General features: G+C 36.3%; 7 protein-coding genes across 17 annotated transcripts in view; 3 read left to right on the top strand and 4 right to left on the bottom strand.

Annotated features, from left to right (window-relative positions):
- The window catches only part of LOC125229883 (39S ribosomal protein L46, mitochondrial), a 7,381-nt gene extending 5,613 nt beyond the window's left edge, over positions 1-1,768 (bottom strand). Inside the window, exons 1-2 of the mRNA XM_048134823.1 lie at positions 1,580-1,768; positions 342-510 (exon numbers count right to left, since the gene is read on the bottom strand). Coding sequence (XP_047990780.1) covers positions 342-510; positions 1,580-1,640 — 230 coding nt within the window. The 5' untranslated portion in view covers positions 1,641-1,768. The remainder of the gene's footprint in view (positions 1-341; positions 511-1,579) is intronic.
- A 23,612-nt stretch (positions 1,769-25,380) lies between these two features.
- LOC125226792 (60S ribosomal protein L9) lies at positions 25,381-28,641 on the top strand. Its single transcript, XM_048130892.1, has 3 exons — positions 25,381-25,504; positions 25,715-25,964; positions 28,285-28,641. The coding sequence occupies exons 2-3, from the start codon at positions 25,724-25,726 to the stop codon at positions 28,614-28,616; spliced, it is 573 nt and encodes a 190-aa protein (XP_047986849.1). The 5' UTR covers positions 25,381-25,504; positions 25,715-25,723; the 3' UTR covers positions 28,617-28,641.
- Positions 28,642-31,708: 3,067 nt separating this feature from the next.
- On the bottom strand, positions 31,709-95,799 carry LOC125241778 (disks large 1 tumor suppressor protein). 11 transcript variants are annotated; one of them, XM_048150439.1, is made up of 22 exons: positions 95,597-95,799; positions 93,499-93,630; positions 69,869-69,984; positions 66,917-67,018; positions 65,702-65,755; positions 62,419-62,448; positions 61,610-61,843; positions 61,431-61,511; positions 61,049-61,294; positions 59,389-59,542; positions 58,616-58,887; positions 51,462-51,595; positions 50,872-50,991; positions 50,454-50,577; positions 49,362-49,470; positions 48,766-48,807; positions 47,278-47,346; positions 44,871-45,020; positions 39,103-39,275; positions 34,934-35,043; positions 34,591-34,682; positions 31,709-33,423 (listed from the first exon to the last, which is right to left on the bottom strand). In XM_048150439.1, exons 1-22 carry the CDS (start codon positions 95,613-95,615, stop codon positions 33,317-33,319), a joined length of 2,670 nt encoding a protein of 889 aa, XP_048006396.1. In that variant the 5' UTR covers positions 95,616-95,799; the 3' UTR covers positions 31,709-33,316. The 11 variants fall into 11 exon arrangements, with proteins under 11 accessions (XP_048006396.1, XP_048006468.1, XP_048006538.1 ...); XM_048150511.1 differs by having other exon boundaries at positions 61,610-61,837; XM_048150581.1 differs by lacking the exon at positions 47,278-47,346 and having other exon boundaries at positions 95,597-95,792.
- Positions 72,248-81,677, top strand: LOC125242219 (odorant receptor Or1-like). The gene is made up of 9 exons (XM_048150954.1): positions 72,248-72,748; positions 72,914-73,043; positions 73,351-73,525; positions 75,345-75,517; positions 75,795-75,912; positions 76,466-76,565; positions 78,825-78,926; positions 80,506-80,661; positions 81,537-81,677. The coding sequence occupies exons 1-9, from the start codon at positions 72,572-72,574 to the stop codon at positions 81,591-81,593; spliced, it is 1,188 nt and encodes a 395-aa protein (XP_048006911.1). The 5' UTR covers positions 72,248-72,571; the 3' UTR covers positions 81,594-81,677.
- A 9,892-nt stretch (positions 95,800-105,691) lies between the features above and the next one.
- Positions 105,692-111,096, top strand: LOC125233606 (calcium/calmodulin-dependent protein kinase type 1). The gene is made up of 2 exons (XM_048139670.1): positions 105,692-106,687; positions 107,421-111,096. The coding sequence occupies exons 1-2, from the start codon at positions 105,816-105,818 to the stop codon at positions 107,629-107,631; spliced, it is 1,083 nt and encodes a 360-aa protein (XP_047995627.1). The 5' UTR covers positions 105,692-105,815; the 3' UTR covers positions 107,632-111,096.
- Positions 111,097-111,543: 447 nt separating this feature from the next.
- On the bottom strand, positions 111,544-112,422 carry LOC125224946. The gene has a single exon (XM_048128467.1). The coding sequence runs from the start codon at positions 112,420-112,422 to the stop codon at positions 111,544-111,546; it is 879 nt and encodes a 292-aa protein (XP_047984424.1).
- Positions 112,423-115,856: 3,434 nt separating this feature from the next.
- On the bottom strand, positions 115,857-137,125 carry LOC125233597 (protein sly1 homolog). Its single transcript, XM_048139660.1, has 11 exons — positions 136,962-137,125; positions 136,729-136,888; positions 135,999-136,300; positions 135,701-135,790; positions 134,511-134,760; positions 133,560-133,712; positions 125,417-125,592; positions 123,214-123,484; positions 122,508-122,637; positions 116,558-116,761; positions 115,857-116,121 (listed from the first exon to the last, which is right to left on the bottom strand). Exons 1-11 carry the CDS (start codon positions 136,987-136,989, stop codon positions 116,011-116,013), a joined length of 1,875 nt encoding a protein of 624 aa, XP_047995617.1. The 5' UTR covers positions 136,990-137,125; the 3' UTR covers positions 115,857-116,010.
- Between the last annotated feature and the right edge of the window lie 7,054 nt (positions 137,126-144,179).

Raw genomic sequence — 144,179 nt, 5'->3', positions numbered from 1 at the left:
GACCTTCCATCATCAGCTCAGCCACATAAAATTATTACCATCAGACGTAAATACTGGTGTACCTTTGAAAAATAGACTAAAAACATTACATGTGCCTATAACATTTGAAGAGTTCCCTCGATTTCTCCAGGATTCCATCATCAGACCCTGACTTGGTGCCAATGGGACCATCTCGGGGTTATACCGGTTCGATCAAAAAAAAAATTTTGAAAATCGGTCCACGATTCTCGGAGATATCGAGTAACATACATACAAAAAAATAATAAAAAAAAAAAACATTCAGTCGAATTGAGAACCTCCTCCTTTTTTGAAGTCGGTTAACAAATGGAACTGTAACTTACTTATCATTTTCGTGCCTCAACTCATGGTCTGATTTAAGGCTCTTCTCTATTTCTATAGTATTGAGCAAGGACTTGTACTTCTTCTGGATGTCATTGAGAGGTGGAGTGACCACTGGCAGCCTTTCAACACATACACTCGTAACCAAGTCCCATGACGAGTTAGACAAGCCTGTTAAGAATAGTTGAGTTAAAATTACTCCGAAGCTATATTCCCATTATGAATTGAACGGAATAAACGTAAACAAACTGCTGTCACTGTCAAAGTAACACATGCAGCTCAAGTCATTGGTTCTCAAAGTAAGGGCCGACAGAAAAACAAATAACTTTTAACCAGTTATTAACGATCACTCTATTACACTTAAAATTGTGAATCGATTGAACACAATGACTGTTATATTATGTTATGATCCCATGTAAGTCAAAATAAAAATCGATCCAAAATTGACAAAGTTCTGTCATGTCAGATACTTACAAAATTTGTGTAATGGAAATTGTAAAGTCAACTCATTATTTGTGTAATGGAATATGTAAAGTCAACTCATTATTTGTGTAATGGAATATGTAAAGATTTTTTAATAAATTTGTAAAATATCGGCAATTTTAATACCTTGAATGGTGCAATTTTTTATTGCAGCAGCCACACCTTTGTTTACAATAATTCCACTAATTCAAAATAGGAATATAAGTAGGCTCCAACTTTGATAGCCCAATCAGTGCAAGTGTTAAATTTTATATTAATATGAAACTGTGACATTTATATAACACATTCAGACTTACAATAATAGTGCTATCAAAACCATTGTGATCTGACTCTATTCTTGTTTGGGCCAGACTACTGGTTAGTTTTTCTATACAAACATGAAAACAGGATTATAGCTTGAATAATGTATTCATTATATTACAGCTTAGTTACTTTTATTTCAATTTAATCTTAAATTGTTTGAATATTTCAGATATAAGTACTTATTAAATTCTATTGCATTTTCTATATTTGGCCAACATCAATATTATATTGACTTACATAAATTAATATTGTCTTCGGTTATCGCGATAATTACTCATGAAATAAAACTATGGAAACCCATTGACCACGAATGCTGTAAAGTGTTTGAAACGTCGGGATGAATTTTAAATATATATAATCGGTTTCCATAGTTTTATTACATAAATTACCTAGTTAAATTAAATATCTAAATGAAAAATAGATAAATAAAAGAAGAATAAAATATAAAACTAACCTCTACCAAATAATCTTTGACACACTTTTAAGTCGGGATGTAATAATGTTCTCATAAACATCCTGTGCTTTTCAATAACACAAAGGTGTACGGAAATCTTATGAATATAATATATTATGTACAATTTATATTTAAATTGTTTTTATTCTAAATAAAAAATCAAACCTTAACACCTATGTCAAACTTATGTCACAGTGACAGCTGACAGGATAAATCGCGTGTAAATCGCAGTGATACAATATACAATCGTATTTTTCTACTTTAACTACTCAAATTTTGTTAATTTTGATGCAACCTTTTTCACCTCCTTATGGATTTTGTTCTTAGCTCATATATATTATACTACTCTTTGTCTTAGCTGCAGCATCGCTTCACTAGCATGATAATCGCACATTACATTAACCAGACCGTCCCAACATTTTCCCTTGAGTGAAAATAAGAATACACGGTGTAATATGACGAAACCGAATAATTTTAACAGCGTATTCCTGATCATATTTCAAGACCCTATGTTGGCTATAGTTTCAGAGTTATTGCCATTTAAAAAATAAACAACTCAATATTATATTTTTCTTAGTAGAAAATGGTGTTTTGATGACTATGATGACATTATCGAGCATAATCTTATTATCATACAACCAAAGCATATAACTATCCTTATTAATAAATGTCAAGAACCACCCTGCAAAAAGTAAATTTCAAGACAAAAAGTGTAAATTTCATTACTTTACAGGTGTAGAACTTACTTTACACATCCGAAAAACTTAAAACGAAATACCAATTTTTTTTGTGTGTGTAAATTAACCCGTGTAAATTAGTGGTTAAAAGTATTCGGTTTGACGGTTTCCTATGCTACGTCGTGTATATCGTCATGTATATTTGTATAGCCTGACAGGCTTTTATTTGACCCTCGCCACGTTGCGGATTTTCAGCAGAACTAATTTATTTTACTGGCAAGGATTACTATTTGACACCCGTCATCGAAAGTCATCGAATGGTATTTATATAAATAAGGAGGCTGTTCCATCATTGCTACCGGTACAAAACAAGGTCTCACGCAAAAAGAAAATAAACATTGACGACTTCGATACAGGCAAAAGATTCATGTATTTTAGGCTGTGCGAGACAAAAAGTAGCCTATGTCGCTCTCCATCCCTTCAACTATCTCCACTTAAAAAAATCACGTCAATTCGTCGCTTAGTTTTGCCGTGAAGGACGGACAAACAAACAGACACACACACTTTCCCATTTATAATATTAGTATGGATGTAAATCAAGAATATTATATACCATGGATTTTGCGTGCCGACCAATGAGTTGAAGCCAGGTTCATTCACCTCACAAACTACTAAGAAGATACTACGTATCAGACAAACATCTTCCATACTTGAACTTTAGTCGTTAAGTATCTGTGGTCGTGCTATGTCGATACTGACGTTTGTTTTTTTTTTTAATGAAAATGGCGGGAATAATCGTGAAATTTGAATTGTTTGCTCACCAGAAAGCGGGAAATTCAAAGTTCAATTCTGCTCAAATTTCAATATCAGGCTACTTTCAAAGGGGAAAGCTATTTAAGTTCACCCAGAATACTTCCAGATAAACTTAAACAACTTTTGAAATGAAAACACCACATATAAACACAATCATTTATTTCTAAACCTTTTTTTATATTTCCTGAAAGCCTGTGCTTGCATTTGAGGCAAGTTTTTCATGGTCAGTCGTGACACATCAGTGCCTTTTAAAATTTTATTTATAGTATTGCACCAGTTGAAGATCGACAATGTCAGAGATACAGATAAAAACGTCTGCCCTGCCAAAACACGGTGCATTTCGCATTTGACAAAATCGAATGAATATTTGGAAAGTACAACTTGAGTAATTTGTTTTTTGATGTTTGCTTTATGGGCATTGTGTTCCAAATATTCATTCGATTCGTCTACAATATTCCCAAAAAACCTCACAGCATGTTCCGAGGGATAGGTCAATTTATTCTTTTTGATGACATTGTATTCTCTTTTGGATATCCATTTATGGATATCCGTTTCTTTAGTTGTTAAGTCTTTCTCACAATCGTTACATTTCAATATTTTTAATACTTTTCTTGTGACCCATCCCGCGGTATATGCCCGTGAGTGTACATCCAGACGCTCCCGTGTGGCTTGCACGATTAGTTGTTCTGCGCCGTCTTCACGATCGGTGAAGGTTGATAATGATGAAGGCGCAGAATCAACCAATATGGTACTATCCTCGATCATTGCATTGTCTTCTTCAGTGTGAGCAAACAACGACTGAATTTTAATAACTTCCTCATGTTAAGAATCTCATAACTTCACAAATTATTTATATAATATTTTTAAGACAATGTTAAATATTTCATAATTTTACCCAAAGATTGATATATTTTTTGTATGTTGGCAACCCCGGCGGCGCGAGCGCGGGGCTGTCAGTTAGTTTTTTTGGCGAAAAGAAGTGAACTTTGTTTTCTGTGACGATTCGTAAAATGATAATAAATAGCACGAAGGACCCCTTTTGGAATCTTAATTACTATGTTGGTAAAAATTCAGAAGTGACATAAGTTCTCAAACCCACAGAATTGTGTTTTGTAAGTAAAGGATCAAGGACAACTTGGTATGTAAGAATTGTTTTACTTTTCAATCTGAGCCGGCTTGCTACTCATACGATTTCGTACTTAATTATCGATCGTAGTTATCGGGGGTTACTGATATACTGAACAATTAACATAAATAACATGTTTTGTGCCCTGAAAGCAAACAGAAAATGTCATAATATTTGAGGTTATTTGCAAGAAAATAGTTATGTTCTACTACTAGCTCGGACAAACTCGAGCCTCGATTCAACATAAGGTGGATTAAGTAACTTGTGTTATTGTTTACGGGTTAAGATATTCTCGTAGCATAGTAACTAAATTACGTAGAAAAGTCACCCACGAATATCGATAATATGTGTAGCGAACTGAGCGTGCTCTACCTATTCATTATGTTGAGAAACATGGTGAATACAACAATAATCATGTCACTATTAGCAATGATTTATATTTAACTTTATTTTCATTAGCACACTTGGTAATAACCGGCTTTGTCAAAGAGTTCTTTCCTTTCATATTGTTGTTCGGTAGTAGCCTACTTTTCAGTTACGGCCTTGTAGTCAGTGTTACGTACCAAAGCTTATTTGTTATTAAACCATAATTGTAATATTCTTACACACTGATGTACTTTAAAATGGTTAATAATATCATTGATGAATGTTGGATGATTGTAATTACAGCCATACAATTTGTCAATGAATAAAACACAACAGGAATGTAAAATGCTCTAAATAATTCAAATGAAATTATATTGAGTAAATAAATCACAATATGAAGTCCTCTGAGTTGTAATAGATAATAAAAACTGTATCTGCATAGTAGCCTGCACAATGTGCCAAGCGTACATTATCTACTTAACTGTCATTACAAAAACTTTAGAGCTGCATATAGAGCTCATATTTATAGGGTTTTAGCATATATTTCGGTTAAATTGTTATGATTTCATAATAAAAATACAATAATGATAAATAAGTTCTTATGAAATCCGGTTATTCAACGGGCCAATTTGGGCTAATGAAATTTTGCTTGCAATTGCTACCTCAAGAAGTCAAGATGCTAGTGTACAATTTTTCAAATCCTAAATAGTATTTGAGATGAAGGAATATAGCAAGACAATCCATTACAAACAGTAGCATAGCGGGAAAGTGGCTTACTCGTTGGTTATTGATTTGGTTTTGTTAATGGTGGCTTCACACAGTTTCAATTAAGTGATTCTGCCAAAAGCTTATGACATTATCATGTAATATATACGGATCAGTTTGACAGTCCAGCGAGGTAATGTAGCCAGCGCCTGCGACACCTTACCGCAGGGACTTTTAGTTTTAGTTTTTATTTATTTACTTATTTCTATATATAGGAATTTTTACATTTAACGTTTATATAGAACTAAAATAAAAGTGACTAGTTATACTTACGAATTATTCATCAGAATATTTTAGTGGATTAAACTGATCAAGTACTTATTATACTAACTACATTCAATAACTAGTGCTTATTGGGTTTTATCATCCTCAACTCAAAACAATAACAAAAAAATAATATATTTTACATTCTGACATTAAGATTCTAATAAAACAAAGACAGAACAATTTCACTTATACATAATGTTTTCGTCCATCTTTATTAAATTGGATGTCCACATTCCTACGGTCCACGGGTCGACCCATATTGTTGGTATTACACATTATTAAATTCTCAAAACTGCATTAAAAAATATATATATATAAATGGCGGTACCTAAGGGTTAAATTGATTTAACATCAAGTAGTTTAAAATAAATCTATACCCGTCAAATAAAATTTTAGTACAACCAAACAATCTGATACAAATTGTTAATCACACATATACGGGGTGGGTCATAATGCGTTTATACATGGTGACCCATATAGTTCCCATGACTATAATAAATAAGGTTTTTTTTGATCACACAAACAGGGTGGGCCATAATTCATTTATAAATGGTGACCCATATAGTTCCCATGACTATTATAAATAAGGTTTTTCTTTAATCATGTATATACAGGGTGGGCAATGATGCGTTTGCACGTGGTGACCCACTTAGTGCCATGTTTATACCTGATACGAATATTTTTTATCGCACGTATACAGGGTGGGCCATAATGCGTTCATACATGGTGACCTACACAGTGCAAATGGTTATACTGAATACAATTCTTTTTATAGCACGTATACAGGGTGGGCCATAATAATACGTGAAAACAAGTAGAGATCGTTCAAGTTCGTCTGAGCGCTATAGTCGAAGGAGAAGTAATTCTCGAAAGCATTTATCTAGTAGTAGTGAGAGTATTAGTGACTTTCATGATAAACGTCATAAATATCGACACCGTCATATAGTTCACAATGTGTTTTAATTTGAGGAAATTGATTGTTCGTTTTTTATATTGTTATATTGTTTTGAATATTGAACTGCTTAAGTTTATGTGAAACTGTGAAGTTGTTATGTTTGTGTCTACTTATAATTGTTGAAATTTATCTCAGATAACACCACTACAGTTGTACTGGATGAGGCCGAAGCCCTTTTGTGGCAAGCGGTAGCCAGTCATTTCATCATAACGCTGGACGAGGCCGGAGCCCTTGTGTGGCAAACGGTAGCCAGACATTTCATCATAATGCTGGACGAGGCCGGAGCCCTTGTGTGGCAAACGGTAGCCAGACATTTCATCATAATGCTGGACGAGGCCGGAGCCCTTGTGTGGCAAACGGTAGCCAGACATTTCATCATAATGCTGGACGGGGTCGGAGCCCTTGTGTGGCAAACGGTAGCCAGACATTTCATCATAATGCTGGACGGGGCCGGAGCCCTTGTGTGGCAAACGGTAGCCAGACATTTCATCTTAATGCTGGACGAGGCCGGAGCCCTTGTGTGGTAAACGGTAGCCAGACATTTCATCATAATACTGGACGAGGCCGAAGCACCTGGTGTGTGCAAGCGGTAGCCAGATTATTTAGCTTATACTGGACGAGGCCGAAGCACCTGGTGTGTGCAAGCGGTAGCCAGATTATTTAGCTTATACTGGACGAGGCCAAAGCACCTGGTGTGTGCAAGCGTTAGCCAGATCATTTAGATCATACTGGATGAGACCGAAGCATGCGCAAACGGTAGCCAGTCATCTCACCGTAACACAGGACTGAGGCCACAGCACCACCGGTTGTGTAAGTGGTAGTCTGACATTCTATCGTTAACGTTGAACGACACCTAAAGGTTTATACATGTGAGGTGATGGTAAACGGTAAGCAGACTAATCAGTATTATATTCAATAATGAAATTTCAGAGTTCATATCGTCTTGAAATTCTTGAAGAATTTAACATCTTTATGGATAACTTGATGATGTGAAATGTTCATTTTAGAACTTGATCTGAACCAAGTGACATGTTCTCGCTTAATTAGGTATTCATCTTGTTTGATTTTTGGTCATTTTGACATTATACACCACGAATATGTTATTATTTTATTTAGTAGGTAATTCTATTTTGCAACATTTGTTATTCTATCCTAAAATGGGCACACAAGAGTACCTTACTTCAGAGAAATTTAACTAACGAAGAGGTTCGATAAATTTCCTTAAATTCGTGTTTTAACTGGACGGAGACTGAAGTAGCTGGTTACAAGCGGTAGCCAGATTGTTATTTTTCTAGAAATAAGTTGGAACACTGCTTGCGCAAGAGCACTCGTGGTGTCCAGCCCTGAAAGTTGTTACTTACTAATGTTGATCATATCATGACGAGACGTTCGTTGCACAGAACATAATGTCTCTGATTTGTTATATGATTATTTTGTGTCTTTCTTCTTTCTTACAAGCCGGCGAGATATTTCCTTAAACAAGCGGATACGATGGGCTATTGTGTTTCTACCATTATTCATTTTGGATGGATCCTTGAGGTGGACAAGAATTCAGCGTTCAGTTGTATAAGTTGCTGGCTGAAGGGGGGTGAAGAAAAAAAAAAAACATTGGTCGTAAACGCTGAGACTGCATGTTGGCTTAGCGCAGGACGTTTTCGTACTATTTTATGTATGATAATCTACAATTTTAATTTTGCGTTCATAACAAGCTTAAATTCTATGATATTGAAATATCGACTAATAATACAATATTTAGGAATATCGACTGAGTCGCAGTTTTAAGTCTTTCCCTTATAATTCGAATGCTGCATACTGTATGGTCATTTTTCACTGTAAGTTAGCATATGAAACAAACTATTTTCAGAATTATTTGGAGGTACACCTCCTAAAGTAAATTTAATTTTATGTCAAATTTAGATACTCAATTTGCTGTTTTTTTTTGTCTTTTTATTAGGTTAATTTTAAATTGCGGTATTCGTATTTGGGATTTCCTTTAAAAACCTCGTATTACTAGTAAATTTAAAGAACAAAGATAAAACACTTTTACATAGTCATGAAGTAGTGACGAAATGATAATATTTTATATGAGATGCGAAATGCAAAAAAAAAAAAAACTACAACGGAAATAAAGTTTTGGGCATTATAACGAGGCGAGTTAGATCTATATACTATCGGAGATCTGACTTTTGGTACTTAAATATAACTTGCAATTTACAGGACATTTGTTATTCGCAAAATTTTTATTATTTACGTACATTACAAAACCATTACTTAGAATAGCTTCTGTCTCCTTGTAATTAAGTGATTGAAAAGTATAGGTGAGCTTTTTGGGCTCATTTTGGGGATTTGCCTTTCAGATGACAATGCTTTAGCATTGCATTGTAGGCGTGATTCACTATAAGTAAGCATAAAACTGCTCTAGTATCAGCTAGCTTAGCTCGTGTTTTTATACAAATTACCTATGATTAAGCGATAATGTGGTACCTTTTGTTTGAGAGTGGCACATTTGAACCACACTTGAAGAACCACATCTACGGGACATACTGGTATGGCCGCATTAACCTTACATAAATATATTAATACTAGTATTACCTGTGACCATTTTAATTAACTCCATAGTTATTATAATATACAGTGATTTTGCGTATCTGCACGTAATTATGGCACTAATGTAGTTTTAGTTTATTTATAGTGTATTCATAAAATATAAGTGACTTGAGTCATATATGACATCTTAAACAATTACTATTTTATGTTGATTATTGATACGATACGGCTGCCACGTGACAGGTTTAGCCAAGTGTGGAGCCGTACGATATTGATATCATGGTTTTTCAAAATATTTCCTATTAATAAATTATTCTTATGTTTACAATAACATTTCAAAAAAAAAATATCCTAATTTACCCATATATAAAGATCTTGATCTAGAATCTATTTTGTATAAAGGGCTCTAAACTGTTTGAGAACACTCTGAGGTTCCCAGAATCGTAGATATTATCTGGTGGACGGTGCAATAATTTAGTTGCTGTATGATTTATTATCTGGAACTAATCAAAATTTAGCAGTTGATTCAGATGAGCTGTATCCTGTTATAGAATTATAATGTATTTATTTACTTACAATTATGATTTTGTTTACACTAGTGCTTAGTGTTTACTTGCATAGAGGTTGATAAAACTTACTATTTATTAAAAAAAAAAAAGTGTATAAGCTACGTAGATTTTAATGAACAAACGGGTCTTAGGGTCAATTTATGTTGGATTTGTGCTACGAATGGCTGTATTAGGTACGGTTCTAACTCGTGACAACCTTGTTGAAACAAATGGAATCTGTTTTAGCTATAGGTAAAAGCGTCGAGACTTCATTCCCATTATAGTCATTAAAAATTAGGAACAACATCTTATAGACTGATTCCGTATGTTGTAATATTCTAATTTTCAATAATAATATCTGGTAATCTACACAATTTTACATCCTACTATGATCACTGAATCGGAATGAAGACTTAGGCTATGATACTTGAGCTATGGCAGATACTAACGACCCATGCCTGTAATTATTCACTATGGATGTGAATACACGCAGCTTGTTCTGTATAAATAATACTTTAGCACGTTGGAAGATGTCAAGAAAGATACCGATTTTGATATGCTTATTGCACATGTGAAAACCATTTATGGAGCGGTAATCTCTATCGGCATCGCGGTACATTTGACGTACAACGATCGTACTTTTTCATCATTTTTATTCAAAGCTGAAGACAGACGCCTATCCGTTAGACTACTTCTCTTATTGTATTTTTTTTTGTAGTCGAGGTGACGAATGTAAATTGGATGCATATTTCACGATATTGTAGTACGTTTATAAGACTAAAAGCACATATCTTTAACTGCAAAGCGCAAGATTAATTAGAAATTATATTAAATAAGCTATAATGAAACAAAAATAAGATCACATAATTAAATAAGTATGTGATAGATTTAAATGCACGGTTTCTAAATTTATTACAACTTATTTGAGTTATAAAACTTATTTTAGCTGTCAAAGTAACGGTCCGTGCAATACAACTCGTTTGTTTATTATGATTATTATATATGTTGTTGTGTGTTCTTTGTAAATTGAGTCTATTTAGTTTTAGTAATAATTATAGGAGAGATATTGTTTTTGGCACAAAATTATATAGGAATGTAACGTCTGGGAATGAACAGTTGCGACTGGAATCTATTTTAAAGTTATAGGTTTATATTATATGCACAATGAGGAATTCCAATGAGTGATTAATTTAATATTATGCAATAACCTACTTTAAGATTGGGATATGTAAATCTGATGTTATATATGCAATATAAATATCTGTGTTTGTAAAACAAGATGTAGACTATAAGAAATTCAAAATAATTTAGCTGTTACCATAACGGGCGTAAGAAACTATGAGATTCATTTAGCAAGAAATTCCATCTTGTGTTTTTCTCTTATTTGTGTATCGTCAGAATAATTTCATATTCAATTTAATGTTGTTCCATTGTTTCAATGTATGTTTTTAAATGTAGTTCCAGCGTTCCAACTCTATTTAGCAAGAGAGAAAACGGGAAATAGTCGTGTATTAATTATCTGCTAAATTAGATGGAATACTGAGTGCTCTTTCTCGTTTTAGAATAAATTTACCTAATATGTCCCAAATAAGTTTGTAAAATGTGGATTCAGTGCAGCTCAGCAAAAGAAGGTCGTTATACTGCTATCGCGCAGGTATAATACGCTATAGGCTACAAAATGTCCAACGAATGAGGACATTCTAACAAAGCAGGATGGCCGAGAGGGCCAGAGGTACTTACAGTTGAGTTGCACTGGATGTACAGATATATACATATATATATAAATATTTTTTCTCTTTCTATTCACTGTATTGAGTCATTTATGTAGTGGTTCGTCGCTACCTACTAACTTATCCTGATTGAATTACTAACCTGACATAATGGCTTGATTTGTGAATAGCTGATACTAGACCGATTGTAGAACATTTTAATCCAGCTGGGTTCGAGTGATCTCAACTAGTTTTTTTATATTAGTTTTGTTCAAGGGTACGTTCATCCCAAGTTTTCGGGTAGATTACAACTTACAAGTTAATTTAAGTTAATTTTAAAAATAATTGTTAAAGCTTGTTTGATTCCTTTTATCCATGTGTTGTGCCTGGGACAGGCACTGGGTCAGGATGGTCGACTGTTAAGAATCTCATAACTTCACAAATTATTTATATAATATTTTTAAGACAATGTTAAATATTTCATAATTTTACCCAAAGATTGATATATTTTTTGTATGTTGGCAACCCCGGCGGCGCGAGCGCGGGGCTGTCAGTTAGTTTTTTTGGCGAAAAGAAGTGAACTTTGTTTTCTGTGACGATTCGTAAAATGATAATAAATAGCACGAAGGACCCCTTTTGGAATCTTAATTACTATGTTGGTAAAACTCAGCACAGTCTTCCTCACAATTAAATGTATTTTGGTGAAATTTTATTAAATTAGTTACTAATAGTGACTTAAAAGTGCACTCAAAAGCGTGGCAGGTCGGGTCGTTATTTCTGGCGTTGTACGCTCGCACTCTTCCGAAAAAATTTTCTATTGCGTCGGAGTTAAAATACCGCGGGCGCATTATCTTGATATTTTTTTCTTTCATAACCTGCCACAGCCTTTGATAGCTTTTTAAAGTTGTCAACCAATTTTTCAACGTCGGAACTGTTGTCAATTTTCCGTTGATATCACGGAATTCAATTTTTTCTATTATTTCTATCGCCTTCACCCAGAAATCGTGATGTTTTGAGTTTTCAGTTACGGCAGTCCGCAGTTGCTTTCCCTTTGTGTGCTTGTGGTGGGTGCTGGCGCCGTTGACGCTGTCGAACAGGTCATCGAGGAAGGCCACCAGTTCTGCCGTGTTGGACAGCGTAGCGCTCACAGGCGTGCCGTCCGCGTAGTGCGCTGGAAAAATATTACAAACGTCGTTATGTAACTGCACACTAACAATATTACACAGATCCACCCACACAAACTAAGCACAGCTTATATCGAAGATAAACTTTATTTTTCTTATATGGAATTATATTAGTAGTAGTAGTGACTCTTTATTGTACAAAAACAGATTAATAGTACATTACGATACAAGTGCGTAAAAAAGGAAGTTCGAAACGAGTGGCGAAAAATTAAAACACGACCGAAGGGAGGATTCTAGGCAGGATTCCTTCTGATTGTGTTACACATTGTGATGAAACTGCGCTAGTCCTAAGTCCCAAGAAATCTGCTTAGTAGAAATATAATTAAGTATTATGGTCATTGATAGACATTCCAAATAGATAGATACTCACAAAATGAAGCTGTGTAAGATAAAGCTGCTGCCATGGTTTGACTGAAAACACGCACACAGTTTTTCACCTGTAACAAGACAATAGCAAATATAAATAAATATTATATCGTCATGTCTAACGGGAATAAACGGGGGAAAAGATCAATAATATACATATGCCGCGATATAATTTAATTAATTTTACTCTGAAACCATAGATTAAATATAAGGAGATATACATTAAAATGTTGTGTTTACCTGTAATAAGTTATACATTAGCATGTACTTAATTTTAGTATAAACTACATAAGATTCATTGTAATATAACTGTTGGTAAACCTTTAATTAAATAAATAAATAAAATGCGACCGCCTAAGAACGTGCAATCTACTTTTTGCACGTTCTTAGGCGGTCGCATTTTATTGGCTTTTGTAAATCCATACTAATATTATAAATGGGAAAGTGTGTATGTCTGTTTGTTTGTCCGTCTTTCACGGCGAAACGAAGCGACGAATTGACGTGATATTTTAAATGGAGATAGTTGAAGGGATGAAGAGTGACATAGGCTACTTTTTATCTCTTTCTTACCCGCCACTTCCCTATACAGGTTCTTCGGTCTAATCCGGCAGTTTGCTCGAAATAATAGGCGGGATGTAATCTATAACGTGTTTTAATGTGTAATCGATTTTGTGAAGTAAATTCTGTGGTATGGACATGGTATTTCATTGAAAAGCTCTCATAAACAACTACAACGGGTCCTGACAACGGTTCTGGTATGATACGCCCACGATCCGACAGTTTGTAGGAGTGGGCGTATCATACCAGAACCGTTGTCAGGACCCGTTGTAGTTGTTTATGAGAGCTTTTCAATGAAATACCATGTCCATACCACAGAATTTACTTCACAAAATCGATTACACATTAAAACACGTTATAGATTACATCCCGCCTATTATTTCGGAAGGGTTGGAAGTTTGTATGGAGTATTCCGCAATTTTCGAATTTGACGCGAGCGCAGCCGCGGGAAAAAGCTAGTAAATAATAAAATTAAGCTTTTTTTACTCTCGTACCGTACTATTAGGCGTACTCAGCAAGCTTCGTGGCCTAAACATGGTACGCGTCTGAAAAGCTCTGTATTATATCACGATTATATAAAATACTATTGAATGTAGATAAATATACTTAAGTAATCGAGTAGATTTATTAAATGGGGTGAAAGCTACAAATACTAATGGTTTGTTCTTTTTTATCGATCACTAAGTCCGATTTAGCGCTTTATTTCTTTAATCTGAAATAAGTTATAGCAAAAAAGAGAGATAAACAACAAGTTTGCTTTGTCCTTTATCATGTAAATAATTAGGTATACCTTCATTTTCTTGATTTTCTCCGGGAGTATGTGCTCGTCGTTGAGCTTGTGCAGCAGGCGAGCTTGCGCGTGGCGGCAGTCCGTGCGGTACACGTCCACCAAGTCTTGCCACTTCGACACTTTGCCGTCCATTATAATATGCTTCGTCAAGAAGTTATTCCTCACTCCTTTGATTAAATGTGGCGGGTCATACACTACACTAAGACTATGGCCATTTAAGTGTATAGTGTCGTCTGGAAATATAAAAAAAAAACTATTAATTTAAATCTTACTTTGATAGAACAGTAAGAGTCAGTTACCTAGCAATAAGAGCAAGGGACGTTCAATCGCGGCGGCTGCCGGTTCCAACCCCGGTTTGGAGATGGCTACCGTATGGCCGATATAACATTTGATGTGGACCAGTTGATTTCCGGTGAAGATAAACATCGTGAGGAAACTGGTCAAATTTCAATAAGGCCTAGGGTACCTAGCCTCAGTTCTGAGTTGGACTAGAAAACAACTTTTTGTAAACCGCCAATATCCAAGAATAAATTGACAAGCGGATCCCAGCTTTTTAGTACTTTGTGGGAGATCAGTCAAGCAGCCATGAACCGGGGCAAGAAGCCGGGATAATGCAAGGAAGATATTGATGATGAACACAACACAGCAAGTTCACAATATTTATAAAACGAATTTCATATTGAACCCGTCATCATCATCACACAGGTTATTGAAAATAATTAATTTTATATTACGTGCGAAATTAAAAGAATATAAAGGCTCGCGTATGATTTATATCCATATCTATCATTATAAATACATAGTTATTGTCTGACACTTTTTTATAAAAATACTATACAAGATAGCAAATCTTGTCACTAAATACTAGCCGCAAATTTGAAAAATGTAGAGGCGAAGGTTTAACGTCGAATAAAAAATTTGAATTTCCCATTTTTTTTTAAGTAACAAGATTTGCTTGACCGTCTATACCTATAGTATAAGATAATACTTACCGGTATTCTGGCCTGCTAAGATTTGTGATCTTTTAGTTTCCTCTTGAAGGCTTTTAAAGGCGCTTTGAAATGAAGTCCCCTGGTCGCTTATCAAAGCGATAGGCTGAAGCCCCGTCTCGCACACGGCGGCCACTATGTCCTTGATGATGGCCTTCATCTGCGGACCCGACGCGGCACCTTCGGAGAAGTAATACGCCACCGGCTGTTGCCACTTATGAACCGCGCCTTTAATCATAAATGCTAGAGCGTGGTCGGCCAAGTGGTTGGTCTTTTCAGACAATTCTACGAATCCAGTGATATTGTCACGTTTCCTAGAGTAATGGATGCCAGCGTCCAACTTCATCTCATCAAATATTATGGAACACATTTTTTTGGCCTCATTCCATTCGCTGACCTGAAAAGAAAAAAATGTTAGAGGTTTCCAATATAAAGCACAATTCAACATAAAGAGTCGTCCCACTTGCAACTCATAGCACCTTAAGTTTCAATACTTTCAATCCTCAGTGTATCTCAGTGATAGGAGTACACCAGGGGAATTAATAGCTTGCTCTTAATTATCCCTTTCATACCCATACATACATACCTCTTCCATCCGGCCTTCGCCACTGGTGATGCTCGTCATTTTTTCTTTAATATATGACATCTTATTTCGATTTTTAATTTATATATAGTAGTGTAACTACTTAAAAAACACAAAACAAAATATGTGTTAAAATAATTTGATTTGTTCCCATAGTTGCATACATACCTCTTGTTTAATGACATCAAACACTTGGGTATTGATGCCAGCTTCGATGTTCACATTCTGCAACAACGTATTTAATGTCGTTTTGGACGGCAGAATAAATATTCTCTGTAAGAATCGATAGCATTTCGGGCTTTGTTTCATTATTGAGAGGCCAATTACTTTTTCCTCTAGGCTAAACCTTCTGCCTTTTTTACTCTTAGTACAGAGTTTAACCTGCATCCACAGAAATTTTCTTGCTACCGAGTTCATTCCTGCCACTAATTTTTTAAAAGAATCCTCTTGTGATAGCTTAGACGCCATCTTAGCTCGTCTGAAGTAATCTGCTTGTTTTGTCGCTTTCTTATAATGTGCGTACAACACTTCGCACTCTGGCGACAGTTGCTCGGTGTTTGATACAACTCGTAGTCGTTTGCGACAAGACCATTTCGCTGTTCGTTGTTTTCGCCTGTTTTTTTCTTTAACACCCGATGCTCGTGCAGGCTCTGAAAAAAAAATGATATTATTGCAATAGTTCACTTTAATTGGGATAAAGCCTCAAAGACGAACGGTATAACCCGTTAAATATAGTACCTAGCCACCTTAATTAATAAACTAATTTCTTGCTTCAACTTGCTTTAAGGTATTATAAAACCTTAAGTAAGTACATCTAGAAATCATAGCAGTCCGCCGGGGCATTTTACGCTCATATTCATTTCCTTTATATTTTTTAAACAAATGAGAATTGCATTGGCTTCGAAATGAAAAGCCTTTATTGAATATAGTATACCTTTAGGAATGTTATTGTAATTTGTCACCTGTTTTTTCCGCATTTGAATCAACAGATGGCCCCGGAGTTGTGATGCAAGCCTGAGCCGCATTAGTCTTTGATGAGTCCACCACTGAAAATTATAAACATATTTGGTTTAATTACATACTTAATTACGATAGACACGGTCCTGTGGGGTCATTAGATGTTATAGACTTTGTAAATAGTAGTCTTTAGAGTTAAGTATATGAGAAACATGAGATTATTTTGACTATTGACAGTTTGTACGGATACGGAACCCTCGCCTCGGTGGGCGAGTCCGACTCGCACTTAGTCGGTTTTTTATTCTTAATGATTGTCAATTTGTAAAAATTGTATGTAACCTGACTACCTAAAATACAGTTTATACAGTCTGAGCAAAAAGAGTAGAAATTAAAAAGTGGCAACGTCGTAGTGTCGTCCCGTTTTATCACACATTGATTTGAAAGGGATATTGATGTATGAAGTTGCCACTATTTAATTTCTACTCTTTTTGGTCAGACTGTAACTATTGCACTTAAGCCTGGCGTCCACTATGGCAGAATCGAGCCGCGTCGAATAGAGTCCTCATACATTTTAAATGCGATTCGACGAGGCTCGATTTCGCATTGATTCCAAAATGAAATTAGTCCTTTTCTGCAATAACTTGTCACTCTCGCTCACTCGGCATAAGTGGATTTCTTATTGTTACTATTTAAACCGAGCGAGCCGTGTATGCCTCATTGATTTAGTATTAGATAATTTTTAAGAAAAAAAAACCGTCGCCTTTCGGGTTCTGGTGAAAGCTACTTGCGAATGTTGGATTATGTAGAAATGTGTAAGTATTTTTTTAAACTGCTTTTAATGCTTTAATTACTAGATGGCAACACAAATGAATATACGTATAACGTTAAGATTTGAGGAGTTTCCTCAATTCCTCATGAATCCGATTATATTGTAAAAAATTGAAGCTTGACAAACTTTGACTTGAAAACTCAATATGCTTAACAAACATAACTAAATAAATGTCACTGTTCTGAACTTAAATGCATGCTTTTCTTACAAAAATACCAAAGTCACTATGAGTGTGCCGTTCAGATTTGAGGAGTTCGGTTCTGACCATCATCAGCAGTTCCACTGTACCAAATGTCACTGTTCTAGACGTAAGCGCATGCTGTTCTTATAAAAATGGCAAAGTCACTATAGTTTAGTTTTATTTATTTCATAATGATAAATTACATTATAAATTATGCTATGTTAACCTATACGAATTTACATTATGATCGTCAATATAATTATTTCACATGCATTCATTCAATTGTATAATATCAATAATAATAATCAAAACAAAAAGAGTTAACATAAAAACGAATTCAAACTAAAAAAAATAATACATTATAAGCGTGCCGTTCAGATTTGAGGAGTTTGGTTCTGGCCATCATCAGCAGTTCCACTGCACCAAATGTCACTGTTCTGGACGAAAGTGCATGCTGTTCTTATAAAAATACCAAAGTCACTATAAGCGTGCCGTTCTGATTTGAGGAGTTCGGTTCTGACCATCATCAGCAATTCCACTGCACCAAATGTCACTGTTCTGGACGAAAGTGCATGCTGTTCTTATAAAAATACCAAAGTCACTATAAGCGTGCCGTTCAGATTTGAAGAGTTCCGTTCTGGCCATCATCAGCAGTTCCACTGCACCAAATGTCACTGTTCCGTACCTAAATGCATGCTGTTCCTTTAAAAACACAAAAATCACCATATGTATGCCTTTCAGATTTGAGGAGTTCCCTCGATTTCTCCAGGATCCCATCATCAGAACTGGGTTCTGAGAAAAATGGGACTAATCTGTACGCATATACATTCAATCAAAAAAAAATTTCAAAATCGGTCCAGTAACGACGGAGATATCGAGGAACAAACATAAAAAAAAAAACATACAAACGACTTGATAACCGTCCTTCTTGAGAGATATGAGGCCGACGGTTAAAAAGTAGCCCTTTAATTCGATTATCCAATGTATGTTATTGCTACCTGTTTGTGGTGAAGTTGGCTCAAACGACGACATCACAGCCGTGACGAGCGACGAGCAGGCTTGATCTGCGCTGGATTGGACGCACTCTGAAAATGATAAATATAAAATATCTTTATAATCTAAGTAAATGTATAATAACTTAAATTATTAATATAAATATTTTTTTAGTAAAACGATATGAATTCGCAACACTGGTCTTTATATTCATGTATTTTTCATTTGTATTAGGGTATGCGGCCACGGAATTTTTTTGTCGCTGAATTTTTTTTTACCTACTTTATCTCTCACATCCAGACTATGGGCTAGTAGCGGAGCGGCTCGCCCTACACACTCTACACTGCACGTTTTCCACGCGAAGAGATTTGAGGCGAATCGCTCTGAATGGACTTGGCTAATAGCTTATTCTATTGGATATTTTTTAATTCAGGGTTCGAAAATATCCGATATTTATAATAAATATCAAAATATCAGATATTTATGATATATATCGGATATATATCCTTTGATATATATCCATTTTGTATGGAATGCATATTATTATTTTGTTGCATTATTTATGAATACTACTTTAGATTAGGAAAAATCTACTAAAAAACATATCATATAGTAGAAAAAAAGTAACAAACACATAAAAACTATATTTTAAACAATGTTACATTTTTTTACCATTTTTGTATTGCAATAATTATACAAAGAATGATATTATATCGGATATTTATATTCATTGATATATATTGTCGAACCCAGCTGGATATATATCTGATATATATCCTCGAACCCTGTTTTTTATACAATATACATTTATATAATTGTATTAATTCCATGTAGTTTTAAAACAATATTGTTTATTGCACCAATAAATTGCTCTGATATTTAGAATAAGATGAATATTGTACATTGTTGACTATTTAAAAGTGCTTATTGTAAGCCTATTTGAATAAAGAATATTTTGACTTTCACTTTGATAGATCAAGAAATGAACATACTTAATATAAATTATGTTTGTATACACTAACAAATTATTTGTAATATTTACCTGAATTAAGACAGGATGACGGCTCAATAGACAGTTCTACGCTCGGTGTAATATGTTCCAGTGTAACTCCACCTGAAAACGTAAAATAGTACCTACATGAATAAATTATTTAAAGTTAATAGGTAATTAAATGGGATATGGACACTTTCCAAGTTTCTATGAAGTCTGGTAGATCACTAACAAATGTATGTTCAGCACACCAACTTGTAACTAAGGCAAAAACTGATGAGAAAGTTGCAAGAATGCAAAATAATTTCATACAGATTTTAACTTGGTGCCCACAGCTAGCAGGTAAACTGAAGGTTGAATAGACATTTATATGATGATTATGAAACCTAAATGTATGATTAATGTATAGATTTGATCTAGTTTGTTGTTCTACAGTCAATATTTTCTCCTTGTTGGTTTGGGAGAAAATGTTGTTTTTCACTCGGTGGCAAAATTTGTTAAACCTTCGTGCCTTGAAATCCTCGCAACGCTCAAGATTCCACATTCTCAACCACTTGCTACACTCACAGTTAAATATTGGAATATTTAGCTTGCTCGGGTATCAATATTGGCATGTGGTTAAACAACAACTTTGCCCCCTTGTATGTCATCAGTAAAAGATATAGCCTTCCACTGTTTCTAAGATGGAAATACAAAAACAGATTTGCAGTCACTTTTTGAAGCCTAAACACATGACATGAGACAGGACATTAAATTATTATGAAATTACCTGAATCAGCTCCAGTTGTGATGTGTGGCGGTAAACCAGCAGCATCATCTGAATTATTTGTTGGTGCGCTCATGGCATAAGTGTGGTCAATATGACATCTCCTTGCATACGAGTGGTCAGAGTTCCTCATTTCAAGTTCAATGAATCCTGGTAAAAAAGGCTCAATTTTATATTTTGATAATAAATAAATAAATAAATATTGGGGGACACCTTACACAAATCAACCTAGCCCCAAACTAAGCAAAGCTTCTACTATGGGTGCTAGGCGACGATATACATACTTATATAGATAAATACATACTTATATACATAGAAAACATCCATGACTCAGGAACAAATATCTGTGCTAATCACACAAGTAAATGCCTTTACCGGGATTCGAACCCGGGACCGCGGCTTAGCAGGCAGGGTCACTACCGACTGTGCCAGACCGGTCGTCAATTACACAACAATTTGACTATAGAAATATATACACATTTATTCAAAATTATTTACACCAAAGCAAATTACCTAAATATTTGTCTGTCTGAATATTACAAATTATTTGGACATAATAAACTAAATGTTGATTTATAATAAAGTATGTGTATAGTTATGATGAATTAAATACTAGGCTACACAATCAGCTAAGCCCAATTAAGGCCTTTGTGGTAGGTACTTAGACAATAATAACTTGACATTTAAAAAATTGTACTACTGAAATACATAAGAAACACCCATTACTCAGGAACCAATACCCATGGCTATGAGACCCATGTAAGTTTTCTCTAGAATTTGAACCTGGAACACTCTCCACTAGGCCGAAACACCACTCAATCAACATAATCTTATCCTATTGGAAACATTTATAAATACACTGAACATGAATTTGATTCAATTTTAAAAATGCGGCGTAAATACCACGTGCGATGTAAAGTTACATATAATTACTACCTACCTCGTTCAACCGAAGGGCGAGCCGGTGTTCCCGTGGTGATTTCTTCTTCAGTAAATAATGTTGGACACGCGTTTGGCCGTAAGCGCAACTTTGAAGAGATGTATCTGGCTTCGAAGTGTTTGTGGCAAACGTACAGTTTGCCGATTTCATCTGATGCCAAACCTTCGAACAAGTTGAATACTGCCGACATAGTTTTCTTCCACATTATCACTTTTTCACTCGCTGCTGGCATTTTGTGCAGCATAACGTCCTTTCGTTTACTACTGCTATCACAGCCGGGTATACAGCACTTGCGAAGCATTTTGAAGATCAAAATGCCAAGTAGCACTGAATATCACAATTATCACGGAGAAATAAAGGTACGGAAATTAATCAACGCAAACACTTCACTACTCGACGCAAAAATTGTAATGATGAAAATTATAACGGCGAGATATTTGACACCTTTGACAGTGCTGAGTGACAAGCGGTGGGGAGAACCAATAGGAGAAGACTTTGTAAACGTCAATATCGAAATTCTCTACCACCTCAAGGTCATCGCTATGGCCACATTTCGTTCTTCGTAGATGAACGCCCGTGATTCACCTTTACTCCTATGTTCTATCTCTTTCCGACACTGTGATGTATTGCCAGATTAGTTACTAAAAAAAACGTATAAAACATTCTTCAATCAAATTGACTTACTTTTCTTTGTATTATACGAAAAAAAACTCAATCAAAAACCTTATTTCTCCGGTATTTACCTCCTGCGTACTATGGGAACACTAATAATTAGAGATGTGTCAACCCGGTTTGCCAACCCGGTTCAAACCGAGTTAGGCTCAACTCGGCCCGACTCGGTTTGACAGTTGACCAAACCGGTTTCAACGAGCAGACGGAACGCAGCAGAACGAACGTACCGATCGGTCCCACTCCCACATGACATGACTCGACTCGAAAATGTTGATAACGAAACCGGCAACATCGGCATCGGAACTTCAAGCCAGCGAGTGCAAGCAGGATAGCTGTACTTTCGCGCGGAAGTGGCGCCACGGCCAGAATCTGAAACACGCTCGCGGTCCGCCCGGCCGTGCTCGCTTTGGTTTGAAATCAATTATAACAGATGGTGCTCATTTTCCTAATAATAAATGGGAAAATATAAAGCTGCCGCCCTTGCCGATATTCTGTGAATTCTGTCTCCATTACGAATATTTTAATGAAATGAAATATATTGATTTGCATTAATTTAGTTTTAGTTTAGCTTGTTCAAACACAACTTTAATTGTGACGCTTTTTAAGTCGATATATTGCGCGTCACGTTATAATGTGTTTCGGGCATAACTTGACTCGACTCAACCCGACCGACTTGATTCGTGTTTAAATTTGACGAATCGCTTCACAAGGGCCAAACCTAACCACTACATTAATACGCTAAGGACCGTCGTAGCAACTCGGTTTGGTCAAACCGGGTTGAAACCGGTTTACGTAGAAAATCAAACCGTTCAGCCCGGTTTGCGATATTTTCGGTTTGGCACATCTCTACTAATAATAAAAAAATATGCCCGATATGTCAGAATTGTCAAAAGTCATTCACCGATTCAGATATTTATTTTGCGAAATAAACGTTTTTCGACGATTTACTTAAGTTCTGCGCTATGTATTGCATTGCATAGTGAACCATTGTGGAAGTAAATGGAAACCGAAATCCGACGTAAAATTTCACAAGTAAGTACTTATTTTACCAAAATGTTCATAAACCTCGCTGGCAATAAATTTTCTGCTATTTTGCTTGTAATCTTGGTTAGTTCTTATCATTATATTGTTTTCATTGTCTCAAATTATATCAAAATTCCCACGAATAGGTTTAGAACGATAAATATGACCTTTAAAGAAAAAATATCTGGGCAACCGAGCTTCGCTCGGTTCTGTTTCGTATCCTTGACATGTGTCGCCATCTAGTTCAAAAATGAATAGTACCTACATCGAGCGAAAGAATTCTCAGCCTTAACAACACAACTACTCCACACGAGATGGCGCGCATTTCGCCACAAAAACTCAAATAGTGTATTTTCTATTCGTTTTAGCCTTGACCTGTGTCGCCATCTAGTGTTTGCAATAAATTGTACTTACATCGACCGAAAGAATTCTGTCTTAACAGTACAACTACTGCACACGAGATGGCGCGCGAAGAAAAACGCATGAAAACTCGAAAATTCGCGTTTTCCGGGACCTAAGGATAAGTTAGACCGATTTTTCACCCCCAAAAACCCCCACATAACAAATTTCTGCGAAATCGTTAGAGCGGTTTCCGAGATCGTCAGTGTAAATAAATAAATATATAAATAAATAAATAAATAAATAAATAAATATACAAGAATTGCTCGTTTAAAAGTATAAGATAATGCTATGTGTGGTTTTACGACTAGGGTGACCAATCTTTTTTCTTGCATGGTATTTACTCTTATTGAATGGAGCTAAATCTATCAACTTGGTACGGTTTCTATGTTCATAGTTCATATCACAGTATAATAATACCAACTTTATTGTTTATGTCTTTACAATTAACATGAATAATATTAAACTTTTCAGTGTTCCAAAAGATGAAGGAAGGAGGCAGCGTTGGCTGTCGATTGTACCGATAAAAGGAAATGTTTCAGAGCGTTCGACAATTTGCAGATTTGCACTTTAAGCCTGAAGATTATGACACAGAAAGAAATTTTAAAAATCGGCCCAGTAACGACGGAGATATCGTGGCATAAACATTAAATTGAGATACATATATATATATATATACATGCGAAGAGAATTGAAATACGTACGAATTGAGAACCACCTTCCTTGAGATTTGGGGCGGCGCTTGAAAATAAAGATACTGTTTTAAAACGTCCTAGTATTTCATTATTTCCCCATTGACAAATACTTCCCTTATATTTTTGTGGCTATTCCCACTAGTTACCACCAAGTTTTTACCTGTCCTAACTACTGGGATTTTCCCCACATTGTTAATTACCACACCGGGGGTTGATAGCTACTGGGATTAGTTTTCCCAGTAGTTACTACCAAAATATTATTGTGATAGTTTAAAGTGACTGAAACATTTTTTAATAAATACAGGTGTCAGTAAAAGAAAAGTTATATTTTAAGCCTCGTGTTGCAACACTCACCACGCTCTTATTCTGGAACGGTTCTGAAAAAAAAATCCCAGTAGTTTACCACTGGTAAAAACTGTACCGTATTTTGTGGCGTAAGGCAAAGTAACTGCAAAGTGGTATAGAAATGGACCTTATTGGCGGTTGACAAATTAGTAAGGTGCATTAGAGTAATTCCGAATGACAGAAATGTTCAGATAATTCCGAAAGGGGAATCTTGATATGACGGAAATAATGGTGATTTCTATGCGACTTTCCTAATTAGACGACTTTCGGAATTGCCCTAATGTACCTTACTTTTTGAGTTTGTGAGGATGGATGTTCACTTTCGTGATAAAACGATTGATCGGATTTGAATTTAATAAGTTACAAAATTAATCAGTCGTATAAACGTAATACGTCAAATTCCGCGGGATATCCCTAATGTATGCTTAATCATGGACACCCTAAAGAAAGAGATGCAAGACCGGCGTGACGTAATTCAAGGTCAAATTTTCTGGCTTCAACGTAATGTTCGGCACGCAATATCCATGGTATATAATATTCTTGGATGTAAATATGTTCATGTAAATAAAGAGTTTTGTTTCTAAATAGTGGATTTAATTTATATAAGTCTCACGTCATAAATCCTTTTTATATATCATTCATATTGTTATATGGTTTATTTAAATATATTTTTTTGATACATTAATATTTAAAATTTGTTTAAAATTACGAATTTCTGACAAGAAAATACTCCTTGAAAATGTCAAATTAATCGGCGGTGTGTTTGAGCCACATTTAAAAACGTGTTTTTTGAGCTCATTTTAACGCAAATTGTAGATTTGACGTTACTACGACATTTATGAATGCTGGTAACATCCTTTAGCCCTTTTCCGGCTCTCTGTGTCAAAGAAAGTAAGCAATTTAACATTTTGCTGTGAGAAATCCATTAAAATCTTGTAAAATATTAACAATTATCGATATACAGTGATTAATTATTGTGATATATTAAATTTACAAGATGTTCCACACAATATTTATTTCACAAGTGACCAAAACTAGTGGACTCAGTTGTCAAACACTTGCAGAGGTTAGGTTTATATTAAAAAATACTTCTCGTTTTAGGCCTTCATCATGAAGCAAATCGTTGCAAACCAGAAAGTGAAAATCCCTGAGGGATTGACTGTTCACGTGAAGTCGCGGCTGGTGACAGTGAAGGGGCCGCGAGGAGTTCTCAAGAGAAACTTCAAACACTTGGCTGTTGATATTCGCATGGTGAACCCGCGACTCCTGAAGGTTGAGAAATGGTTTGGCTCCAAGAAGGAGCTCGCTGCCGTGAGGACAGTCTGCTCCCACGTTGAAAACATGATCAAAGGTTTGTACAGTTTTGTTTATTTGCTACTTACGCTTGTAGACCTTAGTCTTCTTAAAATCAATGATTAAAGCTGGATTTAAGTGACGTCAAATGAGTTCCTGTGGGTCGTAAGGTAATTGTTATTTTAAATATTGAAGTTTCTGTGATGAATGATTTGTAGTTCCATTTACATGAATGAACATTTGAGGTTATGTTATATGTAGCTAATTTCTGCAATGGTTGGTTGAATTGAAGAGTACTTTAAAATTTACAGATTTTAAAATAACATGTAGAAAAGCTCACTCTGTACAAAATGCTTTGTGTGCTGTATTTCGTTACAAAACTTTAGAGAAGTACTGTTGCAAAACTTAAACCAGAAGGGATCTTACTTTGTTAAGCCATTTCTTATGAGAAATGAGATGTTGATGATGAGAGAACTTGATTATTTTATTTTTCCATTTTTCTATTAGCTCTCTCTGAGACATATCAGTGCTATCATAGACTTCACAGTGTAACTAAGGTTGTTTAAAATACTAATGACTTAACATACATGTAAAGAGAGTAGGGTATTAAATTTAACTGCCTTTAAAATGATTTCACAGCAAGTATGAAATAATGCGACAGAAGATTATTAGAAAAATGTAGACAGTGGTTACTTTTAGATACAATTTCTATTTTATAAATCACACAGAACTATAAAGAGTAACTTGACTATCTGTGCTTTGATATTGTTGCATTGTTTTTCATATACATTTCATAGTATCAATTTGTTTTATCAGTTTGAGCCGATTTGAATGGTATTCAAGTACTCTATTCGTCAGGGCTTGTTGTAGAACTAGATGTTTGGCACTACAGCAGGAGGAACTCTTTCACCCGAACCCTGAGAATTTAATCCCTGTTCGGGTTATAGTATAAATAGGTGATTTGTATGAAAGTAAACAAACATATATTTTGACAACCGGTCTGGCGCAGTCGGTAGTGACCCTGCCTGCTGCGCCGCAGTCCCGGGTTCGAATCCCGGTAAGGGCTTTTATTTGTGTGATGAGCACAGATATTTGTTCCTGAGTCATGGATGTTTTCTATGTATATAAGTATTTATATATTATATATATCATTGTCTGAGTACCCACAATACAAGCCTTCTTGAGCTTACCGTGGGCCTCAGTCAATCTGTGTAAGAATGTCCTATTAAAAAAAAAATATTGTGAAATTTAACCCATGCATGAATTTTTCTTTTAACGAGATATTAATATATGTGATAGACAATGGTTGCCTGATTCTGGGAAAAATAATAAAAAAAATATTTAAGATCAATTTTTATATTAAATCAGTGTTAGAAGTTAAATAGGCCAAATCGTATTTATATAAATATATTGTAATTGGTAAGTTTTATTTTAAAAAAATGACTACTATTTAAAAGGTACACTATTTGTGGAACCTCTATGATAAAATGTTTAAACATAAACTAATTACTAACTCCGAAAAAATCAGCCTAAATCACATACTAAAAATCACCATTGTCCTGTTTTTTCACACTTTTCCGCCATTTCATCTTAATCCTTAAGTAATAAATAGTAAATCATTATATTATTTAATTTATTTAATTGTTTATTAAATAATAATAAATAATGAATAATAATTAAGCAATAAATGTGATTTTGGATAGCTACATGTCGAGCCACGGGCCTTCAAATATATGATGCATATATACATCACCATGCATTTAAGGGTTAAATGCGTATTCATCTGTAAATGTTACTAAAAACTATCTTAATATCTAACTATCTTAATCTGTGTTAAACTATCTTTAAAAATCCTTATTTTTCTTTATAGGGTAATATTTTATAGCAAATAAAAGGCTTGGGGCCCCGTTTCTCGAAAGGTACACGCCTTGTATATTACAAGTGCGCGAATTTTCAAATCATATGGGTTGTCATGGAACACACTTGTAATACAAGGCTTGTACCTTTTGAGAAACAGGCCACTGGTCTTGTTTTTTTGTAAAGCATTCGCTTCAACATTCAGAAACAACTTGTTCTGATTATGTAGGGATTTGGATTAAAGAGGTCCTGCTGTACGTGAGATGTAATGATTTGACAGTTGCATGTTTATGGTATTATCGTCTTCGAAAAATTGCACAAACATGTTTTTAGTACCGGGCATCCTTAGGATCTAGCTGGAATGGAGGCTGGACTTAGAGGGAATAGTGTAGGGAATTTTCAGATTCTATCAAATTACCTTTACCTTTTTTGTAGAATTAAATGGTTAGTAACTTAAAAAAAAAGATAATTACGCTAAAGAGGCATATACTTATGCTAATTCAAATTTATATTTATTCCAGGTGTCACCAAGGGATTCCAGTACAAGATGCGTGCTGTATACGCCCATTTCCCCATTAACTGTGTCACCACTGAAGGCAACAGCGTCATTGAAATCCGTAATTTCCTTGGCGAGAAGTACATCCGGAGGGTAAAGATGGCACCAGGCGTCACTGTTGTCAACTCCCCCAAACAGAAGGACGAGCTGATTATCGAAGGCAACTCTCTCGAGGATGTCTCCAGCTCGGCTGCCCTCATCCAACAGTCCACCACCGTCAAAAATAAGGATATCCGAAAATTCTTAGACGGTCTTTACGTATCTGAGAAGACTACGGTTGTACCCGATGAGATATAAGGACATTAAATATTAAAATACAGAATACAGCTTTTTTTTTTCACTAATTAAATCTGAAGTACATAATAGATATAACCTAACCACAAAATTAAAATTTTGAAAAAACCCCCGACTGCGACATAGTAGACCGATTTTCATGAAACATGGCTAAGAACACTCCCGACTAACTCAGCTTTCAGACAAAAAAAACTAAATCTAAATCGGTTCATCCGTTCGGGAGCTACGATGCCACAGACAGACAAACAGACAGATAGACACGTCAAACTTATAACACCCCTTCGTTTTTGCGTCGGGGGTTAAAAAGTACCAGTGGTCGACACGCTGACGCCTAATAGAGATTATGCTTCTGTCATACCTATTTAATTGATAGTGACTTAAGATTTAAAGTCACATCTATTGGGTTACTATCTCCCACAGGTACTTTTACCTTAGTGCAAATTCAAGTGATAACTACACACGTGTATCGTACGAAGTTTTAGGGTGAAGTCACATGTATCAGGAGCGAGCCGCATTTTATGTCTGAGAAATCGCTCTTTATTATAAACACTCGTACGCAAGCTTTCCGATGGGTACCTAAGGTAAGCGTTTTCATACTAACGACCGATTTCTTATTAACCCACTTAAAATGCGGCTCGATGCTAATAAATGTGATTTCACAGCCTTACACTAAATATGGGAACTATTATGATACAAGATACACGGAAAAGAGTTAAGTTCGAAGGGAGGAGTCACAGATATATGAAATAACGAGATGGGACATACCGGGCGATTTGTATACATAGAATACGCCTGTCGCAAGGTCTTCGCAACCCACACAAAGCACCAGTAATTGTAAAGACCACAGATATATGAAATAGTATTTAATGCTCTGAGGAAGGAGTGATGTAAATCGACACGAGTTCCGAGTTTTCCATTCGCACGTGTATTGTACATTTTTTTCTTCCTCTTTTCCGCACTTGTATCGTAAGGGTAAGTGCATGCTGTTGTTATAAAAATACCAAAGTCACTATAAGTGTGCTGTTCCGATTTGAGGAGTTCCGTTCTGACACTTCTGACATCATCAGCAGTTCCACTGCACCAAGTGTCACTGTTCCGTACATAAATGCATGCTGTTCTTATAAAAACATAAAAATCACCATATGTACCTATGCCTTTCAGATTTGAGGAGTTCCCTCGATTTCTCCAGGATCCCATCATCAGAACTGGGTTCTGATAAAAATGGGACCAATCTGTATGCATATACAATTATACATTCAATAAAAAAAAAATCAAAATCGGTCCAGTAACAACGGAGATATCGTGGAACAAACATTTAAAAAAAAACATACAGACGAATTGAGAACCCTCCTTCCTTGAGATTTGGGGCGGCGGTTAATGATGGATATCATTACATAGAAAAACTGGTGCAATAATTTTTAAGAAAAAAAAACCGCCTTCCTTTGGGGTTCTGGTGATAAATACTTTCAAATGTTGGATTATGTTATCAATTCGTCTGTATATTTTTTAATGTTTGTTATTCGATATCTCCGTCATTTCTAAACCAATTTTGAAATCTGGATGACTCTGATAATCATTCTCATCTGTAAGTACTACAGATGAGAATGATTATCAGAACGGAACTCTAACCAGGGGCGGCTCACTCTTCATCAGCAGTTCCACTGCACCAAATGTCACTGTTCTGGACGTAAGTGCATGCTGTTCTTATAAAAATACCAAAGTCACTATAAGTGTGCCGTTCAGTTTTGAGGAGTTCCGTTCTGACCATCATCAGCAATTCCACTGCACCAAATATCACTGTTCTGGACGTAAGTGCATGCTGTTCTTATAAAAATACCAAAGTCACTATAAGTGTGCCGTTCAGATTTGAGGAGTTCCATTCTGACCATCATCAGGAGTTCCACTGCACCAAATGTCACTGTTCCGTACGTAAATGCATGCTGTTCCTTTAAAAACACAAAAATCACCTATGTATGCCTTTCAGATTTGAGGAGTTCCCTCGATTTCTCCAGGATCCCATCATCAGAACTGGGTTCTGAGAAAAATGTGACCAATCTGTATGCATATACATTCAATCAAAAAAATTTTTTTCAAAATCGGTCTAGTAACGACGGAGATATCGAGGAACAAACATTAAAAAAAAAACATACAGACGACTTGATAACCCCTTCCTTTTGAGATTTGGAACAGGGGCGGCTCACTCCGCGATTCTATCACCGCGCTACAAGTACATGCTGGCGGCCGCGAGTTCGCGGCCTAATCAGGGGTGGCGCGCGTTCTCACGGAACGCACGTTCGCACTTTCTATTGTTACTTTACGTCGCGAGATTTTTTAAAGTTTTATATGCGGTGTCGGCGTGTGAATGGCTAATAGTGATTAGTTAAATAGACATCATGAATAAAATAGGACAATCTTACACAGATCTACTATTGATTAAGTCCCACGGAAAAGTTCAATAAGGCTTGTGATTTTGGGGCTTAAACAAAAATATATAAATAATGTATATATACCTACAAATTACACAAGACTGGAGTATAATAGTATAACATTTTATCTGAGTATTAATTCGTTTTAATCCATAGGCAACCCTATCGTCCGACGCTGCGCACGTGCGGCTCGTTTCTTTGTTAGAATTTTGTAGGTATTTAAAAGGCGGCATTTCGTGAACATCAAAGCAGTGAGCCTTCTGTACTTGTACTATTATATATTCTGTGTTTGGAAGGCGGTTAATAAAAACTACCCGCCCGCCGTCGCCGTCGGCTGTGGCGGCATGCTTAACCCTTAATAGGGCAGGGGGCACATATTTACCACCATACTTTAGTTTGGACTTTATTTGACAGAATTCAAATTTGACTAATTTCCGAAATTCTTCTGCCCTATTAAGGGTTAATGACTGGTGCTGAAAAGGCACCGTGTAAACGACTCTGGAGAGAAAAAGTCGGTTTGCTGGCTAGATTTAGGCGGCTGAAAATAGTCGTCGTCTAAACGGTCTGAAGATGTCTTCAAAATACATTTTGGACAAGCTCGAGTTTTTATTGAGGGGATCTATGAGGAATCAGTGGGTAAAAAAACGGGTGATCAGGTAAACTCAAATAGAATTTTCAACGTAAATAATTTTTATTCAAACTAGTCTATTGAACATCACTAACTCATAAACATTGTACATCTGCAAATATGGGTACCTAATAAAATGTTAAGACTGCATTAATAATGACTCTAAATTAATAATTTACACAGGATAGCATGCTTGATTAATTCAATACCTACTTAACGCGATAAAATAAAATAAATACCTATTAAAATAAAACATTTCCATTAAAATAATTGTTAATACAGTAGTCACATGTTAAAATAAATTAGAATAGTTCTATTACATAGTTTTGAACTGTTATATACATTATATCAAGATTTGATAACCAATATAACCATCAAGGAATTACGACTAGCTATCGCAACTACCTAAATCTAAGTATAATAAAACTTGAATTTTATTGAAAGACCAATTACAATTTGAAAGACGATGTATTGCTAATTTATTGATATCTTTGGCAGGTAGCTATACAGGACCGACGAGGCGAATGCAGCGCATAATTACAATTAAAGCTAGTCGCAATTCCTTCCTCCGTTACTGTTTATAATATCGGTAGATAATATTTGTCATGAAAATAATAGCTATTTAACACATCAAACTTAAAACTAGTTTAAGTACGATGGGAATATTTATGGGTTTCCCAGTATTCCATTACATTATGCAATAAAATGAAGCCACATAAGTCGATATAACAGTAAAGTATTGCATCCACAGTGCGCTTCGTGCCATATTTGCAGATGGTCATTCTATTATTCAGTAAGAAAATAAAATTCTCAATAAATAAATGTCAAATACTATTTAAATTGGTGAGACACTTCACACCAGATAACACAATTGCTTACTATAAAAATGATCAACAAACAACTCGCACCGCGCCTAATGTGTCGAGGAGGACATTAGAGTGCAGAATATGTCATGAGATTCAGTGGCTACGGTAGTTTGCCGCTTGAGCAAATAATCCTGATAATGCAACGACTTAGCCTAGCCGTGGGCGCGTGAGGTGGGCGTGGGGCTACTCCTAGATTACACTAGTCCATAACACTAGCTCGTAATTATTACACTATGTCAACATCACCGGTGCACCGTGACACGTCAAGTAATAGTAATAACTTCACTATTATTAAACTTCAATAACATGACGAAGATTCAAAACGTATCTAGCAACCTGAGTAAATTAACATGATAATACATTTTTTAATTTGTTTAATATACAATCAATTTACATAGGTAGTCGATCGAAGCGCATAATTATTTATTAGTGGGACTCTCCGAGTGACTAAAATTAGTATAGATATAATAAATAAGGGTACAACTCGATACAAACACCGCGATCGGTCGACACTATCGCTAGTCAATAGATCCGCACGATAAACTTAAGCGTAGTGCACATACTACAACGATTAGCGAGTCATTGGTCAACTTTACGCACGAGTGATAATTTACATTAAGTAGATATTTAAAACGGTAACTTACGCTAAACGAACTCCGGGAAGGGGTATCGAGGAAGCGGCGGCTACTCGTTAAACTATAAAGGCGACTCGAACGGATCACGCCGGCGCGGTTCTAGTTATTGCTCGGGGCCCGGCGCCGGCCCGGGCGCTGCCGGCGCGCGCTACAGCGGCTCGCGGCGCGGCACCCACACGCTGGGCCCGCTCTCCGCCGTGATCACGGCCTTCACCTTCGAGTAGATCTCCTCCGGCGTGTCGCCCGTCACCACCGCTGCAACACCACACGATGTTAGGAACGTGACACCTACATTGCTAATTCATATTACATATAGATCATTCAAATACCCGGCCGGTTGAACCGCTACCTCTTAACACTTTAACGACTCAATTCTTCTCAAACTTGCAATGAAATTTTGCCATTATGTACTTCAAATTAGGTCGGGAAGGTATCTGGTTTGTTGAGTGAGGATGATATGTAATGGAATTTCATAGTAATTTCCCCACCTAACCTAAGTCAGCCATGCTTGAGTCATTTGTTTCTAAACCTCAAATTCTGACACAACGCCACAGAATAAATAATACTTAGGACAACGTCACCATAAGAAAAAAAACATGCAAAACGGTTTACACAGATGGTGGCGCCCCCTATTAATTTCTACTCTTTTTTGCCAGACTATAATGCGGTAAATATCACCGGTTAAAACGTTATCTCAGATTTAAGAAAAGTTTGAGCGCGGAAATTAAATAACATGTTTGCTCGGATTTATCAAATATTTTATCAAGAGCTTTTTCAAATTTCATAATGAGTTCGGACAATAGTGATGTGAATGTGGATTTAAAGTGTAGAAGATATGCCTTCGGAATTGCGAGCGGAGGCTGAAGTAGACATGAGTAACTTACTGCTCCCGAAATCCAAAGTAAGATACATGACGGCGTATGAACATTTCTTAAAATGGAAAACTTTCAAGGTGAGTTTTTTAGCCCATTTCATTGCAAATTTGAGAAAAGCCCTATACATTCCTAGCCGTGAAAAGGGCTTACAGGCTTCGTATCACTATCCGGCTAACTACTCATACTCACCCTGTAAGCCCTTCTTTCCCGGCGTCTGACGTAATGTACTATTTCTCAAACATGCAATGAAATATTGTCTTTACGTTCCTTAAAATGGGCTGGGAAGTATCGCTTTTTGGGCGCAACAACTCGAGAGGACTGTAAAGGGATTTCATATAATTTTTAGGCCTAGGCCTGCAAAGTAACTTTTTTTTATAAAATATTGTCCTTAGAGCATTTTTTTTTTATTTCATTGTATGTTTGAGAAAAGCACTATACATGCATCGGCGTGAAAACGGATTCCCGGCCTCGTATCCCTATCCGTATATACCCACTTGGCCGGAAATCCTCATTTTCCCGGCCTCTGATGTAATGTACTATTACATACCAGTAAAGTATTCGGCGAACTCCTGTTCCATCTTCAGGGCGCGCTCGAAAGTCTTCTTTGCCTGTTCTTCAGTCATCCGCTTATTCATTTCCCTAAAAAAGGAGTAAAGTAAGTGACGTTAGGTAATAATAAAACAAATAATCGTGCATAACAATATATGAAAGGAACAAAATCGCCATTGATGCGGCCAGACCCTTTTCAAGTTTTTTTTTGTGTTATATTTTATGTACAGTAGTAAACTGGGGAGTGACAATAAAGAGTATGGGTATGAGATATTCGTGACTTGGTAATTCATAACTTATTTTTATTCTAAGACAGCATAATAAAATTGCTCTATACTTACATTATAGATTCTACACTCTTTGGTTTAATAAATATGGCTATGGGATAAAGTTGTGCCACTTGCAATCTCTTAATGGCATTTCCGCTCACGTCTAAAATGCAGTGTTTACCCTGGAACAATAATAAAAAATTAGTACAAGAACTACAACCTCTCTTTTATGCCGACGGTGCAGCGTGGGAGCTTATAGAGCAAATTATTATTATTATTATTATTTAATAAGCAGGCAGGCAGTTAAAGAACTGATATAGCCTGTATCCAGTGATCATTGTGACAGTAATCATAGCCGAGTTGTAGATGTAATGTGCTTGTCTAGTCTATTTTTAAACTGATTCACATTTTGTGCTGAGACCACGTCTTCTGGGAGTTTGTTCCAAGATCTTACTACTCGATTGCTCAAAAAGTGTTTATAAGGGTTACTGTGAGATCTATCACTCTCTAGCTTTAAGTGATGACCTCTCAAACGAGTGTTGTTATTACGCTTGAACATCTCTATATAATTGTTAGTGTAACTGACCAGGGGGGTTACCATGACGTACTAAAGACGTTCAGTTTAGGTTGAGAGAAAGGGACACAGCTATAGCAGTTACATAGCTCCGTCCCTCCCTCTCAACCTAAACTGAACGGCTTTAGCACGTCATGGTAACCCCCCAGGTCCAATAACTGAAGGAAGGGGGCCAGTTACTGGCAACTGACTTTATTTGGCTTAAAAAAAAATTAATTATTAGTATTGTAAATCTTGGATTCAGGTACCTATGGAATCAAATTTGATCTAAAAATAATAATTTTGTTTTTCTTTTAAGAGCGTTATAACATTTCGGCGTCGGGCGAAATTAGGTATTTTACCCGCCGCGCGAGCCCAATATGCCGACCCTTTCTAGCACGTCTTATCACTCGCTCGCACTACAATAATGGGCAAAACAATCTTGATCCTTCCTATGGAATTTTGATAACAACCACAATCTACTATCTCGATATAAACTTTTGATTTCTAATAAACATTATTTTGTACGAAAATACTAGAATATAGCGCAAAATAATATTAATTATGTTAAAATTTATTTAAAAATTTAAAGTAATAATTATAAACTATGATTATATTTAAGTAGATCCCATTCCAAATATTTGCTTTTGTTGTATGATAAGTATTAGAGTATAGTACATTACGATACAAGTGCGTAAAAAAGGAAGTTCGAAACGAGTGGCGATAATTTAAAACACGACCGAAGGGAGTGTTTTAAATCGACACGAGTTAAGAATTTCCTTTTTGCACGTGCATCGTACGACGTTTTTCAGTACAGATGAGCCTCCGAAGTTTCGACCTGTTATATAATGAACCACTTCTCGCACTAGTGCGTAAAAAAAACACCATCTGTACTGAAAAAGTATATATTAATATGATGATAAAATATGTCAAATACAATTCTAATTACTTCAAGGTGGTACTCAGGGTCTGATGATGGAGCCAGATGGTGGTCACCAGGTACTAATGAACCATGTGACTAAACGACTTCGTGTTTATGCTCGTTGGGTTCGTCTCAACAAGACCTTTGATAAAAGGTGGTACTTAAGGTCTGATGATGGAGCCAGATGGTGGTCACCAATACCAATGAACCATATGACTATACTACTTTGTGTTTGGGCTCATTGGGTTCGTCTCAACAAGACCTTTGACAAGAGGTGGTACTCAGGGTCTGATGATGGAGCCAGATGGTGGTCACCAGTACCAATGAACCATATGACTAAACCACTTCGTGTTTAGGCTCAATGGGATCGTCTCAATAAGACCTTTGACAAGAGGTGGTACTCAGGGTCTGATGATGGAGCCAGATGGTGGTCACCAGTACCGATGAACCATGGAACTAAACCACTTCGTGTGTAGGCTCATTGGAATCGTCTCAACAAGACCTTTGACAAGAGGTGGTACTCAGGGTCTGATGATGGAGACAGATGGTGGTCACCAAAAAATCAACTCGCATATGTGAATAACATAAAAAAACACGAAGTGGTTCAGTTACATGGGTTCATTGGTACCGGTGACAACCATCTGGCTCCATCATCAGACCCTCAGTACCACCTCTTGTCAAAGGTCTTGTTGAGATGAACCCAATGAGCCTAAACACGAATTGGTTTAGTTCCATGGTTCATCAGTACTGGTGACCACCATCTAGCTCCATTATCAGACCCTGAGTACCACCTCTTGTCAAATATCTTATTGAGACGATCCCATTGAGCCTATACACGAAGTGGTTTAGTCATATGGTTCATTGGTACTGGTGACCACCATCTGGCTCCATCATCAGACCCTGAGTACCACCTCTTGTCAAAGGTCTTGTTGAGACGAACCCAACGAGCCTAAACACGAGGTGGTTTACTTACATGGTTCACTGGTACTGGTGACCACCATCTGTCTCCATCATCAGACCCTGAGTACCACCTCTTGTCAAAGGTCTTGTTGAGACGATTCCAATGAGCCTAAACACGAATTGGTTTAATTCCATGGTTCATCGGTACTGGTGACCACCATCTGGCTCCATTATCAGACCCTGAGTACCACCTCTTGTCAAAGATCTTATTGAGACGATCCCATTGAGCCTATACACGAAGTGGTTTAGTCATATGGTTCATTGGTACTGGTGACCACCATCTGGCTCCATCATCAGACCCTGAGTACCACCTCCTGTCAAAGGTATTGTTGAGACGAACCCAATGACCCCAAACACGAAGTGGTATAGTCATATGGTTCATTGGTGCTGGTGACCACCATCTGGCCCCATCATCACCTCTTGTCAAAGGTCTTGTTGAGACGAACCCAACGAGCCTAAACACGAGCTGGTTTACTTACATGGTTCACTGGTACTGGTGACCACCTTCTGGCTCCATCATCAGATCCCGAGTACCATCTTGATGTGTCTTATCATCTTGACCGTATTGTAATTTTCACATATTTATCATCATAACGTTGTAATACTTTAACATTCAAACATAACAAAATATTACAAAAGCAAATATTTACGGATCTAGGATCAAATTCGTTGGTCGCTGTTTACACACACACAATGCGTGGATAGCCCGTGTATAAACAAGGTGTCCGACCCACACAATGATAAATATTCTCGACGTTCGCGATGAAAACTTGGAGAGCGAAGCGACATACGTCTGACCTCCACGAGCTCCGACGCGGCACTGAAATCGCAGGCGTCCGTCGCCGGTAAAATAGCGACAGGAAGGCTAGTTTTCAAAAAATTGGCAAAAAATCATTATAAAATATTATAACGACAACTGGATAACAGAAATTTAAGCAGATTGTGCAGATTATTTATATACTAAAATAACTTCGATAACATGTAGATTTTCGGAGAAATGATCACTTGTTTCGATGTATTTTCAAGACAAAATTGAGTTCGTTTTACTTTCAATTTCTCAATTTCAAAGGATTAAATGATAAATATTGTTTAATGGGCCTAAAGTACAAGATATAAGGAACTTAAATTTACCGCATTTATGAGAGTGAGCTTATCAAATTGTACATAATAAGAGCTCCGAAATCAGTGCTTCACGCGGTTTTTCCTAAACGAGCATCAGAAAAAAAATCATTACCAATTGAATAAGCTTTTTCTTTCATATGTTTTTTGTTTAACCTACGGTTAATAACATGTTCTAACTGAAACAAGTACTTTTACTGTCTTTTAGTATGGGTAAAGTGTACAATTTTATCGTTGAATATTGAGAATTTTACAATATATCGCCATTTTTTGTCATAGCGCTCTTAAGGTTTTGTTAAAGTTTTACTCCGATGGTTCCTATCACTGCCAATCAGGAAAGCCGATCAAGCAGATTCTTCGATTCTTGACTTCGTGTAGGCCCATCATGTACACAAACCTTCTCGGTGACCTCCGTGACAGAAGCTACAGAAGTGACGCACAGTGTTGGGCCGTCTGGATGAACAGCAGAGTTAGCACATGATTGGCGCGAGAGTATGTCGCCGCGAACTACCCGTCCTTATGTCATTAATACTAACTGGAAGAAGACGTGCGATTTATCTCGCGTCAATCATGTGCTAACCCTGCAGTATTTAGTCTGTACGTGCCGCGCTATCTGATTCCAGCTACCTACGAAGTGGATTTGCGTCCGTCGGCCGTGTAGTCGCGACGTGTGTACTGTGTACATACCTTCTCGGCGACCTCTCTGACGGAAGCGACGGAGGTGCCGTACAGGTTGTCGTTGTACTGGCCCGCCTCGATGAACAGATGGTTCTGTATGTCCCTCTCCATCTGCTCTCGGCTGCCTACGAAGTGATAGTCGCGTCCGTCCACTTCGTAGTCGCGCCGTTGTCGTGTAGTGTCTGTAAAAAATATGCTTATTATATCACAATGAAAAGAACATTTGCAGTCGTACTACTTTGCAAAATTTTACGACCAGGGACCGGAACCGCTTACCATAACCGGGGTTTTTCATAGGCTTATTTTAGAAGTTGTTTTAAAAACCCCAACCATAATGGTAACCTTTTGTAAGGGTGACTGTTTGATAGGGTAAGCCTATCTGATACAGTTAACTTAAATAACCTCTAACGAAAACCAAAATCAGTCTTAAAGGTTACCCTATCATTTTAGTTATTAAACCGTTTAAGCAACTTTAATCTCTGCGCACATTGAAATTCAACTTATTATTGAATAACCATAGCGAGTACAAGCTCATACGTATCGTCTCTAAACAAGTTTATGTCGATTCAAATAACGTAGTTTTATGTCGATTCAAACAATATTAGACTTTAAAACCTTACACTAAAATTTAAAACATAACTGACCTGAATTATCATAGTGTGTTTTGGCATTGAATGCATTCGTAGCGCGCGCCGGGTCGTTCTATTGTTTATCTATCTTACCTGTGCGTTTCCGAACAATTCTAGTTTTAGCTTTTTAAAGATCAACCTTTTGTTTGGCCGTCAGATCGGACCATCTCAGCAAATACGCTCATATTCGAGAGCAAATTTTAGTAAAGAACTAACTAAAAAAAATATTGTGAAAGAACAAAGCAAATAATTATATCGATATCTTACGATTAGATAATTGAAAACATCTTCTCAATTGGGCTTTGTTAAAAATGTCAAAATAGCTATTTCTGCAACAAGTGCGGAAAGTAGGTGATTTCTGATGAGTGTCATATAAGCCGATACGAGTCGGAATTTCGGAAATCATCTTTGCGCACATGTTTCAAAGTTTTCAAACAATGCTTTACTTTGCATTGTGCGAGTAAATAAAAAAACATAATAAGACAAAATACTTTAGTAATTATTAAAATTAAAAGTTATGTTAGTACAATTTTCGAATTTGAAAGACATTGGTTTTATGGGACTTATAATAGTAAAGTTCAAAATAAATAAAAAAAATTGAAAATTAAAAAGCACTAGTGCGGAAAAGTATTACTTTCCACACGATTTTTATGGGACTGATAGTGAAGTTAAAGTTAAGTTTAACTTCACTATCAGTCCCAGTCATCAGTTAAGTTAAAGTTCAAAGCAAAATAAAAAAAAATGTTAAAAGCACCAGTGAATATTGTGGAAAAGTACCTACTTCTTTCCGCACAATTTTGCTTCATAGAAAACTCACTTTTCGAGCACAAACATTCTAATAGCTATTTTTATGGGACTAATAGTGAAGTTCAAAATTTAAAGAAAAATGAAAAGTAAAAAGCACTAGTGCGGAAAAGTACTTTCCGCACGATTTTGCTTCATAGAAAACGCACTTTTCGAGCACATACAGTGCTATTTTTATGGGACTGATAGAGAAGTAAAAAATTAAAAAAAAAGTAAAAAGCACTAGTACGGAAAAGTACTACTTTCCGCACGATTTTTCTGGGATAGACAGTGAAGTTCAAAATTTAAAAAAAAATTAAAAGTAAAAAGCACTAGTGACTAGTGCGGAAAAGTAGGTACTACTATCCGCACAATTTTGCTTCATAGAATACGCACTTTTCGAGCACATACATTGTAATAGCTATTTTTATGGGACTGATAGTGAAGTCCTAAATAAAATAAAAAATTAAAAGTAAAAAGTACCAGTGCCGAAAAGTACTCTACTTTCCGCACGATCTTACTTTATAGAAAACGCACTTTTGTAATAGCTATTTTTATGGGACTGATAGTGAAGTTCAAAATTAAAAGTAAAAAACACTAGTGCGGAAAAGTACTACTTTCCGCACGATTTTCCGGGGACGGATAGTGAAGTTCAAAATGTAAAAAAAAATAAAAGTAAAAAGCACTAGTGTGGAAAAGTATTACTTTCCGCATGATTTTGTTTCATAGGAAACGCACTTCTCGAGCACACATACATTATAATAGCTATTTTTAATACAGTTGCTCAAAAAGTGCCCGTTTTTTGGCTGTTTAGCGTGCGAGAAGTTGTATTTTACGAACTAGTGCGTAAAAAGTTTATACGTTCCATTTTACGACTACTTACCGAGCTGTTTTCATATTAGTCTAGTTTACTAAGACAGAATAAAACTATAAACATATTATTAAGTGATTAATATTTAAAACGTTAATATTTCATATGTAATGGTTTACTTTTAGTCATACTAAACATAATTTATAAAATGGTTTATACTTTGAAAAATCGGTCATAATGAGTCGTGTAAACAGAACATGGTTGGAACGAAACGCGTCTTCTACTGTCAAAGTAGAGGCGTCTACCATGTTTTAACTTAATGCACGTTCAAAAAACCTCAATATGTTACGCGATTTGTCATAATTATTTTACGTTATTTGCAATACGTCGGGGCATAAATGGATCGATTAAATTAAAATGTAGTTGTACATTAAACAATCGTCCCAAATCGTAAATGTTTATGTTTTTATGGCACCCAATGAAATAAATTATGTTATAGGTAGATGAATAGCAAACTCGAAAATATGCACGCAAGTTTAAAAGCTTCAAAAATACGCCTTTGAATTGTCAAATAATCCGTCAATGTCCATGGGAAAATTGATAGTTCGGATTGTTTTATTTCGTTGTAAGTAAGTAGTAGTGTTTTTTCGCAACTGTATTAAAAAACGTCGTTCGTCACACGTGCGAGAATGTCATTCTTCACTCGTCCCGAGTATGCCACTCGCGTGCCGCTCGTGGCAAAATGTCTCGGGACTCGTGAAGTAATGACATACTTCTCGCACTTATAACGAAATGTACTATTTTATGAGACTCATAGCGAAGTTCATAATTAAAAAAAAATTTAAGTAAAAAGCACTAGTTTGAAAAAGTACTACTTTCCACACGATTTTTCTGGGACGTATAGTGAAGTTCAAAATTTAAAAACATTTGAAAAGTAAAAAGCGCTAGTGCGGAAAAGTACTACTTTCCGCACAATGTTGCTACATAGAAATCGCATTTTCCGAGCACATACATTATAATAGCTATTTTTACGGGACTGATAGCTAAGTTCATAATTAAAAAAAAAGTAAAAAACCCTAGTGCGAAAATGTACAACTTTCCGAACGATTTTTCTGGGACGGATGGTGGCCTTCAAAATTTAAATAAAATTGGAATATAAAAAACACTAGTGCGGAAAAGTACTACTTTCCGCATGATTTTGTTTTATAGAAAACGCACTTTTCGAGCACATACATTGTTATAGCTATTTTTATGGGAGTGATAGTGAAGTTCAAAATTTAAAGTAAAAAGAACTAGTGTGGAAAAGTACTACTTTAAAAGTACCTACTACTTGCTGCACGATTTTGCTTCGTAAAAAACGTACTTTTCGAGCACATGCATTGTAAACGCACTTTTTGAGCACATACATTGTTATAGTTATTTTTATGAGACTGATAGTGAAGTTCAAAATAAATAAAAATTAAAAGTAAAAAACCGGCCAAGAGCGTGTCGGGCCACGCTCAGTGTAGGGTTCCGTAGTTTTCCGTATTTTTCTCAAAAACTACTGAACCTATCAAGTTCAAAACAATTTTCCTAGAAAGTCTTTATAAAGTTCTACATTTGTGATTTTTTTCATATTTTTTAAACATATGGTTCAAAAGTTAGAGGGGGGGGACGCATTTTTTTTTTCCTTTAGGAGCGATTATTTCCAAAAATATTAATATTATCAAAAAACGATCTTAGTAAACCCTTGTTCATTTTTAAATACCTATCCAAAAATATATCATACGTTGGGGTTGGAATAAAAAAATTCAGCCCCCACTTTACATGTAGGGGGTACCCCAATAAAACATTTTTTTCCATTTTTTATTTTTGCACTTTGTTGGCGTGATTAATATACATATTGGTACCAAATTTCAGCTGTCTAGTGCTAACGGTTACTGAGATTATCCGTGGACGGACGGACGGACGGACGGACAGACAGACAGACATGGCGAAACAATAAGGGTTCCTAGTTGACTACGGAACCCTAAAAGTAGGTACAAAACCTTGCTTGCTGTAAAAACCTACTTCATTTTATTCCCTTATAATATACTGATGAGTACGAGTAGGTCAATAATTGTACTATCAAATACAGAAACTAAATGACGTACATGTCAAATCGTAATAACGACGCAAATTCGAGTGCATGCGTCTGAGACAAGCTCTATCTATAGCAAACCAGTTTAAATGTAGAAAGACAACAAGGAACGGATAAAGCTTACCATAACTCAATGAAAACAGGTTTTAAAAACCCTATCGCGATAGGGTTTCGGAGTTAACTTAGTTAGTAGTTATGGTAACCTCATAGTAACAGATTCAATAAGCTTACCGTTTTAAAAGGTTACCTTTAAAAAAGCTTACCGTTTTATTTAGTAAGAAAATTGATTGGGTAAGCAAATTGATGAAGTTAAGCCTAAAAAGGGGTTTTCCGGTCCCTGTTTACGACATTCAATTTCTACTTTCGAAACCTTTTACAGCCTGGCAAAAAAAGAGTAGAAAATAATAGGGGTGCCACCGTCTATGTAAACCAAACTATTGAGAGTATTGAGTCACTTTTGTATGAAAAGTAATTGTTCCTATGATAAAAAAAACCGCCTTCAAAAATAAGTGCGTTACAAAACACGGAGAAACTAAAAAGCCAAAAATAATAAACCTTTGAATTCAGATTTCTTATCGTATTGCAATAATCTAAACATCCAAATTATAAACCTTTAAAAACCTTACATGTGCCTATAACATTTGAAGAGTTCCCTCGATTTCTCCAAGATCCCATCATCAGACCCTGACTTGGTCCCAATGGGACCATCTCGGGGTTATATCCGTTCGATCAAAAAAAAATTTTTGAAAATCGATCCACGATTCTCGGAGATATCGAGTAACATACATACAAAAAAAAAATAAACAAAAAAAAAAAACATTCAGTCGAATTGAGAACCTCCTCCTTTTTTGAAGTCGGTTAAAAATAGTTCCATTTCTATTTTTTTACCAAGCTGTACGCGGCTTATGAGTATAACTAGTAGAGTCTGTTCGGAAAGAAGAGTCGTAAAATGTATTGGACCCCATACATTTCATTTCACTAAGTGTAATACATAAAGAGAATCTCTTTCCGAACAGACTGTACGTGTATGTATTAAATAAACGTTTATACGATAATCTCATACATAACGTAGCCCTTTTGCGCTAATCGTAATAAGCGTTCGAAGGATTGTCTGTTACAGTTCAGATAACTTTTATAATGACCGAATAGTGTAATTCATAATTTATTGCATAATAATCATGTGGTACAAAGCAGGTGTTACAATATGATAGGTTCACACATGAACCCTGTTAGGGCACTGCAAATATTCCTTAAAACTAGCTTAGTAAGTCAGCGTACCAGAAGTGTTTATGTAATAGAGTGCATTCGGGATAAGTGGAATTTAGAATAATCGTATGTCGAGCTCGCCTACTCGTTTAATAACGTTTTATTCCAAGGTAAACCAAATATATATGACTGTAGGTGTGGAAAATGTACCAAGTAAAAGCAAACTTACGGGGCACGCAGCTGCCGAACTTGTCCGGGAACTCGGATATGAGGTCGTCGTTGATGCGGTCCTTCAGCGGGCCCAGGATGATGACCGGCCGCGTGTACGAGATCGTCAGCTGCTGCACCGTCTCGTACGACAACACCGTCTCGTCTTGACCTGACACGCCAACCAACCAACATCAATATAACACACACATTCAACTTAAATCACAGAAAACCATTCTATTCAATTAGTTTATGACTCGAATGAATTTAATTATGCACACTTGAAATTTAAGTGAATTTATTTATGTGAGGTTTATTCATTTATGAGAATTGTGACACTAGTTGTCTAGGTTTTCGAGGGCCACATTTTGAGTTGCATAAAGAGGCGGGTCTGTAATAGTACTGATAATTAGTTACGTAATATTAGACGTTGCATGTTTGCGTTTTCGACTAAGAGGCAATGTACCTACGAGATTCTTAAGCGCTAAGTTTTGTGTGGAATAGTCTGTTTAATACTCTATTGATTTCTCATTGCCAGTCGGTCGGCAGCCTGATTCTAGAAATTGAAATACAATACACGCTTCTACTTATAGAATTGATTTAGGCACACATTTAGCTTACGAATCATTAATATACTTTACAAAACTTTTTTTTTTGTGTAATTGTGTTTGATCATAAAGTATTTGTATGTTAATTTAAGATGATGTGTTATATAATTATATATTGAAGTCTTTACAAAAAATATTAATCTATAAATGTCCAAATTTTTATTACGAAACAACCTCATGCACCAGTTACATAAATAACTATTACACGATCAATTTAGCAAACAACAAATATACCGATTACCGAAATAACCATAGGTCACGGAGGTTACAGCTCGTTGGTAATATTTTGTTCCATTTATTTTTAGAAGTTGATCAATGAAGCTACGCGTCATATCGACGTGGTTTGTCAGCATTTATTACAGACCACTGCAAGAACATGTTTGTGTTCTTTATATTTTATCTTGTCGCGAAAGTCCTATATCGAAAGAGGAATTGTTCAACAAATAAAAAACTTCTAAACCTAAAGTCTTTAAATTAATTCCATTTGTTCAGGTAGGTTCACTCAGAGAAAGACACGTCGCGAGGCAATGCTCTTGCGCGGCAAACGTTCAGTGTAGATGTGCCTCGACCTAGGCACGTCTACACTAATTATTAATAATGTATAAATGTAAGCTTTAAGACAGAAATAATGCATAAATATGGCCCTCACTAACCTGAACTATAAATCCGAAGCGTGCTGGATAACTATGTACGCAGTAACCCACAAACTATTTTCAGGCGTGCAATACCTACTTCTACAGAAAATATGGCTATTGAAAGATTGCGATGGCGATATTAACACGTTTCTCGAGTGTTGACTTATGTCAAACAGATGTCATGTGGTAATCGATGTTGTAAATTATGGTTTGTAGTTATCGGATTACATAAATATTTTAAGTGTATTGTGTTTTAAATATAAATAAATTATGATAAGTATTTAAGTTTTAATTTGTTTTTGGTATGGTTGAGATGCGGCTTGTAGTTTTCATATTTTACATAGTTCATAATTAGGTACTTGTTTTCCTCATCCAATTAAAATAGTATGTGACGTACAACATATAACATTATCATCGTCTATATATCATCGTAAAGGGATTTACTTTAGCAAGAAGCAAATTTGACTTTCAAGTCATACCGTTTCATTTGGATGGCAATTTGTTACTACCTACACTATTTCTAATCATGCTTGTACGTTTTTCCAGGAAATGTGACAATAAAATTCAGCCAAAATTAAGTAAAGCATTCGGGAGGAGCTTTATTTAATCCTCGCTTGTAAAATACTACCAGACCGAGGTGTTCGAAGCGATTGTGCACATCGTAATATACACTGTGTTTGCTAAGCGAGTATATAATTACAGCGGCCCTACGTAATAGAAGCGTTTAACAAACTAATTCTAAAAACATCAGCACAGCATAAATTCTGAAAAACTGAAAAATCAAGCTCGAATGGTATGTCGTGAAGTCGTATGTCGATGTACGCTCGGCATGCTGAGTGCGGCGGGCTGCGGTGACGCTGGCGTGCCATGCGTGCGGCTCGTGCGCCGTGCGTGCCTCGTGCGGGCCGCGTGCGTGCCGCGTGCGGGCCGCGTGCCACGTGCGCTGTCGCGCGTGCTTCCAGTGGCCTCCCCCCACCCCCCACTCCCGCACCCCGCCGGGCGCCCGATCTTTGTCGCTGCGTATGATTGTAAAAAACAACCCAACATAAAGAATGATAACATAATAAAAAAACTGGAGTGTTATTGAAATGAAAACTACGTCTCTAATTGATGATCATAACCAGAATGCGGGAGGTAAGGTATCGGCTACGGCACTCGCAAGCTACGCCTCACTCCCAAAACTTACTCTCGTCCTCGAGATAAATGAGCGTTATCTCCTCCATCATGGGAAGTTCCACTCGGTACAAGATTTCCCCTACACGTAGAAAAATTAACGTTACATACATTTAATAACTGTAAGAAGCGCCCGGGCCGCGCCGGAAGTGTAAACTCTAGGGGAACCTTCCGGAGCGAGGTTTCGGCGCCGGCCAGTAAGAGGCCGACCGACTAGACGAGTCGGACGAGGCAAAAAATCAGAGCTCGTGTCATGACTTCATGAGTAGCTTTTGGAACAAAAATGCAAAAGAACAATACGCGCGAGTAATTGGATGAACAGGTACGGCGGTATGCCGGCACGTAGGCAACTAGAAGCACGGGACGGGTCCCGGCGCGCGCCGCCGACCCACATACACTACACGTGAACACATCGCATCGCCCACACTCTCACCACCCAACCCTGTTTATCTGTACCACAAAGCCTGCGAGATGTCGTAATGAGATCCAGGTAAAAGTAATAACACCCAGTTATTTTATAAACTGCGTTCACGAATTGTACTTTCGTTCGCAGAGTAGGTAAAGGTACAAAACATAATAATGAGATGTATCAGACTCCATCCTTTAGTATTTCGAAATAACCTAAAATAAAATAAAAACAGCGATTCATGAACAATTTCTACATACGAACTATATATATTATAACCATAGCATCAGAAAGCACTAAACAAAGTTGTGTGGTAAAGAGGTGTTTGACAAAAAAAATACTGAAATACTTTCTAACACGCAACGGTAATAAAGTACATAGCTTGTCGTCTGGTCGCTCACAACATCACAGTATATTCGACAAGCGACAATGATGCCGGCACTGGAGTAACAACTAAAACCTATAATAATAAAGCACCGTCATGCTTTACAATAGACACTACAAGCGATAGTTTACTCACACAGATCCAGGACAAATTTGAAATTCAATTTAATAGTAATAAGACCAAATGGACTACTTTAATGAACTGATTGAATCGTGTTTCAAATTACGCAACTAGCCCGAGGCCTGGCGAGACATCCATACCATTAGAATACTTCGATACATTCATTAACTACGCAGTAACAAAATAATATTATACTTCGTAATATTTGGGATAAAATATATATGAACATATACGTCATTTTTTGTTGGAATAGACATACACATAATAAATAAATATAATCTTGTTAGAAGTTATTTCAGAATGCTAGCAAGTGTGGGGGAGTCAGATGATTCATAGCAACACAAGTCATATAATTAGTACGGTTTTGTAACATAGAGCCTATGTAGCTGTTATTCACGTTTAACTCGACGTGTGCAGAATAGGTATCTGTGGTTAGAATAAGCAAATAGCTTGTATATAAAAACGTCCTATCTTTAATACAGTGGTTATTAGACAGCCGCATGAAAAAAACTGCGTAAATGTCCTACGATACGATAAACAGCGAAATAGCGAATGTAATAATGTAGGTCGGTAAACATGTGTGCACTTACCATCGGCGTTAGTGTCCTCTTGTGTATAACAAAGCATGAAAGCTGTAACAAAATGTTTAGTTGAGGTTTAGGTAACAGGGGCGTAGACAATAATATCCCTGCTTCTTCATTTTAAAACATTACAAATATTAGTCGCATTTGCAGTTTCTAATCGTCCATGCCAAAAGATTTATTATTAACAGGTTGGGTAGCCATTCATTACATGAGAATTCATGTACATTGAACAATGTAATAGCCATTCTCTCCTGGACAAGTGAAGAAAAATGAAGAACTAGATTATGAAAATAATTAAACCAACAAAGCTGTAGTAGATTTACAAAATAGGTTTATAATAGCCACGTTTCCAAAATTTTGTAATGCTTTAAAAATCGGAGTATTTTAGCTTTTCACTTTCCCAAATTCCTTGCAGAAGTTTATCATGAAACCCAATAAGCCTTCAAGATTTCTGATGTGCTACCAGACTGGTGTTGTGGAGATACGTTTTTCGATAATATTAGGGAAAGGGAAACTATGCATTTTTACATTAAAGGCAAAGCATACTTTGTGAAATTAGTTACAAATTAGCATTGTGTAAAGCTACCGAAAATGGCACTTACGTTCCTGGTCGGATCCGTCTTCAGATTTGCCGTCGTCTCTGCTCTTCATGAAGGGGAATCTCCTGCTAAAGGACAAGGTCCGTTTTTTTCTTTCTAAAGTTGATTGGCTCTGTAAATATGTAAAAACGTCTTTTTAAGGCTCAGCATGTACCTACAGCATAATATAATTATGTTACTATTGGACTATCCTCGAAATCGGGAAAATATATTCAGGTCTCCTTCTGATCTAAGCTGTGATGTAATGGAACTACTATCTGTTTTAAAAGATTCAAAGATTTTTATTTGTTCAACATAGGTAAGTTACAAGATGTTCAATACACAAACAAACAAATGTATTATTATCTTGAATATATATACTGGCCTTAGCGTCTAATTTAGACGATTTGTGGTGCAATGTCCGAGAGACATAGCTTTTGATGGCTAAACAGACCTATGCGAGATCGACATATTTTGCCACACAGCTGACAAGGGAAGCTTGCAGCCGATTGCGACGTTTCGCTATGGTGTCTTCTTTCTTTCCCTTTTGTCAGCAAATGCCGCAAACCAGAAATAAGAAAGTGTGATACTACCAGAATATACACGTATGTAGATACTAGAACTATTTATAGAACCATGAGTCATGACAGGTTGAATTTGTTTGTATTGTTGTCTAATTCCGTACAATCTGGGTCGTGTCGCTCGAAACGTACGGTGGCCTGATCATTCCGCGGGTTACATAGTTTGGAGACCCATTTGGCTTTTATCAAGGTTACATTGTAGCCCGACAGTGAAACTTCACGGTACATTACTTGTCCATCTAGTGCATCTAGTAAATATTGACGCTGAATAGACCACTAAATTGTCAATGCCACAGAGATGAAACAGGCTATTGCAGTGTCAGCGTGGTTGAACATTAATCACTTTTATCTACATGTACATTGTACGGTCAACCAAATTGAATCATAAGCCACTCTAGAACCCTGTCTTATTGACACCGTGCAATATTGACCATAGAAGTTACTTTTGACGTGGACTGTGAAAAGGTTCTACAGTGGCCTAGGACTCAAATTGGTTGACTGTACACTAGAGTGGTATTGATGGAGTGATACTCACAGTGCTGACGGGCGTGCCCTGGCCCTGGAACTTGACCTGGCGGTCTCGCGCGCGCTGCTTGCGCTCCCAGCGCTTCTTCGACGGAATGATGCCGATGGCGTCGGGATCCGTCGTGTCAAGCCGTCTGCGGGTTGGAAATAATATAATAAAATACTCTCAAAATTGCCTCACCATTTACATCTTGTAAAGCGGCGAATCAAGTTTCTGACCAGCAGTTTTGAGTATCCTTGGCATTAGTCTCCGGAGTTACCAACAAATCGAACTTCTACTGAACAATGTTTCCATTTATTAGATTTACAGCCTTGAATGTTTTCACGTACACCATAAAGTCCATCATTAACGTCTTGTAACATTTTTTAGTTGATCTTATGGCATTTTTTTTAACATAACATAAAGAAAGTGAGATATAATTAAATACCTGGCTTGCCACCACTCGTCGTCGGACGCGTTCGTAACGTGCAGAATGTCGCCGTATCGGAATGGAAGCCCCCGCGAGGGTAGCCCGTCGTCCCTTATTGGGTCGTAGTCGAAAAGTGCTCTGTACAAAAAAAAGTTGCCCACTTAATTACATAGAATTCGATTTTTACTTCAACATCAATGTATGATCAGATTTGAAATTATAAATCGAAATAGATATCATACACGAAAGAAAAGGCGACCAATTTCACCGGTGGTAGAATCGGGGATCGAATCCGCTTACGAGGCTAAGTGCGTTTTCACATTATCCGATCCGATATCGGATGTAGGACTGATATCCCATACATTACAGGCGAAATCTTGGATTTTTCCATTGAAATCCTTCCGACATCCGATATCGGACCGGATAATGTGAAAACGGACTAACGTGTAAGCAATAGACCAACCGGCCGCCGTGTTACCCGTCGAAAACAACAAATCGAATTCAATAAAATAAATTTGTCTTGTTCCTTACTTGGGCAGATTTGATATGTTCCTTTAAATTAGGAAGGTCTATGTAAATAATATGAATTACTTATTCTGATTCCTCACCTGACATACAAGGATCGTTTCTGTGACGTCCGCAAAAGTGTGTGATGCTGTTTCAGTTCATTGATTCGAGCTTCGAATTTGTTGTACTCTTGTGGTCTATATACAACTGTCAACTTTACATTCTGTCCCGTTCCCTAAAATCAAACAAAAATTACACTTAATAAACACAACACACAAACACCAAACACACAACAACACAGACTATATCATACAATGAGATTAATGAGTATAGATAGGCATATTGTACCTTTTACCAGTCACCAGTTGACTGATCGCTGTAATAGGTTTGGGACATCGGGTAGTTTATGTTCAATATACGCGATATGTTTTATTTCATTCGTACGTAACTGTCGACGGAAAAGAAGTTTGAAATGTTAGTATAGTATGAATTTTTTGAAACGAACGTTTCTAAACAAAGGTATTGTTCCTTTTGTGTTGAGCGGGAGCTTCTGTATTTGCACGCGCTAAGACAACAAGAAGCAACTGTATCCTGATAATTGTAAGGTTCAAATCTGTACAGCAGCAAATTTGAGATAGATTATTTTGGAAATGTGAAGCGATAGACCACACCGCTATAGGTGCGAAAATACAGCGTTTCTAATACTTTGATACTTGGTGGTGGTGCTGTAAGTAATGAAACACGTATATTATCACTGTTATTTTTTATTAATGATTTTGTTAACAATCAACAATTGTATATAGCAATATATAAATAGTAATTACATAAATATTAGGTACAAGTCTTGATAAATAAAATAACATAAATAACTAAACAAACCGTAAACCGTATTTATAACAAAACATAACAATGGCGGTCAGATTGAAAAACCTTATCAGTGTTTATTGTCACTTTGCGATGACACCTTAAGGTGCCAGGTGCTTATCAACCTTTTAATCTGGCAGTTTCGCTGTTTAAACGTGTTATTTTTATTATACAGACTGACATATTACCGATGATTATTATAACTATATATACTATAATTACACCATCAAGTATCAAAGTATTAGAAGCGCTGTATTTTCGCACCTATAGCGGTGTGGTCTATCGCTTCACATTTCCAAAATAATCTATCTCAAATTTGCTGCTGTACAGATTTGAACCTTACAATTATCAGGATACAGTTGCTTCTTGTTGTCTTAGCGCGTGCAAATACAGAAGCTCCCGCTCAACACAAAAGGAACAATACCTTTGTTTAGAAACGTTCGTTTCAAAAAATTCATACTATAAGGTACAGCGGGGAAAATCCTGACTGGGGGCCAATTGTAACTGATCCATTTTATCCATTATTACACTATCAAGTTGAGTTCCACTGAACGAACACGCGTGCCATATAGTATAATAGGGTGTTTCATTTTTCCAAAATTTTGATTTATCTTTGACTTCGTTTTTCTTCTTTGTTCTACACCTATACAGAGCCCATATACCAAAAATCAGGGAAATCGGACAATATTTAGAGGTCGCGCTCTGTGGCAACTTTTGTCTGAAGAAGTTAGTATGGGCGCAGGAGAGGCTAGAAACAAAACTTATGTAACTTTTTGTAGGAGGTGGTTTAAAAGTGATTTTAATGAGCAGTTTTTATATTGAAGCAAGTTCTTTTTTAAAAATGAGTAGTAGACGTGACATTTAGTTTCTAGGCAAGGTTCCTTATGGTCATTTTTTGGACCCTCGACTTCCTTCTAAGTAACAAGTTTTGATGAGTTTTTGTCCTGTTTTTGGCATGAAGCAGTGGTCTCTCGGCCCTCTCAGGGCACTGATAACAATCAATAACTGTCTGCCTCATAGCAGCTTTGAAAATATCATTAAACAAATTTTAAACGACAGTAATATCAATAGTAAGACAACACTGCTTATCTTTATGGCGAATAGGGGTAATGTAAACAAAAATAATTTAGTAAAATATTATGAACAATTAAACTCATTGGCAGTGCATGAAATTATTTTCTTTACATTCCCCTATTGTAACCAGATGTCAGAGGCAGAAAAAAAAGAAAATAACACTAGACATAAGTTGAATGTAGCTTTATATAATCTTTGTACATATAGTAGTAAGGTTAGCATAATTGACACTAACAAATTTGTTAGTAAATACCATATACCTATGGTGTTTTTGACTAAAGGTAAATGTTACCTTTCAAATTATTATAAAAGACAAATAGCTTTATCGCTATCCTATTTATTTGACATTTCTGCCAAGAATTTGGCAGACAACTCTGCTCCTATTGAGCAGCAAAGTATGAACTTGGAATTGGTTCCAGTCATAACCAATGATTTAAACTAGCTTCTAAGACAAAAGATTCTGTCTCTGGCAATTTAATTTTAAGTAACTATAAGAATCAATACTGTGAGCAAGGAAAGTATATCCACCTGGTGCATCAAAATATTCAATGTATTAGAGGAAAAGATTTACAAATTGAACTATTCATGAACGAATTTTATGTAGACATTTTATGCATTACTGAACACTGGTTAAAAAACAATGAATTAATGCCTCAATTTAATAATCACCAGGTGGCAAGTTCGTTCACCAGACATAGTTCCATACATGGTGGGTCGTTAATTATAATAAATAGCCAGTTAAAATTTAAGGAACGTAAGGATATTGTTTCCATGTCTGTTGAACGGACTATAGAACTAAGTGCTGTAGAATTGGAGCAATTTATTGTTGTCTGTGTGTATAGGCCGCCATTAAGTAATTTTGAAACTTTTGAAAAAATTATGGAATCTGTGCTACTTAAAATATCATCTTCTAGTAAAAAAATACTTATATGCGGCGACTTTAATGTAAATATCTTGGAAAATTCAACAATAAGTATCAGATTGTTGAATCTTTTCAAATCATGTAATCTCAATCATATTTTTATGGAGCCTACTAGAGTGACTGCCACTAGTGCCACCTGTATAGATAATATTTTCACTGATATTTTTCCTACTACTAAAGATGTAATTAGCAACTTAGAATCAGACCATTTAGGCCAATTGATAGTATTTGAGACATTAAGGAAAAATACTTTGAGAAAACAAATAACTTATGTACCAGTAACCTCCGACCGCGTGGAACGAATGAAGCAAAGTTTGGTTCAGGCGCTACCCTCCCTGTCTTCCGATATGAGTCCTAATAGTATGTATAATTCATTCTTTCACACTTTTCTGCAACATTATAATGCAATATTTACTTCAAAATCGGTCGTAGTTAGTGGTGCATCAGTTTTTAGTGAGTGGGCTACTGCAGAGTTACATCAACGAAGACGTGCATTGTATGCCTTGTATGAAGAACGGCGGTTTAATACGAGTGATGAATTTAAAGAACATGTTAAGCAATATTCGAAGAAGTTCAAGATAGATTGTCATATCGCTAAGCGAAATTATCTTAGTAATAAAATAAAAAATAGCTCTGACATTATTAAAGCAACGTGGAAAGTAATTAATGTGGAAACTGGTCGCTCGAAACACGCAGTAAAAGATATTAAACTGAATATTGATAACAAAATTATAGATTCCAATTTTGAAGTAGCAACAGAGTTCGAAAAATTTTTCACCGAGATACCAGCATTCACAACTAAGGATTTAAATTCATCACCCTTATCTGCCGTCACATTATTAGAGGAAAACGTTCCTGAGTGTTGTAGAGACCTTTATTTTGAACATGTTTGTACCTCAGATATAGTAAAGGCATTTAAATCAATTAATGTCAAAAAAACTAGTGACCTCTGGGGGTCTCCGTCCATGCCGTAAAATCCTTAGTTGAGGTTGTAGCGCCTGACTTAGCAGTTATATTCAACAACAGTGTTGACTGCGGCGAGTTTCCTGATCTAATGAAACATAGCAAAATAACTCCTTTATTTAAATCCGGCAGCCACTCTGACCCCACTAACTTTAGACCAATATCTGTGCTGCCAACTTTCAGTAAAATATTTGAAAAATTAGTTCTTTCTCAATTAGTACGACATTTTAACGTTAATAATTTAATGCATAATAAGCAATTTGGCTTCACACGGGGTCGCTCGACAACCGATGCTGGTGTTGAGCTAATTAAGCATATTTTCGATGCCTGGGAGGAGTCACAAGATGCTTTAGGTATCTTTTGTGATTTATCTAAGGCCTTCGACTGTGTTTGTCATGAAACATTGATCAGGAAACTACATTATTATGGAGTCAGAGGATCAGCACTAGATTTACTCAAGTCCTACTTAAATGGTAGAATACAAAGGGTAGATGTCAATGGACAGAGATCAACTGGGTCATTGGTCTCTATGGGTGTACCACAGGGATCAATATTGGGGCCTTTCCTGTTCCTTATCTACATAAATGACTTGCCATTCCTTGTAAAGACCCACCATGATATAGTATTGTTTGCAGACGACACCTCACTTATTTTCAAACTCAAACGACAGCAACAAGCTCACAGTGATGTAAACAATGCTATCTCTAAAGTAGTGAACTGGTTCAATGCTAATAATTTATTATTAAATGAAAAAAAGACTAAATGTATTAAGTTTGTCACTAATAGTAACGTAAGGAATGAGCAAACAAGTGTCGTTGTGAAGGATGAGGAATTAGAACTGGTAGATAGTACAGTTTTTCTTGGTATAACTTTAGATTCTAAACTTCAGTGGGGTCCCCATATTGTTAACCTCTCGAATAGACTTAGTTCTGCAGCTTTTGCAGTGAGCAAGATCCGTCAGTTAACAGACGTGAAAACAGCTCGATTAGTTTATTTTAGTTACTTTCACAGCATTATGTCATATGGTATTTTACTTTGGGGCAGTGCTTCAGAGATAAATACCATATTTATTCTGCAGAAGAGGGCTATTCGAGCAATATATAAAATGAACCATAGAGACTCACTTAGAGATAAATTTAAGGACATTAATATAATGACAGTGCATTGTCAATATATTTATGAGAATATTATGTATGTACATAAAAACATTTGTAATTTTAAGAAAAACTGTGATGTACATAATATAAATACTAGAAATAAACATAAACTCGCGGTGCCCTTCACACGGCTCTGTAAAATTAAAAAATCATTCATGGGTAATTGTGTTCGATTTTATAATAAACTTCCGAATCATATTACTGACTTGTCAATTAATAAATTTAAGAATCATGTAAAGCGTGTACTCATTTCCAAAGCTTATTATACAACACAAGACTACATGAATGATAAAACAACGTGGGATTAATTGTTATTCGAAATGGTTTCTTATTTTTACGTTTATTATTATTATTATTGTTGATGAAATTAATATTGTATTTTTTTGGACATTGGATTTTTCCTAGAAATATTCTAGACATGTATTTTTATATATACATATACCTAATTATATATTTTTTGTTTAACGATTATTTTTATATGAAATTGTATATTATAGACTCAATATTATTATGAACAATAATTTACAACAATAAATTGCTCTGATAATTAGGTTAGATTAAGATCATAATATATATGTAATGAACTATTCATAAGAGCTTGTAACTAGGCCTACATGAATAAAGATATTTTGAATTGAATTGAATTGAATTGATAGGTGGAAGAAACTTTACGGTGCTGAGACGTGGACTTCGAGGGAAAAGAAGATAGATGTTCTAGAAATGTGGTGCTGCAGAAGAAAGCTAGGTTCAGATGCGATGGACCGGCCAAGTCAATGCTGCACTCAGTGGCCCACTCTACGAATGTGTAAGGAATGTCGATGCATTGTTAAGCTTGCTACCACCGCTGATGTGACGACTACCACTCTGCCAAGAGTGTGACGACAAAGAAGAAAACAAGATCGTTCTTTGACTTAAGTATATTTACCGGGATATAGACTCATACTTACCTTTTTTATTTTTATCTTCGAACTATTTAATGTCCAGGATGTTAGAGATTATTGTAGCCCTAATACCAGAGACTTGGTCGATAAGCTGACAATAGTCTATGATACCGTAAAGAGGAGAATGTATTTAATAATAAAAATTAACGCTCCAGTCAAAGATGAAGAGCAAAACAGTTCTTGCTAAAAGGCGTCGAACATCACAGAAAATGCGTTGCTACTTACCTACTACTTAAGCGAACAGAAGATAAGGTTGCGGCTTACATTTGTAAGCTAAATTATGATGATGATGACTTTCTTTTATAAAGAATGGATGTTACAACTGTTGCATTTTAAGTTTAATAAGCTTACTTTTACTTTTAAATGATTTACAACTACTCTTTGGTAATAAAATTAAGTAATATTAATTTTTAGTGACTTTCTTTGAAACTGTTCATCAAGCGCGACCTCTAAACAACGTCCAAATTACTTGAAATTTGATATATAGGCGTTTAAGATGAGCTAGAACGGAAAGCCGAGCGAAGTCAGAAAAAATATCACAATTTTATTTTTCCCATACAAATATGAAAACCCTAATATATAACCAGTGGACACTCTAATTAATAATGCATACATTGTAAAACATGGAAAATAAATGGATAAGTTGCATTATCCCCACAGAATTAGATTTAGATAGAAGAAACGAGTTCATTTATTTGTATGGCGGCCGAGCATGTCAGATTTTGTACTGAAGTTGTTACTTGCCTGTGATTTTAAATATGTCTCAGGCCCTTGAGTGTTGATAAGTTTTATGTTGTTGCAATTAAATATCATGTAACGAGGCATTTTTAATGTTTTTGTTGACTTCAACTTACAAAAATTGACGCCCGAAAGCTGCAAGCTGCGATTAAAGACGGACAACTCAGTGGATTTCACTGAGTTCATTTGACACGCTAAGTAGATACGTTTGCTTGATCTATGGTTTATATGACATCTGTGATTATCCCCCAGTTGAAATTGCCCCGCTGTAATTTATACGTTACTCTTTATCGTAAACGTAACGAAAAATGAAAATGACATTTCATGGTGAAAGTGAACAGCGCCCTAAAACGGTTACTTCTAGAATCAATGATTACACGTATTTTCTGTGACTATCGAGTAACGCAACCTTTTAAAATAAACGTCAAAAACTCATAGTATATGCTGAGTTATCACCCGCTGACCCCGATCGTTTTAACGGGTTCGGAACATTGCGAAGTTTTATGTTTATTTAACCGCTTACAATGTTTTATTTCTCGAGTGACTGTAACGGGAACAGAAGACAATTTGAGTGGTATTTGTGTCGGCCGGCTCACCTTTAAAGCTTTAGCGGCCTGCTCGTGGGTGGCGCTGGTGATGTCGGTGTCGTTGACGGCGAGCAGGCGGTCGCCGCGGCGCAGCTCGCCCGAGCGCTCGGCGGGCCCGCCGGCCAGCAGGAAGGACACGTAGATGCCGTGGCCGTCCTCGCCGCCCACGATGTTGAACCCCAGCCCCTGCCCGCCCTTCTCCAGCTCCACCACGCGCGGCTCCTCCGCCCCGGGCCCGTCCGGCGCCTCCTCCCGCCGAAGCGATGCCGCGACGCTCGACGCTATAAATAGATACGATTTATTGCGGGTGCGACTATTGACAGCATTGACAGGTGTGATAAGCGGTGCGAGGTTATCGAGAAACACGGCTGATGTTGTGACGATTCATTAATACACACACCACAATCGGGTTCTATCTGATATCCGATTGCTTAATCAGGATATCATATTACATAACACTTTCATTCCTATGACTGGTAGGTTTTTATCATAATTTAATCACTATTCCAGTTGACCAGAAAAGCTCTCCTTTTCTGCACAGACATAATTATGCTCGTATGGACAAAGAACGTGAGATGCCACTTGTCTATGGACCCTGCGATGGAAGGCGATACAGATACAGAGGGGTAGCTTCGATACGCTGCGGAGCGTGATATGTTAGTAAACGTAGCGAATGCAAAACGTCGAAATAGTGACTTTGCTCGCCGGACGCTTTCAACGCGGCTACGGTGTCCTCGTGCGTCACGTTGCCTACTGGAGGTCGTGACAGCGAGGAGACTCACGCGTGTTGGCGCGCGAGCTGCGCGGCGAGGGCTGGCCGGGCGGGAGCGAGTGGCGCGGGCCCGGCACCAGCACCAGCTGCACGCGCTCGCCCGACGCCTTCAGCGCCGCCACGGCGTCCTCGTGCGTCACGTTGTCCAGGTCCACGTCACCCCGCTGAAACGACAATATACGATCAACTACAACTGTCTAACATCGTCCAGCCACAAAAGATACAGCTCAGATCAAATACATAGTTCATAATGTTTCTTGTTTTTTTTTTAACACCTGCCCACAAAATTCACAAAAAATCGCTTAGTTTTCACTTAATCAACAGCAAAATGTGACAGACACACAAACATAGGCGCGTCATAAGGGCTCCTTTTGTACCTTTATGGTATGGAACCCTAAAAACGTTTTAGCGTATGTATGAGTAAGACTACATGTTCTCTAAATAACAAAAATGTAAAAGAAACGTTAATACCGAACTCCCTGTATGCTATGAATCCAATAAACACTATTTATATAGCTTACGTGTACGTGAAAAATTGGGTTTCACTCGTACGATATGAAAGATGAAATCTTCTTGGCCTGTTCAAATATTTTAAAACCAAATATTCAATATACTACGTATAGCTTATACAACTGCTTACATAACTTAACTTGTAAGGGCAACCATAATAATAAATGCAAATGGAATCTTAGTAAGTACCAACCTATACCTAATACAGTAGTCGCGACGTAGTTACACGTTGCCTTATTTATTATCATAGCATGTGTAACCTTGCCTACACGCAAAAGTTTCTCTGACGATATCTAGATTCCCACTTTGTAACAATAGCCCTTTCATTAACTTTCAAGACACGCGACGGAGGCATGTAAAACATGTTACATACAAATAATAAATTAAGTACAAACGTGCATGTATGAGTGGCAAATGCTATTATACCCTCTTACGAGTCGAAAGAGATAAACAATACATTTCTTACAGTCAAAAGTCGTGGCTCTACTTATTGTTGTGCCCGTAAGCGAAGATGACCCAAATTTATGTGAAATTTTACGTCAATATAGTTTTACCAATCACAAAACGAATTTTACAGAGTATGAAATAATAAGTAAATAAGTAATAATAAGTTTCGGTCAAAATTCATTGTTACATCAGAAAAAAGAAAGTGGATCAAATTTAACTTGTAGTTTTGGGCCTGTACAAAGGTCTATAATTAAATAAAAGTGTAAAGCTGTGAAAGTTAAATAAAAACTAGCAAAAAGTCACAAGAGGGTTTAGTAGCCCTTTCATATCTGCTTAGTCAACTGTGACATCCTCATGATCCTCAGGCAATAGGCTAGCATTCATCAGTTTTATTGACTGGCTACTTGGCTAGTGGCTAATAAGGCTAACTTTTGTATTATTCGCATGGCAGTAGCACTTTTGCTGTCATGGAGCCAACAGCACATTGAATTGTTCTTGACATTTTTTTGTTGATATGCCCCACCATATTATTTTTTATGACACTGTTATAAATCTCGTTCCACACCTCAATCTTAAACTAGCCAAGAGATTCGTGCGTCCACCTTTCCACGGCTTCCGCGCATGCTTTCATTTCTTTCAGGGATTAGGGATAGGGATTGCCTTATCGCTAATCCCCTACAAGCAAGCATCAAGTAGATATGATATGTACTCACAGAGGTATTCTTAACCATGAGTAGCTTGTCGCCCACGCGCAGCCGCCCGTCGCGGTGCGCCGCACCGCCGGCCATAATCTTCGTGACATAGATGCCGTTGTCCCCGGGTATGTGCTGGTTGCCCACGCCACCCGCTATGCTGAATCCCAACCCTGAACCCCCTTTCACTAGTTCTATCTCCACTGCTTCCTCTTTATTACTTTGAGATGTGTTTGTGGTGTCTTCCGTGCCGGGCCGTTTTATTTTCTGGAAACAGTCAAAATATTAAAAATTGAGGGATTGCATGATTGTGTACCTTTAACATTCACTACTAATTTTAAGACGGATTACTGATAAAATAGCATATGTTTATATACAATTTACTATGTTTTGTATAACATACCAGTCTCACAGTATTCCCTGCCTTTTTCAGTGCGTCAACTGCTTCAGCATGTGTCACATTTTCTACATTTGTATCATTAACCTGAAAAAAAAGTAGGCTGTATCACATTATATCACATTATATTACACTGCAAACATTGTACTATAATTATTCCAAAAATATCCTACACATCCACTTACTTGTAATATGGCGTCATTAATCTGTAACTGACTAGCGGCGGCTGCGCCCCCCGGTATCAACTTGGTGACGTAGATGTGCGGGTCGTCGCCGATGTGCGGGTTGTCGGAGCCCCCGGCGATGCTGAACCCTAGCCCGGCGCCGCCCGCCCGCGACAACACTACGGTCAAGTATACGCTCCCATCTTCGCCTGTGGTACGTTCTGGACCACCACCCTCAATTCCATTTACCTGTAACTTTCAAGTTATAATATGATTGCCATGGCAACACTTTAAATCGTAATTCTACAATAAAACTACTAAATTATCAGATTGCTTATCAGTTGCAAGTACCTTCATTCAGTAGCATAGAAAATGGGTGTGGATATTGTTTACACCTATTTTGCTTTAGTTTAGGAACAATAAACAAATTTAACAAACTTAATGAAGACTATTACAATTGTTGACTGCAATTAAAAGACTGAAATCCAGGATTTATATTTATACAATGACTTGAATAATTCATAAACTCCACTAAATTACTGTCATTTAATGATTTTAATATATTGTAAATGGGTTTTGCATGCAGGGATGTTTTACACTAGCCAAACAATTAGGACCAACTGTATAAACTTGTACAATTTAGAGCTTACTACTTATTTTTAATTCATAGTTTAATTATTATATTATTTATATTACTGTAAACAAGGATATGTAAAAATACAGAAATCATTCCCGCAGCTGTACCCATATTTAATTTTATTTATTTAAATTCTATAAACTCATACTATAATAATACTAAAGTACATATGTGTTATTGTTATACTATTTACCTGCTTCATTTCAGGTGTTGTAACATGAGCCTGTAAGCAAGAAAGATAAAATGAATTTTAAACAAATGTGAGTGTGCATGGGAAAACATCCCACTTTGTCGATTGCTATAAAGCTGCTTTGTCAGTTTATTTTTATAAAGATACAAGTAAATCTCGCCTTAATGGTAACCAACAAAGTTGGACATTTTACTAAGCATACTCACAAATGGTTTACTAACACAAAAAGAATTGTAAGTGATTTTAAACCACTTAAGATAAGAATGCCTGTGAATCATCTTGATTATTTTGAAATGCCATATTGTACTAGGGCCAGATAGTACCAGTCATTAAAATTGTTTAGGAACTTTTTTACTGGAACATAAAACATCAACAAAAATAAAAACAGGGTACATGCAGTTTCTCCTTTAACATTTAAATGAAACAGGAGTATATTGTCTTACAATAAAATATTAGTTAAACCCAACAGGTGATGCTAAAGATGACCATAAAAAATACAGTCTATGCTATGCCATGTCATAACTAAAACTATATGGGAATCAAAAACTATTATATCATAAAGCTTGTACAGGGAAAATAGCAGTGATATAACAGGAATATTTTATAACATGTTAAATGGTTTCATATAGACGTCACACTCATAACAGTAAATAGATATTGCAATACAATGGCTCTGTAAAGCTTGCCCCCTTGAACTTAAATCTGAAAACCACCTATCATAATAAAGATTCACAACATTAAACTTGTTTGAAAATAATCATATCTAATCAACCATCAATTTAATTTATATTATACTCAATTACTGAAGTATATGGATAGAATAATTTGTACATTAAATAATTATCCATGTTTAGTACTTGTCATAAACCTAATGTTCATTTCATAATTATTAGAACACATCCCTATGTATTTGGCAAAGGTGAAGGTCTTTTTATATAACCTAATAAAACATCAGGTTTACTCACCGTGTCAAGATTGAAAAGGGAGGAAACCTTCCTTAGGAATCCATTATGTGATTTTTTCTTCCGTCTCTCAGTCATTTTGGAAGAAGTTATGCATAGCCTTTTGGTGTTCTCAGTTATACTATGTACACTGCATGCATTGTTAGTTACACACTTGAGTCCTCTTTCAGCACCTTATTTGAAGATGGTCGGCATGCACCATTCTTTACCTAAAACCCACATCTAACTTGCACCAAAAGTTTACATTTTCAACTTCCTTATTAAGTAGTTTTATACCTATTTGGCATATAGTCCTGCTCCAATGGCATCCTTAACAAGTAGATGGTAATTAGAGTGTTGAATATTGCAACCCTTATCTCATAATCATCCAGGTCTACGAGCCGAGCCCTTTCTGATAGTGATTTTTAGTAGATAATGTATGAGTGTGATTAAAAGCGTGTTACTAACTTGCGTCCAATGACAGGATGGTATGAATGTCAAAGCGATGAACTTTAATTAGAATGTCCGTGTTACGTTATTAGTATGCGATTTATGTTCGTTTGATAATATTATGAGCAGGTACAACAATCTGTAACACAGCGATTTGGAGCAAGCAAAACTAACTCGTAAGTCGCATTAGTCTCACCAAGAATCAGAAACGTTCCCAAGGTGTAAAGAAATTACTAAACGTTTAAAAATAGATCAGTGTTTATTAAATGGCCTTACTTGCGACGAATACGAAATATCAGCAGAATGAATGTCAAAATTTTGTTTGTAAGATCATGTCACAATTCATTTACGACGAACAGAATCCCCTCAGCTGATGCAAAGTTTATTAGGCATTGGCACAACGAAGAAATACAACGGCACTAATCCACACAACGACGAAACTTTAGCGTACATATCGCCGAAAACTTGTACTATATTTTAGGTTATAAATAGTACGTCGGGACGCGAAACAACCGTCCGCCATTACCGACCACTTGTATGTAGCGTTTGCAGACGTCACGTCATCACATCAAAAAGAAAAAATAAATAAAACGGAACGGAACCAGAAACACCAATCGATTAAGTTCATCGTGCTACATACATTCCACGCTAGATGTCGCTTTTGACAAACACACTAAACTATGTTACTGTTAGCACCTGCTAGTTTTTAGTTACTTAAATTGAAGTATCAGATTTAGAAGCGAGAAATGAAGGAATCTTATAAGTACTTGATTGGTCATATAAAAACTTTTTTAACAAAAAATAAAACCGCCTTCAAAAATAAGCGCGTTACAAAACACGGAGAAACTAAAAAGCAAAAAATAATAAACCTTTCAATTCAGATTTCTTATCGTATTGCAATAATCTAAACATCCAAATTATAAACAAATCAATTATTTTTGCAGTCGGTACCAGACCTGTTCGTCGCCTTGCTATTGCCTGTTTGCCCCACCCAACCATACGCAGGCTGGCACCGACTCCAAAAATAATTGATTTGTTTATAATTTGGATGTTTAGATTATTGCAATACGATAAGAAATCTGAATTCAAAGGTTTATTATTTTTTGCTTTTTAGTTTCTCCGTGTTTTGTAACGCGCTTATTTTTGAAGGCGGTTTTATTTTTTGTTAAAAAAGTTTATTTATTTGTTGATTTTTAGTGGTTCCTATTGATATTATATGTATCAGTCCGAATACATGTACACTAGTGAAAGAATTATCCTTTAACTCCTAACCATTGAGGAGTTGACCTTCCATCATCAGCTCAGCCACATAAAATTATTACCATCAGGCGTAAATACTGGTTTACCTTTGAAAAATACACTGAAAACATTACATGTGCCTATAACATTTGAAGAGTTCCCTCGATTTCTCCAGGATCCCATCATCAGACCCTGACTTGGTGCCAATGGGACCATCTCGGGGTTATACCCGTTCGATCAAAAAAAAAAAATTTTGAAAATCGGTCCACAATTCTCGGAGATATCGAGGAACATACATACAAAAAAAAAAAAAAAAACATTCAGTCGAATTGAGAACCTCCTCCTTTTTTGAAGTCGGTTAAAAAAAGACTTTCACCTTTACCTTTCAACAGGTATTAAAATCCAACGCCTTTGAATTTGAATACATATGTAGTAAGTATACGTATCTAAAAGCTTTTTACTATTAATTTTCAACAGGCGTTCATAAGAGGGCCTAGGGTTGACATTAGCAACGAGGCTTCCAATCCAATCATTGGGAACTTAATGATTTCCGACCAAATTAAGAGGGTAACATATACCAACGAAAGTTTGGTTACCACTGCTAGGTTGCTAGCTGTTATAGTAGGGGCATTTTTATTCATGCATCATGCAAGTACCTTTTTTTCTTGAATCTCTCCACTATCCGGGGCCATCGACTGCACGATTTCCATCTATAAAATTGATTGACGACAATAGATCAGTAATAGCTTTTTATGTCTTGATTTCTTTGAAAGAATATAGATGGCTGAGTAGGACCATGGACCTCTATGGTCTATGAGTCGAATAAGGTGATGTTGCTATTAAGCACATCAAATAGAATCGTCCCACGATACGAGTAAGTCTGCATAGGTTTTAATAGCCCCGCCTCTGCAAGGGTTAAGTAAACGTCATAATTTCATCAAAGTTTGACGTTTAAAATAACATCTGCACTGGCGAGGCTGTGAAAATCATTGCAAACTTATCGTGGGACGATTCTAGAATACAATTACTTTGTGGGTATACATACATATTACATGGATAGTTTACAGTAGATACGTAAGGTGATTTTTTGCGCATGAGTGCGGAATAGTACATTACGATACAAGTGCGTAAAAAAGGAAGTGAAGTCGTAACTCGTGTCGATATAAAACACTCCCTTCGGTCGTGTTTTAATTTATCGCCACTCGTTTCGAATTTCCTTTTCGCACGTGTATCGTAAGACATTTTTCAGTACAGATTGCCCTCAGAAGTTTCGTCCTGACAAATAATGAACCACTTCTCGCACTAGTGCGTATAAAAAACACCATCTGTACTGAAAAGTTATATTTTCAGTACAGATGGTGTTTGTTTTACGCACTAGTGCGAGAAGTGGTTCATTATATCAATTATATGTCAGGACTTCGGAGGGCCATAATATACTGAAAAACGGCTTACGATACACCTGCGAAAACGAAATACGTAACTCGTGTCGATTATTATTTTTCAGTACAGATGGTCGTTTTTTTACGCACTAGTTCGAGAAGTGGTTCATTATATGCCAGGTCGAAACTTCGGAGGCTCATCTGTACTGAAAAACGTCGTACGATACACGTGCGAAAAGGAAATTCGTAACTCGTGTCGATTTAAAACACTCCCTTCGGTCGTGTTTTAATTTATCGCCACTCGTTTCGAACTTCCTTTTTTACGCACTTGTATCGTAATGTACTATTTCGCGCTTGTATCGTAATGTGCCATTATACATAATTTATTATAATAGGGTTTATGGGTAAAACTCAATTAGGTAGGTATTTATTAAGCAATAAGCTTATCTACAAATGAAGTGGTTTATCATCTATTAGTTATAGATATTTTACCTTTGCTGAATCTGGTGTATAGCTACTGCGATCTGATTTCCGGTTGCTGTCTTGTAGGAAGGCATTGGAGACCGATCTGTAATCGCTTTCTTCCGACTGAATCTGAAAAATAAAACGTATAAGTACCTCAACTGAACATAGGTAGTATCTACATAAATATTAATATAGTCGCATTTGGGCCATTTTTTTCAAAGTTCCACTCCACTTTTTTTGTAACATGGGTATTTTTTACGCGATACTCAGAATCGCAAGGTCTTTCGATCCTGATAGGAGAATATAATTGTCCCAAGATGTCCATACATTTTTCAGACCTTCCATTCCGTTACCGCCATACAAAATGTATGAAAAAATGGTAACGGAATGGGAAAAAAACCTTGGGACACTTTTTTTCTCCTATTAGGATTGAAAGAGCTCGCGATTCTGAGTGGAAAGCACAAAAAAAATCCAAATAAAAAAAAAAGTGGGGTGGACAACTTTGAAAAAACCGGCCAAGAGCGTGTCGGGCCACGCTCAGTGTAGGGTTCCGTAGTTTTCCGTATTTTTCTCAAAAACTACTGAACCTATCAAGTTCAAAACAATTTTCCTAGAAAGTCTTTATAAAGTTCTACTTTTGTGATTTTTTTCATATTTTTTAAACATATGGTTCAAAAGTTAGAGGGGGGGGGACGCACTTTTTTTTCCTTTAGGAGCGATTATTTCCGAAAATATAAATATTATCAAAAAACGATCTTAGCAAACCCTTATTCATTTTTAAATACCTATCCAACAATATATCACACGTTAGGGTTGGAATGAAAAAAAATTCAGCCCCCACTTTACATGTAGGGGGGGTACCCTAATAAAACATTTTTTTCCATTTTTTATTTTTGCACTTTGTCGGCGTGATTCATATATATATTGGTACCAAATTTCAGCTTTCTAGTGCTAACGGTTACTGAGATTATCCGCGGACGGACGGACGGACGGACGGACAGACAGACATGGCGAAACTATAAGGGTTCCTAGTTGACTACGGAACCCTAAAAAATGGCCCATTCATGGCCTCACGGTCTAACACATTGTTACCACCGTATAAAAGTAACCTAGATGAGACCAAATAGCATTGAATCACTGGGTCAGACCAGTCTAAGTTGGCAGCGATTTTGATGAGATGAAAATATGAGGCGTTGGCACCTCCCACCTAATTTTTACTGAAACTATTTTTGGTGAATAAATCAGTTTTGGTTCCGTAGCCGTAAGCTGCATGCATCGCAGCCTCATGTATTTGTTTTAATTTTTAAGAATAGGTACCTCACTAAGATAAGATAAGAAAAGATACATTTATTGATAAAAATTAACATTTTTTACACGTCAGAATATTTCAATTATTCATCTTAATTAACAATTCTATTATATTTTTCTAATATTAAAAAATCTTATTTACATTTTATAAAAGGTAGGTATATAATTTAATTTGTTACATAGGTAAGTCTTATTAACATAGAGAAATGACTTTATAATTATACATATTAACGATCCCTGAATAAAAATTCATTCACAGTGTAGCAACTTAAGTCAATTAACATTGCTTTCAATTTACATTGGGTTCACTAGTAGGTTTTAAAATTATTTACAAGCTTATAGTAGGTACCTATTATCGCACATTTTTATTTCACTTAAACTTTGATCGGAGGCAGAGTTTGACTTTAAAAGTTTAAAAAGTAACTTTAAAACAGAATGCAGAAAAATAAACATCGCTAACGATTTGCTTCTGACGCAGTACCCAGTGGTAACCAATTAGAGGGCACGGCTCAGTAAAATAAATAACAGTCCAGCAAAAATGATATAATACATCGTTAAAAACAGAACCTCGAAAGCAACCCGACCATTTCATTCGAAATGTTTATTTTGCTTTCCGTGCAGAAATAGTCACCTTTCAGCAAGTTACAGCTAAACGAAGTTGTCGCTTGGCAACTCCATCGAATAAAGTTTACTATTTTACCCCCGACGCAAAAACGACGGGACGGGGTGTTATAAGTTTGACCTGTCTGTTTGTATGTGTGTCTGTCTGTGTCATCGTAGCTCCTGAACGGATGAACCGATTTAGTTTAGTTTTTAGGGTTCCGTAGTCAACTAGGAGCCCTTATAGTTTCGCCATGTCTGTCTGTCCGTCCGTCCGTCCGCGGATAATCTCAGTAACCGTTAGCACTAGAAAGCTGAAATTTGGTACCAATATGTATATCAATCACGCCATAAAAGTGCAAAAATAAAAAATGTTTTATTAGGGTACCCCCCCTACATTTAAAGTGGGAGCTGATATTTTTTTTCATTCCAACCCCAACCGTGTGATATATTGTTGGATATGTATTTAAAAATAAATAAGGGTTTACTAAGATCGATTTTTGATAATATTAATATTTTCGGAAATAATTGCTCCTAAAGGAAAAAAAAGTGCATCCCCCCCCTCTAACTTTTGAACCATATGTTTAAAAAATATGAAAAAAATCACAAAAGTAGAACTTTATAAAGAGTTTCTAGGAAAATTGTTTTGAACTTGATAGGTTCAGTAGTTTTTGAGAAAAATACGGAAAACTACGGAACCCTACACTGAGCGTGGCCCGACACGCTCTTGGCCGGTTTTTTTGCTTGAAAGATGAATTAGTCTGGAGTGTTCTTAGCCATGTTTCATGAAAATCTGTCCACTATGTCAGGGGCTTCTTCAAAATTTTAATTTTGTGGTGATTCGCTACAACTTATAATTAATATGTCAATTAGATAATCTAAATTTTGACTAGAAAGTAGGTAGCGCAGCTGTATCGGTTAAGCTATCTGGCACAATGCACTTACCTAAACGCTGCAAATTTAAAAAAAAATACGTATTCACAAAAACTGCCCATAATAATTAATTGTTATATTATAAATAATGATTTTGTTAACAGGCTGTTGTTAATTATAAAATAAAGGATAACTCACTTCCCGACGGGTGCCATCCGCCTCCCACTTGTTGGCGATGCGGATGGTCTCCGCCGTCTTCTGCTGGATTGATTTGGTGTCATCGAGTAGCGTTAACTCGTAGAATTCTTGAATATCTGAAAATGATTTCATACTTTATTAAATATGCTATTTTTGATAATTAAATCGAGGTAATCTCTAGACTAGACTAGGGTTCGACAAACTGCGCCTCAAGTGACAGTGTTTTTGACAGTAGGTACAATTGCGTTGCTATTTCTTAAATGTACTACTGAAAACTCTGAAAAGAACGTCTCCTGTCTTTGCGGTTGTTAAATCAGCGTTTTGTACCGCAATCGGGTCGTCTTTTCCATAGGTAGTCAGACGACGCAACGGAGCCACGCTGTTACGTCGTCGCCCAAACCTAATGTTTAATTTGTATTCTTTTTTGTAATATTTATCGTTTATGTCTTGTTTTGTATTTTGTAGTTTCACAGTGCCTTAGTGTAAACTGTAATGCTGTGTTACTTTTTTGATTAAATAAATAAATAAATAAATAAGTTTGACGTGTCTGTCTGTCTGTTTGTGTGTCTGTCTGTCTGTGGCTCGTAGCTCCCGAACGGATGAACCAATTTAGATTTAGTTTTCTTTTGAAAGCTAAAAAAAAAAAAAATTTTTTAATTTTGTGGTCAGTATTAAGCTTTATTTGAAAGAGAATATTTTACGTAAAATCTCGCATTAATTTGAAGTACGATATTATACATCTGCAAGGGTGATTAAATTGAAAGTTAAAATCTGAAAAGTTTTTTCTACTTCTTTTGAATGATTATACTAAGTGCACAAATAGGACTTTCGATGGACCCACGGAATATTGTTTTATTTTTGTATTCTGATGATGTATAATGTAATGTATCAGGATGATTATAGGATATAATGCAGTAAGAATTCATTTGGACATCATTCGGCAGTCTGTGGTTTCGGGCGCCATCACGCTTTATAATGCTGTTCCAGCTAATCGTGGAGGTCTCTGACAAATTTTAATAAGGTAAGTACGTAGTTTATTCTAGGTTCCTTCAACCAATATCTCACTACAGTCACGTGATTAAGTAATGTTATGTTAATTTGTAAAAGGGGCGTTGGAGTTTAAAAAACCTATACCTATCGATAAGTGGATTCCTTCTACCTTCTGCGAAGTTTAACGAGATCGATGATCTTACTCTATTCTTTAAGGTGCCACTTATTAACTAGCCAAGATTCCATACAAAGGTGCTTAATTTAGTTCAATTAAATATTTATTTTAGCTGGCGGCAATCGCGTGAGCAGTGGGATCGATAGGAGGGCGGCCCCCGGCGCCTGGATGTGAGGTGACCACTTTGTAGAGGTAGTTGCGATGATTCCTATAACAACTAGAAGCATGGCGCTCTTTAATGGATACACTTTCGGAATAAGTTGGGACTGTTATAAGTATATGTATTATGTACTCACAGCTCTTGTAATACTCATGTTAAAACTTTTGGAGCTTTTATATTAGCTGCTTATTGTCACTTCCGTTATGTTTTAAATGCATGATGATAAGCAATAATGTGTCAATTCACACAAACTTATAATAATCTATTTTAATTGGGTTGGACACAGGAACGGGTTTACACAAGATTTGGCAGACCGCTTTTTTACTCTCTTCGTTGGCTTCTATTCAAGCGTACAAATTTCATTTTTATGGTGAATTTTTGCAGCACGTTTTAGCTATTTTGCACAAAATCAGCCCATTAAAGCCGCGGCCGACCAAGAACAGTTGAAGCTTTCGATTGCCATGTTCTATATCTAGATATCAGGTAGGGTTTGCAGTCGACTCCCGGACTATTTCTTGCTAATATTACGCATTTACTAACTACTCAAGGGTTCCTTGTCGGCCCACTTTCCTACGGAACCCTAAAAAAAACTAGTAGTAACCGTAAAAACGGGACGTGAAACAACTGATATCACAAACAACGACAATGTAGGTGTGAATAATTATAAAAATAACTAGCATTTCCACGTCCAACTAATATATTATTTAAATTCCAGCCTTATTATATGAATTTATTACATAGATAATTATTGTTCGTATTTGTAATTAAATAAAAGTATATTTATTTCTTAAAAAGCTGAACTGTTAATGTTGTCCTTCAGATTGACCACATTAACAGTTCAGCTCTGACGAGCACAAACATTGCTTGTAAAGCTAGCGTACCGTACCTCTGTCAATATATTATTTTGTGACATTTATAATTATAACTGTTTACAGTGTGTAAATCCACCATTTCCTTGAAAGATTACTTCACTAATTAACGTACTATGTTAAATATTTTAATTGTAAACAACGGCTGCTATCCCTTCTTATCCGCTGCATACATTAAAGAAGAATCAGCCACTTTGCCCTTTGCAGCAGTCATTAATTATCCAAATTTGTCAATCAAATTGGCAAACAACACAAAGTGAATATTATATTTGTCGAGGAAACCTTAAAACGTAAAATACGCCATTGTCAATAGGATGACTTAATTATATACCTAGTGTCGACGATTAACGTGCCTATTTATGTGTGAGCACAGAACCAAAGGGGATATAAGGGATCACTGAACAGACTCGGTTGAACAGATCCGCTGACTACCGTAAGCGTAATCTCGCATTAAGCTGCAACACCAAAACAAAATATATGAGCGGTGTGCAGAAGTGAAGTCAGTGAAGATGCAGCTAACTCACTGTTTCAAAGTATCCTATTTTTGGTTGATATTAGGTGGAGTTTGGTATCCTCGATCTCTAGATAATACTCGTATGCTATATGCAGTTAATATTTACAGAGTATTTGGAACAATATTTATTAATGTCGGGATGTTAGCTATTCAGTTCATATATTTTTTTACGGTAAGTTAATTAATAAATGATAAGGAATTAGGCACTCCAGCAATTTATTTATTTTTTACGTCGATAATTATTTTATTAAAATAAATATTATTTTTTTCAAGGGTCTGGAATATTGGAATTTATAAAACTTTAAAAGGGATAAATTACGATGTTCTTTATTTTTAGGTAGTTGGAAAGGACTTGGACAAAACCGTTGACGCCACAGCCCTGTTTACATTTGTGGGATACCTGTACAAAGCACTAACTATAATTAAAAATCGACAAAGAATCAACAAGCTTCTAGATATAGTTGATAGTAAGTAAATATACATATATTTGTAATTTATAATTATAGATGATAGATGGTAAAGTTTCAGAACGATAAATAAATAAATAAATGGTCCTCGATATTTTTATTTTGAGTGGGACAATAACCACCTACTTGTTAAAAAACTCTTCATATAGCTGTATTATATATTCTCGAAAATTTCTAAAATCAAAAGATCAGTCATCCACTATTTTTTAAAGTTTTAGAAAATTCAGAATAATGTAAGATTTACATACAAGTTTTTAAACTAATATTTATTGTGTAATTTAACCTATTCAATATTTAACAATTTCAGATGAAACCGATAAGGACGATTTGTTACGAAATATGGCGGCAAATATAAACTTTGTGTCTTACTTGTACAATGGGTGGGCTTGCCTGACGGCGATTATGTGGAACTTAATTCCATTTACAAAAGCTACGCTCACTTTACCATTTTACTACCCCGATTTGCCACCTTCATCTCCTTGGTGAGTGCTTCTTCGCCTTCTTAGTATATTTGTTTCGGATATATTTGAATTCGTACCTTACAAAACGGGCATTTTCGCAAAAAAAAAAATTCAAAAACTTTTCTTTCGAAAATAGGTAAATGTTTTTCCTACTCAGAATCACGAGCCCTTTCGACCCTACTAGGTGAAAAACCGGCCAAGAGCGTGTCGGGCCACGCTCAGTGTAGGGTTCCGTAGTTTTCCGTATTTTTCTCAAAAACTACTGAACCTATCAAGTTCAAAACAATTTTCCTAGAAAGTCTTTATAAAGTTCTACTTTTGTGATTTTTTTCATATTTTTTAAACATATGGTTCAAAGGTTAGAGGGGGGGGGGGGGGGACGCACTTTTTTTTCCTTTAGAAGCGATTATTTCCGAAAATATTAATATTATCAAAAAACTATCTCAGTAAACCCTTATTCATTTTTAAATACCTATCCAACAATATATCACACGTTGGGGTTGGAATGAAAAAAAATATCAGCCCCCACTTTACATGTAGGGGGGGTACCCTAATAAAACATTTATTTCCATTTTTTATTTTTGCACTTTGTTGGCGTGATTGATATACATATTGATACCAAATTTCAGCTTTCTAGTGCTAACGGTTACTGAGTTTATCCGCGGACGGACGGACGGACGGACGGACGGACGGACGGACGGACAGACAGACATGGCGAAACTATAAGGGTTCCTAGTTTACTACGGAACCCTAAAAAAGCGTCCCAAATGTTTCAAACATTTTGTTCAGCGGTTACAAGGTGGCGGTGAAAGCATGCAAAATAATAGAAAATTTTGTGAACATTTTTTTCTTTCTTGTTTACCTACCTTAGAAAATAGTTAATTGTTTTACAAGGGGGCAAAGTAGTTATTTAACCGCACGTGCCAATATTGATACCAGAGCAAGCGAAAGATTCCAACATTGAACCGCGAGCGTAGCGAGGCACGAAGGTTAAACAAACTTTGCCACCGAGTGAAACACAAAATTTTTCACCACACCAACACGAACAAAATACTGACTATAAAACATCAAAATAAATGAAATCCATCAATTTATTCAATATTTATGATTTAAAATCATCATTTATAGGTAAAATCTAGCAGCCAGATTAAGACATCGAGTTAAAGTTTGTATGAAATTACTTTGCCCCATTGGATAAAATGCAATTTTGCTATCTGTTTTCGAATAGCAAAGAAAGCCTTTACCAGTTGGTGTGGTGAAATAGTTATTTGTTATACAAGGGGGCAAAGTTGTATTTTAACGCCGAGTGTGGAATTGAAATCGAGCAAGTGAAAGGACTCTATAGTTGAACCACGAGCGAAGCGAGTGGTTCGAGAATAGAATCCTGAACTTGCGAGTTTTTTAACACACGAGAAGTAAAATACATTTGCACCCGAGTGTAACACAAAACTTTTCCCCTCAGTATAGCGAGGAAACTACAACGCAAATAATCCGTTTATCACTGCTTCCAGTAGTTCCACAGATGGTAAATCATGTTTATTACTAGATTCACCTACTTTTATCAATTTGAAAGCAGTTAATTTGACTTTATTCAAGGTCAAATTACTTTACCCACTAGTGGATAAAATGCGTTTTTACCCGCTGGTATTAAAAACACGTGTTTCCGAGCTAGTGAGGGGAAAAGACTATTATGGGTTCCCTCTCCTAAACTCTCCTTTCAGGACTCTTCTATTTCTATATTTGATGACTCTATATTTTATCACATTATGAATTAGCATTTTTTTTTTGTGTCAATGAACATATTATTCACCAAATATTCAATTATTCATATGATTTCCAGGTTTGTTAGATGGTATATCTATCAAGCTACAATACTAATAATCAACGGGGTAGCCCAAACGAGCGCAGATCATCTGTTCGGAGGTCTAATGGCATTCGCGGCGACTCAGCTAAAACTACTTCAACACAAACTCGAGGCTATCGGAACTAAAACCCACGACACAATGGAAATAGGTATGGTAAACTCGTACGCTCCAATTTTGCAGCTGGCTTAGCCAAGGTAGTCACTATCACTTGCTCTACCATAAGGATAACTACTTAATCGTTTCGTGTATCTTCACTCTTCCATCAGTGCGACAGTGACGTTGCGCATCCTTTACTACGGAGAGTAAGCTATGCGCTCAGACTTCGCGCCTCAGGAATGCATTGTTAAAATATTTCGGTTTACTGTTACACCGTGCGTAGCCTATGCAATTGCCAATTACCTACTTGTATGTTAATGATCCTGTAGGAACAACAAGTCAAAGAGAGAAACTGGAGAGAAAGAGAGACTTTTCTACAGCTGAAGGAGAACAGGAAGAGTACGAGGAAACGATTGCATGTGTTGAATATCACTTAAGAATAATATGGTAAATAATTTTATGTTTAAATATCCTAACTTTAGTTCGTTTACCATGCACTTATGACCAGTTATGTATTTTGTTTGACTACGGTGATTAAATGTTTTTATTATTTATAGTTCTATAGTATGTTATTTTTATAGTTCTTGCCGGCTCTACATGTGGCAAATGCCGGGTTGCCGGGATTATTATTTATTTATTTATTTACCTAAACACCACAAATTACATATAATATCTTTAAAAAGCATCGCTAAACCAGCGAGGTTTGTCCCGATACTCCATAACGCAGAGAGGATGATAATTATTGATAACACAATATAAACGACTCGGAGGAACTGACATCATAGGGATAATGAAATATGTGGCTTTCCATGACAGAAGGGCCCTCATCATGATCCAAGTGCAATAAGCAGGAATGTAATTGGAACTATACGAAAAGTCATGTATAACCGGCAATTACACTGAGTCGTTCACCGCATGAGAACAATGTCAGTTGCCTGGCACCTCAAACTTTCCAGTAGATGAACTACCAGTGTAATCTTCGCATAATTTGTTTTTGTAGGTTCGTCAACGAACTAACGGACATCTTTGGTGGTGCCGCGTTTGGACAATTTCTATTGGCTGCACCGCTGATCTGCTTATCGATGTTTATTATTATGACCGTAAGATATTTTTTACGTAACTTTCAAGTAAATATTTAATAATATCGGTATACTGATAATACAATGGTGAAAATAAGTGCCTTTTGTATACCACTCTACCACAAAGGTACGGTCAACCATATTGAATCCTAGGCCACTCTAGAACCCTGTCTCATTTAAACCGTGTTCTATTCGCCATAAGAAGTCACATTGACGTTTACTGTGCAAAGGTTCTACAGTGGCCTAGGATTCAAATTGGTTGACTGTACATAGTTGAAATACAATTAATACTTAAGGTCAGTGTGGGGAAGACCGTCTACCCGGAAAGACCGTCTATTGACTATAACTTTTGTGTTTATATATCTACGCCTCTCACACCTCCGAAGGTATACTAGTTTTTCATCCTCAAGCCATTGGTCTTCTATACATATCCCTAGGACGAACACTAGTTTACAATAGTCTTGATTTGTGTTTCGAACTCGAACACCGAGTTCAACATGGTTCCGCAAAAATTCAAATAAAATAGAAGCAGTCGGAATATTTGTATATTGTATATGTAACGTAGTCATTTAATAACCGTTCTTTCTGACTAATACTATTAATCTACTGAAAACGCGCTCAATTTCTAGTTTTATGTTCTGAAATATGTAACTTAGAAATTGTGACTACTCAGAAAGTCCGGCATAAAAGAGAAAGGCAAGACCGGCATATGATAAACAAGAAGTTGCAAACCTTTTTTAGGCTTTATTGGAAATAAGTCGAGTGTAAACGATATCAATATATAAGTACGTTTTTGGCTTATGATAGTTGTACCGATTTTGATTTTAACTTCGAAATACAGTTTTGGTAATGATTCGTATGGTGTTACTAAAATCATTCGAAAGTATTAAGTAAAAATAAAATATAATTACCTACGTGATATGGTTGGGAAGAATGATAAGAGGTGAACAGAAGTAAGCCTACACTGCATTATTCATCATCATATTTAAGTAGGTAGAATTATCATAACTTTGACACAAAAATCGTCATGGGTGACATCAAATATGTTTTCGGGGGTGCTGATTTAAAAATTAAACACCACTTTGGAATCTGATATTGCTGACTGTAACTTTGACACAAAAGTGGTCATGGGTGTGGTCAAACAGGTTCTCGGGGGTGCTGATTCCAATAACCATTACAGTCAAAAAACTGTTTGATGACACCCATGAAAACTTTTAAGTCAATTTGACAGTCAACTATGTCAAATTCTAAATTGATCATTAATTTAATAATCCACACCAGACGACTTTTGTGTCAAAGTGACAGTCAGCAATGTCAGATTTAAAATTAGTTATTAATTTTGGAATCAGTACCCCCGAAAACCTATCTGACGACACCTATTACGACTTTTGCGTCGAAGTGACAGTCAGCAATGTCAGATTCCAGATTGTTTATTAATTTTGAAATCAGCACCTCCGAAAACTTATTTGACAACCATGACGACTTTTATGTCAAAGTGACAGTCAGTAATATCAGATTCCAAATTGGTCATTAATGTTGAAATCAGCACCCCTGAAAACATATTTGATTATGTCTGGGACATTGCTAAGAACTGTTACCAAACTATTTCACGTACCTAATATCCTATTACCTTTACTTAACAACCAAGTTTCAAAAACAAATAAGTAGCTAGTTGGATTTATATGAGCCTGTAATATCGTGACTAAATTGGACCTGAAAAGAAAAGGTTATGAATCCCATCTACGGGACATATGCCGGTCTTGCCTTATAAATGGAAAAATGCTTATATGTTTAAAATTTCAACGTTATTTTATTAATTATCTAGCATATTCTGCCCTGTTATTACGTACAATAACAATGATCATGGTTTTAGAACCTAGTCTCATATGAAATTACGGGACAACAAGCACTAGACGGTCTTCCCGTGCTCACCGCGGGGGGACGGTCAACCCGCCGAGCCTTAAAAAAACTGATTTTTATCACATAAAATTACCATATTTCGCCAAAATATTATAAAAGCTTTGTAAAATATAATATTTGCTATCCCATAGGACCATGCGCATTACGCCAGACTAAATTCATTATAGAGTTTTATCCACTCAAACTTTATTTCAAATAAACTATGCCGGTCTTGCCCGCACTGACCTTAGACCTCACCACGAAATTAGGTTGTTTTATGTTTGTATGTACGGAAACAAACTTGTATCACATCAGCATTTATATTTCGCCAATGCTGTGGACAATAATGAATGTAGGCATTTATTATCTATTTATTTACAGAGCAGTGATGCGACAGAGATAATAACGAGGATTTTATATTTTGGATGCCTCTCAGGACAACTTTTTATTTATTGTTTCTGTGGGAATCTAATAAAAACTCAGGTAAGTCAGAATGTTATTTTATGATTTATTGAATTGCCAAACAAAAATGTAAAGAGTAAATCAAATATATTGAACCATCCTTTAGGAATACTGAGTGTTCATAGCGAGTTAAAAAGTAAAATAAAACAAATGCACGTTTTGCATATTGTTTTTGTTACTTATTTATCTACATTATTTTTCGCCAAATTATGTACACTCATGAACTTTAATTGTTGAGCCATTTAGAGGCCACAATCATTTTGCTATGTCATAGTTAAGCTATGGCGTGTCCAGCCGGCGTATCATGCTGCCAATTTTATCACTTATCCACGTGGATAAAGCATCCGTCACGCTTTAGCAAGTACGTCAGTGTGAGAGTGACAGATGTCTTATCCACGTGGATAAGTGATAAAATTGGCAGCATGATACGCCGGCAGTATAAAATGAGCTAGAAGTGGATAAACAATTAAAGTTCGTGACTGTACCTCTTCCTATAAAGTTAATAACTCTTTGTTGTTTGAGACATGCCATTACTTGTTACAAATTATATCAGTCTTATTTTAACCCCGGTCTGTCTGTGTGTGTGTCTGTCTGTGGCATCGTAGCTCCCGAACGGATGAACCGATTTGGATTTAGTTTTTTTTTTGTCGGAAAGCTGAGTAAGTCGGGAGTGATGTTCTTAGCCATGTTTCATGAAAATCGGTCTACTATGTCGCGGTCGGAAGTTTTTTCAAAATTTTAATATAAATTGTAGTGTTTAACTTATTATGATTTACTCACTAAATATTTTCCAAATGGCCAAGTTTTGGAATGATTTACTTGTTCTTATAGAAATTATACTATTAATATAGTTAGTACATCGTCTGGAGAGTCTATCATGCATATGTGACAGAGCAGAAGGTACTCATATTGAAACTGAGGAATTCGTAGCACGTCCTTGCATTTTATCAGGAGTAATGCCTCGTAGCACGTAGCGCTTATGCTACGAAAAATAATAGATTTACAAACGCCTCATAAAATATCACCTAAAATGCTCATGTATCATACATCATACGAGTAAAATATGCTGTTGAATTATCCTAATTAATCATCAACTTCCTAGGTTTGTGAAAAGGTTTAAATAAAACAGCACGTAATCCACGCTAGCAACCAGTCAATTTTATTCCTTAACTACCAGATTTGCTAATTGAAAAGCATGCCTAATGCTTACCAGAAAACTTTTTTCACAGTCAACGTCAAAAGTGACTTCTATGGCCAATAATGCACGGTGTCAATGAGACAAGGTTCTATTGTGGCCTGGGCATTTTCGCGAAAAAAGATTAAAAACATTTTTTTTCCAAAATAGGTAAATTTAATGTTTTTTTCTACTCACGAGACCTTTCGACACTTGGAAAGTTTGCAAAATAATAGACCATTTTTTTGTCTCTTGTTTTTTGTCCTGAATCGAAAGCGCTCGTGATTCTGAGTAGGAAAAACATAAAATTTACCTACCTTAGAAAAAATCTTTTTGGTGATTGTTCTCGCGAAAATGCGCCTATGATTCAAATTGGTTTCAACGTACTATTTCAACTAATAAAATAACTTTATCTTTTGTAATAAGAGCGACCTCGTGGCAACAGCAGCGTACAATAGTGATTGGACGTCCACATCTGTGCGTACCCAGAAAGCTCTCCACCTACTCGTTATCAGGGGCCAGAAAACTATCTCTGTGGTGGCAGGCAATCTATTCGAACTATCTCTGGTCACATTTGGCGCGGTAAGTTCACTAATGAAATACGTAAAATACGTTGTTCTTGGCCTGTTTTACTATACAGGGTGTTTGGTTGATGTATTTAATGGAATTATGAGTATATAGAGATAGATGGAGCGTGCTGCTAGACGTTGTATATGCCTCCATCTATCCCTTATATTATTGTTTATGTAGGTATGCCGGTTCACTATTGTCTCGCAGAAACTTTTTTCGCATATATTTGTTTCGTATAATAATTATTGGTAGAAGTCACATATGGCAGAAACACCTAACGCAGAATATGCTTTGGCATTAATCATTTCGCAGGTTTTTATAATTCCGAATCGTATGTTGGCATAATGTTGATGAGCATAATAGTCTTATAGACGAATGGTACTTTCGCAGATAATATTTTTGTATAATATTTAGGCGGCATAAAATTATCCTTCTCCTTCCAATTAGCTCTTTGATAGCGAATCGGTTGTATTTATATTGGGGTGCAAGATACCTAACACTCCTCCTCACTTCGCTCGTCGTCGCACCTAACGGTGGCTCTGAGACAGTATTTCATTTTTGTTAGCGTGTCATAATTCTGCTGTCGTAATAGTATGTTCTACGATTATTATGGTACATAAAATGATGCTAAATTAAATTCGACCAAAGTAGTGTTCTGCAAACCAATATTTTACCAAATGTGTGGTATGCGTGGTAGTAATAATGCCAACTAAGTTTTCTGCAAAATTTCTATTCAACCGAAAGTGCTTCTACGAAACATGTTGTGCGAAGTGTGTTTCTGACCAAAATTATTGTGCCAGATGAGGGTAACCCAGATATACCCCTTGCACTTATTTACCGGAAACCGTGTTTACAAGTATTCTTAATTTAATTTTTCTTGGTTTCAGTTATTAAAGTCATCATATTCGCTTTTCGCAGTTTTGAGTAAACAGCGCGATGAATAAGATAATAAATATGTATTCGTAAATTATCCCTACCCTTGGGAAAGTAGTGTAAACTAGTTATAGCACTTGTAGCAGTTAGTTTGCGTAAGTACTTATTAAATACCGTAATGTGGTTTGTTTATATTTATTTATATACCTATTACCTAATGATACTGACTACAGAGTATAGTAACAACAAATCGTTTTGTCGTTTAAAGAGCAAAAAACTTAAGTGGTTAAGGAAAATAGCCTATTATTGACTAAATAATGGAGTAATAAACAAAGATAAGATTTTTTGCGTCATAATATCTGCATGTTATTGCTTGTTTTATCGCGATTTACTTTATCTAAGAAGAGGTCGAGCAGGAGTTCATCAACTATCTTTGCTTTTCCGTGAGTACTATTATCATTAATTGATAACATGTATCATTTGCTTATTAGAAGTGAAATACGTATTAAAAATATGGAGCTCGATTTTTATGATGTCAGCTTTCTGCTTCGTCTATATATATATTTACAGAAACTTAATCCTCCCTTGTTCATCAGGAGAGTTAAACAGTATACAGATTAGAGATGGGCCGAATATTCGGTAAATATTCGGTATTCGGCAAGTTTTTCAATGTTCGTATTCGGCCGAATAATTCGGTTGCATTGCCGAATATTTACCGAATAAACAAAGTACATAACTAATGAAGATCTTACGTATTCCGTTGGATAATAAATAAGCTCCTATTTTAGTAGCTTTCTAAGGAACGACTAAAAGGAGATAATTAATTACCTATGCGTCAAAATGTAAATACAATTGTTTTGTAAAAAAGTTAAAAAAACTGTAGTTTAAGAGTTGAGAAGAGTTCAGAGTTGTTTTACTAAGTAGTTATCCACTAAATCATAAGAACATAGTTGTAGTAAAATATGTAACCATTATCAATAATTTAATAGCTTTAATCTTAACATCCGCTTTAGAAATATGGCGTAACCGAATATTCGGCCGAATGTTCGGTTCGGTAAGAGCTGAACCGAATGTTCGGCCGAATTTCGTATTCGACAAAGTTCATATTCAGCCCATCTCTAATACAGATGTACCTAATAGTGCGAAAAGGGTTTCCTTGATCGTATTTTTCCGGAAACGTTCGTCATGCTAGTTCAGTCAATGTCAGTACATCTTGTACTGAGACTGACTGAAATAGCATGACACGTTCGTACGTTTCAGTAACAGTACGAAGGCAAATCTTTTCGCACTACAATCTGTACCTAGATATTGCATTGGGATAATAGCATCTAATATATTACCTATGTTGTAGTGTTCGTTACGATGTAACATTGTAGATATGTATTGTAAAATACCTACTTATAACTCATATGCATGCAGTAGCAGGTTTTGAAACTTTTTGTTCTGAATACTGCAAATGGAACTTTACCCATTATCTCGCGTATGTTACACTAGTAACATAGAAACATTTCACAGAAATGAATGCTACAGGCGCGCATACTTTAAAAAACTTCCACTCTATAAAATGGAATGCAAAGTTCGATCAATATTCAATATATCGATCAACATATGCGCTGAGCTGTTGAAAATTACAATTTTTAATTAGAGTGGGCCTAAGAGGGAATTGTGTCAACGGGGTGTACTCGATGACCCGCGACCCAATCTAGGTCATACGGTCCATCGCACAGATTGCAATACGTTTTCGTTATTTTGAACGCACGGAGTAGTTTGTGCTTGACACTCGATGGGGTGGAGCAGTGTAAGTTATCTTGTTTGTAATTTTATGGTGTAGGTATGGCGTTAAATATGATCGTTTTTCAAATTAATAAATCGTGGATAATCATTTGTCTCTATCACTTCTTTTGACATTTAATGTTGGGTAGAAAGAGACAGTTTTAGTTTGCAAAATTATTCTAATGTTGCTTTTCTTTGAGTATGCGTCATTAAAGAACATAATACACATAAATGTGATCGCCATCGATTACTGAAGAAGAAAAACTGGTTCCTGCTTACCGATTAAATTTCGCCGTAGTGGTGCTAATCATTTATTATGTAAGACATTTTGCCAGGACTTTAAACTCAATATTTATGATTGCTATTCGATATAGTCATTTTATTATATGTACTGAAGGTAGCTTTAGAAGATACATTAGAAACCGTCATGATACCGTACCAAAACTAAACAATCGATAATACCTACTGTATAACAAACGCGATAATATAAGTATGCACGCACGCAACGCAATCATAAAACACATGCGTCGGTAGATGCAATCATTACGTACGTAGCACGCAGAGAAGCCGCATTATACCTACCAACATACCTACTCGTATGTGAGCAGCTGCAATCAAGTACACCAGGGCAAGGTTAATCCAATGTTGCTGTTATAAACAGAACATATCCTTATTCTCTGTACTAGAGATCTTAACTACTAGAGTAATTATTAGAGATATGTAGGATTTCAAAACAATCAAGCAATCACGTCCACTGTGTGTTTATATAAGTTTTGTGTGTCTTACATAGGCACAATACAATAAAATTAATTATTGTCATAGGCACCTAAGTATTTATTAATAGTCCCTTCATTTAAATTAAGTATATTCTTTCAATTACTATTATTACTAAAGTATTAAATATCATGCGCGCGCAATTACTTATGTACAATCAATTATTATTTTGTTTGTATTATTACATTACAGTACATTATATTTAGTTCATCTTGATATCAAAATACGAAGAGCCTAACTTGTAAGGTCGATACCTAATACTTTTACCGCTTATACATTTTTAAATAAATGTTTTGTTAGGCCCAATTTAAAAATGTGCGACGTAAGAGTTTATGTAAGGTATTTGATACCGCGAGTAATAGTTATTTGTTATACAAGAGTGCAAAGTTGTATTTTAACGCCGAGTGTGGAATTGAAAAACGAGTAAGCGAAAGGATTCTATAGTTGAACCACGAGCGAAGCGAGTGGTTCTAGAATAGAATCCTGAGCTTGCGAGTTTTTCAATACACGAGAAGTAAAATACATTTGCACTCGTGTGTAACACAAAACTTTTCCCCTCACTATAGCGAGGAAAATACAACGCAAAAAACGCGTTTATCACTGCTTCCAGTAGTTCCACAGGTGGTAAAACATCTTCATCACTAGGTTAACCCACTTTTATCAATTTTAAAGCAGAAAATTTGCCTCTATTCAAGGTCAAATTACTTTATCCACTAGTGGATAAAATGCGTTTTTACCCGCTGGTATTAAAGGACAAAACACGTGTTTCCGAGCTAGTGAGGGGAAAATTAATAGACATGTTGTTATCGGGCCTTAATATACATAGTCATAGAAGTAGTACAAGACAAACAAGGTAAATAACTAAATAAATACCTAAATAAAGTAACTGTTAGTTACGTAATAGAGGAGACCGCGCAATCGAAACTGCTTCCAGTCCCATATCTAAATAAAAATATTTAAGTAATGTGTAGCACAATTGGTCTCATTATTGCCTACTATCTGACATCAATTCTAAATTGTACCACTCCTACATACTATAACGAGATCTAGATCTGGCTTATAGTGATAGTAATGGCTTTTAATTATTTTATTATATTGTATTTTAACTTAATTATTGTTTTTTGTATTTTTACACGTTCTATACATTGTATTGTCTTATTTTACTTCGATGTTTGTTTTTGTCATTCATATGGGTTTTTTGCCTGAATTAAAATTGATTTTTTTATTTTTATTTACCAACGATGAAGGTGGTTAAAAGTAATTTGGTCGTGATTTCCGCGGCGCCGGCGTTCAGTTAGTGATACTATGTAGTACCTACCAAGCCAAGGTCACAAATGTCACAATTGCAGTAAGCGTATCGTAGCATTCGTAGCTCTCCCCATCGCTATTCGTAGTAGCGCGATAGAGCCAGACTGCGTTTCGTTCGTAGCTCCAACAATTGTCACTTCGGCTAGGCCGACTGATATCGTTGCACTGGTTGTCGTTGTATCCATTCATTGCAGTCTAAATATAATGTGGATCAGATTTACAATGGCAGTGTCTCGGTCGGATCCAAGAGCATTCATGACGTGCGGTCACGCGTATTTAGATTATTTATAGATGCGTTATCGTTTTTCGATTCACTGGTTTCGATCGATTGGTCATGTGTAAGGATCGAGTCCCTTGTTTTTCTTTTCTTAGGCCTTTATGACAGTAGTAGTTTACATAAGTACCTACATGTATGTTAGCTGCTATATATAATATATACTATCGCCCTCAAATGTACCGCTAGGGAAAACCACGGAAAAACAGACTTGTGGGTAGGTACAGTACAAGCATATAAGTCTGTTTTTCCGTGGTTCTTCCCTAGCGGTACATTATCTCACAGGTTTAAAACGATTTGTAACAATTATTTTATCAGTTTGTCTACAGTTATTTACACTAGTTATTGATTTATGAACAAAACATTAGGTCTCAATTGAATGGTTTTTATTACGGAGAACTTTTTTCTGTCAGACGAAATGGATTACCTAGTCTAGGTACAAACACAAATCGCATAATACATGACGTATACAGATTGGCATATGCCCACCAATAGCCGATCATTGATAAAAGTAACACAAACCGTTATTGTAATCAAGAGCTCTGATGACAATATAATCTCATTTTAAAATCACTGGACCAAACAGTCGATTGAAAATGTGTATCAATATAAACTATAAATGCAATTGACGATCTTACCAATAATTACAATAATGTTTTAAAATTTTATTAGAGTGCTGCTATGCTAGTGTTACAGACACTAAAATACTTAAAGTAAAAGATTTATTGAAATAAATTACTGATCTTATGTGTACATGGCTGCCATGTTTCGAAGAGATTGAGCATTTCTTTTTTTTTGCCAATAAAAAAATTTTGATTGTTTTAGGGAATTTTAGGTGACTTGTACTCAGAATCACGAGTACTTTCAATCTCACTGGGAGACAAAAAGTGTCCCAGAATTTTCATATATTTTTGTTACTTTCCTCTTTTGTTACCCCATAGGTACAACATGTACGGAAAATGGTAACAAAATAAGAAAAAATCGTATGTGACAATTTTTTTAACTACTAGGATTGAAAAAGCTAAGTAATTCTGAGTAGAAATAGCGTTTTTTTTTTTCAAAAATATCACACTTCATAAAAGTGGCAAAAAAAAAAGCTCGATTACGGTTCGTTACAATCAAATTTTATACTACCATGTTCTTAGAATGTCGCAATGTTAAAACGGAAATGTTTAAAATTACAAAAATACCAATTTTCAGTACATTAAAATGCCAAAATGACATGGTCTAGTCTATTATATTCAATATATCCGAAATGTATTAGTTTCATAATATAATAAGGTACAGCGGGGCAATTTTGACTGGGGGGGGGGGGGGGGGGGGGGGGCAATGTTTACAATGTTTGCATTAGATATAATTTAGAGTGTCCACTATGGATCAGTTACATTGCCCCCCAGTCTACATTTACCCCGCTGTACCTAAACCACCTTTTTGTGTTTTATTATTAACTTTAGTATTAATTTAGTTAATTATAATACTAACTATTAATGAAAAACTGTAAGAATACAATTTTCATGGATACTTCTGCATTTTAGGCATTTTGAGAAAGTGAAGTTTTGGTTTTTAGGGTTCCGTAGTCAACTAGGAACCCTTATAGTTTCGCCATGTCTGTCTGTCCGTCCGTCCGTCCGTCCGTCCGTCCGTCCGCGGATAATCTCAGTAACCGTTAGTACTAGAAAGCTGAAATTTGGTACCAATATGTATTGGGACCGTGCACGACGACAACGCCAGTGACAGGTGACCATTATGGACAATGTTGTCGCCGCTGACAAGCGAGAAATAAGTAAACATTGTGAAAAAATTAATGAAATTTTGTGTTATTTTAATATATTAGACAATTTTGGACGATGGTGGTTATAACATTATCGCCAATTAAATTGTTGTTTCCAGTGAGAAATTAAATTAACAAACTGGTGACTAAAACGGGGTTTCGTGCCATCACTCACGAAATCATTTTCCAACCAGAGACGATAATAAATGCAAGAAATTGGTGCCAGCTGGGCATTTTCTAGAGATTGAAGACATTATTCCACCATTTGTACTTATGTGCAATAAAGTATAAATAAATCATTGGCTTTTGAAATTGTTGATCAGTTCACTGCTATATTACGTCATTTTCATAAGCTAATTGTAGGTATTATAAATGCCATTTACAGGGTACATGGTTTATTGTAAAATAAAAACAAACTCTTTAATAACTTTTAATTATAATATACATTACAAAAACTTGTTTCATTTACTTGAACCTATTTCTGAGCCCCACTGGAACATTATACACTAATGCATTCACTAGTGATAGATAACAATTATTAAACGACATCTTAATATTTCAATTGGCTCCATGCAGGTGCCTCTATATCAAGGCCAGGCCCCGTAGCCGAAAGGCATTCCTACGACGCGAAACGAAAACGAAACGCCGCGAAAAGTAGTCTGGCTCTGTCGCGCCAATACGCAACAGCGATAGAGACAGATATCTACGAGCGTTTCGTTTCGTGAGTGTTTGTGCCATTCGGTGCCACACTGTCTTACTCCTCGGATAAAAGTAAAGTGTTTGATAGTAAGTAGTTTACGTGTGCTTCGTGCAGCCGGCGTATCATGCTGCCAATTTTATCACTTATCCACGTGGATAAAGCATCCGTCACGCTTTAGCAAGTATGTCAGTGTGAGAGTGACAGATGTCTTATCCACGTGGATAAGTGATAAAATTGGCAGCATGATACGCCGGCTGGAGCAAAGTGGAGGACGACCAACAACGATATTGTTGGAGTGAGGGAAGTTACTCGACGCATTACTTAACAGATAAAACTATACAACACACTCGCACTGCGCACTGACACTTGTCACTTAACAGCCTGAGCGTTTAAACTTTAAATATTGTTTTTACTATTCACTTAACATCTGCACTAATCAGTAATCGTGGTTAAACGTGGTTTAAAAACAAATGTCTGTGCATGAGATCAGTTACCTTTGCAGTCTGCAACTACACTCTCAATATAACTCAAACACGTGAGTTATTTAACTCTGCAGAATTTTTCGTGATAATCTGAACTCTTTTTTTCTTCTGTTCCCCTTACGTTGTATCGCTATCACTTCCGATCTAAATACAAGGGGAAGAAAATTTATAGACCACCCTAATTTCAATAAAACAACGATAAATTATAGTGAAAAACGTTACAACACTTGCAAGTTACATACTCGTAGCTTAACATTTATTCGTACCTAAGTATATTTCTTTCCTGCCGGCGTATCATGCTGCCAATTTTATCACTTATCCACGTGGATAAGACATCTGTCACTCTCACACTGACATACTTGCTAAAGCGTGACGGATGCTTTATCCACGTGGATAAGTGATAAAATTGGCAGCATGATACGCCGGCTGTGGTAGAATGGGTACTTATGTTTTATATCTAGGTACCTAATATTAAGTATGTTTTGTTCTGTCAGAAATGTTGTCTAGGTGTTCGATAAACTATGATACCTAAACGTAAGTAAAACGCCTACTTACATGTGATTTACTTATTTGACATTATGATAATGATACCTAATGATGGTAGTATTTATTAGTCAACAGACAAGTAAAACCAATCAACATATAAATTATACATACAGTCGAACATAGAATCTTCCTCTTCTGAAGTCTATTAAAAAATGTACCAATCCTGACAGGCAAGTTTGACTTGCTTGATTTTGATTTATATATAAATCTGACTTCTCTCTGCGCGCCGTGGACTTTATCTAAATAAAGCATAGCAAGACGTATTAGATGCAGGCACAATATATGCACGTCTGCACATCTAGCTCTAGCCACCTTGAATTAACGCCGCTTCTGATCGATAGGCGTCGGTGCACACAACGACTTGCCTTTATCCTATGAAGCCGTTGTGTTATATGCAATATTATGCATCTAATTTTTGCACTGTTTTGTTTTACAGTAAAATATTCTATAGACAATAGGTACACTTCCTATCTAGCCAGGCATAGGGCAGCTTTCACACCACTGTGAAAGTAAGAAAATGAGTTCAGACTTTGAGAATTATTAACCCTTTTTGGGCATTTAGGTAGGCAAGCATGGTCGAGTATTAAACGATAATATCTGGGCGACCGAGCTTCGCTCGGTTCTATTTTAATATATCACGTCTTTAGATAAAAAAAAAAACTCTTATAAATACAAAAACAAAAAAAAGACAAAAAACAAAAACTTAATTTCTGGCCGGGATTCGAAACCCTGACACCTACGATCTATCTGCGTACATTAGACCGACCTCGTGCGACTGAGCTACGCGGAATCGATGCGCGCGCGGCGAAATTAAGGACCATATTTTACGTTTACAAATGCGAAAGAAAAACTCAAGAAAACTCGAAAATTCGCGTTTTCCGGGATCTAAGGCTACGCTAGATCGATTTTTCACCCCCGAAAACCCCCACAAAACAAATTTCAGCGAAATCGTTAGAGCGGTTTCCGAGATCGTCGGTATATATAAATAAATAAATAAATAAATAAATAAATAAATAAATAAATATACAAGAATTGCTCGTTTAATAATATAAGATAATATCAGGCCGTCCTTTTGGCATTATTTGTAAGTGTGATAGGGACGCACCAGTTCGATAAAATTTATCCAACTAGTGTGCTACGCCCGCATTTTATTAGGTATTGATTAACATAACACTAAATATCTGAAGACCGATCGATGAGATCCCGATCCGAATCATTTTTGATTTTTTACCATTCGATTTCGTGAATTTCGTATTCAATAATAAATATAATAAATAATCTCCACTACTTACTAGCGATTTAAATTCTAATGTAAAATACCTACCCTATAATGGACGGTGATGCCATTATGGACAAAAAAACATAAAAACCTTTAAAATAAGTATCTAAAATTAGTTTCTAAAAACTGACGGCAATGTACCATAAACTAGAGTTGTGGAGCTGTTTAATTTTGAAGTTTCAATTAATTCGGTTATTTCTGAAGGATTTGGCGGCAAGGTAAAATTCACCAGTTTACTGAAAAAAATATCAAGACGAATTCTTAGTAATGTTGCTAAGAGAGTTGAGTTGATGTATAAAATAATATAAAAATAATACTCGGTGAAAACTTGAATGAGTTTTACTTACTGCATTAAGCATAAGATAAGGTATAAATCATACTAGTTTGTTGCTCCAAAGATATAAAGAAATAGCGTTATTTTGCGAGTGTCCATTGCTGGAACCGAAAAACTGCGTACCTCCTAAGGACCGTATCGAAAAGAAAGTAGACAACTTTACGACTGCATATTTTTTCCCACGGACGTCGTAGACAAAAATAGGTTTTACTAAATTATAAACCTCTTTTTTGACTATTCTAAAATTAAAAATAAATTGGACATTCTATCATGTCTGTCAAAATGGGGAGGATTAAGTTAGAAGTGAGAAAAAATATATTGGACGATTGGTGCAAAAATAAAGGGTTAACTATAAGAAAGCTTGCTAAAAAGTACAATGTGAGCCCTGCAGGTGTACATAAATTAATAAATAAGTTTGGCACTACAGTAACTTTAGAAGATCTGCCAAAGTCTGATCGAAAACGAGGCCCTTCAGACCCGGAGTTACAGAGAAAAGTAGTTCAAATGTTCAATAGAAAACCAACTATGTCTATTCGGGATGCTGCTCGTAAGGCAAAAACATCCATAGGAATGATCCAGAGAATTAAAAAAAGGTGCAACCTGAAAACTTACAAAAAACAAAAACAGCCCAAACGTGACGAAAAACAGACAGTTGCCGTTCGAAAACGCACCAGAAAACTATATGATCAAGTTCTGACTAAAAAAGTGCAGTGTATCGTAATGGACGACGAAACTTATTGTAAATTTGATTACAAAACTCTACCTGGCCCACAATTTTTAACAGTCTCGGCAAATAAAAAGGTTTCTCAAAAAGATAAGTCGATCAGTGTGGAAAAATTTGGAAAGAAAATATTAATTTGGCAGGCGATTTGTCAGTGCGGGCTGAAATCTAAAGCTTATTTCGCGACGGGAACTATAAATACCCAAGTTTACCGTGAGGAATGCCTACAAAAAAGGTTATTGCCTTTTATCAAGAAGCATCGAATGCCTACATTATTTTGGCCAGACTTGGCCGCCTGTCATTACTCGAAAGTGACCAGCACGGGAAGCATGGTCGCGCGATAGACGATAAAATAGCAGGCCGTCCCTATCGCATTATTTGTAAGTGCGATAGGGACGGCCTGATATTTTATCGTCTATCGCGCGACCATGCTTCCCGCTTCCCGTGCTGAGAGTGGTATAAGGCCAATAAGGTAGATATTGTAGAGAAAGACATGAACCCGCCTAATTGTCCAGAAGTCCGCCCTATCGAGAGGTATTGGGCCCTTATGAAAAGGCATCTTCAAAAAAATGCCAAGGCTGCAACTTTCCTTGCTGACTTTAAAAAAAAAGTGGAATAAGGCTTCTGAAAACGTGACCAAGAAAGTCGTCCAAAACCTGATGCAGAACATTAAAAGAAAAGTCAGATTGCAAGCAAAGTAGGGTTGTTAAAAATTGTTTATCTCAAAAGCGATAGTTTTTATGTTATATATTTCTATTTACTTTTGTTATTTTTCAAAAACACGATTTAATTAAATAGTTTTTTGACTTAGTCGTTGTCTACTTTCTTTTCGATACGGTCCTTATGATGGACAAGGAACAATTTACAAAACCAAAATTTACAAGAAAAAATCCTATGTTAAAATAACCCAAACTAATTTTATTTATGGTACATAAAATTGATTCATTCGGTATCAGTTGGCTTTAAAAGTAAAATTTTAAACTTATTTCACTGTCCATAATTGGGGATCCATTACTGGGGAACTGCCGTCCATAATTGGAGAAAAAACACCTAGTTTTAATTTGTTGACTATGAAGAAACCAATAGGAGTATCTATTCTGCAATAGGCTTGAAATGTAAAAGAAGGATAGGACATTCAAGATTTAACACGCTTAGCGGTAGAATTTTTACATTTATCAGTTAAATATCAAAAACAGGCGAAATTTTTTCTTAAACTGTCCATGATTGGGTTCGTTACCTTACTAACAAAATCGAAAACGAGTGGTCATTGCCACTAGATTTGAAATTACTAGGCATCCGTTTTCAAATAGTATTTTATACAATCGTGATATAATACAAAGCTTTTCAGTCGAGTACTATGTTTAGGCCACGAAGCTTGCTGAGTGGCCTAATAGTAAGGTACGAGAGTGAAAAGCTTAATTATATCACTATTGTAAGTATACAATACTTTTTCTACGAGTCATCATCAATGGACAGAAATATGATCATTCATGCAAGTTAAAATTAATGTTAATAGCGTCGTTCACCGTTGTATCAACATCGAATTACCTAGCAACCAATTGTTTGTAATAACCGTCTCTGATTGGCCGATAACGCGACAGATAAAAAAAAATGTGTTTCAAATGCAGAAAAATTTGCCAGGTATCGCAAATTAGTATAGAAATTGTATGAAATTATATTTTTGAAATTATTACAGTTAACTAAAAGTCAACTATAATGTGATTATTATAGTTGAGTTGGAACTGCCATAGAGTATCTAACACTGAAAAGTTAGCACTTATAGTTTAGTCTGTGGTGTCCTAATTGACAGATTACAGTCGACGAGTAGAAAAAATAGCATTTCGTCGTTTTCCAGAGACTTACGAACGGCGAATTCGTGCGTTCGAAATTGAAAACTAGGTCCCCTTGCTTTGCTTTATGCCCAGTCATTAAGGTCACCTCAGTCATAGACTAGCCTTGGTATGTAGTTGGAATGATACACCTCTGAAACATGTCAACTGTCTACATCACTCACCAAGAAGAGCTTGAAAGAGGCGTGATTTAAAAATTCTGATGACTCTTTCGATCGCAAGTCGCAGTTGCCGGTCATTGGGTTTCACTAGTTTGCTGTGGTAGTCTTCCAGCAGTTCCAATGCTCGGTGGGCTTCTGTAAAGACAAAAAAAGTTCTTCAAATATCGCATATCAAATAATATTAATTCTGATGAATAGAACCTATTTCAATCCTACAATGAGTTCGAGTCTAAAATTTTCGGCCACCAGTGAGTGGATAACAGTTTTTTTCTACTCCAGCCGGCGTATCATGCTTCCAATTTTATCACTTATCCACGTAGATAAAGCATCCGTCACGCTTTGGCAAGTATGTCAGTGTGAAAGTGACAGTTGTCTTATCCGCGTGGATAAGTGATAAAATTGGAAGCATGATACGCCGGCTGTACTTTTATTTGTCATTTACATAGTTATGGGTCAGTGTGTACCTATGTCACAGACAAGTCTGTAGTCTATACTTACCCCAAAAACGCATTTGTGAATACACGCAGGATCTTTTTGGCTTTGGATAATGTGACCTAACTTTACACGCAGTGCCAAAAAGATCCTGCTCCTGATCCTTGCTACCGGCTTATCAACCCAGAAAAAAACACATGAACATGTATTGTTGGATGGGTCCTTCTGCTTCATGTGAAATAAGAAAGGTTCTTATTAAGTTAAGGTTGAAGGCACCTTAAAGTTGTCTGGAAGAGTTGTCGCTCTTTAGCGATAAGACCGCCTGTTGTTTACCTTTGTTTATGTTGCTACTTTCCTATGTATAAGTGTATTCAATAGAGGTGCGCAATAATAGTACATTACGATACAAGTGCGAAAAGGAGGAAGGTCGAAACGAGTGGCGGTAAATTAAAACATGAGTTATGATTGTTACGAAAGTTCATCATTTTCGCATCGCACGTGTATCGTACGACGTTTTTCAGTAGGTACCTACAGATGGCCCTCCGAAGTTTCGACCTGACAAGAAATTATGATCCACTTCTCGCACTAGTGCGTAAAAAAATCACCATCTGTACTGAAATAGTACATTACGATACAAGTGCGTAAAAAAGGAAGTTCGAAACGAGTGGCGATAAATTAAAACACGACCGAAGGGAGTGTTTTAAATCGACACGAGTTACGAATTTCCTTTTCGCACGTGTATCGTACGACGTTTTTCAGTACAGATGAACCTCCGAAGTTTCGACCTGGCATATAATGAACCACTTCCCGAACTAGTGCGTAAAAAAACGACCATCTGTACTGAAAAGAGTATTTATTTGTATTGTATTGTATCAGAACGTAATAAAGAACCACGTCTTATTTGATTCGTTTCTCGTGTAATGTAAGTCGGTCGTAGGAACATTCACTCTTATTATTTATTCTGTTTCCATGTTTCGCTGAGTTCATAAATTGTTATTATTTTTAGAAATGAAAAGCATCGTATTTAGACGGAGATAGAGGTTTTATAGATACCAACGAAGTGTCTGATAACAGTGATAGTTTCAGCACTCGTGTGGTGCGTTGTGCAGAAACAAGTGTAAGTGAAAGCCAGACAGGTATTTGTTTTGTCTAACGAATTCATACACTCATTAGATACTTATATGAATGATTTTTTTTTAATGCAAAGTAATGTCGAAATATAGGTAGATGTCACACTTATATGTATAGATTATTAGGTATTTTATGATATGATAGATATATTATAAGGCTGAAGGAAGGTTACTGCTGAAGGGGTCTGCGATACGTAACACACTTGTACTATGTAACTACATACCAAGTTTTAAAGAACAAATTTAAACTTAAGGGTAAAAGAAGGGAGGGCATATATTAGATATTTCTTTACTAATTATAACAAAGTTTTAATTGACAAAACAAGGTAGGTATAGTATAATGCCAAGGGGTCAATGGCAATGGGCAACTCTACTATCGATATGAACAGAACAACAGAATAGAAGGGTGCTATTGTTTGCGCAACCAACCCCCTGCCACCGTTCCTATTGGAATAATAATATGAGCTACATGCAGAAATATACTCGAAACATTAGACCTATTTATGAAAGTTATGCATAGGTTAAAACACTAGATTCACCTTGCTTACGAACGGGCATCACGGCACCACCCCTTAATGTAATTTTCCGAACCTATAAAATACACCTCCGAGAAAAATAAAACAACTAAAAATTATTTAAACCATTAAACTGAAGATATAGTACATTTTAAACAGTTTTAATCACAGCTGGATACATTTTAACGGCACATATGGTTCGTACTGTGAAAACATTTAGAAGATAAAGCGCGAGGTGATGCGCGGTAGTGATCCCGTGAAGGGCCAGCGACTACTACGCCCAATGGGATTGGTCGATTTCCACCGTGACGTCAGGGGGTGGAAGCATAGACAAAGAAAATGTAGACTGCGGGGTGTTGGAATAAAAAAAAAGTTTCGAACTGACTGGTGTACTCTCTACCAACGCTCAATGCTACACTCTGATCTGCCTAATAATCCATAGTACTTAATATTATAAATGGAAAAGTGTCTGTGTCTATTTGTTTGTCCGTCCTTCACGGCAAAACGGAGCGACGAATTGTCGTGATTTTTAGGGTTCCGTACCAAAAACAAGTTTCTAATGGGGTGGCAACGTGCATGTGACACTGTTTGCGTTGCATGCTGTTATTGTGAAGGTTGAATATGCAATCGACTCATGCTTGACCAATTTTAAGTTTGGAACCTCAGTTGTCTATGTGCAGATTTTTTGAGTTTTCAAACGACACTCTTTTGACAGGACTCATGATGTAAACATGTTTGTGTAAATCAATATTAATAAATTATAAATAAATAACGTTCGGATAATCCAAAGTGCCTTCCTATTGTTCCAAGGACCTCCTGTGGGAATTACCACAGGTTATGGCCCATACGCGACGTTAAGGAACATTGTATTTAAAGCTAGGAAGTGTTTGTATTTTTTCAGCATTATTTAGTCAGCTTTCGTACGGCGAGAATAACGTTAGCAACCACAGTTGTTGACAACATAACCTTAGCAACGAGAGTAACATCATAGTTAAAGAAAAACCGTAAGTAAACTACATCATGGACAGCAAGGACAACATAAAGACTTTGAAATTAAATACGAATTATTCTAATTGGAGAAAACTAGCTAAATTATTTCTGGATGCAAAAGGAATTGGAGCCGATGATAAAGGTAAAGACGCAAAAGCTAAATACTATATTTTAAATTCAATAGATGAAAATATTTTACATTATGTGATTAATTGCTCAACCACAAAGGATATTTTTGAAAAATTAGATATTGTCTTCAATTACAAAGTGGAAAAAGACAGTCACCTCAGAGTTATAGAATTTTATAACTACAAATTTACTGGAGATATACTTCAAGATATTAGCAAATTGCAAAATATGTGTTTTGAACTAGAATCTACCGCAAATAAAATAAATGATGACATGCTTATACAAAAGATTTTGACCATTTTACCTTCAACATTAAATTACTTCAGGACTGTATGGGAGGTAACTCCGAAGTCTGACCAAACCATACATACTTTGATCGAACGAATTCAAAAAGAACTTAAGCTTGTTGATAATAATTATTCAATTGTAGTCAATTCTGATATAAATCACCAAACAGAGGAAGCAATGAAAAGCAATGAAAGAATTTGTTTTAATTGTAACCAACGAGGGCATATTGCGAGATTCTGTAATAATAAAAAATGCACTATATGCAATAAAAGTGGCCACACTTCCAGTGAATGTTTTTCTACAAAGGTATGTAGGAAATGTAACAGGAAGGGACACATTGAAAAATTTTGTCGCACTTTTAGTCTGGTGAGTGAACAACTGAAGCATACAACTAGTATTAGAGCCATTATTGATTCGGGTGCATCCTCTCACATGTTCTATAATAATGATGTCATTAACTCCACAGAAAATGTAAATGTAGAAATAAGATGTGCTAATGCAGAGAACCTCGTCGCACAAGCCATAGGTACAGTAAAAACAAATGGTTTTGAACTGGAAGATGTACTACATGTTCCTGCAATTTCTAGAAACCTGATATCTGTAAGTTCAATCACTGATCATGCAGCTTCTGTACTCTTCGTTGGAAACAAGGTAACTGTAAAGAAATATAATCGCATTATTCTTACGGGATATAAAACTAGAAACGGTCTTTATGAAACAGAATTTTCTGCTAACACTGTTCGCGAGGTTTTGCTTTCTGAGAACGCCGATATTTGGCATCGTCGGCTAGGTCACGTATCGGATGTGCCGCGTCTAGCTAAACTGGTGAACGGTATCAAAATTGGGGGGAACATAAAGAAAACTTTTGTGAAATATGCATTAAAGCAAAAATGACTAGAAAACCTTTCAAAAATAATAGAATTAAAGCAAAATTTCCTTTAGAAATTATCCATACGGACATTTGCGGTCCGATAGAAATTCCCACTTGGGATAATAAAAAATATTTTATTACTTTTTTGGATGACTTTACACATTTTTGTGTTGTCTACTTAATTACTTTTAAAAGTGAAGCCTTTGATAAAATAAAACAGTTTGTGACTTTAGCGGAAAACCATTTCAATACAAAAGTTAGGAAAATCAGATGCGACAACGGAAAAGAATACTCGAACAATAACCTAATGTCTTGGTGCAGCTCTAAGGGCATAATTATGGATCTAACAATACCCTACACTCCTCAATTAAATGGAAAAGCAGAGCGATTAAATAGAACCTTGTTAGAACGAACGAGAGCATTAATATTCGATGGTCGAGTTCCAAATTATCTATGGGGTGAAGCTCTTATAACTGCAAGTTTCTTAATCAATAGAAGTCCTACCGAAGGCAAAGACAAAACTCCAGCAGAGATGTGGTTTGGCATCAAACCTGATGTATCACATGTAAGACGTTTTGGTTCAACAACTTTTTATAAAATAAACTCTGGTGTACGAAAGCTAGATGTCAGATGCAAAAAGGGAATCCTGATTGGCTATATCAGGAATGGTTACAAAATATGGGTGGATGAAACAAAAACAATTGTAAGAGCGAGGGATGTAAGAATAAATGAAGATGAGCAAGGTATATATACAAATGAAGAAAATGATGAAACTATTAGAGGTCTTTGGACAATCAACGAAGAAACTGAAGAGACAGTTAGGGAAGGCACAACACAAAATGAAGATCAAATAAACAGGCAGGAAGAAAATCAGGTCAGAAGAGTCAACAGTAATGAAGGTCGAGAAGGAGATACATTAAGAAGAATTGAAACAAGTAGCAATGGAGAGGAGGGTCGAGAAGGAGGTACATCAAGAAGAGTTGGAGGAAGTAGTAATATAGAGAAGAGTCGAGAAGGTGATATGTTAAAAAGAAAAGTAAGAAGTAGAAATGCAGAGAATGTTCGAGAAGGTGTTATTCATTTAAGAAGATTAGGAAGCGAAACAAGTGAAGATGAAACAAAAGAAGATGAAACAAAAGAAGATGAAACAAAAGTAGATGAAACAAAAGAAGATGAAACAAAAGAAGATGAAACAAAAGAAGGTGAAACAAAAGAAGATGAAACAAATGAAAGCGAAACAAATGAAGGCGAAATAAATGATGGCGAAACAAATGAAGGTGAAATAAATGAAGGCGAAACAAATGAAGATAAAACAAAAGACAATAATGAAACAAATGAAATAGAAACAATTGAAGAAGAAGAAAATAATGAAGTATTTTATGATGGGAATGAAGAATTTTTTGATAACGAAGAAGTTGAAAATCGAGTTGGAAGTATTGAAAATCAAAATATTGATAGTGACGTTAATCAAAATAGAAGAGTTCAACCTACCAGAGACCGCAGATTACCTGATAGATATAAAGATTATTTAATGAATTATGATACTGAAGCTTCAATGTTAACCTACGAGGAGGCAATAGAATCAAAAGAAAAGGATAAATGGAAAAAGGCAATAAAAGAAGAAATTAAATCACTTGAAGAAAATAAGACGTGGTCATTTGTGGATGAACAGGAAGCAAAAGGAAGAAAATTAGTTACTAGCAAGTGGATTTTTACAGTAAAGTCTGATGGCAGATATAAAGCCAGACTAGTTGCAAGAGGTTTTCAACAAAAGTATAAATTAGATTATGACGAGACGTACAGTCCGGTAGTTAATAGTACGTCTTTAAGAATCTTACTATCTATTGCAGCGGCAAAAGGGTTAAAAATAAAACAGTTTGATGTGAAGACAGCCTTTTTACATGGAGACTTGAAAGAATGTATATACATGAAGGTACCCAAAGGCTATAGCAACAAAGAAGGCAAAGTATGCAAACTAAACAAGAGCTTATACGGTCTGAAACAAGCTCCACTAATGTGGAATATTAAGTTTACAGAGTTCTTAATAAAGATGGGGTTCAAGCAGATGAAACTTGATCAATGCATTTTTGTTATGGAGGGTGAAAGAAAGATTATTCTTGCGGTATATGTCGATGATGGATTAGTTCTTGGAGAGAAAGAAGAAGATCTAGTGTACATAATAGAAAGAATTAGAAAGGCTTTTGAACTAAGAGTCTTAGATGAAGTCACCAATTACATTGGTTTGGACATTAAGCAAGATGAAAATGGGATTAAAATTTTTCAGAAAACATACAGTGAGAAAATCATTAAGAAATTTAACCTAAACAATGCCAAGGAATGTAAATGTCCAACAATTCTGATAGAACAGCATCCGTCAGTAAAGGTTGATACTAAGTCTCATGAGCTTTACCGAGAGATGATAGGGTCATTGTTATATCTTTCGAATAAAACGCGACCAGACATTAGTTTTCAAGTGGGTTATTGTTCGAGGCATCAAAATTCTCCAAATTTAAATGATTTGAATAATGCTAAGACAATTTTGCGATTCCTGAAAGGCTCAACAGAAAAAGGGATTCACTTTAATAAAGATGATAAAGTACTCAGGGGTTATTGTGATTCGGATTTCGCGGGAGATCCAGACACTAGGCGCAGCACTTCTGGTTTTGTGATTTGGCTGAATGGTGGACCAGTGGCATGGAGCTCAAGAAAACAATCAGTAGTCGCACTGAGCAGCACAGAAGCAGAATTCATAGCAGCAGCAGAATGTTGTAAAGAACTACTATTCATAAGGGATCTGATTTTTGAGATAACCAAGGAAAAACTAGAAGTTGAGATGAGAGTAGATAATCAATCTGCAATTTGGCTTATGAAAAAAGGAATCATGGGGAGAAGAAGCAAACACATAGACGTAAAATACTATTACCTAAAAGAGAAAATTGACGAAAATCAGATTACAGTTAAATACTGTCCGACGGGATCACAGCTGGCTGATATACTAACTAAAAGTTTACCGGCTGTAAAGTTTGAAAAATGTCAACGAAGATTAGTGTTTTAGTGATATTGTGGCTAAAATGAGTCATTGAGTGTAGTATAAGTGCGGGCTAAAGTGAACGTTAATTATTTTTCGGCTCATGTCGGGGTTTGTTTATAATTATCGTAGTATGTAAGTTTTTATAGGGTGTGTAAAAATAATACAGGAATGTGTATTGAAAGAAAACTTGAGGATTCTGGAAACATGAAATAAAGTTAGAATTAAGGGGGTGCTTAATAATGATTCACTTAAGGGGGTGTAAGTGTATTAGTGTACTAATGGTAAGTGAATCAATATAAAAGCAACCATCAAACGAACTTGAAAAAAGAGTAAAACCACACATTCATTTAGTCATTATTTACACAGTGTTCTGAAGTTATCCTTAAGTATTTTTTCTAAATTTTTATTTATTCCAAATATTATTATAATTTCTAGTATTTTAGTATTTGTTTAGAGAAGGGGAGGATACGTAAATTTTATAATCGAATATATATTTGGCAATTAGTAATGATGTATCGAGCGGTGGAGAGTAAAGATAAGTATGAGTCGAGAGGTGGAATAAATAAGGGAGATAGATGTAGTTAATTTATATATTAGTAGCGATGTATCGAGTGGGAGAATAAAGATAAATATAAAGCGAGAAGTAGAATAATTAACTGTTTATTTATATATTTGTAGCGATGTATCGAGTGGGAGAATAAAGAACAATATGAGGCGAGAAGCTGAATAATTAACTACTTATTTATATATTAGTAGTGATGTGTCGATTAGTGGGAGTTTATATTATATGAGAGTACATGTAGATATGTACTAATTAATATTTGATGATAATGTTTTTTTGAAACCTTTTGTTTTTTGGTAAACTAATGTGATGAAAGTTTTTGAAATATTGTTCTGGAAATGAGATTGTGGCCTTTTAAATAAAAGTTGTAAAGTATTAGATAAAAGTTGTAAAGTATGTACTAACGCTTCAAGCAGAGTTGATTGAGGGGGTGTGTTATTGTGAAGGTTGAATATGCAATCGACTCATGCTTGACCAATTTTAAGTTTGGAACCTCAGTTGTCTATGTGCAGATTTTTGAGTTTTCAAACGACACTCTTTTGACAGGACTCATGATGTAAACATGTTTGTGTAAATCAATATTAATAAATTATAAATAAATAACGTTCGGATAATCCAAAGTGCCTTCCTATTGTTCCAAGGACCTCCTGTGGGAATTACCACACATGCGTTCATAGGTTGCGGTGACCGCTTTCCATCAGGCGGACCGTATGCTTGTTTGTTTGCCACCGACGTAGTATAAAAAAAAAAAAGGTACAACAGGAACCCTTATGGTGCGACTCTGTCCGTCTGTCTGTCCGTCTGTCACATTGTTAAATATCTCGAGAACTACTTATGCTATCGATATGAAATTTGGAATAGTTATAATCATTGTGAACCTCTACAAGTTGAAAGATTTTTTTTTTAATTAATTAATATAAATGATAGAAAATGGCCAAAATGAAAGGGGGTCAAACTGAAAATTTCAAGTAACTAGGTCAAGTGGGGTATTGTTAGAAAGAGCTCAAACTGTACATATCAAAACTATTTTTCATAATTTTTTGGTTGTGGAAAAAAATGTTTTTTGAAGGAAAATGTAAAAAAAAATACCGCCCCCCCCCCCCCCCCCCTTATCTCCGAAGTTTACCAACATAAGTTTATGAATATTTCACCAAACATGGCTATAAAAATAAAATCGTACACGTATCTTGAAAACTTTTTTTTTAATTTATAAAAAACCTTTCAGATTTACATTTTCAATTTCAACACCCTTGCATTGTACCTGTATGTTTTAACAAAATAACAATGAAATTACCAGCTTTCAAATAGAGGCAAAATGGTTAAAATCGGTTCACGCAATAAACAATTATTCCATAAAAATCATCTTCCATACTAGCTCGCGCGCATTACTTTACTCAATTTGCCGATAGATGTCGCTGCACGTTGAACGATCATTTCCTACATCGCGTTTTACCTGATATAATGAGGTCGGTTCAGGAGCGTCCTTGCGACATGTCGTAAGTCGTAAACTATTGAAGTCGAATAGTCTTGATTTTATTGGGACGTTGTCTAACAATAAAATTGTATATTAAAATATTACTTGTTATGTGGGAAATTGAGTCTTGAGGGATTTAGTCAAATCTGTAGAGTTCTATGAATAACATTTTGATGATTCAACTATTGAAAGTTTGTACGGAACCCTCGGTGAGCGAGTCCGACTCGCACTTGACCGGTTTTTTTATTTTTTTAAGTGGAGATAGTTGAAGGGATGGAGAGTGACATAGGCTCCTTTTTGTCTCTTTCTAACGCAAGCGGAGCCGCGGGCAAAAACTATTATTATATAATTGATTGATGAATAACTAAATTAACTACCTAATGCCTATACTTATTATAAGTATGTTGATTCAGTATTGATAAACTTAACACCATAGGTCATTAAAAGTATGTATAGCTGATCAAACAAGTTTGTGATTGGAAAAAGGCGTGAAATTCGAATTTTCTATTTATATGTATAGATGCGAATTCTTCAAGACCACATTTTTAAATATTTCCTCATTTTTCTGATGACACCGATAGCTTGACAGACTATACCTACATACTAGCTCAATTTCGTCACCTATGTATAACGCCAAACCCAAAAACCAAAATCAACATAGCATTAAATCTGTTTTTTATCATGCAGAAACGTCTGTGAGCGATATTACATACTTTTAAATTAAAGGAAAAATTGAAAAATTCACACCTCCGGCAGGACTCGAACCTGCGACCTCTGGCTTTGCGCAGTTGGGAGCGAGGCTGGCTCCGGCAAAGCCAGAGGTCGCTGGTTCGATTTCTACCGGAGGTGTGAATTTTTCCATTTTTCCTTTAATTTAAAAATATGCAACATAGCATTATGAATATTATAATCCAATGTCAATGTCTATATCAAAGAGCGTTGAATCACGTTTGGTTTTAATAATGTTTGCAGCTACCCCCACTTGTATTATGTAGAACAAAGAATAATTATAATATTTATAATACTCACTAGGAGATGTAGGTTACACACCACGTCTTAAGGCGGATACACACTCTGCTACAGTTCGGAAAGAGAAGAGTAGCAGAATGTGTTCCCTATACATTTCACAATTCTGCTTTTTCCAAATACACTTTGTAACTATCCAAAACTATAATTATCAAGACATCCGGTATCGAATTACAAGCAGGTAAAATCCCTCATTTTTGCTTGGTTTTATTACTACTTGCCAATAGATGGCGCTAGTGTTGTCTTGCGTAGCCCGGCAACGGCGGCAACCATCCGGCAACAGACAGTTTTAGGCTCCCCACAGACAGTCTTAAAAATTCATAATCTTAAAAAAAACTTGTATGCAAATTGACAGTTCAAACTGTCAGTCAATCTGTCAGTGTCAGTTTGAACTGTCAATTAGCATACAAGTTTTATTTAAGATTATGAATTTTTAAGACTGTATGTGGGGAGCCTTAGGAACTCCGTGCACTCGATCTGATTTTTGCAAGATTATGAATTTTAAGACTGTCTGTTGCCGGCCTAGAGCATACTAAGAGCCGGTGAGAGCAACCAATCCTAGATAAGCTAATTAAGTACTTCATGACAACTTGAAGTAATCGCAATATAAGTTTCCCGTAGATATGCAAGCACTGCACACCGGAAGACATACTTGCGTCCAAACAGAACATTCAGAATGCCCTGCCGGTGAATTATGCTTCCAATTTTATCACTTATCCACGTGGATAAAGTATCCGTCACGCTTTGGCAAGTATGTCAGTGTGAGAGTGACAGATGAAGACATCTGTCACTCTCACACTGACGTGGATAAGAATCCACGTGGATAAGAATCCACGTGGATAAGTGATAAAATTGGAAGCATGATACGCCGGCTGCTTACATTAAATTAAAATGAAAATGTGAGAATGAGAAGAAACGAAGAAGCATACATACTCAAATGCTTACTGACGAAATATACACAACCTCTGCCTGTTCTTAAGTGGCTTTTGGAATTTGGATAGACAAAGTAGGTTAGGTCCTTGACGTGTGGACAAAAAACCGATACACCAATCGGTTGGGCCGGCCAGCGCTAGCGTCAACTGCCAACATACGGCCAAGTAGCCTATAAGTAGCCCTCTACACGCTTGGCCAAGGGGTTCCACCAAGGGTTGGTGGAACCGTTGGCCACATGTGTACAGCGGCCATTAGCGACAACCACGCGACAACATTAAACTCACGATTAAACTTGCCTCCTCTTGTACTGACAGAGTTGTGCCAGCCAGAGTATACATCTTTGTTGGCAGTATAAAGCTAGTTATACACAATCTTTATTTATAATAATTAATAATGATTTTCCTGTTGTGAATTCAGAATGCTCGGAATTGCATAAAATATAGCTATACACGTCCAGATTTTATCGGATTACCAAATACTCACACTCATCTGATTCAAACTGAGTAAATTTAATAGTGCCAATGAATGAATTCAGATCGTCTAAGACCGGCTTAACCGACTATAAAATATTTGCGTTTCGTTTCGGCTTGAAAATTATTTTAAACCAGCTTCGACGATACACATAATTTTGTAGTACATGTTGATGTTAAATTTTAAATAAAATGGCGTATGATATGGATTATTCCTTTTGATTCCTAATTTAATCATAATTCCACATCGAGCGCTTAGACAAAATTATAACTTGTTTATATTGTATTGCGTGGCATGTCACAAAACGCAAGACTTTGACAAATTGCCTGACCTTGAGCAGCGCAGCCTGCGCATTCGTGAAGCAAGAGAGAATATCAGTCTCGATATATGTGTGGTCTGAATATATCTACGTAGGTACGTAGGTTTTAAGATAGTAGTAAATCCTATCCGGGATAGAGAGGCACAAAGATGCCTTTATTTGGGAAAAAAGATTTCGGCAGGAAATCGAAAAAGGATGGCCGAGACTCCGAAAAACAACCGTCCATCGAAGACAAGTATGTGGTTAAAGATTTGTTGGGAACCGGAGCGTTTTCCGAGGTGCGATTGATAGAAAGCAAAGATAACGGGCAGTTGTTCGCGTGTAAAATTATCGACAAAAAAGCGCTTAAAGGCAAAGAAGATTCACTAGAAAACGAGATTAGGGTACTGAAGAGATTTAGTGAACAAGCAAAAGGCGAAGGCGAAGAAAAAAAGATGTTTTCGCACCCTAACATCGTCCAGCTGTTAGAAACGTACGAGGACAAAAGCAAAGTGTATCTCGTGATGGAGCTAGTAACTGGCGGCGAGTTGTTCGACCGCATCGTGGAAAAGGGCTCGTACACCGAGAAGGACGCGTCCAACCTGATGCGACAGGTGCTGGAGGCCGTGGACTACATGCACTCGCAGGGCGTCGTACACCGCGACCTCAAGCCCGAAAATTTGCTGTATTACAGTGCTGATGAAGACAGTAAAATAATGATCAGTGATTTTGGTTTATCCAAAATTGAGGATTCTGGTATCATGGCTACAGCTTGCGGAACTCCAGGATATGTTGCTCCAGAAGTACTTGCCCAAAAGCCTTATGGCAAAGCAGTAGATGTATGGAGTATAGGAGTCATCTCTTACATCTTGCTTTGTGGATACCCACCATTTTATGATGAGAAGGATGAAAACTTGTTTGCCCAGATATTGAAAGGCGATTTTGAGTTTGATTCTCCTTACTGGGATGATATTAGTGAATCAGCCAAGGATTTCATAAGGCATTTGATGTGTGTTGATGTGGACAAGAGATATACTTGCAGGTGAGTAGCTTTTTACTCTTTCAATTCAGACATTTCCCCCCTGGGTGAAGCTAGAAGTGCAACAACTCGGCAACCATACTGTATTCTACAAAATGTCATGGTTCTAATTAAAATTAAATAATTACTGAGGGTATACAAATGAAGTATCTCATAATAGCCAATATTGATTATATTTATCACATAACTTGCTCAATAGTTTACAAAAAATGTAGTACCAGGAAATGGTATGGTATGGACAATTTTAATTTGAGATTGGAATGTTACCATATTTTAACTATAAAACTCCCGTGAGACTCATACATATTTAAAAATATTTTAAGCGGGTTACTCACGTATTAAGTCGATATAGCGTTCGACATGTTTCGGTTCAATTTCGAGAACCTTTCTCAAGAGTAACGACACCCCGCCTTTACATGTCGAGAGCGCGACGCATACAAAGGCGTGTAAAGGCGGGGTGTCGCTACTCTTGAGAAAGGTTCTCGAAATTGAACCGAAACATGTCGAACGCTATATCGACTTAATATGTGAGTAACCCGCTTAAAATATTTTTAAATATGTTACCATATTACTAAAAAATATGGTAACATTCCATTTTTACAATATAATATATAAAAATACATATTGCAATAGTTAGGTTTTGTGGTTAATTGGTAAAAGCAGTGTTTAAATAAATAAGAGACCCCTAAAGAAGTTATTATCCAGTGATAAAATTTGTTAATTATTTGCTTTACAGGCAGGCATTGGCTCATCCATGGATTTCTGGTAATGAAGCTAGCAGCAAGAACATCCATGGCACTGTATCTGAACAGCTTAAGAAGAACTTTGCCAAGTCCCGCTGGAAACAAGCATACCATGCTACAACTGTGATTCGACAAATGCAGAAAATGGCGCTCAGTAGCAGCGGCTCCAGTCGCAGCACAAACTCAAGCGCTCAGCTCAAGTAATAGCTGCCCTCCCCCATGACATGGCAAATCACTTTCAATATTGACAAAGGTACTTAAGATTTATTTCATTTTTATTTAATTGGGTTGGTGATAACCAACGCCAAGTAACTCCATCATGCTTATTACAATTGATAAGCCTGTTACATTAATTGAAATTCATTGTCAAACCAGTTGGCGGCAGACACGCCGAAAGATCTGTGTCATCGCTACGTTTATAACATTACTTACGGATCCACAAGTACATTCAACTGGTTGTCTTAATACTGAAATGGATAGCTTGTTTAGCATATATAATAATCAACGAACTGTTATTAGACATATTTCGGCTAGTCATTATATCTTATCTGCTTGAAAGTGTTACAGGCATTATAAAAATCTGATAGCAAATTGATACTTAATTTAGAAACTGATCTGAAACATGTCTCTTTTACGTACCTAATAATTATGTACTTCAAAAATGTAATTCTTGTTTCGACTTTTTTATAGTAATAACAGGAATTGTTTTAAAATATTATATATTATATTATTGGTTGATAAAAATGAAAGGGAATTTCTGAGTGTGAAATTAAAGCTTAATTGAATTTTTACTGCCAAAATTAAAAATGGTTTGACACCTTCCTCGAATGTAATGCTAGTTAACAAAAAGTAGATAAAAATAAAATGATGTCTCTTTAAAGATACTGATTAATAGCTATTGCTTAGATATGGTGATAATCACTTGTAATCATAAGGTCTGTTGCAAAATTGATTAGTAATAATAATTGAAATAAAATGACAAAATATTTACAATTATAAATATGGTTTATATGTTGAGATATTCATTCGTAATTTGGTATCTTCTCGATAGTTGTTTTGTATTTTAATATAGGTATGAATGTCGGGCAGGGTACTTGTGTTGAAATAAGAAGTTTGCAAATTGGATATTTCACTGGTCAAATGATTATATCTTAGGCCAGGATTTGGTTGGAATAATAATTTTATTTAGAATGCGGAGATAGCTACTGTGTGATGATTGTATTTTTGTAATGCTAATAAGCCGTCTTGAGCTCCCATCACAGCTGGTAAACATCTCATCTTGATTAGTATCAACTGTAAGACACGTGTTTCAACAGTCACCTACCCGACTCCATTATGCTATCTCTAGAGTAAGTTTTATGATTGAACTTGAATCCTTCCTATATTTTATCATTTTCATATTCCTAAATACCTATATCAAATACATGTATTAGCGTTTGTTATACAATAATGCATTGTTGAATTTAATGTTCTTATAATACTCTGTAACCGTGACTAAATAGTTGGTAGTAGTTCCCTATATTATATAAAGGGCATTTCATATGTTACATAAGATTGGGCCTAATGTACATTTATTTCAAGTACTTAGTGAGATTGAGTGCAATCTTGCTTACGGACTGGCAACTAGAAACGCAGTTATATTTGCTGTTGGGTATGTTCTAATACTACAGAGGTGGCATTCGAACTTAAAGATCTGACTTATTTTAGTGAGTATTGCATTGCTCTTGATTGATGAGCAGGTCTGCACTGCTAGTGTACCTACTACTGGATATCAAATAATGTTTAGATTTTTATGTTCAAATGTCGTTCTTCGCACGCTTAATTAATGCGCGTTCTTTTTGCGAGAGTGAAATAATTTGACATTATAGAAGCATATTCATTGTTCGATTGATGTACATACTTACGTTTTATGCTCTCTCCTCTGCCCTGTAAGAATCTCATAATCAACGTCAAGGAGCTTTTGACTTTGTTCAACCGTTATCTTACATAAATGACAAATAATGTATAATTCTGTGTATGTAGAAATTCCATACTAAGTACTTATATTATCAAGTGACACATTTCCTATATCTGTACTTTATGAGGGTATGAATATCATATCAAATGTTTTGACATTCCGATTAGGGTAAACGTGTAATAATAACGATGATTTTATTCTAAATTTAAAAAATACGGTAACATTCCAGTTTTCAGTATTGTACCTATGCACATTATTTTACACAATTAACAATGGAATAATGGCCACAAGCATTCAGTTTACACATTTTAATTGAATGTATTCATTACAAAAAGGTAATTTTATAGTTTTCGTTGTTTATCAAAGGTGTGTTGGGGTTATTCAGCCAAAAGGAGTTACGAGCTCCAGAATTTTGCAATTGTCAAATTTCAATGTTTTTGTCCCTGATGTGAATTTTAAGAACCAATAATGATCATAACTTGGAGTTTCCTCGGTTAAAACAGTAAATAAACACATTCGATATTTTCTAAATTTGTTGAGACAGTTTCATGAAATAAAAACATATCTATATTTAACCTAGTTTGAACAGCCCCAACACACTTTAGTTTTTCGTTTCTGTGTAGCGTCCACAACATAAAAAAAAACTTCCGTCCGTGTTTTGATTTATCGCGCAATTTTAATTTCAAGTATTTAACAATTATACATAGTATATGAAGGCTACATTAATATATACTAAATATGTTTGTAATGAAACATTATAATATTCATATATTTATTTAAAGAAAAATAAAAGTGACACTACAACCAACATAATAATGCAAAGTAGGCACATAATAGAAGTTAACTTTTAAAACCATATTTTGAATTCAATTGATCTCACAAGGAAAAATATGTCACAATAAAAAGAATTCATTACGGTGCTCTTATGAGTACCTAAGCCAAACGAGTTTTGACGAGCATACCAACAGAAACGCGCTCAAAACCAGTCAGGGTATCTGACGGTCAGCTTATTTACTTTGTATAAGCAGATATCTCGTTATGCAAGTGTGCCCACCACGGCATCGGCATTAAACATTTACTTTTTCTGTGGATACTGTACATGCAATATCGTAAATTTTTATGGCACCTAAAGATTTACAATCCAAAATGTGCATTTTCGACATTCAGAACAATTAAAAAAATCATAGGCTTCTCGATAGCAAGGAAATAAGAAAAGTAACGACAGCGTGCTATAATTGTATTACAGTTAACTGTGTAGGTACTCAGTATTTCGAATGACAGTGCTACTTACAAGCACGTGCGTACCACCGATGAACCACTTGTACACCGTTTTAAACTTTACATATGAACTGTTTTTTTAAGCCTTTTTTTCTTTCCAATTGGTTGGCCGTATGTTATTGCGCTGTTGAAACTTAGCCTTACTAGAACTATCTTATTAGGTTCCCTAGTTGAGGGACCTATTTATCTGTATCTATGTGATCAGAATGTTAATGTGCCATATAATGCTGCAGGTGTCTATTCTAATATATGGTGGGATCACATCTATCAGCAATATCAGCATCAAGCTGCACTTTAGTTTGAATATGCTTTTCAGCATTCCGATGCATGCGCGTCTTCATACTTAATTAATAGTTACTAGCGATCTCTCATTTATTCCCGAGGCTGATAGATGTGACTCCATAGTTATTGACGAGGCCAGATGCAGCTTAGGTATTGACTAGGGTATGCAAAAACCGGTTAACTTAAAAAACCGGTTAATAACCGAGACTTTTCCTTCAAAACCGGTTAACCGGTTATTAACCGGTTTTGAGGATTTTCAGTAAATGGCCGTACTACGCAATAATTACCATTACCTTTAAGAATTCTGATGTTGATGATATCGTAGCAGGTATTACTTGCACGATGAAGATCATTTTTATCCAGTTTTAGGAATTTTGTAAAATGCGAAAATTGCTAAAAAAGGCTTGTGTGGTTTGAATGAGATTCGTTAGTTTTGCGTTTTCTAGGCATGTCGCGAAGGTCTACAGTTCCCAGAGCCCCTAGTAATACAAGCAATTGATGTAAGAAACCAAGATCTCCATTTTACCTTTCTTTTAAAAAATATAGTTTGAAATATACGGTAGACTCCAGTTACAACGACGCTCCAGGGATCACTGATATTACGTCGTACTAACCGGATGTCGTACAAAACTAAGCATTTGTATATCCCGATGGAGCTGTTGAAACTCTTGTTCGTGTGTTTCATTGTGGAAAGTCATCTGAGCGAGGGATGTGTTCAGTACATTATTTAATGGAGACACTTCGAGTAATAAATTGTGAGGATCTAAATCAGTAAATGCTTCTTCGATGTAATCTTTGTTGGCGTATAGCATAAAAGTGTCGCCTTTCAAGACACAACCTTGGCCGAGCTGAATCAGTCCGTTGCTATGAAGTACTTTTGTCGCCAGACCGTCTGGGCATAAGATGCGAACTAAGCATTCTTCGCAACAGGCGAATAGCCATGTGTTTTGTTTATGCAATTTGTACCACTTGTCGGCGCAGGGTTTTGTTTCTGTATGGCAGTACGAGTCATGCTTCTTTTGATGATTTAGTATTTCTGTGTTGCAAATGGATTTGCCTTGTTGTACGTCATAAATGGGATTGTTCAAGTGACATAATACCTTTTTTCCGTTCATTTGGGTACACCTGTTGATATTAGTGCTTTCCATTGGTATGAATGTATCTTGATTAATGTTGAATGCGATTAGATCGGTTCCGGGAATAACCTGTATGACGTTGTCGGGTGATACGTGCTGCGGAATGCTTATTAAGCGGTCAATTTCGTATATTTCATCGCTTAGCAGAGGGATTTTTACTTCTATTATAAGATATTGGTCAGTTAAGCGAGCTTGGATTTGGAGTAACTTGTATAAGTTGCGTATATTGTCATTAATCTCCGGAAGAGCCAGTTTGCTGGCCAGATGGCGAGCTATTGTGTTTAGCTCAGTTTGCAATTGTTTGGGCGATAAGAGATGGACGTCGATGTGACCGTGATACATGTTGGTCAACGTATTTATAACGGTTTGTTGTATGTTTTTCAGATGTTGAAGGATTCCGTTCGCTGCCATAGAAGAAGTCATAATGTGCAATGCATTTTCGTGTTGAGTATATTCTTGGGTTGCTTCCTTTGTTAGTCTGTTTAAGTGGTCAGTAAGAATCCGAAATCTCTATTACTAAAACATTTCAATCAATAGGTTTATTTACAGGGTATTATTATCATAGTATTAATACCTTATTTTATTGTGACTTGTTTAGTTAGAAAAAGTCATTTTTAGTATGCGTGCTTGCTCATCATTTGTAAGTAAAGCTAGTTTATACGCAATCGAAAAATACAAATTGGGTTCAATAGATATAGCTTATAAGATAAGACCCGAGACGAACAAATTGTTAAAATTTTAAAAGCAATACTCCAAAAAGTTACATGGCCACAATGTAATCTTGCTACTTGTAGGCAAGACAGGGGGCCGTGCTCGGGTGGAAGTAGCTTTGTTTCCCCAATTTACTAGTAAAACTAAAAACGTTGTCGCTCGTCGTTGCAACCGGACTTGACGGACGGATTCTGTGTAAAATGTGTCGAAAAAAGCGGCTGGTCGTTAAAATCGGAGTCGTAATAAACGAATGTACTTTCATACTATCACATACGAAAACCAAATAAATACCTGTGCTTATGTCGTTGTAAGAGGTTGGACGTTAGGTCTATGCGGAGTCGTAATATACTAACCGGACTCTACTGTTTGTATAATAGTACATTACGATACAAGTGCGTAAAAAAGGAAGTTCGAAACGAGTGGCGATAAATTAAAACACGACCGAAGGGAGTGTTTTAAATCGACACGAGTTACGAATTTCCTTTTCGCACGTGTATCGTACGACGTTTTTCAGTACAGATGAGCCTCCGAAGTTTCGACCTGGCATATAATGAACCACTTCTCGCACTAGTGCGTAAAAAAACACCATCTGTACTGAAAAATGTATAATTGAGTAGACTCGGGACTAGTTTTTAAAATAAAATCATTACAGATAATAATGTTGTCAATTAAAAGTAATGAATAAATCTTTATAATTACAAAACATTAAATAATTACGTATTTTTGAACCTTTTTATGCCTTATTTTCCAAATATTGAGAAATAAATACAGTTTCGGTTATTAACCGGTTAGAGACTATAAAAACCGGTTTTTAACAGAGGCCAAAAAGTCTCGGTTAACCGGTTTTTCGGTTAACCGGTTAACCGGTTTGCACACCCTAGTATTGACGACTCATTTTTCTCGTTGTACCTAGACTTCAAAAGTGCAGAGTGCATTTCATAAAGACTGTCGTTGGGCATACAATGGAATCAGGTTCAGTTCTGGGTGTTGTCAATGCTCGCACGCGATATCTGCATGGCTAACAAAATGATCTGCTATTGACTTAGATATTATATCATTTTGATCTGACATATTTTTAAATATCTAATGGGGCATTTGAATGACATTTGTAAGTAATGCTTCTGATTTGATCATAATTACAGCTTACTGTTGTGAAGCATTGCACTGCTTTAAAGGTCCTTAGTATATAAGTGTAGAGATGTTCGATTAATAATCTTAAACGTATGTATCTGTAAATGCGCCTTAATAATCTGTGTAATTTAAATAGTTCTATCTCTCTTTGGTATCGTTAATAATATTATGAACCCAGGGGTGTCACTCGGGTCTCTATATGAAGAGGCTCATATTGAATTGCATTTACTTTTACATTGTTCATTAATTTACGTGCCATCTTTTATTCATTATTTCATACTGATTCTTACGTAGGATTTGTTTTACCACGAATTATATTGTATTTATTATTTGGATTTTACCCAAAAACTGACACGCATTCCAAGTAGCGGATATGTAGACTGGCATACCAAGGCGAGAAACCGTCAGTTAACTCGCAAGTAAGCCAAACTAGTTTCTTGTGTATATTTTTTATTATTTGTTGCCATAGTGTATTTTTATATACGAATATAGTATGATATATGTATACTGAGTTGCTGACTCCAAAATTCATGACCCAGGAAAATTTTGTTATAAAATGGTTACCTGGTTTGGTTAGTTTTGATCACACTTTTTACTATGAAAAGAACTGTTGGGATTTACGAATAATTATATTGTCGACAATCCCGGCCGTGCCATATGAATTGAAATAATTCTACAATGTTTCATTTATGTTAATGAGAAATCCGAATTATTTTTATAATATTAATACGCACAATGCTTTAAACATAAGTATATTATCTATATAATTTTATAAATGTTCTTTTATGTACAATTATTACTAATTTAATATAAGTGGACATTTAAAATGTAGTTGTCATCTCTCATGTCATGCACAAACAGAAACTTTCTCTTTACTACTTATATTGATAACTACATGTGTACGTGATATTTTTCGAATACTTTTGGGTGCAAAAGTTAACCAATGACATTGGGTAATGGCCCGACATTGGAAATTGTGTATGCCTGAGTTCTCTTTAAAATTAAGTTCGTTCTGAACTTAAGTACTCTTCTGGTTCTTAAGCTTCTCATTGTCTACTATTTTTCTTTCTACTTAAGTACTAGTTTACTGTCTTGGCCCACTTTTGCTCCTAACTGTATGTGTAATAAGAGTGGTCTACATAATATTACGTTTAGTGTTATCACGTATTTTAGCATAATTACACATGTGCACTAGACGGCCCCGACCCGACATCCACTGCGATATGCAGTTTACTCATTCGCTATTATTATCTGCAGTAGAGGTGCCGAGAGTAGTCACCCTTGGAAACTCGATTTAATAAAGATCTGTTTTTCGATTTATTCTTGGGTACGGCGTACTACGCTACTATCTCATTTTGAAATTGTCACATTATCTACTCGATTGTTTATTCTGTTTAATTGTGCCAAATCCATATCATGATCAGTGATAGAACTTGTAATCTTAATGTTTGTACTTGTTACACTATTGCATTATCTTGCTGCAACAGTTAATATTGTGGATGTTCAAGTTCCTCGTCACTTAAAGTTAATCCTTTGTTCGTTAAATATAGTGCTTAGTGTAATCGTAATCATATTTGCTATTTTTCGAGGGTTATTACAATACTTATGTTCGTAGTCGACACGTTTTAGTTTGTAACGAAGCACAATAGCGTAAGGACCGGGAAGATAACCGCACGGTTTACAGAACTGCCCCTCACCATGGAGGGCGATTGGTTGTGAAAGTTCTGCATCAATATCTAATTTTATTTCATTTCAACATTCTTAAACAGAAATAGCGAAAGATACATATTTTGTGGGTCAAGATCTGATAACTATTAAATTACTACTATCTTGTGATTTAGATTTTATACTTCTTGTTCAAAACAATCAAAAATTTATTGGTAGATATTAGATGTTAGGTATATTTTCTGTGTCATTGTAAATAAAATGCCAACTTGTTGAAGTATTGTTTCATTGAACGCATCACCAAGATTCCATCACAGATAAGAAAGAACAACAAGAATGAACGCTTATAAATATAGTAATTGATTAATATTTTTTTATTTATACAATAAAATAGTTAATGTAGGCTGGCAATGCTGGGATCGCTCAGTGGATCTCTTCGCCCAAGAGTGACAGTTGCTTGAGGAACTGCGAGGCGTTGGGGAGTGTCGTTGCGCCGTAAATGATCTTCCGGGCGGTTCCACTCGTAGCTTGTTGCTGGAAGTATAACACTAGTTAGGGGTTTTCAAATGAGATATCATCATCATAACTGTGATAGGACACCACTTAATCTTTCACAATCAGTACAAAATATTCAAATATTCATTACCTACTACGAATCATTTCGAGTTTTGGCGTCAATTTAACACGTTCACTATCCAGTGCCCCCACATATTGGTCCCGGAAAGTCTTACCTACCTTACCGATTCAGAGCGAGACAGTAAGTGTTAAATTTCAAATTAACCTCCGATATTTCGAGTGCCGTCTGTGTTGTCTCCGTGGTCTTAGATAAGAATGACTCAGTGTTTTAAATATGACGAACACAACAGCGTCGGTGGGAGACGGGCTGCGCGTGCGCGGGGGTCCAGCCACGTCAGCTCTCAGTAGTTAGTCCTGCCTTACACAATATCTCACATAAGAAGGCTGTCATTACCTTAGCGAAGTCCAGCAGATTATGGTACTCGATGTAGTTGCCGCCGCCGACGACGAACACGACGGCGTCCGTGGGCGGCGGGCTGCGCGCGCTGCGGGCGCGGGCGGCGGCGTCGGTGCGCGCGGCGCGCGGGTCCAGCCACGTCAGCTCCGGGCTGTCCGCGCTGCTGAGTGCGCTCTCCACGCATCGGCTCACTGGCAGCTTCTGTTGCACAAAATGAGACGGAACACTTGTTAAGAGATTGTCTGCCGTGATAAAACCAAATAAGGAGTAGAAACTGACCACCTATACAGTCGTGATATCGGAACACGCCTCTTAGAGTGCGTGTTGAGATTTGTGAAAGCTTTGACAGCTCCGATATGTTTGTTGGCGACTGTAGGTACCAGTGGCGGAGCGTGGATACAACTCGATTCCCAACGGGTTCCCTAAAATTCTCTAGAATCTGTAGAAGCCCATACAAAACAGATGCCAAAAACCCCTCCGGCTTTACCAACGAAAATTTTCACGCCCCGCCACTGGTAGGTACTAAAAATGAAATATGTTTTGGTAAACGCGATATCTACATTTTAACATAACGTGACCGGTTCCTGTGGTAGCCAGAATGAACTCTATTTATACATCAGGAGAATTCGTTTTTATTATAGAAAGGCCATTTATTAAACGCTGACTAGTTACTGGCACTTTACGCTACTACGAAATAACTGTAATAAATAAGTAAAGTACTGTAATTTATCATTTTCATGAGTGTTAGATCTGATGGATAGATACGAGTACCTATAGTATGAATTTTCTGAGATGAACTTTTCGGTTTTGCCCTAATCTGTTAAACAAAGGCCTTTGTTTCTATTATTCGCGGCGGTTAGCTCCCGTTTCCACAGCACGTGCTAAAGTCTCAGTGTAGTTAAGAGGATACGATACCGAAGCACGAATTCAAATTTGAGATTTTTAGGTCTTTATCGCCGTCGCGCTGACGGGGGTGGAACCCACAGAGAGGCCCTGTGTGCGTGCGCGCGGCGCACGCACACACCCGCGTCCGCCGCCGGCGCAAGTACTTACTCGCGCTCAAGCGCTCCCTATATTTGTCTAGTTTCGGACTTCTGATGCATAATGTTTTGGACTCCGTGAAGATATTAAGTGTACTGATTTGACTAAAATGCAAATTTGTAATGTTTTAAGGAATGGTAGAAACAATTCCTTATCTTATACATAATGTGATTATCTTAAAAGATGATTTCTTTTAAGATAGTCACATTGTTAGCGAAATAAAGTTATTCGGTATGTAAAAAGCTAAAACCTTTTCGATTTCAAAGAGAAGCCATATTATAGGAGTAGGTACGTACAATCAACCAATTAATCTGAATCCTAGGTCATAGGCCAATCTAGACCCTTTCACAGTAAAAGTAAAACTGACTTCTGTAGCAAATAAAGGACGGTGTCAATACGACAGGGTTCTAGAGTGGCCTAGGATTCTACATAATTGGTTGACAGTATCTACCTACCAAAAATGTATGTGAATCTTATTCTTTTTTTTGCACATGTTTGCAGAATTCTAACAAAAAATCTGCCAAACAAAATCTTATTGCATATGAAGCATAAGGACCTTTTTCAGATGGAAAGCTACATATGCATCTTATATTTCTAATTTTCTAGGGTTGTGTATACATATTACCTACCTAGCATTAGAAATACAAGGCTTAGCACAGAACAAGACCAACCATAAAAATGCTTAACTAATTTGCCAGCTAAATTTAAACCTAGGTATCGGTACTTAAACGTATAGATACTTTTGATATTTTTAATATTTAAAACTTATTTATACTTACGTACATATCAGCATTTCTGTTACCATAGAATTAAAACGTATATAACACTCATTTCATCTACCAACTAAGGGCATCTGTAATCTACATACAAATAAGGCCCGGTTAAAAGTCTCGAAATGTTATGTACATTTTATAATTAGATAAGTGTAAATTGGTCAAAAAATTGGGTCCATGTGCAATTGTGCATTAAGTGGGTGCACTTTTCCCAAATTGCTGCATGTATGAAATAAGGCCCATCAGTAACTTAACAAAAAATAAGGTATTTACATACCGAATTAAGCCGATTCAAACCTGGATAAATCCATTCTGCTACAAGGTTAATATATATTTTTTATATATTCAATCTTAAAGCAGAATGGATTTAAGTACCCAAGTTTGAAACTAAGCGACACAATTGATAGTATGTATCTAGGAGATATTTTCTTTACAAAATCGTATTATTCAAGAGCGCTATGATAAACGCACGTCGAAATAAAGTAAAATTGACAGTATTTACCGATGAGATTGTGCTCTGTGTGTAATGGTAAACATTAATAATATGAAAAGTAATTGTTTCAGTCAGAGCATCTTCACTCGTCAATTTCGTCTTACTCTTTAGTTGTGAAACATGGGTGACAAAGGACGGTCGCCGGAAGGAAAAGAATAAAAATATACGGATACCTATATATATTATAATATTTATCCAGTAGGACAGCAGGTTACTTCAAAGTACTTTAATTAACTACCTAATTTTAATGTTGTCTTCGGTTCCCGTCGTCGTTCGTCGTTCGTCGAATCCCGGTAAGGGTATTTATTTGTGTGATGAGCACAGATATTTGTTCCTGAGTATGTATTTATCTATTTAAGTATGGTTTTGTATTTACCTATGGGATATGGGTTAAATTGTGGCGTAGGCGAAAGGCTGGCAACCTGTTACTGCAATGTCACAGTTTCGTTTTCTTTCAACCCCTTATTTGCCAAGGGTGGCACTGAAGCTTTAGTAGTTTCATGTGTTCTGCCTACCCCTTTATGGAATACAGGCGTGATTGTATGTATGTATGTTATCTATTTAAGTATGTATTATTTATTTATTTATTAGTAAAAACATGTTTACATGGCATTACAGTAAAACCAATGCGTCACGAAACTTAGATAACAAAAAAGAAAAAAAAAAACAGTAAGTAAGAACAAGAAAAAAAAAACAAACAATAAAGTTTAAAACTAAACAATTTATTTGGGCGATGACGTAACAGCGTGGCTCCGTTGCGTCGTTTGCCCCGGTGTAGGATTCGGCAAGTTGCCCCGGAATCGCCGAAAAACCACACCTTTCGGCCAGAAGTCTGCGCTCGCGATGGTGTCCTGCGCTATATCGTCGCCTAGCACCCATAGTACAAGCCTTGCTTAGTTTGGGGCTAAGTTGATCTGTGTAAGGTGTCCCCAATATTTATTTAATTACTTACCATAATCATAATGTAATAAAATGTGCATTTTTTCGTGGTTACCAACATGCATACCAACCATAAAAATGCTTAACTAATTTGCCAGCTAAATTTAAACCTAGGCTATTTAAACGTATAGATACTTTATATACTTTTATTATTTAGATCTTATTTATACTTTTCGGCAAAGCATTTTTGTTACCGCAGAATTAAAACGTTGGAAATACTCATTTCATCTACCTACTAAGGGCATATGTAATGTCAATGCAAACAAGGCCCGGCTATTAAGTTTCGAAATGTTATGTACATTTTATAACTTGATAAGTGTAAATGGTTCAAAAATTTCGTGCAGTAAGTAAAAAAGTAAAAAGTAAGTATTATTAAACAGAAAAACTATGGGTCTGATTTGATGCAGGTATGAAATAAGGCCCATGCCGCCCATGTGTCCACATGTTCACAACCTTCGATACCCAAGAAGTAGCGTTGCGGAAATAGAGATGGATCGGATATAATCTTCAAAGATGAGCTATCAACAGCGCCAGTATTTGAGTGGTGGCCTCAGAGTGGAAGGCGACCCCGCAAACGCCCAGTACTTATGATACACAATACACATAAACACAATACATTATAATATATATTGCCCCGTAGGACAGCAGGCTACCCCACACTACTTTAATTAAGTACCTAATTTTGTCCCTTTAAACTTAATATGAAATAAAGTCTGCATATCTTGACCACATTGACCTTGACGCACTGTTTGTTAAGACTTGAACCCCTCTAATTTAGAGTACCATATCCTAAATGCATAGTCCTGAATAAATGTGTTTTAGAGGACAGACCGTAGTATAAATACTTATCACAAAAATTGATGATTGAATTCATGAACACAATGTTTACACAAAGTTATAAAACTTAAGAAGCGAGCGATGGGCCTTATTTAGAGAAGTAACTATTTAGGGCATTTTTTGATTCTATGTCTGCGAAGAAAATATACAAAACGGCATGATTGATAAAACTTAGAAGAAATATAAGCACTGGGCCTTATTAAGGGCAGGTACTGGTACCAACCTGAACAAACTATGTATTACTAAATAAGGCCCATCGTTTTTTTAAATGTAAATAAGTACATATAATATGACTAATATAACTACTTACCTAATTGGTGTTCGGCAGAATAGTAATAAATAAACAATGATGAACGAATACCAAATTTTCGGCAAAATGGCTGAAAAGACCGAATACCAAATAGTTGTCTAATATTCGTGGAATCTATCGTAAAATACAGCATAACTTTATAATTGTTACTAGTAAACCAATGACGAGAAAAGTTATGCATGTATAAAATAAACCTATACCTGTATGCAATTGTTACGTACCTATACTTATAAAAATATGGACTTAGTATTTCCACAGAATATATAATACAGATTCAAACTTTCACGATTTTTACACATATTTAAAATTGCAAACGGGACTTAATCGCGTATTTACTATGTTTTAAACACTAACCTCCGACGTTTCAAGGACGGCATTGTCCCCGTGGTCTCGGAGCAGACTGGTCTTTTTTGGACCACCAATTTTAAATATGAACATATAATAGTACGTATTTCTAACTAAAAAGTTCTTCAAACACGGTATGTCGATATTTCGACGTAGTATATCGATAACTTTTCACATCACTAGATTATCGACATTAGATGTCGAGTATTTCCCATCACTTTATTTCAGTGTACGTATATAAAAACTTAGCCCCGCCCCTAAATTTGGTGCGATAGGGACAACTGCAGCTCAGGCGCGAAATCCCGCGTAAAAACTGCAAAAATCGAGGTTCCGCTCTCGACTGTTTCCTCCTCCAAAACTTAACCAATCGTTACGAAATTTGGAAATCAGAATGACAAGGAAATTATCTGTGTCGGACCGTTTCGTTTTTTGGATAATTGATCTCAGTTTTGAATACCACGCCTTTCTTTCTGGCAAATTCAATTAAGCCGTTTTGGCCAACTTTGAGAGGCTCTAATTCCTTTTAAAACAAAAATATCAAAAAAAGCAAAACGGTCCGACACAGATATTGATAATAAAAGTCTGTGTTGAAAAAACCATTGATCTAGCTTCAAAAACCAGAGAGGAAACAGGCGAGAGCGTTTGTATGGAGAAATGAGGGGTATCGTAGCGTCTTAAAAAGTAACTATCATGATAGCAATAAGGTTCAAATTTATTAAACAGTTTGCAGTGTGCAGGTAACTTTTTTTGAAGATGACAAAACGTGTTATCTCCGAAAGGGCTTTTTATGGATTTGAACCTTATTGCTATCATGATAGTTGCTTTTTAACTACACTGAGACTATAGCACGTGCCGTTTAAACGGGAGCTAACCGCCGCGAATAATAGAAACAAAGGCCTTTGTTTAACAGATTAGGGCAAAAGCGAAAAGTTCATCTCGGAAAATTCATACTATACATCAAATCTATATTGTTGCTTTACTTCGATGCTCATATGTTTTTGTATTTTCATTTTTTTCCCCACACTAATTGTTAATATACTTAGTAATAGTAATAATTAAAATTAAGTACCCTTCGAGCAATTCTGCTTTATTCCATTAGTGGAAACTGTTTTGGCTCATGTATTAGTCATGTAACCTATATTCTGTAAAATTGTAAGCTGTTTGTTTCCCAATAAGGATAATAAAATAAAATAAAATAAAATTTCTTACATGTTTTTTAACAACCAAATTCTTGACGCCCTCCATTACGAAAGATGATCCTTGGGAAACCAACTTTGAAAACATAGATACTGTTTTTGTGCCTCCACCTTCGTATTGGCCAGACATTTTCGTGAAGCCCCTGAAAGTGTATTATTTTCATTAGTTAATGTGTAAGCTGCATAGAATGGCTTTAAATGTTGTAATGCATAAAGCAAGATCATTAACACCCTTTTTCACAGGCCTAGAAGTAGAGTTCAAAATACGTACTAAGCAGGGTGGTTCTAATCATCATGCAATAATTATTTTTGACTTTGACTGTCACAGTATATTCGTAGTAACTCGCGACTTGGAATGAGCCTCACAGATGCGAAAACGATAACCTAGACCAAATCTTGACGCTCTAGAATTAATGGAATAGGTATGAAGAAGAACGACCAGTCTGGCCTAACGCGTAGTGACCCTGCCTGCTATGCCGCGGTCCCGGGTTCGAATCCCGGTAAGGGCATTTATTTGTGTGATAAGCACAGATATTTGTTCCTGAGTCATGGATGTTTTCTATGTATATAAGTATTTGTATATTATATATATCGTTGTCTGAGTACCTGCAACACAAGCCTTCTCAAGCTTACCGTGGGACTCAGTAAATCTGTGTAAGAATGTCCTATAATATTTATATTTATTTATTCAATATGTATACTCCGACAAAGATACTCACTTCCATCGCCGCATGTAAGAAATAGGATTAACATCACAATTGGCAGCCACCAACGCAGATTCTAGTTTCTTATAATCGTCTTCGGGTATTTGCGAAGTGCACAGGTAATAAATAATGAAGAGCCGCATCTTGTCCTCGGGCGTGCCGGCGCTGGGGTCCGCGATGAGGTCGATGACCGCCTTGCTTTCTACGCCGCTGCTTTTGCTCATTATCTTCTCTTCGAGTTCGAAAAAAGAGTCCAATCGTCTTGACTTTATTGCGTTTAGGATAGCTGTAAAAAAAAGTTTTATATAAAGTATTTTTCCAGTTCCAAAAAAAAATATACACGTTAAACTTTCGTGAGACATATTCAAATAATTAATGAATCTACGGTTGTACTCACGTCATTATATCGCTATTGCTGCGACATGTTTCGGGCCAATTTGGAGGCCCCTCTTCAGGCATATAGGAGTTCACGCGACGGCTAAACTCCGTGGACTATCAGTAGCGTGGCATAGCGTGGAGCAATAGCGATATAATAACGTGAGTACAACCGTAGATTTATTAATAAAAAAAATTTAACTCAATAGAATTCAATATCATGAGTTCAGTATCAATGGCTTCGAATGTAGTAAGGGGTTAAACTATAGGACAAAACCAATACGGGAATCAGAAAACCATGAAAAGAGCATTATGGTTAGCATGGTGGAAGGAGGACGCGGTAGTAGATACCCACCCACCCGCTGATTGATGTAGACATTGACTCTAAGTGGCGGAACCATCGAATTCTTAACCACTTAAGTTATATAAAACGCTATCGATAAGGTTTAGCACCGTTTGGTAGCCAAAATTTTGTAACCGGCTACAAACCGGGAATCTTGATTCACATTTTGTAGCCGGTTACGTATTGAGCTAGAGTAGTACCGTTTGGTAACTAAATTTTCTAACTGGCTACAGAACGGGAATACAAAATTCCCTGTTTGTAGCTGGTTACGTATCGGGACTGTTACTGATTGGAGTTTCTACCAAATCGAAGCTAGGACGGTGTATATAGGTACGGACAGAGCGAAACTATAAGGGTCAACCATAGTTGACTACGGAACCCTAAAAATTACTCAATGTCAGCATTATTCGAATAAATCATGTATTCATGGCGGCAAAACACATGCCATTTTGTAACCAGTTACAATACGGAATATTTTTTCCCGTTTGGAAGCTGGTTACCAACCATGGCTACGAATCGGTAATTATTTAGTCTCATTTTGTAACCAGTTACAACACAGGATTCCTTTTCCCATTTCGAAGCCGGTTACCAAACGTGGTTACAAATGGCTAATGGGAGAGCCCTAATTAGAGGCCAGTTACGAATTGGGATTTTTTTCTCGTTTCGAAGCTGGTTACCAATTGTTGCCGACAAGTAACGATCGCCGCTCGGGGTAAGGGCGCGCGGGGCGGGATGACCCCACCAAACAGAGATCCGATTGCGAATCACACCGACCGGACGTTAATTTGCTTTTTAGGGTTCCGTAGTCAACTTATAGTTTCGCCATGTCTGTCTGTCCGTCCGTCCGTCCGCGGATAATATCAGTAACCGTTAGCACTAGAAAGCTGAAATTTGGTACCAATATGTTTATCAATCACGCCAACAAAGTGCAAAAATAAAAAATGGAAAAAATGTTTTATTAGGGTACTCCCCCTACATGTAAAGTGGGGGCTGATATTTTTTTCATTCCAACCCCAACGTGTGATATATTGTTGGATAGGTATTTAAAAATGAATAAGGGTTTACTAAGATCGTTTTTTGATAATATTAATATTTTCGGAAATAATCGCTCCTAAAGGAAAAAAAGTGCGTCCCCCCCCCTCTAACTTTTGAATCATATGTTTAAAAAATATGAAGAAAATCACAAAAGTAGAACTTTATAAAGACTTTCTAGAAAAATTGTTTTGAACTTGATAGGTTCAGTAGTTTTTGAGAAAAATACGGAAAACTACGGAACCCTACACTGAGCGTGGCCCGACACGCTCTTGGCCGGTTTTTTAATTGTCTTTTTTGCTAATTCTCTATAAATGTACTTACTATTTTGATGTGTACTTTAAATAAACAGTATAGTGCATAATTTGGCCATTCTTATTGAAGAGAACCACTCTAAACCTTGGCAAAGTGGTCCTTCGAGCCGGAACACGAATTTTTAGTTACGAAATGGTACTAAAGGATCGATACCTGTGGCGATGGTGGTGTGCATGTCGATGAGCCGTTTCTTCTCCATGAGCTGGGGCAGCGAGTTGACAGCGCTGGTGAGCCGCTGCGTGTTGTCGCTCACCATGCTGAGCGCCAGGTCGCTATCTGCGTCCAGGCCCATTGAGCTCTTCAGCTTCTTCACTTCCGCTTCAGAATTTCTGAAAAACCATTGTACAGTTTGTTAGACGCGCACCTGGCTCACTACACAACGTCATGACTACGTCATCGAGATACGTCACAGCGTCGCATCATCAACACTGCATCACGCCTGCGTATGCGCCGCACGTCACCATGATGTCACCCCGCGCCCGCGCATCGCATCTTCGATATTGGGCAATTGGTCCAACTGTGTTAATAAAACGGAAGTGCAAGCTCACTCTGAGCCTTTTTGACACCTAACATCGGGTCTTAGGACAACTCGTTAGATTAAGTTATAAATGTAATCTTTAATATTTTAATTAAATCTCTTATATCCGACGCAATCTTGTAATTTATCTCCTCCACTGCTGCCTCCCTATATAATTGGCGCAGTCGTGAGTCGAGTCGATTCGGTACGCGAAATCTAGCATCGATATCCCGTCCAGAGCACGAATCTACGTGTATATCGACTCTACCTCTACAAAGAACCGAGCAGCACAGACGAGGAGATCTATCTACAGTTGGCGCTTGAATACCTCTAGAGAAGAAGGAAACGTGAAATGTGGTGGTGAGTACACATAGGGTTTGGTTGCATTCCTGTGTATTTCCCCTTTTCCGAAATTCTTCGTCCATCTTCCGCCTTTTCTAGAGATAGAGATTTCAGTGCATCGAGCACATTGATTTATTTATGAACTTAGATAGTAGGCTTCGGCGCATCGAGCGTATTGATTTATTTAGGAATTTAGATAGGATTATAGAAGAAGACGAAATGGCAAACAATGATTTTAATGACATTTTTAAAGCCCTTAAGGTTGTTCCAGAATTTGATGGAAATCCTAATGTTTTAGTTAGATTTATAAATATATGCGATCAGATAATTGCTAGGTATGTGAGAGCAGAGGCTGGAAATGAATTAAATAATTTGTCAGTCTTAAATGGGCTATTAAATAAAATCACAGGTTCCGCAGCGAGAACCCTAACAAATAACGGAATTCCCAGCACCTGGGCAGGGATTAGAGATTCCTTAATAAATAACTTTTCCGATCGCAGAGATGAAACAGCACTATATACAGATTTATCTATGATGACGCAAGGTAGGGACACACCACAGGTGTTTTACGAGAAATGTCAGCACATGCTTTGTACGATAGTGACTTATGTCCAATTGCACGAAAATATAGAAACCACTATAACAGCAAAAAGAGATTTGTACAAAAAGCTCACATTAGAAACATACCTGAGAGGTCTAGCTGAACCTCTTGGATCTCGATTGAGATGCATGAAACCCGACTCTATGGAACAAGCCCTCGAATTTGCACAAAAAGAACTTAACGTCATTTATTTACAAAATAAAAATAAAAACTACGAAATTGCGCAGAAATCTTACCCTACTAACAAAAAACACAGCTTTTCACCGAATGCTAATACTTATCCAATTAACTATAATCAGCCGCAGTATCAAAATCAGCAGCAGCAGCAGCAGCAGCATCAACCTAATAATAACACCTATCAATTTAGACCTTCCACTAATAATACTAACCCACAGCAAGCTGGCCCGTCTAGGACCCAGCAAATGCTCCGAGCGTTACCTCGCTCAAATATGTCTACAGGATTTAGGATTCCGCAGAGAACACAAGTTCAGCAGCAAAATAATACTCAACCAATGAGCGGTGTAAGCCACCCCGTAGCTCGCACTCTAGCCCCAACTAGAAACAACTGGAATCAACCCTCTCGTAATAACAATACAGCCGAGACGAACATGCACGAATTACAATCTTACTATGACTACGACTATGACAATAACTATGAGTGTCAACCCCCAGAACAATTTTTGCCATCGGCAGGAAATTTTGAAATAGAACAACCGCAGGAATTTGACCCCCATTCCGATAGTATAAATGACTCGTTTTTTTGCCAGGATCTTGTGAAAAACTCACCAAGATAGAAATTAATATTCAAAATCAACAACAGTTACCTTACATACAGATACGGAACCCTCCTCTTAAAATACTGATCGATACGGGCGCAAATAAAAGTTTCCTCAGCCCCAAAGCCGTCAAACAATTTTACGCTCAATACTCATTACAATACGATCCATTTATTGTTACCAACGTACATGCTTCAACTATCCACAAACACTCAGTAACAATACCTTCTTTCCCGGAACTTAACAATGGCGAACCATTGAAGTTATTTGTGTACAAATTTCATGATTATTTTGATGGTCTTATTGGATCCGATTTACTTGATTTGTGGCAAGCTGATATAAGCTACAGAACCCGTCAGTTGATAACACCATTGTCTACCAACCCTATACATATGTATACATCCGGAAATGTCAATTTACTCGAAACAATAATACCGGCTAATTCGTCACAATTAATTGAAGTACCAGTAAACATAACAAATGGTGATATATTCGTGGAACAACAGGTACATTGCAATTGCATCGTAAGTAATTGCATAAGTACTGCAAACAATAACATAAGTACAGTCGAAATTTGCAATAATTTCTCACGCGATATGATATTCACGCTAACTCAGCCGATTAGCGTTGAGTTATTCAATTCGGAGACTGAGTGCTACCGTAGCGGTGACTCACAACAATTCTCACGTGTCGATCACGTACTCTCCCGATTACGCACAGATCATTTAAATACAGAAGAGACAGCTAATTTAAAACGACTTTGCACTAAATATGCCGACGTTTTTTATGTTGAAGATGAACCACTCACGTTTACTAATCAGATAAAGCACCGAATAAAAACAACCGATGAAATACCTATTTATGCGAAGACATATAGATACCCACAAATCCATAGGCAGGAAGTTAAATCTCAAATTGCAAAAATGTTAGAACAGGGAATAATTCGACCATCGACATCAGCCTGGAGTGCACCTATCTGGGTCGTTCCGAAAAAAACAGACGCTTCTGGTAAAATTAAATGGAGATTAGTTGTGGATTTTCGGAAACTAAACGCCAAAACTATAGACGACAAATATCCTATCCCCAACATAAACGATATATTGGACAAATTGGGTAAATGCCAGTACTTTTCAACTTTAGATTTAGCCAGTGGGTTTTACCAAGTAGAGATGCACCCTGAAGACATCCACAAAACCGGTTTTAATGTAGAAAACGGGCACTATGAATTTCTTAGAATGCCAATGGGAACAAAAAACGCTCCATCAACATTCCAGCGCGTAATGGACAATGTTCTACAAGGCCTACAAAATTCCATATGTCTAGTTTACCTGGACGACATTTTAGTCTTTTCCACTTCCCTCCAAGAGCATATTAACAATCTAGAAAAAATATTTCAAAGATTACGCGAATCTAATTTCAAAATTCAAATGGATAAATCCGAATTTATGAAACAGGAAACCCCTTATCTAGGACACATCATTACCCCCAACGGTGTTAAACCGAACCCTGACAAAATCTCAGCAATTGAAAAATACCCCTTACCACAAACAACGAAACAAATTAAACAGTTTCTAGGTTTACTTGGCTATTACAGGAAATTCATACCAGATTTCGCTCGCATAACGAAACCCTTGACACAATGCTTGAAGAAAGGTGTAGGTATAAATATTAATCAGGAATACATAGAGTGCTTTGAAAAATGTAAAACTTTACTCATGAACGATCCTATTTTGATATACCCGGATTTTTCAAAGGAATTTATTCTTAGAAGTGATGCTTCTAACGTTGCGATTGGTGCCGTATTATCTCAGGGACCTTTAGGTTCGGATAAACCTATTTCATATGTATCACGCACATTAAATAGTAGCGAACAAAATTATAGCACAATCGAACGGGAATTGTTAGCAATAGTATATGCAACCCGCTATTTTCGCCCATATCTATTTGGCCGTAAGTTCAAAATAGTAACAGATCACAAACCTTTGCAATGGATGATGAATCTGAAAGAACCGAATGCAAGAATAACCCGATGGAGTTTACAACTCTCAGAATATGATTTTACCGTAATATATAAAAAAGGCAAGTCAAATACAAACGCGGACGCCTTATCACGTATAGAGATACATAATGAAGTTAGCTCCGTTATACCAAATTCACCCGAAATAGCTAATGTCCATGAACTAGGAAGCAGATCAACTGAGACAAACCACACAAGTGATGAGAGCCCCATCTTAGAAATTCCAATTTCCGATGAACCACTAAATAAATTTACGAAGCAAATAGTCATCCGTATTCTTGACCGTAAACCACGTATATCCGATACTGTGACAAAACCATTTGAGACACATTCAAGAACATATATCGAAACCTATGAAGGAAATTTAGAACAAGAATTAGTCACCTCAATTAAAAAACATGTAAACCCCAAACACCGCACCGCAATATTAGTCCAACCTTTAGGAAAAATGTACGCTATAGTCCCTATAATTCAAAAAACTTTTAAAAATTCATCCATGAAATTAATATTAGTAAAATCAGAAATCGAAAACATTAACAGTTACGAAAGACAACAAGAAATTATCCGGAACTACCACGAAGGTAAAACAAATCACCGTGGTATAAATGAGTCATACTTAGCATTATCACATAAATACTTCTGGCCGAAAATGCGCGAGAGTATTTCCAAGTACATAAATGAGTGTATTGTTTGCGGACAAGCAAAATACGAACGTAATCCAATTCATCCACAATTCCAGGTAGTGCCACCTGCAAGCAAACCTTTCGAAATCATTCACGCTGACACTTTAACTGTTGAAAATATTAAATATTTGACAATTATAGACTCTTTTACCAAATATGCCCAAGCATATCGATTACCAGACGGTACTGCACCCAGTATAGTTAAAGCTCTATTAAACTATTGTACGCACCATGGCTTACCTTTGACTTTAATAACAGACCAAGGCACCGAGTTCTCAAACCAGTTACTAGCCGAATTCTTAAGAGTTCACAAAGTAAACCACCATAAAATCGCAGCTAACGCACCAAACGAAAACGGATTAATAGAAAAATTCCACTCGACTATACTAGAACATTTAAGAATATTGAAGTTAAAAAACCGGGACCAACATTCTAAACATTTAATTCCGTACGCTTTGCTAGCATACAACAGTTCAATACACAGTTTAACAAAATGTAGGCCCTTTGATTTAATTACTGGACATTTTGACCCAAGAGACCCGATAGACATAGACACAACGGAACTGCTGATACAAAACTACATCAACGACCACCGAAACAAAATGAAAACTGTATACGATCTTGTACATGACACTTCCTTAACCCAGAGAGAATCTAACATGGAGAGATTAAACAAAAATAGAGACCCGATAATAGAATACTCCCCCGACCAAGAAATATATATACGAAATCCGGCAGCGGATAGACAAAAGTTAGCCCCTAGATATACTCACGACAAGGTCACAGAAAACTTACCTGTTCATATATACACTTCAAAAAAGCGAGGCCTTGTCCCAAAGTCCCGATTAAAAAAAGTACGTAAATCTCAATTGTTACAGGCCCCTGTTACTGACGTGGACATGCATCAACCTGGCCCTAGCTCAAGAGATCCGACTTGAAAGCTACGATAATGGACCCGGACTAGTACCATTCAAAATGGGACCCACTAAAGTTGTATCCCATTTTCACACATTTTTACAAAATATCAATCTCGACAATTTTCGCGACAACATTGACTTAATTAGAGCCCAACTCACTAATGCAAGTAACTCCTTAACAAATAATACTTTTAATTTATTTAAATTTCACATAAAATATTTGTATGCTAAGCTTGAAAAGGCTTCGGCGCAGTTGAGTACTTTTTCTAGCAAAAGGGTTCGTCGAGGGCTCATCAATCCATTAGGTTCAGTTATAAAAAGTATAAGTGGCAATTTAGATTATAATGATGCCATAAAGTATGATCATGCTATTAAAATGCTCAAAAGTAACGAAGGAAAAATATCTAAAAACTTTAATGAGCACATAAGCTTATGTAAAAATTGGATCCTCGAACAAAAGAAAATCTTATCTACGTTATCTAGTAATCATCAGATTCTAAATAACGAACTACTAAATTTGAAAAACAGTACCATTAAATCATTCAAATCACTACACTTAACGCAATTGTTCAGCATTATTAATGAAAATGTCAACGACTTGTATTTAGAGTTATTACGTATAGAAAACATACTAGCTTTTAGTAGACTAGGTAACGTGCACCACTCGATTTTAAGTATTAATGCACTTAAAGAAATGATTAAAACATTACACGAAATCTATGATAAAAATCATATTTTAGATTTAGATATAAGAGAATATTATAATTTTATTGATGAAATGAGTTAGTCGTTGTCCTAAAAGTACCAATTATTTATCAAGGCTCATTCGATTTGTATAAGTTATGTCCTTTGCCAAATAAAAACGGGCGAATCCTTATCCCTCCATATCCTTTCATAGCAACCAACTCTGTAGAATATGTGTACACGGAGGCAGAATGCCCTAAATCCGGCGATTGGTATATCTGCGAACAAAAGCTCAGCCATCAAATACGCACTGAACAAGACTGCATCCAGAAACTTATTCACTCTCAGGAGATAGATGAAACGTGTGTAACCACGCCTATCTCTCTGACAAAGGAGGCTCTGCTAGAGCTGGACGATCAACATTACGCCGTAACTTTTCCGCTTCCCACCAAAGTTAAAACCAGCTGTCAACAAGAACAACACCTTATATTAAAAGGAAGCTACATCGCGACCATACCACAACATTGCTCTATAAGGTCTCCACATTTCACCATAATAAATATAAACAACAAGATCCGTGGGCAACCACTAAAAATAATGTCAATACCTCTGGAGAGTAAACAAGATGATTTCAACACTGTCCTGAAAATGAGCTCCATAAACTTGGGAAACCTCGATATTATTGAACAGAAGCTATCTATGGAGAAACCGATCGAAATTAACGAAACCTTATCCCCAAGTTTCTATCATACTACAATACCATTATACCTCATCTTACTACTCGGAGCAAGCGCAATAGCTTTTATAGTTTATAGAAGATATCGAGCTACCAAAAAGGTGAACATAAATAAAGAACTACAGAAAGCCGCAACATTTGCACTAAACCTAGCAAATAGTTGCTCTACTTAGAGGGGAGGTGTTAGACGCGCACCTGGCTCACTACACAACGTCATGACTACGTCATCGAGATACGTCACAGCGTCGCATCATCAACACTGCATCACGCCTGCGTATGCGCCGCACGTCACCATGATGTCACCCCGCGCCCGCGCATCGCATCTTCGATATTGGGCAATTGGTCCAACTGTGTTAATAAAACGGAAGTGCAAGCTCACTCTGAGCCTTTTTGACACCTAACATCGGGTCTTAGGACAACTCGTTAGATTAAGTTATAAATGTAATCTTTAATATTTTAATTAAATCTCTTATATCCGACGCAATCTTGTAATTTATCTCCTCCACTGCTGCCTCCCTATATAATTAGTTTGTGAAGCCTTTTCCGTCACTAAGAAAAGCGGCTAAAAACAATAGACGCTAATGTAGTTCATCCCATAGAAAATTTTAACTTCGCACTTTTTTCTAGTTAACTCTGATTTTGCAATGACATATTGTACCTATGACTTTCACACAGAAGGCTTGTACTGATAAAGGTAATTATGTAATCACGCAACCTATTTTACAGCATATGAGGTCAAAAAATTAACTTTGAAATCATTATTAAGAATGTTTTTTTTTTTATATATATAATAGTATGCTGTATAATATACATAATCATTTATGGTTATTTAGTAGGTATTCCATTTCCCGTCATTGCGATATTTCCTGCACCTATTAAGCTCTTATAGATCTCTATTTGGCACAAAGGTTAGCTGGTAGAGAATGCCTTCTGGCATTAAGTTCGCCTTTTGTACATTTTTTACTGTGCAATAAAGTTTAAATAAATAAATAAATTATGGAAAATAATAACATAGTAACTTACCTATATTTATCTAAATCTTCCTGTATAGCCTCTGCAACTGTTGGAAAAGGACTCCCTTTATGCTCTGTCCAAAGAGGGTCCTTCGAGTCTAAATCACATACGCGAACCTTGGTCTTTTGGCCTGGCACTGCTGAAGTTTCTGGTACGGCGGCTCTAGAACAATACTCATGTAAAGATATTGATGTAGGTATGTAGGACATATAAGAACTGGATGCCGGAAGTATTTTCCATAATGGTGCTATATGAATATAACAAAAAAAAAACCATTTATTTCAAGTAACAAGGACTCATAAATGTACATAATAATTTCATTACATATTTACAACACACAATATAAATTTTGAATCTACATTTAAACAGTTTTACTTTCTTGTACTGTAGTTGTTGTAATACCCCTTGTACAGTTGTTTGTTATCTCTTAAATAAATAAAAATATAAATATATATTTTGTTTTACTGGAATTTTCCAAAAAAAGAGTATTTTATAAGAGAACTTTTCAACCCCATCTTGACGGTTATGTCTAACTGTATGTGTATATAATTAAATTTCCTTACAACTTGAACCTTCCAGTTAAAATCATAAGATAAGCATTTCATCTGATAGTCATTTATCAAAACTTGTTATTAATACACATGAACCGGTAGTCAATCACAGGGAGTCAAGGATTGACTTACCTGCATTTTAATGTATGTACGGTCAGCCAAGAAAGTGGTTTTCCACTTTTCGACTCTATTTGAAACATATAAGGTCGAAAAGTGGTAAACCACTTTTTTGGCTGGCTGTACGGTCAACCAATTTGAATCCTAGGCCACTAGAACCCTGTCTTATTTAAACCATGTTCTATTTGCCATAAAAATTCACATTGACGTTTACTGTGCAAAGGTTCTACAGTGGCCTAGGATTCAAATTGGTTGAATGTATATGAATAAATGAAACGAAACAGGAACCTACCTGTTCAATGACAAATCCAAAACATCATGTGCCAGAGCCTGGTAGGTCCACGTGTGATGCAGTGGTGTAGCCATATCAATATTTCTATCCAACAGAATAAGCATAGGCCTGGTAAAACTGAACTGCCCTGTGTTGCCATGGAACAAATTGTTCCTGGCATCCCATAGATTCTCTCTCAACTTTTTGTCTAATTTTGTTGCTACCATTTCAGCTGCATTGCCTTTGCTACTTCTTATTATAGGCACATTACCTGAAATATCGGAAAAGTAAAATAGGCATTATTTTATTAATAGATTAATGGTGTAGTAGAATAACAATTCATAAATGCTTTATAGACCTGGCGGTTCAGGACAACTTGCGCTCTCGAGTCTATATTTTAAGTCGCGCTAGATGTATAAAATCGCGCGCGAGAAGGCAAGCTATGCTAGCCTGCCTGAATTAGCTAAAAGCTATTTACTTACGCCTATGTGAGAAAGGGACAAAGCACTCTTTAATTAATTAGTTTATCAAAAGGGGGTAAGTCTTTATGCTTAACATGGTTAGGATTGTTGTCACTATGTATAGCCTGACAAGTTTTTATTTGAAGGATTTCACAGCATTTCGATAACAATGTTCTAAAATCGGTTGTTGACATATCCGGTACTGACAGTTTATATTGCGGTTCTCTTTTATTGATTAATTGGTTTCGATTTAGTTTTATGTTTTATATTTAAGGTGTCTGTAGCTCTGCCGTGAAAAATATTTATAGAAATAAGGAGACCGTTCCATAATTCGGTGTATTGGCTTAAGCTGTGATGCCGTGTAAATTATTTGAAATAAATGTTTAAATGTTTAAATAATTGCCACTAGTACAAAACAGGTCCCACGCAAAAAGAAAATAAATTCGATTAAGGCACAAGATTCATGGATTTTAGGAGTCCTAAAACCTTTCTACAAATATTAACGCGAAACCAGTACACGCTGTCCCTATTACATATGACATCAGCACATTATTGCCATATGAAAGCAGTTTGTAGACACTCTTTCAGGGTCAAATAAAATCTTGTCAGGCTTTAAGAATAGGGAGAACTGGGGGAAGACTATTTTTTTTTGTGATCTGTTATTTTTAAAATTTATTGTTGTGTTGAGATCAAATTTTGAAAAGTCCATATTTGACATGTAAAAATACTAAGAAAATGATTCATACATACCTGAAGTAACAAAGACAGAGAATAAACTTTCCACAATGTTATCCATAATAGCCTCCATTTCAGTATCTTTAGTGTCACCCTTATTAATAGCTGGAACAAAAAAAAAATGTATACAAATTTTTATGACGTATTCTGACTCAATTTTTTATCAGCACTCGGAGTTGCGCCTATAGTATTATTGGACTATAGTATGTCAGGTTTGATTGGTTTGTTTTTGAATTGTAATCTGAGGCCTACTAATTGCACCACAACAGTGTTAGTGACAACAAACACAAAGAATGATCCAAGCAATATTTACCATAATAAGATAATGAATCTGATTGCTGGTGCTTCATAATAAACAAGTCTTCTTCTAAGCAAATGAAGTTCAAATACTGGTCAAAAACTTTATGTATATGCATGACAGAGTTAGACTGGATGGCTGACGCTGCAAGGTCCTCCAGTTTCTGCCTTGTTATGGGTGATATAAAGTTCAAGTGGTACTGGTCGTAGATCCCATTGTCCAAGTCTTGGCTTATGCGGCCAAGATTCTCTTCTGAAGGAGCACAGAAGTAGACTGCGGGGACTTCTGGAATGTTGTCTCTGTCGGAATGCAGCTGACTGGAATTAGTAAATTAATTTGGTAACAAATGATGATTGTCTAAGATGGATATTACTTACCAGAACTGAATTGGAGGTGCTACAGTCAAGTAAAATGTTTAGATACGAACCTCTTACTGCATATATCATAATTACAGCCTTATGCCTGTGTCTATGTGTCTTGTACTTATTCAAATAAAGAAAGCTTATGTTTTCAGACTTTCACTTTGGTTTTAAATACCTGAGCATGAGCACAAAGTCAGAATTTACAAGTGCAGCAAGAATATGAAGTTATATGTCACAGTTATAATATTTTAGAAATCATAAAGTTAAAATACACATCACAATATAACAAGTAGTTCTATGTTATTTGGTTGTTTTTGATTAGTCACATAGGATCTTAATAGTCAACTTTAATGGATGATAAAAACCGAATGAAATGTACTTACACGTGAAGAGTGACACCTAATTCCCTTAACTCCTTGATAGATATTAGTGGAGAAATAATGTCTTGTCCAATTCTGTCGTACACCAGCACTTTCCACGTCGGTTCAGTCGCCACGCCCTTTGTTAGCGGCTGATTTAGGTTCAGCATCTGCTTTAAGGCATCTGGAAAATTATACGTGAGTAATTTCCAACTCATTCTCTGTTAACATGAAGTTAAATAGTAAATTATACTTACTGAGTTGGCGTTCTCTTAAGGTTGTCATTTTAAATTAAATATCTTTCCATCAATTGGAGATAAAACTTGGGAGTTATCTCACATGTGGAAAAGTCCAAATACTTAAAATATCAAAATAATTTAACACAAAAAAGATTGTGTTAGTACTCTGACTACACGGTCTATTCTATACACGAAATCTCAATATGTCAAATTTAACGTCAAGTTGACGTTTTAACACGTAGTCATCAATTTCGTTCAGAAATCGCTAGTTTTCGTATTTTCTTAAGCTGTTCAAACATGTCATTAGAAAAAAGGTTAGAAGTGACGAGTTAAAAACTCACCCTATGAAATTTTAAAAATCAGCGGAAATCATTTGTTCAAAATACGTCGAATTTTCGACTGACAAATTTAATATGGTGATTTTCGAAAAGTAGGCATAATAGTCTGCCCTTCCCTCACGTCCGTCACTAGAAAAAAGCTAACAAACGACCGCAACGTATACGTAAGTGAGAGCGACAAAAGTATAACTCTTTCTCGCTCCCAATTACAGGATAGTAATAATTGGATGACCTTGTACGGTCATGCCATGTGTTTTCACTTATCATGCTCAATAAGTGCACCTTATCGCATTTTAAGCTCTTAGAGCATAAAAGTACAATCCAAACCTCAACAGCCAAACAGTTAAAACATATTGCACAATTTTACTGAGCAATAAAATTGTGTAGATGTGTCATTGTTACATTATTTTATTTTTTCTACAATTTACTAGAATTCAGTATTCTATGTCATTTAGTAAATACTATAAAATAGAATAGGTAGAATATCGTCAAAAATGCTCCGAAACGTTTGACTTGGTAGAAAACCAAGCGTCTGAAGCTCTGATCCACGGTGTTTTCAGTCAAAGGAAATAGTATGTCTGATGTACTTCGGATATGTTAAGGAAACTCAACGATAGAGGGCGTGAAAAACAAGAGCGTATACCCATCTTAAAGGCCGGCAACGCACCTCTAACACCTCTGGTGTTTCGGGTGTCCATGGGCGGCGGTGATCGCTTACCATCAGGCGACCTGTCTGCTCGTTTGCCTCCTATCCCATAAAAAAATAAAAAATATATATGCCGTAGTGCAAGTTGTTTTCTAGATGTCGCTGTAACCCCCCACAAACTAGCGAACGACATTCTATGGTTAATTATTATGTAATTAAATTATAAATTTTAATATTCCCATCTTTTGTGACAAATAAGTATAAGTATTTTTTGATGTCCTTTTAGTAAGGCGGCGGAATTGAAAAAAGTCGTCTAGTTTTGAAGTTGATGTGACTGGAGAGTATACTGCTGACAAGTGGTATCGTTGTGATCGGTAGACTTTACTGAGTACGAAATAATGACTTGATCAATGATCAAGGATACACATTGGTTTCTTTTGCTGAAAATTCCCTTTTTTATGAGAAATGTTATGAATTTCATGGCATTTTCCGATAGAGACTAAAATTAACTTTCAAATAAGGCCACATAGTCATACTGATACATAGTCATACCCTTAATATTATATAAGTAAAAGTATGACTATGTGGCCTACTGATACATAGTCATACCCTTAATATTATATAAGTAAAAGTATGACTATGTGGCCTTATTTGAAAGTTAATTTTAGTCTCTATCGGAAAAAGCCATAAAATTCATAACATTTCTCATAAAAAAGGCAACTTTTAGCAAAAGAAACCAACGTGTATCCTTGATAAAATTACAAAAAAATTTAACACAATAAAATCAACAAATAAAGGAAAAAATAACTTAAAACTAAACTTAAACCCTAGTTTTTTCTCCCCTGACCCTCTGTGTAGCTTTTAGGCCAGAGAAAAACCCATATGTCACCTTTACCTCCCCTTTTAAACTCGTCTAGGGTATCAAACCTAGGAAACCAGTCAAATTGCATACCCACTTTTTTCCTTTGTAACCACCACAGACTGGCGATTATTGATTTTAAAAAAATAATTGACATTGTTTTTTAAAGTACTTTAATTGTGCTTTCAAATGATATCAATATTGATAGGTTACGATGAATAAGATTAGAGGTATATCTGCTTGAAACGAATTTTGCGCGAGGTGTAATTTGGTAGACGCCGAATGTATGGGAACGCGTGTCAAGCGGTACTCCCCGCCTACAGGTATGTGGTTGTAGTTTGCTCATTTATTATCCGATCGTAGAAATTCAAAAAGCAACAGATAGCTTAATAATGTAGTTAAATGATTTATATAACATATTTTTTAGCTAAGTGGCCGTTTTCATTGCCTTTTTGAGTCACAAAAATCAAAAAAGAGAGTAAAAAAAACGTATTTTTTGCATTATTGTTAATTAAAAAATAACTAACAAAACTATACTTTTCACATATAATAAATCTTAATCAGCATGTTATACGCTTTCAATCGACACCTCATTTTTCAAAATTGGATAAGGGGTTCTAGACAAATTGGCAAAAAAATTAAACCCGGGACCGCGATCTTTGTGACGTCATAGTTAACCCCCCCACAGTCTGAGAAAGTGACAAGTCATTATTTCGTACTCAGTAAAGTGTACCGATCACAACGATACCACTTGTCAGCAGTATACTCTCCAGTCACATCAACTTTTCCCGAGACCCTCTCGCCGCTCTACTATTTAGTGTTCTTTACATATCCCGCACCTTTTTTTGGTCTTCTCTGTTTGGCCTAAAGGTTGACTGGTAGAGAATGCCATGTAGCATTAAGTTCGCCTTTTGTAACTGTATATTTTTACTGTGCAATAAAGTTTAAATAAATAAATAAAAAATAAATAAATGTCCAAATTTTTCGCTAGATGTCGCTGTACCACCTGCAAACTAGCGAACGACATTCTATGGTTAATTATATAATTATTATTATTGTAAATTTTAATGTTGCCGTTTTTTGTGACAAATAAGTCCGTGTAGAAATAGTTATTTATGTGACTGGTTGGTGAATGATTAAATCAAACATATTTAAAAATCCCGCCATAAATATTTGGCGCTGCAGTTTAAAGGGTCCACTATGCTTTATGTGCTATAAGGAACCTTTAGGAATGGAAAAATATTCTTAATTCAAAATATAGGCTTACAATAAGCATTTTTAAATGGGCGTAAGTCCGTCACTTTTTATTGTTAATTTGTGCAATATAGTTTAAATAAATAAATAAATCTGCGCAAAAATAACGAACTTATTTTCCAAAATACCTAAATTAACAACATAATTTAAAAAATAAATTACATATAATTAACCATATCTGGGCGACCGAGCTTCGCTCGGTTCTGTTTCGTATCCTTGCCCTGTGTCGCCATCTACTTCGAAAATAAATAGTACCTACATCGATCGATCGAAAGAACTCTCAGTCTTAACAACACAACTACTCCACACGAGATGGCGCGCGTTTCGTCACAAAAGCTCAGTGTATTTTTCTATTCGTGTTAGCCTTGACCTGTGTCGCCATCTAGTCTTTGAAATAAATAATACTTACATCGGCCGAAAGAATTCTGTCTCAACAATACAACTACTCCACACGAGATGGCGCGCGAAGAAAAACGCGTGAAAACTCGAAAATTCGCGTTTTCCGGGACCTAAGGATAAGTTAAATCGATTTTTCACCCACGAAAACCCCCACATAACAAATTTCAGCGAAATCGTTAGAGCGGTTTCCGAGATCGTCGGTATAGATAAATAAATATACAAGAATTGCTCGTTTAATAGTAGGCTTGTGTCGTTCACGAACTATGAACTGTTAGGAATAAAATCCCATCAATGACCGAAATGAACTGAATCTTTCCGTGGTCTGAGAATCGGTCTTTGCTCATTTAGTTCAGTATAGGATCGGCGAGCGCTTAAACAAAGGATACTATAGACTAGACAGCCAAATAATAATACCACTACCGAACGAGATGGTCACATACAAATTATAATAAGAGTGACAGAGAGCAAAATGTTATTTTTTGTCTTTGTCATAGTTTCACTTTTCCGCCGCTGCCACAAACGAGTTTGTGGCAAACAATAAGGACGTGACTTGTCAAGCTTATTATCCGCCCAAATTATGTAGGTTGTTTATGGTAAACTGTCAGCCATTTTTAAAGTGATTCTTAAATTCGCTCCATTATTCTATATCTGTCCCTTACGGGTGTACGCTTGCGTCAAGTCTATGGTATCCTTCGTCTGAGGGCGAGCGCGAATGGTTTGGATCGAGAACGAATGTGTGACTGCGTCGACCGAAAGCGAGAGCTATTTAGCAGAGCAACAAAAAAAGTCAAGTTTTCATATTAAACTTCGGTTACTTACAACCTTTCGGCCCGGAATGTTACTATCTGTGGACTATTCATATCATTTTGACACTATTCGGTCCCATTCGTTCTGATCTTTCCGACCGCAGTGGTCGCTGGTCTGGCTGAACTAAATGAGCAAAAGACCTAAAAGAGCGAACTAGTTCGTTGGGGCGATTGAACGAGATCGGATCGCTCCGATCAACGAACGAAACGGCACAAGCCTATTTAATAGTATAAGATAGAACGTCGTTAGCAACATGTAACGAAAAATGTGGACATCAAAATATACCTATACATTTTACGACGCCAAGTCGTTAGCTAGTTTGCAGTGGTAATAGTGACATCTAGCGACAAATTGCACTACGGTATATTTGTACGCGTCAGTTTGCGTTACATTGTTTTCGCCCTAGAGGGAATGTTAGATAGATCGTTAACTTTCCTAAACATATCCTAAGTACGTCGGATTTACATTTCCTTTGACTGAAAACACCGTGATTCTATGGTTAAAATTATATGTAATTAAATAAAATTGTGAATGACTATTGTCCCAGAGCTGTAAGAATCTCTTTTTGACACATGACAGCGTCCACAAAACGTAAACTCGCGCAACCTAATGAAATTTTAAATAATATTTAAATAAATCAAGTAAGAGTATATTACGATACAAGTGCGTAAAAAAGGAAGTTCGAAACGAGTGGCGATAAATTAAAACACGACCGAAGGGAGTGTTTTAAATCGACACGAGTTACGAATTTCCTTTTCGCACGTGTATCGTACGACGTTTTTCAGTACAGATGAGCCTCCGAAGTTTCGACCTGGCATATAATGAACCACTTCTCGCACTAGTGCGTAAAAAAAACAACATCTGTACTGAAATAGTTATTTGTTATACAAGGGGGCAAAGTTGTATTTTAACGCCGAGTGTGGAATTGAAAAACGAGCAAGTGAAAGGATTCTATAGTTGAACCACGAGCGAAGCGAGTGGTTCGAGAATAGAATCCTGAACTTGCGAGTTTTTTAACACACGAGAAGTAAAATACATTTGCACCCGAGTGTAACACAAAACTTTTCCCTTCACTATAGCGAGGAAACTACAACGCAAAAAATGCGTTTAATCACTGCTTCCAGTAGTTCCACAGGTGGTAAATCATCTTTATTACTAGATTCACCTACTTTTATCAATTTTAAAGCAGTTAATTTGACTTTATTCAAGGTCAAATTACTTTACCCACTAGTGGATAAAATGCGGTTTTACCCGCTGGTATTAAAGGACAAAACACGTGTTTCCGAGCTAGTGAGGGGAAAACAATATATCGCTTACTTTAAACATAATCTAACACATGTTACATCGGATCTTCTCACTAACGAGTGAGTATTTTACGATATTAATTTATAACGCAGGAGTTACTTATTATGCCATTTATCATTCATTTTTAGGGTTCCGTAGCCAAAATGGCAAAAACGGAACCCTTATAGTTTCGTCATGTCCGTCTGTCCGTCTGTCCGTCTGTCCGTCTGTCCGTCTGTCACAGCCGATTTACTCGGAAACTATAAGTACTACAGTGATGAAATTTGATGGGAATATGTGTTGTATGAACCGCTACAAAATTATGACACTAAATAGTAAAAAAAAGAATTGGGGGTGGGGCCCCCCATACATGTAACTGAGGGATGAAAATTTTTTTTTTCGATGTACATACCCGTGTGGGGTATCAATGGAAAGGTCTTTTAAAATGATATAAAGTTTTCTAAAAACATTTTTCTTAAAGTGAACGGTTTTTGAGATATCAGCTCTCAAAGTCGTAAAAAGTATGTCCCCCCCCTCTATTTTTATAACTACGGGGTATAAAATTCTAAAAAAAATAGAGGTGATGCATGCTAATTAACTCTTTCAACGATTTTTGGTTTGATCAAAGTATCTCTTATAGTTTTTGAGATAGGTTGATTTAACTGTAATTTTGGCAGGTGTATAAATTGACATAATAAGTTTATTATATTTGCTGCTACGGAACCCTTTGTGCGCGAGCCCGACTCGCACTTGGCCGGTTTTTATTTTTGAACTAGTGCTGTGTTAGAGTCTGTCATTTCGATTCAAATGACTTTCAAATCTTTCAATAAGTTGATAGAAATCGTATATTTGTTTAAGCACCTCCTAGTACCGTTGTGGCACATCTCGGACACTGGCGATGAAATATATGAAAGAGGCGCGTTCCTAGCACACATTCTAAGTTCGTGTAGGTGAACGCGTAACAAGCTTGTATGAGTGAGATATGACAGGTCGATCGTTCGCGTTTTTGACAGGCGGTAACTGTCAGGTAACCGAGAGGGGGTGGGTGGCACTTTCAGCGGGGAGCGGGAGTGGCCATACTGTACGATAGTACTCTTTATTATACTGTGGTTGTGGCCTAATCGATTCAACCAATTCGAAATTAATCGCTAGATTTGGCAAACGATACGTCTTAGCCACATCGCAACATACTTCAAAACAAATGTGTCAAAAATGTGAACTTACTAATCTCCATATTACAAATCTGGGACAATAGTGACAAACTTGTTTGACCGACTATAGTTTATGTTATGTACTTACATAAACCGTTGCCGAAATAAGTTCGAATTGGCATATCGGCACAGTATAATAAAGAGTACTATCGTACAGTATGGCCACTCCCGCTCCCCGCTGGAAGCGCCGCCCACCCCCTCTCGGTTACCTCACAGTTACCGCCTGTCAAAAACGCGAACAGTCGACCTGTCATATCTCACTCATACAAGCATGGTACGCGTTCACCTACACGAGCTTAGAATGTGTGTCAGGAACACGCCTCTTTCATATATTTGATCGCCAGTGTCCGAGGTGTGATATCGGCATGTAAGATTACTAAAGGATTTGAACCAAAATTTTAATATAGGGTAGGTACCTATCTCTAGTATCTTCTTAGT

This window comes from Leguminivora glycinivorella, chromosome 1 (genome assembly GCF_023078275.1).
Source record: "Leguminivora glycinivorella isolate SPB_JAAS2020 chromosome 1, LegGlyc_1.1, whole genome shotgun sequence".
NCBI lineage: Eukaryota > Metazoa > Arthropoda > Insecta > Lepidoptera > Tortricidae > Leguminivora > Leguminivora glycinivorella.
This window is presented reverse-complemented; position numbering and strand designations above follow the sequence as displayed.

Excerpts from the sequence above, each read along its gene's own strand:
- LOC125233597 (XM_048139660.1), bottom strand. The coding sequence starts at position 136,989 with ATGACAACCTTAAGAGAACGCCAACTCA. Across the intron at positions 133,713-134,510 it reads TTGGATTTGTCATTGAACAG|AGCCGCCGTACCAGAAACTT; the intron begins GTAGGTTCCTGT and ends GTATTGTTCTAG. Across the intron at positions 116,762-122,507 it reads ATTTGGTTGTTAAAAAACAT|AAGCTGCCAGTGAGCCGATG; the intron begins GTAAGAAATTTT and ends TTTGTGCAACAG.
- LOC125241778 (XM_048150439.1), bottom strand. Across the intron at positions 65,756-66,916 it reads ATACACCAGATTCAGCAAAG|ATGGAAATCGTGCAGTCGAT; the intron begins GTAAAATATCTA and ends TCAATTTTATAG. Across the intron at positions 50,992-51,461 it reads AAACGATCCTTGTATGTCAG|AGCACTTTTCGACTACGACC; the intron begins GTGAGGAATCAG and ends TTTTTTGTACAG.
- LOC125226792 (XM_048130892.1), top strand. The coding sequence starts at position 25,724 with ATGAAGCAAATCGTTGCAAACCAGAAAGTGAAAATCCCTGAGGGATTG. Across the intron at positions 25,965-28,284 it reads CGTTGAAAACATGATCAAAG|GTGTCACCAAGGGATTCCAG; the intron begins GTTTGTACAGTT and ends TATTTATTCCAG.
- LOC125224946 (XM_048128467.1), bottom strand. The coding sequence starts at position 112,422 with ATGTATCACGGTCACATCGACGTCCATCTCTTATCGCCCAAACAATTG.
- LOC125233606 (XM_048139670.1), top strand. The coding sequence starts at position 105,816 with ATGCCTTTATTTGGGAAAAAAGATTTCGGCAGGAAATCGAAAAAGGAT. Across the intron at positions 106,688-107,420 it reads GACAAGAGATATACTTGCAG|GCAGGCATTGGCTCATCCAT; the intron begins GTGAGTAGCTTT and ends TTTGCTTTACAG.
- LOC125242219 (XM_048150954.1), top strand. The coding sequence starts at position 72,572 with ATGCAGCTAACTCACTGTTTCAAAGTATCCTATTTTTGGTTGATATTA. Across the intron at positions 75,518-75,794 it reads CCACGACACAATGGAAATAG|GAACAACAAGTCAAAGAGAG; the intron begins GTATGGTAAACT and ends ATGATCCTGTAG. Across the intron at positions 78,927-80,505 it reads GGAATCTAATAAAAACTCAG|AGCGACCTCGTGGCAACAGC; the intron begins GTAAGTCAGAAT and ends TTTTGTAATAAG.